Source organism: Desmodus rotundus, chromosome 1, assembly GCF_022682495.2.
Source record: "Desmodus rotundus isolate HL8 chromosome 1, HLdesRot8A.1, whole genome shotgun sequence".
NCBI classification, from domain to species: Eukaryota; Metazoa; Chordata; class Mammalia; order Chiroptera; family Phyllostomidae; genus Desmodus; species Desmodus rotundus.
In genome coordinates this window covers 107,438,045-107,539,578 of record NC_071387.1, presented here as the reverse complement: position 1 = coordinate 107,539,578, position 101,534 = coordinate 107,438,045, and the positions used below count along the sequence as shown (strand labels likewise).

Here is a 101,534-nt window from a genome sequence, read left to right as displayed (position 1 = left end):
TTTGGAGTGGAGGGAAGAAATAAACATTCAACCAGAACAGAATGAAGAAATAAGAATTCTAAAAAATGAAGAGAGGCTAAAGAGCCTCCGGGACAGCTTTAAACATTCCAACATCTGAATCATAGGGGTGCCAGAAGGAGAAGAGCAAGAACAAGACATTGAAAACTTATTTGAAAACATAATGAAGGTTTTCCTTCAATCTGGCAAAGGAAATAGACTTCCAGGAATTCCAGGAAGCTCAGAGAGTCCCAAAGAAGTTGGACCCAAGGAGGAACACACCAAGGCACATCACAATTACATTACCCAACATTAAAGATAAGGAGAGGATCTTAAAAGCAGCAAGAGAAAAAGAGAAAGTTCCCTACAAAGGAGTTCCCATTAGCCTATCAGCTGATTTCGCAAAACAAACCTTATAGGCAAGAAGGTGCTGGAAAGAAGTATTCGTAGTCATGAGAGGCAAGGACCTACATCCAAGATTACTTTCTCCAGCAAAGCTATCATTTAGAATAGATGGGCAGATAAAGTGCTTCCCAGACAAGGTAAAACTAAAGGAATTTATCATCACCAATCCCTTATTATAGGAAATGTTAAAGGGATTTGTCTAAGAAAAAGAAGATCAAAACTATGAACAGTAAAATGACAACAAACTTACAGCTATCAACAACTAACCTAAAAACAAAAATGAACTAAGCAAACAACTGGAACAGGAACAGAATCACAGAAATGGAGATCATATGGAGGGTTATCAGTGGGGAGGGGGTTGGGGGAGAGTGGGGGAAAAGGTACAGGGAATAAGAAGCATAAATGGTAGGTACAAAATAGATGGGAGAGGTTAAGAATAGTATAGGAAATGGAGAAGCCAAAGAGCTTATATGTATGACCTATGGACTTGAACTAAGGGGGTGAAATCCTGGAGGGGGGTGGGAGTGCAGGGCAGAGGGGGATAAAGGGGGAAAAATGGGACAAGTGTAAAAGCATAATCAAAAAATACTTGAAAAAAGAATGTGGCATCTAAGTAGAATACTATTTTAAAATCAGGGGCAGAGTTTGTGGACTGGACCTCATGCTGCCGTTCAGGAACTAGTCTGGTGCTGGGTTCACGCAGGTGTGCAGTTGTGCTGTTGGATTTGAGAGGGAAGAGACCTGAAAGCAGCTTCACCAAGAATGGTGACTTGAGCCACCTGAGACCTGCTGTTCAGCTCTGATGAGTCATTGAAACTTCCTGGGCTGAGTTCCTCTCCTCTCAAAAGAGGCAGGCGGATCCTTCCAATTCTAAAAGTCTGCGTGGCTCAGTTGGTTGGAGTGTCGTCCTATGAACTGAAAGGTCGCAGGTTCGATTCCAGGTCCGGGCACGTGCCTAGGTTGCAGGTTTGGTCCCCATTCAGAATAAGTACAAGAGGCAACCGATCGATGTTTCTCTCTCCCCCCCTCTCTAAAATCAATAAGCATGTCCTTGGGGTGAGGAGTAAAAAAAAAGAGTCCATGCTGGGAAATTAGCAGATGCAGGGGAAGGCTCTGAAACATGCTGGAACATTCAGGGGCTGGCTCTCTTGAACTTTTAGAGGCAAGCTCCTGTGTGAGCTAGGAAACCTCTTAAGACACAGGCTCAGCACCTAAGAGCAAGTCTCTCTGCAGGCCATTTGAAAGGCCCCACATTCCTTTCACAGGTGGGCCCCAGGGTGCCACCTGCCTCCCTGCCTAGCCTGGGAATGTCACCAACAGAGTGATTCTTGCATTTGCTGACCTAGGCAGAGGATTTTCCTCCCTGGGTCTCGATTAATGCTCCATTCACTGAAAGCAGGTGCAAGTAACTGCTCAGGCCTGGTTTGTACTTCTCACATGAGCTCATTCCTTGTGGTATGAATGGAATATCAGACAGGTGTGTTTCTGTTTGGAGGAGGTGGGGTTGGAAGCAGGTATTGGTTATAGAGCTGAAGGAGGGAAAGGGCAGGTGGCTGCTGGGTCTCTGAGTAGCTAAGATACTGGGGAGAATGTGCTGGAACAGGCAGACCTCCGACTACCAGACAGGCAGTGTGAGTGTCCTAGGCAGACCTGAGGTGTGGACACCCCACGCCTGTGCTAGGTGACAGCAGTGAACTGTCTGGTCCCAGCAGGCCCTGGGTAAGAGAACTGAGAAGTCCAGCTCCTAGCGAAAAACCAGGTGTGATTTTTCACGCTTGAACCCTAGGCCTGCAAAGGCAAGGCGCTATTTAGCAGCGCAGCCCCGCCCCACCCCCCGCCCTGGGCAAAAGCTGTTCTCCCCCAGCAGGCTTGGTGGCAGCCAAGTGCATCACAGTCAAGGGCTCAGGCCCCCCTGGTGGCCTTGCTCTTGCAGACCTGAATCTGCAGGTCTCTCTGTCTGAGGCCTTGGGCAGGAGTCTCCTTCAGGTGCATCTGCTGAGGCCTCCTTATGGGGGATGGGGAGAGGGGGAACCTTGAAGACACTGTTCCCACTTAGGACTCAGAGCTTTTCCTACCCCCATCCCCTCCCGCTCAGAATTCATAAAACTGCAAGAGCCTTTTGTTTCCGGGTCGCCTCAACAGTGAGAAAACCGTCCTCACCTCACTGCCACCCTGCCCTTGTTGCTTTCCTTAGCTGCTCTTACTGGGCAGCTCAGCTCCTGCTCTCCTGGCTGGGGAAGCTGAGCTCCTGACAACAGCTTTGGTTGTGAAATGGGTCTGTGTTGGCCTGCGGCTGGGGTGTCCAACTAAGAATATGTTCTATGTACAGTGCCAGGCGGGCACTGGACTTACTGGGTGGTCACTTCGTAAGTTGTGTAAGTGTGTAGTCACTGCGTTGTACACCTGAGACTGATGTGATGTATGTCAACTGTAATTCAAAAATAAAAAATAATTTAAAAAGAAGATAAAAAAGAACCTGCAGATCATGACCTGCTGAATGAAGGGGCACAGGCCCCCCACCACAGGGTCTGCAGGTTGCTCCCTCAGCATCCAAGTTCCCACACTATGGCAGTGAAAACCCCAGGTCATTTTTGTAAAAAAAATTATAGTTGGTATAAAATATTGCATGCGTTTCATTGTTTTGCTTGAAATTACCGTTTCAATACACTCACAAAGAGGAAGCAAAGTCACAAAATATATTACTTACAGAAGGGAGGGTGCAGTGGGGGGCACCATGAGTCGGGAGGAGGGCAGCTACCACCCCAGGTCACCGGCAAGGAGAAGACAGCAGGGTAGTGATTATGTGTTGTGTTATGTTACCTATAAGGTGGTTGGGGCGGAGGTCACTCCCTTTTCTCATGTTCCACTCCAAGTGGTTGTGAAAGGTCCTCCGGGCAAAGCAAGTTGGGAATTGGGAGCTCAGGTTCTTACCTAACTGTGCAGACTCTGGGTGTGAGCGGGGTGGTCGTGCTGTAAAATGCCTCGGCCGCCACTCCAAACAGCCCTTCCGGCATCACAGTCGACCCTGTGATGAGGGATGGGGTGGGGGGTGGTCTTTGCCATTGATGATGTTTCACTTCCTCTTTTCAAGAGTCTCACATCCAGAGCCTCTCTCCGCCTTCCATCTTTCCCCTGCAAGATGTCCAGACACCTGTGCACATTTCTTTCCCTGAGAGCGCTGTGTCCTCGCCCTTCTCTAGCTGCCGCTTTGACATCCAGACTTCTTGGCCCTTTCACTTATAAACACTGTACTTTGGAATAAGCATTACATGCCCCAAGTGCTACAGTGAAAATGGACTCTCCCTCACACCTCTGCTGCCCCCGCCCCCGCCCCCACCCCAGACAAAACCGCCCTTACCACTTCCTGGTAGGTCTTTCCACAGGGTTCTTTATTAAGCAAATATATGTATTTTCTCTCTTGCTGCCATCTTTTAACACAATGTTGGCATAAAACATGCAACACTCTGCATCTTCCTTTTTTCATTTAAGAAAATAGCACAGATCTGACTTACGTCTTTCTGTACTGGGTACTACCTCACCGTATGAATCTGTGTGTCCTTTACATAACCCACCGGCCCTTGTGTTGAAGGACGTGGTGGTGGTCTCCAGTCCTTGGCTGTCACAGGCAATGACGTGAGTAATCCTGTGGGTTCAGTGCTTTGCACACAACCCACAAGGGTAACTGTAGGATGATGTGGTGGGCAGAATGGTCCCCAAAAACGTCTACACACTCGTCCCTGGGACCTGTGACTATCTTATAACACCAGGCCAGATGGATGTTGCAGATGTGACTAAGTATATGGCCCTTAAAATAGGCAGATTATCCTGGATTAATTGGGTGGTAAACCCAATAGGGTAAGCTGAGTAATATGCTCCCCCATGAACATTCACACTCCTCCCCAGAACCTGTGACTGTTTCCTTACCTGGTAAAAGGGACTTAGCAGATGCGCTTAAGTAAGGACCCTAGATGGGGAGAGCCCCTGGGGTTATCCAGGTGGAGCAAGTGCCATCACAGCGGTTCATACAAGAGGGAGGCGGAAGTCCGAGTCAGAGGAGAGGGTGCTATGAGGACAGAAGGAGAGATCAGAGCGATTCACATTAAGGTGGAGGAAGGGACCGTTAGCCAGTGAGAGCAGGGAGCCTGTGGAAACAAGAAGGCAAGGAAACAGATTCTCTCCACCCAGAGCCTCTAGAAGGAGTCAGCTCTACTGACATCTGGATTTTAGCCCAGACTTCTGACTTCAGAACTGTAAGAGAATAAATCTGTGTCATTAAAAAAATACTGTATTTATTTTTAGAGAGAAGGGAAGGGAGGGAGAAAGAGAGGAAGAGAAACATCAGGACCTCTCACACACACCCCAAACCGGGGACCTGGCCCGCAACCCAGGCATGTGCCCTGACTGGGAATGGAACCAGAGACCCTTTGGTTCGCAGGCTGCTGCTCAGTCAGTCCATTGAGCCACAGCAGCCAGGGCAAATCTGTGTTATTTTAAGTCACAAAGTTTGTGGTAATTTACTACAGCGTCAATAGGAAATGAATACTTCCAATCTATTATGTGAGCCCCTCAAGCAGAGAACTTTCATTGGCTGGAGGCAGAGAGACAAAGCGGGAAGAAATATATGAAGCCTGAGATGGGAGATGACGAAAGTGTGAGAGAGAACATGGGCAGCCTCTAGGGACAGAGCTAGGTTCCCAACTGGACACAAGGACCTCATTTCCACACTCACCAGGAACTGAGTTCAGCCGACAGCCTGAATGAGCTTGGAAGCAGATTCCTTCCCAGAGCCTCCAGAAAGGCATGCAGGCTTGGTGGGTTATGGAAAGGACACACAGCCGCGCAGTGGGGTAGTATGCAGCTGGAGAAGGACAGGTCAGGTGTGACAGAGTATTAAGTGGCGAAAACAAGATGGAGATGTTGTGTGACATGTTAAAAGAATAGACAAGAGGAAGAGAGAAAATACACGTATTTTTGTTAATGGGTAGAACTCTCTGGAAGGATCTCCCAGGAACCAGTAACAGCCTGATCTCAGCCTGCGAGGCCCCAAGCAGAGGACCCACCTGGCCTGCTGCCCTCCAGAAATGTGAGATAATGAATGGGTGTTGTTTTAAGCGGCTCAACTCACAGTAACGTGTTATGACAGCAATGGAAAACCAATATAGGCAAATCCCTAAAAATAGCATCTCTTCTAGAAATGGATCAAAAGGTTAAGTGCACGTTCAATTTTCTCCGCTGCTAAGTTTTCTCAGAGTTTGTGTGAATGTTTGCCTCACCATAATGTATGTGTAGCCAGAAGACTGTCTTCTCGTGAGGTTTTTATCTATGTCAGTCTGGTAGATGAACAGGATATATCACATGGTGAGTTAAAAAAAAACAGTTTTATTGAGGGGAATTGACAAACAGCAAACCACATGTATATATTCAAAGAATACAATGTGATACATTTGACGTATTTGCACCTGTGAAGCCATCACCACAATCAAGATAAAGAACACACTATCTGCAAAAGTTTCCTCATTCCCCCTTATAATGTAGATTCTCTATTTCACACCTAAGCAACCACTGATCTGCTTTCTAGAATTTTTAGTTTCTAGACTTTTATATAAATGCAGATGTACAGAATATACTTTTCTCCCCCACCTCTTTCAGAACAAACATTTTGAGGCTCATCCATGTCACTATGGGTACCGATAGCTTGTTTCTGTTTACGGCTGAGCGGTCTCCCATTGTATGGATGTCCTCCAACGTGCTTATCCATTCACCTGTTGATGGCTATTCGTCCGCCATCGCCCAACCCCCAGTTTTGAGCTTTACAAACAAAGCTGCTCTGAATATTCCTGTCCAGGTCTCTGCCTGGACATACGCTTTCTTTTCTCTTGAGTCAATGTCTCAGAGCGGAGTGGCTGGGTCATGTGGCAGGTGTATGTGTGACTGGTGAGCAAACACACTTGGTAGCTTATTTTGTGTTTCTTCGTGTCTGAGGGTGAGCTTTTCTTAGTTTGATGGAAACCTATTTATGTGCCATTTTTCATGAACAGGGTACTCATATGTTTTGTCCACTTACTGAATAATCAACCTTTCTCCAACGACCTGTGACGCTATTTTTATCAGGTGATAGTTCTCATGTATACTTGGTTCTTTTCTGGTCCCACTGTTCTCCACTTGAATACAATAAAGAGCCAGAAGACTTAATCAGTAATTCCCAACTCCTTTATTTTGCCAACAAGTAAATGCATCCAGAGAGGTTAACTGACTTTCCTAAGATCACACAGCTATAGAACAAATGGAGAGATGAGCTAACCCTCCCCTAATTCTGGCTTTTCCAACCTCACTGATAATCAACAGGGAACAGGTTTTATTTCAAATATAAAATGCATGGCAAGAAATAGAAATCATAGTATGTATGCTCTGAGATTATAATTGAATAAATTGGAAATCAATAATAGGAAGATCACAGGAAAGTCTAAAAATACTTGGAAATTAAACATCACACTCCTAAATAACACACAAGTTAAAGAAGAAATTTTAGAGAAGTTAAAAAATATTTTGAACTAAATGAAAATAAAGGTACAACTCACCAAAATTTGTGTGATTCAGCAAAAGCTGTGTTTACAGAGAAGTTTATAGCACTGAATGCATGTATTAGAAAAGAGGAAAGATCTGAAATCAATAATTTTAAGACTCCACCTTCAGAAACTAGGAAAAAGAAGCAAAGCATAAGAAAAGAAATAAAAATTGCAGCAAAAACCAAAGAAATTGAAAACAGGAAACCAGAATCAACAAGACCAAAAGCTGGTTTTGGGAAAGATAAATATCAATTTTATTTATGTGCTGTTTAGCCAGGCTAAGAAAAAAAGAGAAAGGACACGAATTACTGATATCAGAAATGAAAGAGAAGCTATAACTCCACTTCCCACGGACATTAAAGGGATAGTAGAGGAGTATCAACAGCTTCGTGCCTACAGATTTGATAACCTAGATGAAATGAACCAATTCCTTGAAAGATGTTGTACAATCTGGTGAAACTCACACAGAAGGAATAGAAAATCTGAACAGCCCTGTGGCTGTTAAAGAAATGGAATCAAATAACCTTCCAAAACAGGAAGCACCGGGCCCACATTGGTTCACTAGTGAGTTCTACCAAATACTAAGAAAGAAATTATACCAAATTCTCTTCAATCTCTTTCAGAAGACAGAAGCAGAGAGAATGCATCCTAACTCATTCTATGAGGCCAGCATTATCCTGCCACCAAAACCAGATGCATTACAAGAAAAGAAAACTACAGACTAATAATCTTTTATGAACATGGATGCAAAACTCCTCAGCAAAATATCAGCAAATTGTATGCAGCAATATATAAAGAGAATGATGTATCACAACCAACCGGGATTTATCCCAGGTATGCAGGGCTCATTTAACACTTGAAAATCAATTAGTGTACTCCATCACAGCAACAGATTAAAGGAGAAAGATCATACACTCGAATCAGTAGATGCGGGGTTGGGGGAAAGCATTTGCAAATCTAACACCCTTTCATGACAAAAACTCTCAGTAAACTAGGAATAGAGGGAAACTTCCTAAACCTGATAAAGAATATCCCTCCCTCCCTCTCTGTTCCCCACCCCCTCTCTCTCAAAATCAATAAGTAAAAATTAGAAATTAAAATAAAATGAAATAAAATATGAAAGCATCAACAAACTCCTGAAATTATTAAGCTATTAGAGCAAGGTTGTGGGATATAATGTTAATATACAAAAGCCAATCGCTTTCTTATCTACCGGCAGTGGATTAGTGGAACTTGAAAGTAAACACAACACCAGTTGTTGTGTCACCCCAAAATGAAATACCTAGGTATAAATCTGATAAACTGGGTACAGGATCTACATGAAGAAAACTATAAGACTCTGATGAAAGAAATCAAAGAACTAACCAAATGGAGAGATATTCCAAGTTCATGGGTAAGAAGACAATATTGTCAAGATGTCAGTTCTTCTCAATTTGATTCATAGATTCAGTGCAATCCCAATAAAAGTCCCAGAAAGCTATTTTGCAGATATCCACACACGAATTCTAAAGGTTACATGGAGAGGCAAAAGACGCAGCACAGCCAGTACTGCAGGAGAGGAACAGAGTGGGAGGGCTGACACTGCCTGACTTCGAGACTTAGTATAACGAACGCTACACTGTTCAAGAGTGCGGTGTTGTGGAAAGAACAGACGGATCAGTGGAGCAGGATAGAGACCCCAGAAGTAGACCCACAGAAGTATAGTCAAACATGTCAAGGAGGGTGGCCGTGGGCCTGAGCATTGAAAATCCCTGCAGCTGTCAATTACCAAGGCCTGGCTTTGCCCATCCCGAGCAGTGGTGAAAATTCCAAAAATCAGACTTCAGAACTAGACAGTAGTGATGGTTGCCAAGGTCATGAATGTATGTAGTCAGTGCCACAAAATTGCCACTTTAAAACGGTTCAGCCCTGGCTGGTGTGGCTCAGTGGATTGAGTGCCGGCCTGTGAACCAAAGGGTAGCTGGTTCGATTCCCAGTCAGGGGCACATGCCTAGGTTTGGGGCCAGGTCCCCAGTAGGGGGTGCACAAGAGGCAACCACACACTCTTGTTTTTGTCCCTCTCTTTCTCCCTCCCTTCCCCACTTCTGTCTAAAAATAAATAAATAAAATGTTTTATAAAAAAATGGTTCAAATGGTAAATTTTATGTCATATGTATTAGACCGCAGTTTAAAAAAAAACAAAAAACCAAACATGGTTGTATTACCTTCTCTGAGCACTCCATTCACAAGGCTGAAAGAGGCAAAACTTTTTTGCAAAGAGGGAAAAATTGGGACAACTGTAATAGCATAATCAATAAAATAAATTTAAAAAAAAAGAAAGAAATGGGACTTTCCTCTTTGTTGGTCAGAGCCCCCTTCCTCTCTCCTGGGTGGGGCACTAATAACTTTATTGGAGGCTCCTGATTGGCTGGGTCTTTGACCTGGAGCCCCCTCCTTCCCTCCCCTCTCCCTGAGCTGGAAGAGGGGACTGCAGCTGAGCCCACGCCTTTGGGAAAGCAGGTTCTTTTCAGGGCTGCTCCAAGCAGCTCTGGAGGGAGGTGGGTAGTCTGGGGCTCCCTCAGCCAGGGGTGGTGCCGGCTCCCACGGGGCTCCTGGGTCTGGGCCTGTTCTGCACTCCGGCGGCAGTGACTTCACAGCATGAAGTAAAGCTGCTACAGTCCTGGTTGCGTCCAGGGTAAGGGAGGCAGGCTAGATCCACCCGGAACAGCTCTCTTTACAGCCAGATTTCTCCGCTGCCGCCTTGGTTTGCCTTTCATGGGGGAAAGGAGGAAGAAATAACAGGTGGATCCCTCATCTCACTTCCATCTTCCACCAAGACCCCCTGGAGCCTGGGACCCTGGAATCCTGAGTGATGCAACCCTGACTTCTGGGCTCCCTGAACCCTGAGTGCAGGGGTGTGTGGCTCTGTGCTTGGGGACACCGAACAGCTCTCTGAGGCAGGGAAGTGCTGTGAAATGAACTTTCGTTTGCTACCTGTTTACTGCAGGATGGTCTCGGGCAGCACTAATGCAAGCCAATATGTAATTTAAAATTTCCTAGTATGCACACTTAAAAAGCGTATAAAACAAGCAGGTGAAATTAATTTTAATAATATGTTGTACTTAACCCAATATACCTAAAACATCATTAGAAAATATAATCAATATCAATGAGATTCATGAGGCATATTTTCCATTCTATGAAATCTAGTGTTTACCTTATACTCAGAGCCTGTTTCAATTTGGATGCTAAATCCATACTGCAAAGAATTGAATCTGGATTTAGAGTCCCTAAAATATAGAGTGTCATATACCTAGTTGTGTCAAACATACTTAAAAGTCTTCCAGTAAATACCAGTTTTTAATTTAAGTTTAACTAAAATGACATAAAATGAAAAGTTTCCCCACAATACCAGTCGCATTTCACATGCTCCTCGCTACTCCCTGGGGCTGGTGGCGGCTGGGCTGGACGGCGCGGGTCGGGTCACAGCTGTTTTATTCGCTGTATGTTCGGCACCTGTTTTCCTGGCACACAGCAGGCACTCAGTAAATCTGTGTCGTCTGGATAAACGATGAACAGGGACCAGAATGAATAGCTGAGGAGGCTGAAATGAGACTCACTTGTTTCCAGGCTACAGAGATGGTACTGATTTCAGTCCATACCTGGTCTATGCCTGGAAGTGGGTAGGATCTGAGAGGAAGATTTATGCCCTCCTGACACTCAATGTTTTCCCCTCCTTGATTGATCTATTTAGCATCCCAGAATGATTTTGGTTTTTCTGAAACTTTAAAAAAAAATGTAGATGTGTTTTTTTAAGTGCTTGCGAAGTAGAAGGGAAACAGACTTGGTTCAAGAGGAATGCTCCCGGAACACACCTTGCTTCTGGAGCCTTCTGTGTGGCTGGGGGTCGAACAGGCAGAATGCTGGGCCTGTGCGCACGACTGGGAGTTTAACGATTATGCATTAACTTGTTCACCTTGGTGCCCAGAGTCCGCGTCGTCAAAGAGTTAAAGGAAGATTGGAAGGGAAATGGATTGGGTTAAAAATCTTTGAAATGGGGTTTTATCCATTGATATTGTACTTTAATGCCAAGAGCATTTGGTCAGATGAGCCAAAGTCTTCAGGGGAAAATCCCTGCCAAATATCCTGCCTTGTTTTATTGTCTGAAAGCATTGAACCCAAATGGTGTGAAATGTACTTTCCCCCCCATTTGCGGAAAGCATTTTTCCCCTGAGGGATTAAACAGGTTTGCCTGTGTGGTGATTACCAGCTGAGGCACAGTGGGGCGGTTTTGAGGATAGAAATGGTATTGTTGAAAAGCCATCGTCTGAAAACTGCCCTAGAGGAGCACCGAGCTAAGGCCGTTCTGGGAGGCCCTGGGTGGTGTCCAGGAAAGATCCAGGAAAGTGGCTGGAAGGAACAGCAAATGAGGATTGACAGCAGGTGGGGATGGGGGTACTTCACACTGGGATGGGTGTGTAACCGAACAAATGGGGGTCCAGCTGCTTGCCACGGTGAAAGCCGAACTCGTGAAGCAGGTGCTGGTGCAAGAGGAAAGAGGCTTATTCAGGTGTCACAACCTGGGACATTGGTTGACTCTGCTGTCAAAGACCACTCCCCTACTTCCTGTTCAAGCCTACAGTTCTAATAGGGATATGGAGGGGAGGGTTTTTTTCCTGTCCAATTATCTTGCTAGCTTTTGGCATGTTTGGGCCCTATCCATTTGTATTTGTAGCTTTTGGCATGCTCAGTTTAAGAACCCCCGCCCCACACACTGCCACTGTCTTGGCCTAGCAGGGAGACTCCCTAGCACGCTGACTGTATAGTAACAGGTGGAGGAACAGATGCTGACCCTTCCTAGGGAGGAAGGTCTGGTACCCCCTGCAGAGGGTCCTCAGGAGCCTGAGGTAGAGGGCTGAGGAGGTTCCTGGCCAGGTCTATCCATACTCTGTCTTCTGTAGTGTAGATGGCGGGGGATATGAGGTGTCACAAGATCCACCAGGGATCAGCACTGAATAGCATTACTTCTTCAGCCTCTTAGTCTTATCTTTGTTGTTTCATCCATTCATTCTTTCACTTATTCACTCAGTTATTCATCTATGGTAATATAGTGGTTGAGGCTGTGGACTCTGGAGCCAGATAGCTGGGATTCAAACTGTGGCTCCACCACAAACTAGCTGTGTGCCCTTAGGCCAGTCACTTAAGGTCTCTGTGTCTCAGTGTCTTTATCTGTAAGATGGGAGTGGTAATAGCACTTAGGGGATTGCTGAGGTATTGAAGGGGTGGAATATATACATTGCTTGGAACAGTGCGTGAAACACAGTAAGTGCCACGTAAGTGTTAGTTGTATTCATGTGTTCAGGCCAGTCTCTACTGGGGACCAGGTACTTTTCCAGGAGCTTGGGAACACAATGTTAAATAGGAAACCAAAATAATTAAATCATATAAAATTATGTAAGAATAACAAAGAGACTCAGGTACTAAGATGGAGACTGAAAGGTGGGGGACCTACTCTGGACAGGGTGGCCAGGTAGAGCCTCACTGGAGGCAGGTCTTCATTCTGAGACCTAAAGGAGCCTAGGATGTGGAGAGCAGGAGGAGGAGTGTTCAGGCAGGAAGGAGCACCATATACAAAAGTCTTGAGCTGGAGAAGAAAGACCAGTATGGTTAAAAGGTGAGAGTGGGGTACGGTGTGGCCCGAGGGGCAGGCAGAGGCCAGCCGCTCTCTCCTGGTAAGAATTTTATTATGAGTGCAGGTGTGTGTGGTGGAGTTGGGGTAGGGGGAACCTCAGGAACTGTTAGACAGGGAATGATGTTGATCAGATTTAAGTTTTTAAAATTCATCCTCTAGCATTGGTTGGGTAGATCAGTTGGGTCGAGTGTTGTCCTGATAACCCAAGGTTCCAGGTTTGATACCCGGTCAGGGTACATACAAGAATCAACCAATGAATACATCAATAACTGGAAAGACAAATCAATGTTTCTCCCTTGCTCTCTCTCTTGCTCCATGTCTCTTCCCCCTTCTCTCTCTAAAATCAATAAACAAAATTTAAAAAAATCATTTTCCTGAAAATTTCCCATGATTTTTTTTTAAAAAACAAAACTTTAAAAAAATTTATGCAAAGTAAATTCTACCCCCTTTGGTATACAGTTCTATGAGTTTTGACAAATACATAGAGTATAATCACCGTCACAATCAAGATTCAAGCACAGTTCTGCCCTGGCTGGAGTGGCTCAGTGGATTGAGTGCCAGCCTGCAAACCAAAGGGTAACTGGTTCAACTCCCACTCAGGGCACATGCCTGGGTTGCGGGCCAAGTCCCCAGTTGGGGGCGTGTGAGAGGCAACCACACATTGATGTTTCTCTCTCTCGCTTTCTCCCTCCTTTCCCCTCTCTAAAAAAAAAATAAATAAAATCTTTAAAAAAAAAGATTCAAGTACAGTTCTATCATCCCCCAAAACTCTTTTAGGCTTCCCTTTGTAATCTAAACCCCTCCCAACCCCTGGCAACAAATGATGATCTAGCCCTATAATTTTGCCTTTTTAAGCATGTTAAAAAAAAGTTTAGCCAAGTGTTAAGTAAATGAAATCATACAGCATATAGCATTTTGTGTCTGATTTCAAGAGAAAGAATGCATTTGAGATTTATTTATGTTGTTGTGATTTCAGTAGTTTGTTCTTTTCTATCACTAAGTGTAATTGTATTCCATTGTATGGGGTATTAGTTTCCTATGTCTGCTATAACAAATTACCACAGACTAGGTTGTTTAAAGCAACAGAAATGTACTTTCTCACAGTTCTGGAGGCTTGAAGTTCAACATCAGTATCACTGGGCCCAAATCAAGGTATAGACAGGGCATCTGCATGCTTTAGGGGAGAATCCTTTCCTTGCAAGTTCAGCCTCAGGTAGCCACTGGCAGCTCTTGGCTTATGCCACATCACTCCAGTCTCTGCCTTTGGGGTTGCAGTACCACCGTTTATGTCTGTCTGGAGTCAAATCTCCTCTTGCCTTCCTCTTATAAGGCTGAACGTGAATCTCCCCATCTCAAGGTCCTCAATAACATCTGCAATCTTTTTTTTCCCCAATATTGGTAACATTCATATGTTTCATGTTTTGAGATGTGGGATCCTCCAGAGTGCCGTTATTCGGCCTTCCACATATGGATATGCCTCAGATTACTTATTCACTCACCTGTTGAAGGACATCTGGGTCATTTCCAGTTTGGGGCAGTTAGAAATATAGCTGCCATAAAACTTGCATGAGGTCTGTTTGGGAACATAAATTTTCATATCTCTTGGTTAAATTTCTATGAGTGACAGTTGCTGTCAAAGAGTAGTATACGTTCAACATTATAAGAAACTGTCAAACTGTGTCCAAAGTGGTTGCACCATTTTGCATTCCTACTGGCAGTGTATGAGAATCCCAATTCCTTTACATCCTTGTCAACACTTGAGATTGTCAGTTTTTCTGATTTTAGCCATTCTGGTAGGTGTTGAGTGGTATTTCCTGGTTTTAATTTGTATTTCCTTAACAACAGTAATGTTGAGCATTTTTTTTATGCATTGAATTTGTGTGCGTGTGTATGTATGAAAAGGATCTTTATTGAGTGTCAGGGGTTCAGATGAGATCCATGAGGATGTTGTTCTCCATGATGCTGGACTGTGGGCCTGGTTGGGGGACTGGGTCCAGGGGACCAGGTCTTGGGGACTCCCACTCAGCGGCATCTGACCTGGCAGTGGAGCTGGGGGGGAAGCTGTGCAGGCCAGGACTGGGTGGGAAATGGGTACAGAAGGGAGGGCCCTAGCTAGGGCTGCCCCAGGCCTTGGTGCAGTGGGGGCAGCAATGCAGGTACCCCTGGTGGCTGGAGGTGGTGGAGGAAAGCCTGCAGTGGGGGCACCCTGGTCTGGGGCAGTGGTGGGTTGAAGAGAAGGCTCCACAGTTGAGGATTGGCCCCAAGGTTCTGAGGCTGCAGGATAGCTCCAGGAGGGGATGAGCTAGAACCTGTTTTAAGAGGGCTTTGAGCAGTGCCTAGAAGTGGCCTGGGTAGCACCCTGGGGCTGGAGCAGTCCAGTGGCTGCAGAGGCCTGCAAAGTGCCCTGAGGCTCAGGCTGTGGTGGGCAGGGCTGGAGGAGATTCTGTGAGGGCCTTTCCTGTCAGAATGGGGCCCAGCATGAGGGGTGCCTGCTGTGCCCCATCCCACACTGCCGCTGCAGCTTCTGCTGCTGAACCTGTTTGTGGCTGGTGATGACCTGCTGGATACCGTTGATGAAGCCGTTCTGGTCATAGGGGATGAGGTCGATGAAGACGAATACAGGAGCATAAGTAGGTGCACCTTTCAGGGGACCATGTGGGGGAAGTACATGTATCCCATGAAGCTGTTGCCCACGATGCAGTAGAAGCCTTTGAGGGACTCCAGGTCCTTGTTGGTGAAATGGAACTGGACAATCCTTGAGTTCTGGAACAAAAGGACCAGTGTAATCAGCACCTGCTTGAGGATGAGCTGCATGACCAGCTACCAGGGCAGGGGTTCAGATATGGTGTCTGCCTATCGGTTCTCTATGGGAAGGGCTCAGAAAAGGAAGAGTGGCCTCTGCCAGCACTTCTGTCTCGGAGAAAGCTGCTCTTCCAGCTCTTGCCTTGATGCCAGACAATTCAGTTCCTCCCCATATGTCCCTGGTGCCTTTTGAGCTCCTGCCCCAGCACTGCAGCTCAGAGGGAATGAGTCCAAGTAAGTCTGTATGTGGGCCCTTTAAGAAGAACTCGCTGGGACTCCAGGAGCCCTCTGTCTTACTCAGCCTCAATCCCTGCTGGTTTTCACAGCCAGAAGTTATGGGGACCTCTCTTCCAGGCACTGTAGCCCTGGGCTGGGACCCCTGCTCCTCAGGGGGAACCTCTGTACCCAAGATATTCCTCCCAATTTTTGTCTGCCACACGTGGGTGTGGGACCAGCCTGTTCTGCATCCCCACCCCTCCTTCCAGTCTCGTTGGGGCTTCTTCTTTAAATCCCTAGTTCTAGGACTTGTATTTAGCTAGACTTCAGGTGGTTCTGAATGGTGGTCGTTTCGTAGTTCAGTTGTAATTGTGGTGTGGTTGTGGGAGGATTTGGGCACTGTGTTTGCCTACGCTGCCATCTTGACCAGAAGTCCCTCCCCCATGTTCCTGCAAGAGGATGCCTGCCTATTCTTCTCTGCCCCCTTTCTGATCACTCTCCTGTGTTTGCTGCACAAACCCTCCCATCCTGAATAAAAGCCTCTTAGTTTCCGCTAAAGTCTTATGTCATACTTGGGAAGCATTTTTGAACTGACTGAGTGCTTGTTGACAAGAATTTCTCAAAACTGTTTTGTTCTTTGCACGTAAACCACATGATAGGGCCTTTCCCGGATGGCTCTGAGCTGCCTCTGAATTCTTAAACTATCCAAAATGTCTGTCTGGGTCAGAGCTGCCCCCTTAATAGAGTCTTTGCTGTCCTTTCACGTTCATCAAAACACAGTTGTTTTTCTGCAGGGCCAGTTTTCACAAAGCAAATTGTGTACTGCTGCAGTGTTGCCAGTTTTGTTTTCAGTATTAAAAAAATTGGTAGTATTGAATGTTGCCAACAGAAGAAACTGGCTCATTTTGGAGATTTTCAGTGTAAATGGAAATTTTGTAGCCACACAGGAGGCAATCAATTAAATAATTTTTGTGTGAAAATAAGAATTTAGATTCTCTCCTTCTCTTTTTCCCTCCTTTCCCCTCTCTAAAAATAAAATAAATAAAATATTAAAGAAAAAACAACCCTGACTTGAGTGGCTTAGTGGACTGAGTGCTGGCCTGCGAACCAAAGGGTTCCAAGTTCAATTCCCAATCAGGGCACATGACTGGGTTGCGGGCCAGGTCCCCAGTAGGGAGCGCTCAAGAGACAACCACACATTGATGTTTCCCTCTCTTTCTCCCTCCCTCCCCCTCTATAAAACTAAAAGAAATAAAATATTTTTAAAAAAGAATTTAGAACAATGACTTTTCATATACTGAACATGCCACCTGATCAAGAAATCAAACATAATCCACATAACTTCCCTCATTTTCCCTTATGGTTACTTCTCCCAAAGGCCCTCCTGATTTCTAGCACCTGTCAACCAATGTTTCTTGCCACCAATTCAATGCCAAGAGCAATCCCCATTTTGGGGTGCCTGTGAAGAACAAAACTATCAGTGCAATACAGCACAACTATGGAAACAGCACGGCTGCAATCGGCCCTGGGGCCTTGCCCCCTTAGCAGACTGCTCTGCTTTTTGCCAGTCTGTTTTACACTGCCCTAGTCTGCTCCACTGTGCTTTGGTCGGCTTTGTTCTGTGCTAGTCTGCTCTGGCCCACGCTGGCCTGCTCTGGTGAGACAGCTTCAGTGTTTCAGCTCAGCCAAGCATAGCAGCTTCCAGTATTCAGTGGAAAGGGAAAGAAAGTTCCCTGAGACCCAGAGAGGGGCTGGGTTATATAGACAGAAGCCCCCACCCCCTGATCTCTGATTGGTCTGTCCTCATGCAAATGAGGACTCCAAATGGTCACACTTCGATCCAAAAGGCACTGTCCTGATTGGTCAGAATAGAACCTCTCTTGTTGGTTGGAGCTGTGTAGCTCTGATTGGATGAGGAAAGCCTCAGTTCTATTGATTGAAATAGGATTTTAGAATCTCTTCTATAAGGGCTAGCTCAGTTGGTAGTCACAGTGGAGGCAGTGCAGAGGCAGAGGCAGGTGGTTCATTCCTGGCTTCTCCCTCAAGTGCAGTTTGTATGAGAGGCCTCTGTGTAGAAATAGCAGCTAGGCTCTCTCTCTCTTTCTCTCTCTCTCAGTTGGAACCCTGTTAGCCACCAGGAGTTCTTATTAGTAAATGTCTTCTTTCTTGAGGTTCACACACCATAGATCAATTTTGCTTATCTTTGAACTTCTCTTTAATGGAATTATACAGGACGCTCTCTTTGCATCTGGATTGTCTTTTTTTCTTTTTGTTTTCTTAATATATTTTATTGATTATGCTATTACAGTTGTCCCATTTTTTCCTCCTTTATTCCCCTCCACCCTGCACTCCTCTCCCATTCGCATTCTCCTACCTTAGTTCATGTCCATGGGTCGTACATATAAGTTCTTTGGCTTCTCCATTTCTATACTATTCTTAACCTCCCCCTGTCTATTTTGTACCTACCATTTATGTTTCTTATTCCCTGTACCTTTACCCCCATTCTCCTCTCTCCCTTCCTCACTGATAACCCTCCATGTGATCTCCATTTCTGTAGTTCTGTTCCTGTTCTAGTTGTTTGCTTAGTTTGTTTTTAGATTCAGTTGTTGGTAGTTGTGAGTTTGTTGTTGTTTTACTGTTCATAGTTTTGATCTTTTTCTTAGATAAGTCCCTTTAACATTTCATATAATAACGGCTTGGTGATGATGAACTCCTTTAACTTGACCTTATCTGGAAAGCACTTTATCTGCCCTTCCATTCTAAATGATAGCTTTGCTGGATAGAGCAATCTTGGATGTAGGTCCTTGCCTTTCATGACCTGGAATACTTCTTTCCAGCCCCTTCTTGCCTGCAAGGTTTCTTTTGAGAATTCAGCTGATAGTCTTACGGGAACTCCTTTGTATACAACTCTCTCCTTTTCTCTTGCTGCTTTTAAGATTCTCTCCTTATCTTTAATCTTAGGTATTGTAATTATGATGTGTCTTGGTGTGTGCTTCCTTGGATCCAACTTTGTTGGGACTCTCTGAGCTTCCTGGACTTCCTGGAAGTCTATTTCCTTTGCTAGATTGGGGAAGTTCTCCTTCATTATTTTTTCTAAAAAGTTTTCAATGTCTTGCTCTTCCTCTTCTCCTTCTGGCACCCCTATGATTTCGATCTTGGAATGTCTAAAGTTGTCCCAGAGGTTCTAAGCCTCTCCTCATTTTTTTGAATTCTTGTTTCCTTATTCTATTCTGGTTGAATGTTTATTTCTTCCTTCCATTCCAAATCATTGATTTGAGTCCCAGTTTCCTTCCCTTCACTATTGGTTCCCTGTACATTTCTCTTTATTTCACTTTGCATAGCCTTCACCTTTTCCTCTATTTTGCGACCATACTCAACCATTTCTGTGAGCATCCTGATTACCAGTGTTTTGAACTCTGCATCTGATAGGTTGGCTCTACTTCATCACTTAGTTCTATTTTTGGAGCTTTGCTCTATTCTTTCATTAGGGCCATATTTTTTTGACTTGGTGCAGCTGTTACTTTGTGAGGGGCGGAGCCTTAGGTATTTGCCAGGGCAGGGCAACCCACAACATTGCTGTTGTGGTGCTGTATGTGTGGGAGGGGCCCGAGAGGGAACAATGCCACTTGCTTGGCTCTCCACCCACTTTCAGTCACTTCCCCCACTACCCCCAAGCAAATTGGACCTTTCTGGTGCTGATTCCTGAGTGGGTGCATTTGTGCACATTTTAGGACCTGTGGGTCTCTCCAAAAAACCCTCTTGTGAGGCTTGGAGTTTCTCCAGCTGCCACAACCTCCCCACCCCCCTGATTCTTATTGCCAGAGGTTTGGAGGCTTTATTTCCCTGCACTGAATCCTGGGTTGAGCTGTCTGTCTCGCTCCCCAGTTGTCCTTCTGGGTTTCTCTGCACACAAATGTGGTACTATCTACTCATGCAGCTGCCACCTCTCTGCACATCCTCTCTGGCCCCTCTCAGGCTGCCCCTCTCTGCGTTTCCTACCAGTCTGAATAAACATTTCTTCTTTAACTCCTTAGTTGTCAGACTTCCATACAGTTCAATTTTCTGTCAGTTCTCATTGTTTTTTGTTTCTAAATTGGTTGTTATCCCTTTGGTTGTGCGAGGAGGCAAAGTGTGTCTACCTACGCCTCCATCTTGCCCAGAAGTCATCTTTTCTTTTTTATTGTGGTAAAATGTACATAATGTAAAAGCTACCATTTTACGTGAATGGTTCAGTAGCGTTGAGGAAATTCCTATGTTGTGTAACCATCTCCACTGTCTATTTGTAGAACTTTTTCATCATCCTAAACAGAAGCTTTGTACCCCTTAAATAATGATTCCCTTCTCTACCTTCTCCCCAGCCCCTAATAATCACTAATCTACTTTCTGTGTCTATAAATTTCCTATCCTAGGTGCCTCATATAAGTGTAATTGCTTGTAATCAATATGCAACCTTTTGTGTCTGGCTGCTTCTACTTAGTGTAATGTCTTCAAGCTTCATCCACATTTTAACGTTGGAACTTCATCCTTTTTTTTTAGAACCTATTTATTAACTGTGGTAAAAAACAAATAATATAAAATTTACCCTTTTAATCATTTTAAGTGTATAGTTCAGTAGGTTTTCAAAAAGATGTCTTCCATGTCCCTACTTAACTTTTTGAACATATTTAGTACAGTTATAATGAATAGTTTTGAAGCACGTGGTCAGACAATAAGTCATATCAGTAATGTGGCTGAGACATTCATTGCTCAGGACATCTCCTGCCAAGCGGAACTGTTTTTTCACCCCAGGATTTCAAGCCTGGGTGACTGGGGAGGTGACAGACCCTCGGATGGGGGAGTAGGCTGGTTTCGAAAAGACAGAGGAATTAGGTTTTAGACAAGATGAATGAGGATTGGTTACTTTGGAAAAAATGAACTCACAGGGCAGTGAAATTATCTGTAGGATGCTAGAAGGGTGGATGGATACATGCCGGTATGCATCTGTCCAAACCCACAGAATGTACGCCACAAAGAGTGAACCCTGATGTCAGCTGTAGACTTAGGGTGATAATGATGTGTTGGTGTAGGGTCCTCACTTGTAACAAATGTGCTGCCGTGGTGGGGGATGCTGATAATGTGTATGTGTGAGGGCAGGGAGACATGGGAAATCTCTGTGCCTCAGTCCCCTCAATATTGCTATGGACCTGAAACTGCTCTAAAAACAGCCTATTAAAAAAAAGTGAAATCAGTCATATTAGGGTTATTTTATGGTTTTAGGGATGATTTTCTTTTTTACCTTTAGAAAGCCCATCTTCTTTTGCAACAACTGTACATGCACATGCACCGTGGGTATATTTGGTGCTGGGAGATAACCATGGTGATATTTGTACATCTGAGTCTTATCCATGATGGCAACCCTAACCCATGTTTGTGTATTCCGTGTAGCTATATGGGTCTCTCACACAAAGTCCCGGGGCCTTTTGGGCAGAATGAGAAGCTAATGAGAACTTTCTGAACATTTAGGAGAGAGCAGTAGATGCTTAGCTGTTTATTTAGCCCTGGAGATCTTCAGTATGTATAATCTGGATGCTAGAACCTTCTGCTCAAGGGAAGGACTCTCTGCCTAGTCCCCAGTGTGTATCAGGCTGGGCCCCAGAACTATGTTGCAGGTCGGGGCGCTGGTTTGGTCCTGGAATGTTCCAGGAGAGGTCACCAACTCACCGTGCTTCTGCGTCCTCTGCAAGACTTCCAGGTGACATCCATCTGGGGGCCAAGGTGGTGGTTCTGAAGGAGTCAGAGTCTGAGGTACAAGGCTGGGTCTTGTTCCTGACGAGGCTGGAAATATGAGCCCTGTACGCTTTTCTGATGGCTGCTGGGTGCCGGGTTAGATTAGAAGAACCCAGTTAGGGTGACACTCCCCTCCGCCCCTGGAAGATACCATCTTGGACTGAAGTTCAAAGAGAATTCCATCTTTGTTCTGACTGTGTTAAGCACCCAGACCTGACTATTTTATTTTTTTAAGATTTTATTTATTTATTTTTAGACAGAGGGGAAGGGAGGGAGAAAAAGAGGGAGAGAAACATCAATGTGTGGTTGCCTTTCATGCATCCCCCACCGGGGGCCCACACACAAGCATATGCCCTGACTGGGAATCAAACCGGCAACCCTTTGGTTCACAGGCTGTCCTTCAATCCACTGAGCCACACCAGCCAAGGCCCAGACCTGACTATTGATGATGATGATTGGGAGTTGTCATGAGGTAGGAGCCCAGGCAGCCTTTCCTTACACAGTGGAAGGAACTTGCCCAGTAATTCCCTGCCTCACCACCCCCTCCCCCTACCCGCCCCACCCAGTGTGTCCAGATGTGATGTCTGCCAAGCACAGTCTGGGCACTGTCATCGAAAACATTCTGGAAGACACTGCACCACTGAGGCCTGTCCGTCTTCCCGCTCCCTCTCTGCCAAGGTGTTTTCCGGAGACCCATGGCTTCTCCCTTTCCACGCTAAGCCCCCCTTTGTGACCCAGCCAAGCCTGGAATTCAACCTCTGGCATGTTTCCCAGGACTCCCCGACAGTGGCCTCAGTGGCCTCAAAGCCTAGTCCAGCCGCCAGATGAAGACAAGCCCATCTTCACAGATTCCTCTTCCTTTTTTATTGCAAATTCATTTGTTAAAAAATAAAGCCTTTGTGCAGGGGCTATAGGGATGGTGGGTGCACTGAGGGGCAGATGGATCCCTGCTCAAAGGCTGCAGCGGGAGCACAGCAGCATGGCCATTGTCCCTGGCTCATCAGAAATGCTAAGTCAGTGGGCGGGGTTGTCAAATCCTTCAGACCAGACTGACATTTGCTGTTCTGGAAGGGGCGGGCGCCATTAGCATTTCTCTAGCGCCAGCTCTGAGACCCAGGGGGCTGCCTCCAGAAGGCCCCCAGACGCCAGCCAGAGCTGGAGGCAGGGCAGTGACCTCCTGGGGGAGGTACAAATGGGGACATTTGTGTCCCTCAGGGTTCTGTCTTGCTGGCTGGCTGGCTGGTGGCATTTGGGCCTTGGCAGTTTCCCCTTCATCGTGGGGCACCTCTCTCTTCTACCCTGTGTGGGGTCTTCACCCCCCCCCCCCCCCCCCCGTCACCTTCCCCATCCTGTCACCTGGCACATATTGGACACTGGCTCCTCTCTGCCAGGTGAGGGTTGGGTGGAAGAGCACGGTGCTGAATCCTGGTTCTAGCTCTTCCCAGACTTGCTGTGTGAATCCCTCCAGTAACTCGCCCTCTCTGAGCTGCATTGCCTCCTTGGCTCAATGACAAGGTCTCAAGTCACTTGCGGTTTCTGAGACTTGTGGCCCTGGAGTTAGCCTCCCTGGGTTCAAATCCCAACTGCAGCCCTGAGCGAGGCACCTGACTGCTCTGTGCCTCTGTTTCTTCCTCTGTAGTGTGGGTGGGGACACTAAGTAACCTCCCCAGTGGGCGTGGAGAATGGGAAACTTTGGAATGCAGATGCCCTCGGAGCTCAGCTGCTTAGGATTTCCCACTGGGCTCCCACACACACTTTTGGTCCAAGTGGTGCCAAGACTGGAGCAGCTCTGAACAAAGAGTTGGCTGGAGAGCCCAGCTGAGGAGGGGAAGCAAGGCCACCTGGGGGCCTGCAGGGGTACTCTGGGGGCCACCTGTGGGGGCTACCCTGTAGGAGGGGCTGTGCAGGAGGGGCAAGGATGTTGTAACATCAATGGGGAAGAGGTAGCCTGGGGCCTTGGAGAGGCCCTGCCTGATTACCTCCTGCCGGCAGTGCTGCCCTGGGCTGTGTCTTGCTCCGTTTAGGACTGTGTCTTGCTCTGTTTAGGATGCGTGGTCCTGCGCCCGTGTCCCCCACCACACTAAGCCATGCTGGGCCTGGTGCAGGGCCCCCGGGAGCCCATGGCCTCCACACTCTTGAGAAGGCGAGGCTAGGAGCCTGGAGGGGTTGTGGGGTAGGGGTCTGGCTGGGCTGCTTGCCAGGTAGACATCCTGGACAGGTGTCCCACTGCTGCGTACTGGTCTCAGCAGGCTACATAAGACCAAGGACTGGGGTCCCTGGGCTCCCTGGGCTCCCTGGCCATGTCCAGACCTCCCCTCCTCCCTCCTCAGCCCCCTCTCTACCACGTTTCTCTCCTCTCCTTTTCCCCTGCACTTTCTCTCCTTCCTCTGCTTCCCTTCCCTCCTACCCCCCTCCTCCTCTTCTCTAGTTCCTCCCCAACTGCCCTTCTCCCCTCCCCCTCCCCCCCTCCCCACCGCTGTCCACAGCTGCCTGTCAGTGGAAGTGCTTTGTAGAGAGTGCCTGTGTGTACAAGGGGAAGAGACGATCACTGTCAACGTTAACCGCTGGGACAGAGTCCTGACACCTGAAGGCTCATGCAGGACTGTGCTGACTGGTGTTTTCATTTCCAAACAGGTTTTGTTGTTATGCCCCTTGGGGTTATTGTTTGCTGGGCTTTCTTGCTTCCCTGTCCTTCCACCTCTGTCAGCCTTTGCTTGGGCTACTGTCACTATGGTCCAGGTGGGGAGCCTCCAGTGTGGCCCCCAGGCCCCCAGCCCTGGCTGTCGCTGCGGGTTTCAGGGGCATGAGCTGGGTTCCAGCTCTGTCCCGGCCAGGACCTGGCCTGAGCCCAGTCTCCTTCCCTCAAAGTCCAGCAGCCAGGCCTGGCCTCCAGCCTGACCTGTGTCCGGGGCTTCCAGGCCAGTGTGCTGTGGGAGGCTCCTACAGAGAGCTGGACTCGGGGTTGGTGGGGGGGGGCCCTCGCCGAGAAGGCAGCTGCTGTGTAGATGTGGACTCTGTCCTCGCTCACCCTGCTGCGTGAGGTGTCCTGGTTCATGGGATGACCGGCTCAGCCTCAGCTCTGCGCTCATGGACTGCGTGTGGGGCACTTGCTTTGTCATTGGCAAACTCAGGATGATTTCCCGATCTAATCACTGGGCTCCTGCAGGCGCCGGGAGGTCAAGCACAAGGAGAAATCGGGGGAATGGGGGAGAAAGGAAACCAAGAACTGTGTTATTTACATCACAGCAGATTTTCTGGAGGAGTCCTAAGGGGGCATGTATTTTTAAAATCTCGCTGGCAATATTCAAAGTCTTCAATCTGTCTCAACAGAGGTGTGTGGCGGACACTCATAAACTGAAGTTAGATTGTATTCTTCTTACAGAGCAGCACTAAGATAGAGGGCCTAGAGAAAGCCAGCGTTCGGGGCTGAGCACACAGGGGAAGTAGCATTGAACTGGAGGCTGCAGTGCCCTCTTCCTCTGGGCTGAGCTGGGAATCTTGAATTTTTTTTTTTTTTTTCCTGTGGCGCATTCGGGTTGAATACAAGAACTATTTTTGTGACTAGTTTTTGATGACCTAAGGGAACTGTCCATTGTAATTTTTGTACCAGTGATCGAGGAAGTTTAGTGCTTTTATACTTAATACTTACGTCTAAAAAACAAGAAAACTTAAGAAACTGTGAGCTTAAAACTAGTCAAGCAGTTTAGAACCAAAGGTCTGTATTGATAAACGTAACTATTCTAAAAAGTTTAAAGTGATACAATACATTGTATGCACATAAAATTTGTTAATACTGTCTCATTCTGTACATACCAGTTACATTTCTACATTTAAAAATATTTTATTTATTTTTAGAGAGAGGGGGAGGGAGAGAGAAAGAGAGGGAGAGAAACATGTGCAAGAGAAACATCGACTGGGGACCTGGCCCACAACCCAGGCATGTGCTCTGACCGGGAATTGAACCTGCAACCTTCCAGTTCTCAGTGTGGCCTCAACCCACTGAATCACACCAGCCAGGGCTAAGTTTCTACATTTTAAATACTCCTTACATCACCTTCTGCATTAAGTTTAATTGTAACAAATTTGTGCTGTTCTTAGCATATGCAAGACACTTGACTTTACTCTCTTATTCTTGTACATTAAAAAAGTGCAATATGCACCCTGGCTGGTGTGGCTCAGTGGATCGAGCACCAGTCTATGAACCAAAAGATCACTGGCTTGATTCCCTGTCTGGGCACATGCCTGGGTTGCAGGCCAGGCCCTGGCTGGGGGTGTGTGAAAGGCAACCAATTGAAGTTTTTCTCTTATATCTATGTTTCTCTCCCTCTCCCTCTCTCTGAAAATAAGAAGTAAATAAAATCTTTAAAAAAACATTTTAAAAAGTGCAATATGGAGATGTACACAGTCTTTGCTATGGTAGGTTTATGAACTGTCACAGGGGACCAAGGACAGGTGTGGGGACCCTCAGGGGAGCCTCACAGCCTCCTCTGGCCAGAGGGGCTCCAGCAAGCCTGGGCTCCATCGCTCTGTCCCTGCTTGGACACTGTCAAATCGTTTCTGAAAATGATCATTGTCAGGAGAGGCAGCTTCTTTTTCTAGAAAGTTTCTCTGGAAGTTTCTGCTGGCTCAGATGGCTCGGGCTTGGTCTGGTCCCTGTCCCTGGGCTGTCCTCAGTGGAGCTGGGGTTTTTGGATCACAGATTTTGTGGGGGAATTCACCTTACATCTGACCACCCTCAGCCTGAACATTTTGGGGATGAGCTGAATCAGGCTCCATGATTTTCTGGAAAGTTCCTGCCAACACGTAGCATTCCCTGGGGCTTGGCTCCCTCCCACAGTTTTGCATGGAAAGAAATAAGCAAAGCTTGTGTCTAAGATAAAGAGATCTTTGTTTATGACTGAAAACCAGTTATTTTACTGAATAATGAGATAAGAATGGTTAATTCTTATTGCTGATATTTCAGAAGAATTCACTGTAGGACAGGAGCTGTGCTGGGTGCCTTATCTGAATTATTTAATTCTCATCAAAACCCCATTAGGAAGGTGCTGTTACTGGCTACATTTTTCTTTTTCTTTAGAGAGGGGAAGGGAGGGAGGAAGAGAAACATCAATGTGTGGTTGCCTCTCGCGCTCCCCCTACTGGGGACATGGCCTGCAACCCAGGCGTGTGCCCTGACTGAGAATTGAACCAGCAACCCTGTGATTTGCAGGACAGCACTCACTCCACTGAGACACACCAGCCAGGGCTACTGGCTACATTTTTAAAATAAGATAACTGTGGCTGTAATGGGTAAAATGACTTGTCTGAGGTCCCACAGCTAGTGAGAGGTAGAGCTGGGACTTGAACTCATGTGTCTGGTAATCGGCGGTGGCCTCAGAGGACAGGCTCACTGCGCCACCCCAGGGAGAGCCCAGCAGATGGGTGTACAGGCCCTGGGGCATCAGAACCTTCTTTTATTTTTTTAGTGCTGAATAATCTCCCATTATATGGATGAGCTTTCCATGCTTTCTCTGTCAGTCCTTGGAGCTTTGGAGTCAGCGTATTTGACCATCCCCCATGGATGGGTACATAGGTTAGTTCTCATTTGTGTCAGCAGCAGCAACACAGCCGTGATTTTCCTCATGCACCTCCCCCTCACCGGTGTCCAGAAACACGTGCAAGGAAGCTTTGGCAGGGAGAAGGGAAAGCCCCCGGGGGTGCCTTCTGCTAACTCTGGTGTCCCCTGTGGTTATCCCCATCTAGCGATTCCCGTCTCAGATCCAGATGACAGAGACTTAACCCCAAGCAGCCTGATGTTCAAATAGGAGGAGACGCTGTCCGGCTGGGCTATGGTGGCCACAACTGCCGCATCAGTGAGGACGTGTGCTTGGCTCAGGCCGTAAGCTTTGGGGTATGTGGCTTCTCCAGCCCCAGGACAGAATCTGCCCCGGGCCCGGGTCCTTGGGTCATTTCTCTTCCTGCAAGATCCTTATGGTCTGCCTTCCCGGATGTTCAGTATTAGGGCTGCTGTGTGCACTTGGGCAGTTCATGCACTGCACAGCTGTGCCTGGTTGAAAAAGCAAAGAAGGGGAAGACATTTAGCCGGTATGTGCTAAGCTTTGTGTCCCAGAGCAGGGTGGATGTGAGTGAAGAGGAGACTGTCTATGGGCAAACAGTCCCATTGGGCCCCCCACTCTAACCTTCTGAGCCTGGGCTGTCCTGGAGATCCCTCAGGAAGCCTCCAGCCATATCCAGGCCTCAGCCCTGAGGACTCCCATCAAGTCCCAGACAAGTGAGAGACCCATGGCCCAGGCCTTCCCTGGAACTTCCAGCTGTTAAAGTCAAGGGTGGATAGATGTGATGTGGAGGGCTCATAGCGCAGGGCGGTGCAGAAGGCAGAGACTTCTGGCTGGCCCCTCCTTGGTGACTGATGACGGTGTTTCTGAGAGTGCCAAGGCCTTGCTCAGATGATGCCTTCTCCTCCCCACCCGTTTCTGAGTTAGAGCCCTGTGCCTGCGTGTAAAAGGAGAGTCTGAGAGACAGAGTTTAGCACTGTCCCTAGGGAAGCGAAATGACTCATCTGGCCCTGTGTCAAGGTTGCTTGCCCTCACTGCCCTCCTGATAGAACCTTCGACACTTGCAGGAATGATGCTCCCATTGGCAGGGCCCAGGGTGACTGGTTCACCCTACCAGTGGACTTGCTGTTTGTTTAGCAAGGCAAGGTGCTTATCCTGTGCCAGGCACCATTCTTGGCCCTTATGGTGAACGAGACACACAGTTCCTGCTTTCATGTAGCATAAAATGTGGTGTGGGGGGAAGGACAGCACCCGTGGCAAATGAATGAGGATTTCAGTCATTGATGAGCACTGCGGGGGACAGAGCAGGGATGTGGCTGAGTGACCACTTTAGAGTCTAAAGTGTTTTTTAAATTTATTTATTAATTTCAGAGAGAGAGGAAGGGAGAGAAGAGGAGAGGAGAGGAGAGGAGAGGAGAGGAGAGGAGAGGAGAGGAGAGGAGAGGAGAGGGGAGGAGATTGATGTGTTGTTCCACTTATTTATGCATTCATTGGTTGATTCTTGTATGTGCCCTGACTGGGGATTGAACCTGAGAAGGCGGTGTATCAGGATGATGCTCTAACCAACAGAGCTACCTGGCTGGGGCCCAGGGGTCTAAAATAGAAGAGACCTGGGGTAGTCCCTTGAAAATCTGGGGGGAAGAAAGTGCTCTGAGGAGACGGTTTGGCCAGGGCTGGCGCCCAGAGCCTGAATAGAGTCGGCGTGCTTGGGGAGCAGGCAGGGCAGCCTCTCTGGAGCTAGACAGTAAGGACAGGTGGGCCCAGCACCTGCAGGGCCTCATGGTCAGGATGACTTCCAGAACTTTCTAGGCACATGGAAATCTTTGTTGTACCATTGCTTCCTGCCACAGCCCAAGGCTGTATGTCACCAGTAACATTTTGGGGACTTAAGTGGTGCCCACTATATCTGCCCCATCTCAGCAGTGCTACTGATTTTAATGTGACAACCATGACCTTTCCTGGAAGGCATTTAAGATGCCGGGATTTTCCTGATTCAAACCCCAGGGCCTGTGTGCTGGGGAGAAAGGAAAGGGGTATTTTCTCTTTGATCCCATAATAACCTGAAAGCATTCAAAATATACATTTTTTATTTGGGATACTGTAAAATGAATAGTACTTCCCTATCTACTTTCATGGACTAAGGGCTTGGGGACTGTTATGTGCCAACTATGGACAGAAATAAGGCCCCTGTTGGAGGTGCCAGTTCTAGGCATGGCACTCCCGCCCTCCCGAAGCTTGGTTTTCCTCGCAGCACTTGGGCGTGGGGGCTTCTCAGATATGCAGGCTCCCAGCCCCCAAGCCTCGAAGTTCTGACTCGGCAGGTCTGGGTCAGGAACTGGGCACCTGGGTGCACAGCTCTGTGTTTCTCCTGCGGAGTCACGGTGAAGGGCATGGTGAGGCCAGCGCCAGCAGCACCAGAAATGCCTGTGTCTGGGTTTCTCAGCCCCAGAGGCCCTCCTGGGTGCCACTGCCTGTGTCAGCACCGTGTTCATTCACGAGCTTGGAGGGGATGGGGACGGGACGAGGGCATGCAGGCTGGGGCTAGTCCCCGTGTCCTGCTCGGATGCCGGAAGCAGAGCTGTGTGCCCAGAGCACCTGGGGGACTCGAACAGGGACGCCCACACATGTGTGAGCTGAGCATCCTGTTCATACAAATGTCCGGGGCTGGGGAGACGACCGGCACAGGGGAGGGGAGTAAGGGGGACAAGGTAGGGCGGCACGGGTGCCCTTTTTAAATGATGGAGGGTGTGGGGAGCCCTCACCAGGAGGTGACCTGGAGTAAAGCCCCGAAGCAGATTCAGAGCGAGGCATGTGGAATTGGGGGGCCAGGCAGAGAGAGGGGCCACAGCGAAGCTCCAGGCAGGAGCTGCACGGTGAGTTCGAGTTTGAATGATAAGGAGGCCTGTGTGGCTGGAGCGGAGTGGGGGGGCAGGGCAGAAGAGGACCAGGGTCACCGCCTTGAGAGGAGCATGCAGGTCACTTCTTCTGAGTAAGTGGGGAGCCTTGCGGGGTGTGGTACAGAGGAGGGAGGTGAGGCTTCCAGTCAACAGGAGCTATTAGTAGGTAAGTTTGGGGGGAATCAAAAGTTACACTCAGATTTTTCAGTTGCACGGGAGTCGGGGTGGGGGTCATGCCCCTAGCCCATGTGCTATTCAAGGGTCAACTGTATATATAGACTATACGTTACAGATGTATATATTGAAGGCACATTGAACACATACAGTTCGTGTCTATATGTACATTTAGCAGAGACACCTGCAGCTGGCTCTCCACTGTTTTAGGGGCTGGGAACCAGGCCCTCAGCTTGTTGTTCTCTTGAACCCTTGGTGTGGTGGCCCTCACCCTGCAGGGCTCATGGAAGTCAGTGAGCAGCCCTAAAGGAAGGGCCATCCGCCTTGCCAGGTGGTGCTCCCAGCTGGTGAGTGACGGAGCCACCGTGACCCCAGACAACTGGCCCCGCAGTGGGGCTGCTCAGCCTGGCCCTGCTGACCCTGCAGGCCAGAACTCTTTTATGGTGGGGGCCGTCCTGTGCCCTGCAGTGTGTTCAGTACATCCCTGGCCTCTCCGCACCAGATGCCCCACCCCACCCCAGCTGTGACAACCCAAAGTGTTTCCAGATGTTGCCAGATGTCTCCTGGGAGCACAGCACCCCATTGAGAAGCGGTACTCTACAGCCTGTGTTCTAATCGTTGAGTGCTGAACCTCAAGAAATCTGGGAAGGACAGGCCTGCTTCCTCTCTCTGGCTCCTAGCACACCCTCTGACCCCCTGACTGGGCATTTCCCCAGCAGAGGTGTCTCAGGTCAAGGCATGTGGTGGGCCTGTGCTTCCCCTCCTGGAGACTGGCAGAGCGGGGCCGAGAGAGCACAGGGTGGCTGTCCTGTATTTACAGCACAAGAAGGGAAGTAAATTTTTCTCACCCGGGAGGTCCCTTGGGCTGGTGGTGAATGGCTGAGGACCTTGTTCCTAAAATGGTTTTTCAGGGAAGTCGCAGTGCACACAAGCAGCTCTGTGGCGCCCCAGGGATGGGGGGTGGTCCGAGGGCCTGCTGGTTGCTGGGGAACTGACCTTGTACGGTGGCCCCGCTCCTGACTGACCTCCCAGGCTTCAGCTGGGAATGCCTTGGCCCCTCTCATTGTCAGTGGGCCGGAGGCAAGATTCATTTTCCAGTCTAGAAAAAAATCCAGGACTCAATAGAAAGCAAGTTCCTCAGCCTGCCCCTCTGCAAAGAGGCCCAGGAGTGGCAACATGGGCCATGGTGGGTGGCCAAGAAGAGCGTCTCTCAGGAGTGAGGCTGGGGGTGGGCACAGCTCAGGACTGCCACTGGGTCTGCTAAGAATAGGGAGCCCAAGTTACAGGCAGGTATTAAATGCCGACTATGTGTAAGTAAGGGTTTTAGAGATAACGGGTGCCCGAGCTGGCTTGCAATAGCCGAGGGTTAGATTTCCAGGAGTCCTGTAGGGTAGCTGTTAAACATAGCCATTACTAGGGATGAACTTATCCCATCTTACAATTAAAATTACTCATATTAGAAACAAAGGTAACGAGTACTCAATATAGCCAACACCTAGTTATTTTACTATTTTTTATAAAAGGTTTTATTTATTTATTTTTAGAGAAAGGGGAAGGGAAGGAGAAAGGGAGCAGGAGAAACATCGAAGTGTGGTTGCCTCTCATGCGCCCCCCAATGGGGACCTGGTCCTCAACCCAGGTGTGTGCCCTGACTGGGAATCAAACTGGTGACCCTTTGGTTTGCAGGCCCGCACTCAATCCACCGAGCCACAACAGCCAGGGCTATTCTACTATTATCTTTGCACATGAGGCTATTTGCATTGATTGTAGCTGTGTTCAGTGACAGCACACAGATGGCTTAAAAAGGGTGATGGTGGGAGCATTTACACCATGGGAACTGGCAAACATTGCAAACCAGGGCTTTATTTCTTTTTTTCTCCATGACCTCAAGTGGAGGGCACTGTTTGGGAGTGTGGATTTAGGAGCTATATGGCCTAGGTTCAAGCCTCAACTCTGCTACTTAGTAGCTGTGAGGTCACTGGCACCTGACTTCAGTGCTCTGAATGTAACTTTCCTTCTCTGTGAAGTGAGTGCAGTGGCAGCCGCTCCCCCTAGGGCTTTGCAGAGGTCAAATGAGATGGTGTGTGTAGAGTGCTGAGAGCAGGAGCGGCACACTGCAGAGGCCAGGTGCCTCGGTAACGTGCGGGCGGGATCCTTATTGTTGTTGCTGTCGTTACTGTTACTGTGCATTCTTGTTACCTGCGGTGATAGGCTCCTCACCAGGAGGCAGGAACCTCGTACTCTTCCCTCCATCCCAAAGCCTGCCTTCTGTTGCCCACTCTCGTGTTTTTCAATTGTCCTCTCCCTGCTGGAGGGGAAACCAGGATGAGCCACTGTGGTCCCTCCTGCTGCGCCTGGCTCTGGAAAGCTCTTCCTGAAGCCAGCTTGGGACCTGAGGCCTCCCTGGAGCAGGCAGACACCTTGCCCACCACAAGCGGGAAGACACCCAGCAAGGCACAGCAGTGTGCGCATCTGCTGGAGGTCTTAGAAGCATGTGTGTCTGAGCCCAGAGTGTCCCCATTGATGCTGGGACAGGCAGCAACCAGCCGGAGGGACATGGATCTGACTCCATTCGGAAGACAGGAAGCAGGCCTGGAATTGAGAGTCCTCGGGGCAGCTGCACCAAAAGGGGTTGGCAGAGAGTCTCTGAGGCTGACAGTGGTTAGGGCCAGTCATGCTGGTGGCAGCTGGCCTGCGCAGGGGCCGGCTTGCGTGACCTGCATGAGGAAGTAAGGACAGAGCTCAGGGCGGCCAGCCGCTCCACCAATAGAAGGCACATTATGAGAATGCTGCCTGGCCCCTGGGGACAGAGGGGCTGGCAGGAGGGATGGTGGATTGAGCTGGCCACTGAGCAGCCTATTGCACAGGCTGTCTTGCTGAGTCAAGCTCTGTGCACAGCGGGACTCAGTCCCTGGTGGGGGTGCGGGGCTTCAGCCCTGGCCTTGGCCAAGCCTGGGGGAAGCACAGGAGCTGCCAGCAGGAAGCCAGTACCAAACCTGATATCTCCTGAAACCTGAGGGGGGTGTGTTCTGAATAGAGTCCTTTATTTCCCTGTGAGGGTTTGGACACTCAGAGACCATGCTGATCAGGCCTTCAGACAAGGGACAAAACCCACAAACCACTCTTTACTAGCCATCTGTTCATAATCCTGGAAAACGTTTATGAATGAATGTTTTCATTGAAAATATCAGGAAAGATTGCCACCTCACTAACTATGGGAAATATGCTAAGATTCATTATAATAACTAGATATAATCATGGTGAACAGTTACTGGGATTTTATTAGCACGTAAAACTCACAAATGCCGCTCCCGTGTCTGTTTTTTTCACCATTATATCACTAGCCCCTAGTGCAGTGCCTGGCACATAGCAAGTGCCCAATAAATATTGCAGTAGTTGTCCAATGAAAGAATAAACACGGGCCACCCTGTATGCCGGGGTAGGGACATGATGAAGAGGAGCCCAGGTGTGCCACCCCATCTCACTGGCTCTGTGACACCTCAGGCAGAAGATACTAGCATTATGCCTGCTTTCTCTGCGGTGCTGCCTGGAGGCAGGGAGATGGATGGGATGAGCCTTGCCTCCCCCCACCCGTGCTGCTAGGCCCCCTGCTGCCCCCGCTGACCCCACGCTGCAGAGCTGTCCCTGATGCCAGAGTCCGAACTCTAGGGCCTCTCCAAGGATAAGCGCATGGAACGTTGGTGACAGTCTTTCTTTAAGTGTGGAGACAACTGGTGATGGCCTCTTCCCACGTTGGGGGCTGGGCCAGGGGCTCTCTGGGGGTCCTGGGGGCTGGGTGGGCTTGACACTGTCCTGGGTCCCCATTTAGGGACGGATGGTGGTGATGTCTCATCTCTGTGATGGTGACTTGTCCTTCAGTCTGGGGATATCTGCCAAGAAGGCGATTAAGTGCAGAGCTTGGAGGTTCCCACGGGGCCCAAGCCCTCGAGAAGCTGAAGGGCCCAGCAGCATAAAGATGCATAAAGACAGGCATTGTTTCATCCCTGGCCTGGGACCCTCTTGCTGAGAGCTGAAATTAGCATTCCAATGGGCCCTGGGTGCCCTTCCCCCGACCCTGCTGGTGTGGGGCCAGCAAGGGGTGTAGGGAGACCCCCAAGTGTGGAGGGGAATGTGAGGAGCTAACTCTGTGCGCTCAGGGCTGTGCAGGGGCCAGCTCGGGGCCCCTCCCAGAGTTCAGCTGTTCACCGGCCCGAGATCCCGACTTCAGGGCTGTGAATTATTTAAAGGCCCTTAAAGAGATTGTGAGACCTGAAAAACTTGTATTGACTCTAAGATAGAGAAGAAAAAAACCCTGCAAAACGACATTGCCGAATGTCTAATCGAATAACTATAAAATGTAATAGCTAACGTACAATTATCTTTTCAGGCCCTTTATCTGTATTTGCTCATTTAATCCTCACAACAACCCAATACTGTGGGTAGGTGGTCTTGTTATTCCTAAATTACGGTTATAGATGGAAACCAAGGCCCAGAGCAGCTAGGAAACTTTCCCAAAGTCACACAGCAGTTAGGGTTTGAACCCAGATGGTCTGTGCTTCTCCATCCAATTCTTATGGGCGTAAATGTAACTGATACTTGACTCGGGCACTGTTGTCCCTGTGGGCCCGAAGAGCACAGGCACCAGGCCAGGCCCAGCTGGGCTCCTTCCCAGGTATGTGAAGGTGGGCATGACCCTACTGTTCCTCTCAGAGCCCTGGCTATATGACCTGGGGGCGCTGCGAGGTGTGTCACCTTTGTGACTTCCCCAGGCCTCTCACAGCCTCAGGAAACTGTGGATGGATTCCCTGCCCTCCTGAGGCACGGGCCCTGCGTGGGCCTCCTGACGGAGCTCTCTGAGTGGGGAGAGGTGGAGGAGGATGAGGATGAGGATGAGTTAGAGGTGTGGCTCTGGTTGCTGGCCTTTGTCCCTCAGCCCACAGACGCCATGGTCTGCACACTGTGGGTGATGCCCTGCACCCTGCCCCAGCCCCCCTGTCGTCCCTTCCCTGCTTGGCTGCTAATTGGACGTGGTGGGGTGGGGGCAACCTGCTCTCCTCTGGGCTTTGTGCCAGTGGAGGCAGATCCAGAGAGCTCTGGGTTTGAGTCTCAACAATGTTTGTCCCTGATGTGTGATTTTAAGCCAGTGACTTCATTCACCTCTCTGAGCCTGTGTACCGATCTGTAAGAAGGAGATTGAACAGTACTTCCCTCCTAGGCTCATGGTGAGAAATGAGAGGCTGAATGTAAAGCACTTCGACTGGTGTCTGGTGCCGACTCCGAGCACGTAGATTAAGAGCTGCTGTTGCTGTTTTGAACAAACATACTTCATGAGGCTGGAGATTAGGAAAGCATGTGAAACTAGGCCAACCAGCTCTTACTTAACCCTCACTATGTGTCTGCGAAGTAGGCATTCTTATTACTCCTACAGTGCAGATGAGGAAACTGAGGCCCGAGAGGCTAGGCAGCTTACCCAAGGTGATCCTGCTGCTCTCCCCTCCCCCGCTGGGCGTGTCTGGGAGTGTTGTCACTTCACCCTGCTGGCCACCTTGGAGTGGCCCTTCACGCTGCTGTCACAGACTGGGTTCAAAGGCCACTCCGGATCTGGTAATGGGCCAGCCAGGGCCCCCGGGAGTGTGAGAGACCTCTGCACTGGTCCAGAGGGTCTCCAGCAGGATCTTTCCATCTCTCATGCTGGTCAGGCTCTGGCTACCTCTAGGTGGAGTGTAGGGAGCGATCAGCCCAGGCCTGGCCTCTGGCCCCGGGCCCCTGACCCTTGGCCCCAAGGCTTGCAGTGGGGCTGTTCCATGCAGGCCATGTGGTTGGCTCAGCAGACAGGAATCAGGCACTGAGTCAAAGCCAGGCCCCAGCCTGGGCCTTGAGGGGCATTGCCCACAGCTTACAGCCTTGCAGGTGACACTCTGGCCACCAGGGATACCAGCACCATCCAGGACCTGCTAGGGCTCAGCCAGCGCTGGGCAGGCTCAGGGTCCCTGAAAACATCCTGCTCTTCCTTCTCTCCTCCCTCTCGCTCCTTTGTTTGGCAGGGGTGTGGTGGCCAAAGCACAGACTCTGGATCTAGACTTTCTGGCTTCAGCTCCGTCCCTTACCACCGACAGACATGGCCTTGGGCAAGGCCCTTAACTTTTCTGTGCATCAGTTCCCGCTCTGTGTGGTGGGAGTAACTTGTAGTGATTGCATAAACTAATGGGTTGTGATGTGTGCCAAGTGTTATGGATGTGGCTGGTGTCACTGCTGTGACCGTTTGTTAGGGACATGCAGTGAGAAAGGCAGGCGGGTTCCCTCAGCTCACAGAGGCCACCGTCTTCTGGGGAGACCCCCAGGACAACCGTCAACCCCCTCAAAGCCCAGGCCTGATGCTGGCCCAGCCATCCCAGCCCTGTGGTTCCCACCTGCCCTTCAGGTGGCAGCCTCTGTGGGGCAGGAACCCTCCTGCATGTCTGAGTAGCCTCTCTCCATCTTTTCAGAACCTTGCCCTGCGGGGCGAGCCCCGCTTTCCCTCCTCTGTGTTCAGAAAATGGGGAATGTTTGTTTTCCTTTGCCGAATCTAGAATAACATTGAAAGTGCTTTTCTAAGCCACGCGTCGCCCCTCCTTTCACAAAGAAGACGCACGTGGAGACATGCACCCCGAGACTCACATGCGTGCACCCTGAGAACTCTCACATGAGCTCGTGTAGGGGCACCCCTCACACACAGTGAGGCACACTAAGACATACACACCAAGACACACATGTACCGGGACACGCAGATGTGCACACAAAGACATGCCACATGTGCACGCCACCACACTCACATGCAGGACATGTGGGGACATCCACCCACACCTGGCCACGTGCATACACACCAGGATACATCAGGACACGGGCACCCGCACACATCGGGACATGCATGTGCACACACAGGGACACAGATCCCTGTCAGTGCATGTGTACTCCCAGCACATAGGCATGTGCACACACATGCACAGGGCATGCACGCCAGTGTGCACATGTATGAGGTCTGTCTAGAAAGTATCCAGCCACACAATATGTAAAATAGTGACATTTGTTGAAGAAGATCCAAGATATAAGAAACATTGTACATAGGACAATGACGCCTCAGTCCCCTTCATAGCAGGCACCTTGGGACCTCAGGCAGTTCTCCCGATCACCATCAGCTGACCTGTTATATTTTCCTGAATCTCATCGACAGTCTGAAATCTCTTCCTCTTCCAAGGGGATTTTAGTTTTGGGAAAAGCCAGAAGTTGCAGGATGCCAAAGTCACCTGGGTGATTTAATGTTTTGCCAAAAGATGTGATTCTGAGTCAGTGCGTTGTTGTGATGAAGCTGCCAATCACCAGTTGCCCACAGCTGTGGCCTTCTGAATCATCCAAGTAGATTTTGTGGAGGAATGTTCAAGCTTAAAGCAAAATCTGTTGCATATTTGTTACTCTACTTGCTCAGTCATTTTGAATACAATGGCCACACAGTACACAGGCTCACTCAACAGCATCTACCGCCGCCACTGACTAGTACAGTGAAGTCGTCATTGTTCACGCATGCATTTCCAGTCCATTCTCCTTGGCTGCCAGGTTACATCAATGTCACGCAAACCATTCTCGTTGTATTAACAATGGCTGGACTTTTCCCGGACAGACCTTGTATACCAGGAGACACCTGTACTGAGACACATGCACACCCACACCCACACCCAGAGCACAGACACCCTGAGTGGATACACAGAGCTGGTTAAGCACCGTTTATCCAAGGGAAGAACAGAGCTGGTGCAGAGGTGGCTCTTCCGCAGGCTGCCAGGGGGTCCCTGCTCTGGAGTCATATGGGTATAGGGATCACAGAGGTGTCTGATGCTCGGTGCCTGGGGCGTGTCATGAAGTTGTGTACGTGGGAATAGCACCTGGTCTGGGACCAGACCCTCCAGGGTTAAGTTCTGGCTCCATCACTTTCTGGCTGTGTGACCTCGGGCAAGTTACTTAACCTCTCTGTGTCTCAGATTAAAACGGGATATGTGTAGCATGATAACAGCAGAGCCTGGCAATAGGGAGCTCGTCTTAGTGTTTATGAAATAAAATACATCTTTCTCACTTTTCCTCTGAGAGGCTTAGAACAAACGCTCCCTGTCCTGAGCCCCCGACCCCTCGCCACCCCTTTGCCTTCCTCATGGTTGAAGGCTGTGTCCGGGAGTAAGTGAGGGTGGCTGAGCCTTTGGCTGGGGCTCTGCCCAGCAGCCAGAGTGGCCGTGGTCCAAGTCAGTCTGGGTCTGGTTGCTGCCATTATGAGGCCCCTGGAAGAGACGGGCCTGGCTGAGCTGGGCAGGCAGAGGAGTCTGGCCCCAGAAGGCAGGCCGGGCTCTCCTCCTGCTCCTCAGAGAGCCAGACCCAAGGGGCCCCAGCAGGTGCTTCAGGCCGGGGGTGGAGGAGGGACAGTCTTGATTTCCAGGCAGTCTGTGGACATTTGATAAACACAGCCATTGTTAAAGATTAAGTGGTCTAAGCTTACAATTAGAAAAATTATATTTATTATTATTAAATATATGTTTAATAGAATAAAAATTATAAAATGTCATAGATACTTAATTCCTAATTTTCCTACTACACGGTACTGCGTCTGTGCCCTTGGGTTAATGCATGTTGGCTGTGTCTGCGCATGGTCCTGCCACAGGACTGCGTGCTTGCTGCTGACCAGTCTCCTCCCAGCTCCTCGCGTAGTGAGTCAGCTGCTGTTAGCCATGCTGGGGGCATTTACGCCATGGACATTTGCAAGCACTACAGTTAGAGCTGTTTGTTCCCCCGGTCGGGGCAGTTGCTCACCTTTGACTCTGATGCCGCTGGCTGCACACTCCCATGTGGTTCTTCAGATTGCTCCCAGAGCCACCTCAGCCAGTCTCTAATCTCTCAGAGTGCATCTCTTTCCCTTTCCCCCGTCCCTCCAGCTTCCTGTCAAGACCCCAGGGAAGAGCAAGGCCAAGGCCAGTAGGAGTGGTGCCTTCAGCCCCCGCCATGCCCAGGACAGTGTGGTCCCAGTGGCCCCAGCAAATCGCCCCAACTGACAGCCCATGCCTCACACTCCCAGAACGAAAGGTGGGTGACACGTTTGGGAGAAAACTGGCTTGGTTGGGTGGCAGGACCCAGCTCGCCTGGTTTTCATCTCCCCTGCTGTAGACAGACTGTGGCCTCTCCTTGGGGATCACTTGTGCAGCTTTGCAGACCACTGATACAATGTAGTAGTAGTTACCAGTCTGTTCATATTTTCTGGACTCTGAGATTAGGAGACTGACGTGCTGAGCCAGGGGGGCCGCTTGCTCATGTTTTCTGTTTCTTCCCGACTCAGCCTTGGAAGACTGTCTGTTTCTGGGAATTTAGCCATCTCTCCCAGGTTTCACAATTTGTTGGCGTACAATTGTTTGTAGAATTAATATTTTCTCATAAACCTTTGTTTTTCTGTGGTGTCAGTTATCACTTCTCCCCTCTGATTTTTTCCTTTGGGCCTGCTTGTGTTTTTCTTGATGAGTCTGGCTAACGGTTTACCGATTTTGTTTATCTTTTCAAAGAAACAGCTCTTGGTTTCATTGATCTTTTCTATTCTTTTTAGACTTTATTTCACTCTGACCTTTATTGTTTTCTGTCTTCTACTTGCGTTGGGCTCTGTTCTTCTTTTTCTAGTTCCTTTAGGTGTAGGGTAGGTTGTTTATGGGTGGTGTTTCTTGAGGCAGGCCTGTATTTCTGTGAGTTTCCCTCTTTGCACTGTGTCCCATAGATGGGGGGCAGGTTGTGTGCTCATTTCCATTCGTCTCAAGGTTCCGTTTGATTTCTCCCCTGGCCTCGTTGTTGACCCATTCATCGTTTAGTAGCCAGTTATTTAGCCTCCACGCGTCTGTGTGTTTTTCAGTTTCCTTGCCATTGATTTTAGTTTCATACCATTATGATTGGAGAAGATGCCTGATGGGATTTCAGTCTTCAACTTACCGAGAGTTGTTTTGTGGCCTAATATGTGGTCTATCCTGCAAAATGTCCCAAGTGCACTTGAGAAAAATATATATCCTACTGCTTTGGGGTGAAACGTCCTAAAAATATCAATTAAGTCCATCTGGTTAATGTGTCATCTAAGGCCACTGTTTCCTTGCTGTTTTCAGGCTGGAAGGCCTACCCATGGGTGTCTGTCAGTGGGGGGGGGGGGGGGGCGGGTAAATTGCCCTACTGCGATTGTATTGCTGTCGCTCTCCCCTTTATGTCCATCAGGATTTGCTTATATGTTCAGGTGCTCCCATGCTGGGTGTGTAGATGTTTACAAGAGTTATCTCCTTTGCAGGTTCGAGCTCTTTATCATTATGAAATGCTCTTTTTTTTTTTTTGTCTCTTATTAGAGCCTTTGTTCTAAAGTCTACAGTGCCTGATATAAATACTGCTACCCCAGCTTTTTTAAAATTTCCATTTGCATGAAATATCTTTTTCCATCCCTTCACTTTCAGCCTGTGTTCTTTCGACCTGAAGTGGGTCGCTTGTAGGCAGCACATGTTCAGGTCTTGTTTTGTTATCCATGCAGCCACCGTGTGCCGGCAGCACTTAGTCCGCTCACATGTAAAGCGACTATTGATAGAGGTGGAGTCATCGCCATTGTATTCATTGTGCTCTGATTGCTTTGTATTTCTTCTCTGTTGTTGTTTTATTCTCTTGCTGTCTTCTCCTGTGGGCTGCGACTTTCTGTAATGTTGTGTTTGGATCCCTTTCTCTTCATTTCTTGTTTATCTTTATAGACTTTTGGTCTGAGGTTACCGTGTGCTTCATATATGCCAAGCAGTGTTTACAGCAGCCTATTGGAAGTTGATGGTTGCTTAAATCTGAACACATTCCAAAATCGCCACAATTTTTACTCACACATTCCATGATTACATTTTTGCCATTATTTTTACTTTTTTGTGTGTGTGACTGTGTTTCTGTGTATCCCTTAGTTTATTGTTGTAATCGCATTTTACTAAGTGTTTGCCTGTATTTCTTTGAATTATGTATATTGAGAATTTTTAAAAATTTTTTTACTCATACTTTTGATCTTTTCTACTTAAAGAAGTCCCTTTAACATTTCATGTAACATTGGTTTGGTGGTGATGAACTCCTTTAGATTTTCCTGTCTGGCTTCCTTTTTTTTTTTGGCTTCGTTTTGCTGTTCAGATTGGGTGCTTTCTGTTATGTCACCTTCCTGATCACTGATTCGATTCTCTGCTCCATCTAATTTGATGTTGATTCTCTCTAGTGTATTCTTCATTTTAGATATTGTATTCTTCAGTTCTGAATGGTTCTTTTTATCTCTTTTTTAAAAGATTTTATTTATTTATTTTCAGAGAAAGATGAAAGGAGGGAGAAAGAAAGGGAGAGAAACGTCAATCAGTTGCCTCTCGCATGCCCCCTACCAGGGACGTGGCCTGAAACCCAGGCACATACCCCAACTAGGAATCAAACGGGGAACCCCCCAGTTCGCGGGCTAGCACTCAATCCACTGAGCCACACCAGCCAGGGTGGCTTCTGTCTCTTGTTGAAGTTCTCACTGAGCTCATCTCTTCTTCCCATAAGTTCATTGAACATCCTTATTACCAGTGTTTTAAACTTGGTATCTGGAAGATTGCTTGTCTCTATTTTGTTGAATTCTTTTTTGGGGTGTTTGGAGGAGCTCTGTCCCGCAGAGCCCTCCCGGATGCCATGGATGAGAATAAATCTACCAAGACATGATCTGCTTGGGGAGAAAAGGTGGCCAATCTCTCAGAAGAGAAGGGCTTCGAGCCTCTTTCTCAATGGGCTTTTATTGGGTTTAGTCTGCATAGGAATACAGGGAGTGTACATAAAGCTCATCAATCATTGGCAGGAAGAAATGATCAAGGAATGCATAACACTCAAAGAACTACAGGGGCTTATCTGAGTCCGTGTCAGATAGATTGAGTGACTGTCAAAGGGCCATAAAACTGTGGGAAACAAACTCATTTTATGTTTGGACACTTGTCATTTAAATTGAGGGTTATCGTTTAAATTCTTAGCAAAGCAGGTTTCACAGGATTTTATGCATTCTTTCTTAGGCCTGATCGCCTCCCCCCAGCCTCCGCCTGCAACCGCCCATTCTGGCAGAGGGCTGCACCCCCCTTTGGCATTGTTTCAGGCCTGAATCAGGTGGGGGAAGCAAGGCAGCCAAGAGATTAGGAGACTTTTTACAGATAGAATGAGGACTCAGGCTATGACAAAGCCTAGGAGTGAGGGTCTTTTGTCCCTCCTTCACAATCCCCTAAGTCCTTCCCTGATGGCACCTTCATGACTGTGCCCGTCTTAGGTTGTTTCTTCCTTGAGGAATCTTGCCCATCATTGACTATCCAGGCAGCCTCCAGGGGCCAAGCAGAGTGGAGTAAAGGGGGCATAGGCTGCGCCCCTACTGGGAGGAAAAGTTTTGTCTCCTTAGTAGCTCACGGTACCAAGGTCTTTTTACTCAGCCTTAGCCATGGGGGGTTACAGCTCCTGAAACCAGGCAGGGCGGTTCCCAACATGGGTATTTATGCTGTTCTTTCATTTGGAACATGTTTCTTTGTCTCCTCCTCTAGGCTCACCCCCTGTGTTTCTTTCTATGTATTGGGAAGGTCTGCTAAGTCTCCCAGTCTTGGCAGAATGACCTTAAATAGAGGTGTCTTGTGAGGTCCATCCAGTGGTCAGTTTCTCCGGTCACCTAAGCCAGGAAGTCTAGGGGTGTCCCTTGTGTGAGCTGTGTGCCCTCCTTTTGTAGCTGAGCCTTGATTACTGCTGGCACGTCAGTGGGTGGGATTGACCCGCAGGCTGACTGGCTGTGAGGGCTGGCCATGACTACAGCAGATGAGCTATTGTTTGGGGGCTGACCCCATGGAGAGGGGGTCACTTTAGAGCTGAGTCAGTTCTTCAGGGGTGTTGTTTTGTGGAGCTCCATGTGTACGGGCCCTTGTGTGGTCTGGAGTTGGCCTCTGGGTGTATTGGTTCTGGAGCCTCTCAGGAGCGGCTCTGGTGCAGGCCAAAGTCAGCTGACATTTGTGCCAGGCTTCCTTATCTGAAGTTGTTGCTCCTTGTGCTGGGCTTGGAGGGGCTTGGGAGAGGTTACACTGCCACTAGTGCTGGCTTGGAACCCTTTGGTGGACACCACAATGTGAGTTGAGGCCAACTGCCACATGTGCTGGTCTCGTGGCCACTTAGTTGCAGCTATGTTTCAAGCAGCTTCTGCAAGGCTTGGAGCCACTTGATGGGAGTTACAATGCAAGCTGAGACCAGCCACCACTTACACTGTGTTTGGGGCTGCTTGTCAAGAGGTACAGGTGACACTGAGCCCAGCTGCTGCTGGTTGGGGGTTTGTAGACCTTTGAGAGATTTGAAGAAAGTCCGCAGTGCAGGCTGAGACAGGCCACTTGTATAGAGAAGTGGCTAGAAGAGGCTCAGGCTGGGTGTGCAAGGTGGGTGGGGCAGGGTCTCAGGCAGTTACCATGGCTAGGCAAACAGTGTTAGTCAGGTTAATGGAGAGCTCAGATTTAGCACCTGCCAGCGCCTGGCTGGTAGGTATGGGGAGGGCTCAACGAAGGAACAGTGGTGGCTGCCAGCACTTCTGACCTTGGAGAGAGGTGTCCTGACTTGTGCCCCTCCAGCCCGCACCCTGAAGCTTGTCAATTAAGTTCCTCTCCATATGGCCCTGGCAGTTTTTTTAAATCTCCCCACAAGGAAATGCTTATTGATATTAGAGAGAGGGGAAGGAAGGGAGGGAGGGAGGGAGGGAGGGAGAGAAACATCGAAGTGACAGAGAAACATTGATTGGCTGCCTCTCATACGTGCCCCTACCAGGGATCAAACCCATGATCTAGGCATGTGCCCTGACTGGGAATCGAACCTGTGACCTTTTGTTTAATGGGACGATGCTTCAACCAACTGAGCCATCCAGTACTAGGGCTGTCCCTGGTACTTTCTGAGCTGTTGCCCTGGCAGTGCAACTCAGAGCAAGTAAGTCTGTGAGCATGTGAGGCTGTGTGTGGGTCCTTTAAGACCTGCAGCGTTGAGTTCTGCAGCAGCCCTCGGTCTCACTCAGATGTCATCCCTGCTGGTTTTCAGAGCCACATGTTGTAGGGACTTCCCTTCTGGCACCGGTGCCCTCGGGTAGGGAGTCTGGTATGGGAATTAGATCCCTTGCTACTTCAGGGGGTACCTCTGAAGCCGAGATATCCCTCCTTATTCTTAACCACCACACTGTGGGTGTGGGACCTGGCTGTTCTGCATCTCCACCCTCCTACCAGTCTCCATGTGGCCACCTTGATCAGAAGTCCCTTCATTACTTAAAAAAGAAAATTTATTCATTGATTTTAGAAAGGGAAAAGTGGGGGGAGAGAGAGAAAAAGAAACATTGATTTGTTGTTCCACTTATTTATACATTCGCTGGTCAAGTCTTGTACGTGCCCTGACCAGGGATTGAATCCACAACTTCGGTGAATCAGGACGATGCTCCAATCAACTGAGCCCTCAGGTCAGGGCCCCTTCATTCCTTTTTAAGACCGAATGATGTATATAGATAAACAAGACTTTGTTTATCCCTTTATCTGTTGATGGACATTCAGGTTGTTTCCACCTGTCAGTGATGGTGAATAACGGGGGCTCACGTCCTCCTTTTTGTTTCTGTCTGCTTTTGCTTGAAATGCATTGAAATCCATCCATGTTGCTGTGTATTCACAGTTGGTTCATTCTCCTTGCTGTGACTTGTTCCCTACCGCATTTTCTTTCTCCATTCTACTTTTGATGGACATCTGAATAGTCTCCATTTCCTGGCCATGGACAGTGCTATGAATACTCCCATGCAAGTCTTTTTTGGTGAATGTCTGTACATTTCTGTTGGATGGAAATGCTGCGTCATAGGATGTGTGTAGGTTTAGCCTGCTTTTTCATTTTATGTTGTTACTTGGGTATTTTCTTCTTGAAAACTCACTATAAGCACACATTGTAATCTCCATGGTGTGGGTGGGACCACCGTTTACAAAAGCATTCTCACATTGGTAGGCATTTAGGTTGTTGATACTTTGCAGCTGTTATCAGAGATCATTGTCTCATTTACCTGAGGGTGATCACCAAACGTGAACTAAGGGCCCAGGAACTTGCTCCCTGCCCTTAAAAATCTCTGGGAGTAGATCTGGGGCCAGCAAGTAATTTGAATGAGGGTGGTGGGCTGGGTATACACATTTTTAAAAAATTCAGTCCCTTTGGTCTGTTATTTTCTCACACACCAAGATGTAGTTTGCACAAGCACAGTGATGAATGGCAGCAATATGTGACCTCAGTGTTGGAGATACAATAGGGAGTGGTGGGGACTGTGGCAGATGGGGGAATCATGTGCCTCAGCTAAACGTGGCAGCCACTGCTCAGCTCTGGCCACGTACTGCCCCTTGTTGTCAGGGGATGGCAGGCCAGTATTTTTCCTTTTGGAGAAGCTGGAGATTTGGATCTTATATAAAATCTCCCAATTTTTAGATTTTGGAAACAAAGCCTGAGGAGCTATGGTAGACCAGAGAAGGCTAAAGAGACATGACAACTAAATGCACACGGGACCTGGACTGGATCATGGAGTAGAGTGGGACGCCTGGTACTATCTGAATAAAGCCTGGGGTTTATTTAATAGTGATGTGCCAGTGCTGGTTTCTTAGTTTTCTCTGTGCACCCGGGCAATGTAAGATGCCAACAATGGAAGAAACAGGGGGTAGGGTGTTTGACAACTCTCTGTGCTAACTTTGCAACTTTCCTGTAAATATAAATTTATTCCAAAATCAAAAGAGCACTAAAACACTTGCACACTCACACGCACGCACACACAGTCTGTGCACTGGGCATGGGCAGTACTGTGCAAGTCACAAAAACACGTCTGTGGATTCTGCCTGCTGGCCTTGGTATTGCAAGTGCTGTTCTGGACCCCTTGACCATTCTGTCCAATCACCCCTTCCCCCTCCCACAGTCCAGGCGCCTTGCCCAGCTAACCCAAGCCCTGTTCCCGGTCACCAGTCTGGGTTCTCCGGCAGAGGCAAGGGGAGCAGCGGGCGCTGCGGTGTGAGATGAGCTTTGTCAGCTGTGGGGCAATGGGGAGCCACATGAAACGCTAGTCCCTGAACCAGGCCAAGTTCACACTCAAGCTCCTGAAGGTACCTCAGACTGGGCTTGACCCCTCTTTGCTGACCCCATGGTGTTTCCTTTGATGTTTTGGGGAAGTACTAAAGAACAATGAACTTGGAGCCAGACTGACCAAGTTCAAAGCCCAGCTCTACCAAGTACCTCCTTGGGGACGTTTAACTTATTGTGGCCTCAGTTTTTGCATGGGGGTGGTATCATAGTAAAAGTAATACCTACTTCATAGAGCTCTTAAATCAAATGACTTAACACAGTGAAAATGCAACAAAGTGTTTAAAATGTACCTGGTGCATACTAAGTGCTGTGTACCAGGGGCAGGGCCCGCATTCCTCCTTATCTGACTAACCCTGGATTCCTGACTTCTGACCTTTTCCCGTAGTAGACTGTCTGGGTTCAAACCCCAGCTGTGCCTGTTTTTAGCTGTGTGTGTGCAGCCAGGTTGTTTCGTCTGTTCGTGCGCTTAGTTTTCTCATCTGGAAACTGGGAGTAACGATATGTCCCCTCTGAGTGGCTTGTGAGGGCCCGCGGCAGGGGCTCTCAGCGCTCTGTTACGGTTCTTCGGTTCTTCGAGTGCAGGGGCAGGAAGTCAAGGTGGATTGGAAACTGAACCTGTCCATGGAGGAGCTCACCTTTCCCGCTGTGTCTCGCCTTCCAGCCTGGCTGATCCCAACACCTTGGCCACCATCAGTGCCCCGGTCTGAGAGGCGACTGACTTCCAGCAGTGCTGGGATTTCTCCATGAATGGTTATGTCAAGCCCAGGGAGCTGGGTGGGGGCGGATGGAAGGGGGACGCTCCCCCTAGGGAGGGTGCAAAGAGCTGGGGCATCACATGGGCTGGTGGAGACCCCTGCTCTGCAGACCACCTCTCATACCAGCTACTGCCAATTGAGTGAGGAGATGATGGGCAGTCATGCCTACTTTGCAGATGAGAAGACTGAGGCTCAGTGAGGTGAGGTCATGTGCCCAAGGTCGAACAGCAGTGTGAAGCGGCCAGGAGTTCAGTCTCTGCCATAGACCACGCCCTTCTCTCTGCCTTGCTCTGCCTCCCAGGGGAGGGGAGGGAGGAGAGAAGGAGAAGCATTTAAGATACCTGGCTCTGAGCGCATGAAAGCGGCACAACTACCTGTGAGGTGGGCACTTATTTCTAGTAACAATTGAGGAAACTGAGACTCCAGGCCAGTACACTGCTGACGCAGGACCCGTCCCGGGCCTGCTAGGCAGCTGTCCCTAGCCACTCAGCTGACCTGTCCTGGTTTCTGGGTCTGACACGGGGAATTGGGGTTTCCCGGGCTGGCTGCTCTTTGGCGTGGAGACCTGGGCCTGGGCTCTGGCAGCCTCGCATTCCAGCTGGGAGACCCAAGCAGGTGGTTGCACCTCTCCGAGCCTCAGTTTCCCCATCTGTAAACTGAGACTAACGATGGTGAGGGCTGGTGGCCGGAGTGTGTAGAGTGCTTGGTGCACGAGGGCGCACGCTGAGCAGTGGGCACACTGGAGGGGTTGCTCGGGTGCAAGACTTCGAAGAACAGCCGGGGTGGCGGGCGGGTGGGTGCTGGGTGTGCAGCCTCCCAGGCCTGCAGGATGCAGCCTGCACATGCCTCTCCCTCAGCGCCCTGCTCCAGATCTCAGTGCAGGAGGACAGGGCGGGTGCCCTGGAGCAGGCTGGGCTCAGGTGGGTGACAGCTGTCTGTGGCACTGCCAGTGGGGAGGGAGCTGGTGAGGGTGAGTATGTATGGGTGCAGCCTGAGGGCTTGTGTGTATGTCTGTGACCACATGTGAGTGTGTGATCACCTGTGTGTCTATACATGAGCCTGTGTCTGTGAGTGTGTGTCTGACTGTGTGTATCTGAGAGTGTGCACAGTGTAACATGTATGCTTAAGAGTGAGTCTGTGCATGGGAACGTGTGTGTCTGTGGGGGTGTTTGTGGAAGCGTGAGCAAGTTCAGTGAACACATGCAGAGTGGGGTGTATCTGTGTCTGAGTGCCCTGTGTGTCTGTGTGTCTGTGTGTGCATGGCCGTGGGGGGTGTCAGTGACAGCCTGAGGGTGGCTGACGGGTGGGGTGGGGGACTCCCATATTCCTCAGCCCTTTATTGGGGTCTCTCCTGGGGCCTGCTTGTCCCCAGCCCTCTGGAGAGGTGGCGTTTGGAGAGCAGTAATCTCAGCGCAAGTGAAGACAGGCTGCCCCGCCCTCTCCTGCTCCTTCCCTGCTAGCTGGAGGCACCATCCTCCCACCTTAGCGGGAGGCACTGTCCTCTCCCCTGCCCACCAGGCATGGGGACCTTCAAATGTCAAGTAAGTCCTATCATTCCCCCACCCCATCAGTTAAAACCCTTCACTTGCTTCTAAGATAACCCAGGTCTACATGATTGTCCTGCCTGACAGGGGCCCTGCCTGTCTCTCTCACCTGTCAAGGGGCCTTTACTTCCAGCCCCTTGCTCACCCCCCTTCCACCATCCTGGCCCCCTCACACCCTCACACCACCCTTCTTTCTATGCTCCCAAAGAGGCCACTTCTTTCCCACCTCAGCACCTTTGGACCTGCTGTCTCCCCTGTCTGGAATGCTGGCTTCTTCTCATCCTTTGAGTCTCTGCTCAAATGTCACCTCTGCAGAGCTCCTCCCATGCCCCAGCTAAAAAAGGCCATGGTCGCAAGACAGGCCCCGTGCTGTCCCCCATTTCAGGTTTCTCATAGCACTTGTCACCTTCTGTGTTCACAGAGTGTCCGCCCCACTGGAGTGCGAGCTCCCCTAAGGACTGTCCTCTTCATGGCGGAATTTGCCTCAGTGCCCAGATCTGGTGGCTTAAGGGGTATTGGTTCAATAAATGAACGAAAATGACTTGTCTGGCATTTTCCTCTCTCCCACCCAGCTCTCAGCTGTATCTCATCACTGGGGATGGTGTGAGGAGTTCAAGTTCACAGCCCACCTAGACCCGATCCTGTACCAACAAGGAAGGCAGGCAGCGGGGCCCCCTTGTCATGTCTCAGGGGCCAAGGAGAAAGATGCCAGCTCCAAGTTCTAGTTCCTCTTCTACCCTAAGAGTAGTTACACCCCTTACCTCAGTGATTCTGCTTCTAGATCCCTGCCCTATGAAAGCAAACCACTTCTAATCACTTTTAAACGCCCCAGGCACAAAGGTGTTTGTTGCATTATGATGTACAAGAGCAAAAAAAAAAAAAAAAAGGAACCAACTCAAAAATCCAATGAGTGAATGGCTTATGTTACAAGGGGCTGTGAGTTAAGGATAGGTTTTTACATTTTCAAATAGTTGAAAAGTACTCAAAAGGAGAATATTTCACAACGTAAAAAAATTTGGAATTCACATTTCCGTGTTCAGAAGTAAAGTTTTGCTGATGCACAGCCACGCCTGTCTGTTTGCCCGTGGTCGCGGCCGCTTCTGTCCCACAAGTGCGGTTTAGTTGTGACAGCGACTGTGTCTAGCGGAGCTTCAAACAATTACTCTCCGGCCGTTTTCAGAAAGTTTGCCAGTTCCTGCTTTAGTGAACTATTGAGACATCCTGTACCTTTAAAACCCTATAATGAACAAGGGATTTTAATAACAGGAAACTCTTTGATAATACATTGGGCAAAAGGCAACAGAACTGGGAAGAGATGGGCAGGAAACACCCCGAGGAGCAGCGGCAGACCTTGCGGTCATTGTCTGAGGGGGTTTGGGGGGCGGGGCTTATCTCGCTGAGGTCGTTACTTTAGAAAGGGCACTGTCTACACACTGACTGATCTGTTAACCCTCACAGCGACACGTGAGGCAGGAATGATTATCCCTCCCAGTTTACAGAGGAGGAGCATCAAGGCACAGAGATGTTAAGTAATTCGTCAAGGTCACACAGCTTTGAAGTGGCAGAGCTGAAATTTGAACCCAGGCAGTCTTTGCTGCAGAGCCTGTGTTCTACATAGTACTGCCTCTCACTCTCAAGTTCTATACCAGCGACCCTCAACTGGGGGCAATTCTGTTCCTCTGGGGACATTTGGCAATATCTAGAGATATACTTGTGTGTGTGTGTGGGTGCTGCTGGTATTTAGTGGGTAGAGGCCAGGATGGCTGCTCAGCAACCTACAGTACATAGAACTGTTCCCCCACCAAACACAGCATAGAATTATCCAGCCCAGCCTGGTCACAACACCAAGGTGGAGAAAGACTGGTCTACACAGCACTGCCTCATATGATTAATGTCTACACAAATCTGTCTCTCTAAAGAAAGTGAAGAGAAGCTCTTTCTTTGCTGATGTGAGCAGCCGTGGGCCCCGCCTGAAGCTGCCTGACTCTCTGATCCCCTGGCCTTTCTGCAGTGCTGAGCCCCGGAGGCTGGCCCCAAGTCAGCCTACCTGCTCCCAGGGCCTGTGTTCACAGGGGTGATGCTGAAGAAGCAGGACTGAGGTCTAGAAAAGTGTCTGCTGGGAGCTGCCCAGACCCTCCACACCCAGGTAGGCCCCAAGGAATGACCCCTTCTTTCCTCGTCAGGCACACACAGGGCTCTTCTTTAGGGCTGTTGGATTGGGCTGGTCCTGCTGTAGGCTCCCTCCTGCCCCAGGGCCTTTGTGCATGCCAGTCTTCTGGGTCTTCGTGACTTGTTAACTCTGACTCTGTACCATACCTCTGTTCAGGGGTCCCCTCCTCCTGTGCCAGTCTCACCCTATTGTGAGTGGCGCTATGGGTTCGGGACGCCTGGAGCATTTGCCTGGCCTGGGCTCCTCACAGCCAGTCCTCACAGGCATTGTCCGCTCCTGGGGCGGATGTTGTGGCTGGACTGGCCCTTGTGGTTCTTATCATGAATACAGGATGCACTTCCACAAAGACCATCAGGGAGCTTTGAGGAACAGGACTTGTTACTACAGGTCCTACAGTGTAAATGGTGCTCCTGAGGGTCACATGGTGAGGTTGGGGGCAGGAGGGAGAGGGAGATGGGTCGGCTGAGCTTTTATGAGGGCCAAGGGTCTAGCATGTCTTTTTTTTTTTTTAAGATCTTGCTATTAAAAAAAAAAAAATCCTCACCCGAGGACATACTGATTTTTTTTTATTTTTTATTTTTAGAGAGAGAGACATCAATGTGAGAGAGAAACATCTATCATTTGCCCCTGACTGGGGATCAAACCCACAACCTTTTGGTATACAGGACAACACTCTAACCAACTGCGCCACCCGGCCAGGGCTTGTGGGCTCACTCTTTATTGGAAAATTTAAAGCATAAGAACAGGAATTAGAGTGTGGGGAGGGAGAAGCAGGGTCCCTGAAGTGGTCACTTATCTAGGTTACCCAGGGCTTTCCGGGACATTTGGAGGTGGCAGCAGCCCAATTTTTATCTGGTGGATTTGGTAGCCGCTGTGTCATACGGCTGGCAGTGCTTATCAAGACAGACATCTTTGGAAACGGATGCTCAGCAATGGGAAGCTTAATGTCAGGCCCTCACCCTGCACCTCCTGATTGCCCCGCAGTAGTCACAGCGCTTTGTTATTTGATGTAACAGGACCACGCTCCTTTCCTTCACATCGCTATTGTGTTTACCGCTGGAGCTAGCTGTTTGAGATCTGTCTTCCCCACTGGTCATCTGTTCCTGGGACCAGATCCAGCGCAGTACTTTTCGCACCCCCTGTGCCTGGCCCTGGCACCGAATGGGTGCTGCAGGCTCCTGTCTGATCCCGCAGCTCCCGCTCATGTCTCCTCACCATCTGTTCTCCATCGTAGCCAGGCGAATGTTCCAAATCCCAAAGAGTCTCTGCTCTGCTCAGAACTCTGCAAAGGCTCCCGTCACTCTTCAAGGAGGAGCCAAACCCCTGACGATGGGCCCGCAGTGACCCAGCCCTGCCAGCCTCTCCTCCCACCTCCCCAGCTCCTCAGCAGGCTTATCACTCTCCAGACTCACTGAACTCTTTTTTTAGGCCGAGCACATTGCTGCCCCAGGACCATTCCGCTGCCTGGAACACTCTTCCCCAGGCACCCACCTAACGTCCTCCCTCACTCCTTTCAAGTCTCCTCAAATGCCCTGCCCCGGAGGCAGCCCTCCCTGACCGCCTGTCTGGAGCAGTGGCCCAGCCAGGGCCCCTCAGGTGCTGAGTTTGTCGGCAGAGCACTCACCTGCTGCTGTCTTGCACACTTTTGTGCCTGGTGGTCCATGCTCCCCCTTCTAGAATGTAGGGATGTCGTGTATCTAATGCTTGTTCATGGGGGTATGTTGATGCAGGGTCTTAAAGGGGGCTTTGACTTAGGCTGCCTTTTCCCAGAAAAGGATTCAGGTAAAAGGGACTGATTACGAAAAGGCTCCAGGAGACCTCAGTGAAAGAGTGGAGAAATTAGGATAGGAAACGGGAGGGAGGTGAGTGGGGGGACCCTGTGGGGAGAAGCAGCAGCCTCAGTCTGAGCCCTGGAAAGCCCTGGGGCATGAGATGCTTTCAGAGTTTGGCCCCCTCGAGGCTGAGCAGCTGGGATTTTTCTTTTCTTCTTTTCATTCCCGTAAAAACATTGCAGGAGAACAATGTTCTGGAGGTCCCAGGTGCCAGGCATTAAGAGTGAAGCGTGCCAAAAGGGGAGATGGCCACGCTGAGCTGGCCAAGGCCTCCAAGGGGACCAGGGAGGGTGTCAGTGGCGTGTGCTACACCTTTTCCCCGGCCATTTGCCAAACAAGTTGAGACTCTGTCGACATTGTCCTGAGCTGTCCTGCTGGGCTTTGCTCTTCCCAAAGATACTACTTTAGGTCCCCAAATTCCTGGTTTGGTTCTTGTCTGGCAAGGACAAGGATGAGCATAGGAACTCAAGGTTTTGAACCGTGAGGATGGGTAACTTTTCTCGGGAAGAGGGTGGAGCTGCAGGACCGGGGTGGTGTTCTCGATCTTGAGGACTCTGTTGTGTTTCCAGGACTGCTAGCTCTCTCAAAAAGCCCAGCCCCCTCTTCATGGGACCCCCAAGTCAGAAGTGCCCAGGGACATTGGGGTGGACATCAGCTACAAGTTGTCCCAGGTAAGGTTCCGGCTCAGACTTCTCCATCCCAAGGAGAAAATTGAGCCAGACAGTAACGACAGTGCCCCTCCCTGTTTGCTGTGCCCCCGCCGCATGCTTGACGAAGGGCCAGGCACCTGCAGCACGCTCACTGGAGGTCCCCCGGCAACCTCCTGAGGTCAGCACCACGTCCATTCATCCTGTTTTACCGGTGAAACAGGCTAAGAGACGAGGACACTGGCAGAAAAGCACCCGACAAATGCAAGGGCACACAGGTTGTCGAACCCCAGTCTCTAAACTCCTATTTCTTCCCCCAGAAAGATGGAGATGCTCGGGAGTATCCTTGTGAGTCACCGGGAACTGATACTGGATGACAGGGATATCTGCTACATCAAGGTTTGGTTCACATCCTCGGCCCACCTGTGTTGGCACCTGCTGCCTTCCTGGGCCTGTCTGGCCCCATCCCAGAGTCCCTGCTTAAGAATAGCCACTTCCTTTCATGTTTTATCCATTCTTCCCCTTCCACTTCCCAATAACACTTGTGACTTCCTGATACCAAAAAAGTATGAAGAAGAAAAAATGGGCACAAATCCCACTACTACTGATGTTTAAAAAAATGATAATATTAGTAACATAGGAACATGCTTAAAAACGAACTGGCAAGTTAAAGCATGCCGGTCCCAGATTTCCAGAAGAAATGTCAGTGCACACAGTGAGAAATCTGTATGTGTTTCCTGTGGATGCTGTAACAAAGTATCCCCAACTTGGTGGCTTAAACTACAGAAATTTCTCTCTCACAATTATGGAGGCTGGAAGTCCGAAATCAAGGTGTTGACAGGGATAGTTCCTTCTGAGGGCTGGGAGGGACAATCTGTTCTAAGTGTCCCTTCTAGTTTCTAGTAGCCTCAGGCATTCCTCGACTCGTAGACAGACCCCTTCTCCCTGCATCTTCCCTCCGTAGGTGTGTGTGTCCTAATTCCCACTTTTTATAAGGAGACCAGTCACACTTGACTAGAGCCCACCCATATGACTTTGTGTTGCTTTGATGACCTATAAAGCCCTTATTTCCAAATAAGGTCACAGTCACAGATACTGGGGGTTAGGACTTTAATACCTTTTTGGGGAAAAGAGTTCAACCCATAATACTATATACTTGCAAAATCTTTTAGAGTTGAGTTTAGTTTCTTTTTTTAAAACATGAAATAATCATACCCTATTCTTTGTTTGTTCCTTGCTCTTTTTTTTTTTTTTAATCAAAAATATATCTCGAGCCCCAGCTGCTGTGGCTCAGTGGATTGAATGCTGGCCTGCGAACCAAAGGGTCTCCAGCTCAATTCCCAGTAACAGCACATGTGTGGGTTGCAGACCAGGTCCCCAGTGGGGGGCACATGAGAGGCAACCACACATTGATGTTTCTTTCCCTCTCTTTCTTCCTCTCTTCCTCTCTGTCTAAAAATAAATAAATAAAATCTTTAAAAATATATATAAATATATATCTTGGCAAATTTTATGCCAGCATGTGCTGGTACAATTTAAATTTTATTTAGTTAAGAAAATAGGGAATACATTTAAATGATTCAAAGTTCAAAAGGTATGGAAGGGTGTGGAACCAAGTGTTCAGTGGGGTAGTGACTACATGGTTAGCTACTTAAATGAACAAGAATTATAGAAAATTGGAGGTGCCACTTCTCAGTTGCACCGACCACTTTTCAAAAACTTTTCCATCATTGCAGAAAGTTCTATTGGCTAGCATAGGTACAAAATTAAAAAGAAAACTCACCCTTCCCATACTCCCCAAGCCAACCACTGTTTGTTTTTTGTGATTCCTCTCAGAGATAATCTATGCCCGCAATTAGCAGATAGGTATCAGAATTATTTCCCTCTAACTTTCCTAAAAATAACAATGTCTCCCATGTATTTTGAATGGCTGTGCAGTGGTCAATGGGGTGGAATTTATTTAGCTACTTCCATGGTGAAAGGGTCTTGAGTTTTCCCCAGGTTTTTGGTCTTACATCTACTTCTGTGAATGCCCTTCTCCGCAGGGTAAATTCTTAGCAGTGGAATTCCCAAACCAAAGGGTACGTACATTTTTCTCTCAGTAGGTACTCTTTAAGGTTCTTAACCAGGGGTACCTGCATAGGACTCCGTGAGTCCACTGAAGCCCCTGTGATTGTGTGGAAGTTTTGTGTCTGTCCACCCATCTGGGGAGAGGGTTTAGACTTTCCATCTTATGACCAAGCAGGTCTGTGATGCCCAAAAGGGCAAAAGCAGCAGCTTTGGACTCCCAGGTGGGAGCTCTGGGCACCTGTGGCAGTGAGTCGGGTGATTCTGCCTCGGTCTCCAGTGTCTCCTCAGACAGGTCCGCAGTCAAAGATCTGGAGCCAGGGCTGGAATCTTTGCCGCATAAACACACTCTCTGCTCCCAGATCCACTTCCTGCCTGGATGGGGAAAAGACCAAGTGTCAGAGGAGAGTGTCTTCCTCGTAAGGCCCAGCTGCCTGACTGCTGAGAGTACAAATCATTTACATAACTCCCTGGGAGCCCTGGACCCCATACCCCATGTTCTTTGCTAAATGCACAAGTGCTAATTACCTTGACCTCCCTGCAGACCTTTCTGCAGCTCTCCAGACGGCTGTCTGCAGGTCAGAAACATTTGTCTTTAGAGAAACTCCATTCTAGCGGCCTCAAACCCATCCCAATAATGGTAACAGTAAGACTGCTGCCACTTTCTGAGCCTGTCTTGTGGGGTCCCTGGAGGCTTGGGTCCAGGGTTCTCCGTTAGTCCTCTTGGAAAGCCCATATTAGAGGAGGAACTGAGGCAGATGAGCTCATGAATATAAAGCAGAAGAGTATGATTCAATTCAGCTCAGCTGATGGGGCTTTAGAATGGCAAGGGGGAGAGTCCAGCTCCTGCTTCTCTGGGTGGGAGTGACAGGGCACCCCAATGTCTCTGGTTGCCTAGAGAGCCCTACTTTACCATTGATCCAGCTCTGTTATGACCAGTATTCCTTTAAGTGGGCTGGATGAGAAGTTCTACAGTCATCCTACTCACAATGCTGCTCTTTGAGAAAGCTATGGCCACCACTGAGCAGCCTCTGATATAGACCAGATAAAACCATTGCCAAGACACATCGTTAAGCAAGAGAAGGAGAGCAGCGAGCTTGCATCTGTTTTTGTGCAAGGGGAAGCGTGTATGTATATGGTTGTGTACACATGTGCACCTGTGTGCACGCATACACACATGCAAACAGACTCATCTAGGTCCATGTGATCTCTTGGAGATGCATAAGAATATGGGCACAGTGGTTGTCCTTACAAGGGACCGGGAGACCAAGGAGGGGAACCTATATCTTTATCCATTTACTCAACAACTATTTATTAAGCACCTACAACGTGCCAGATAATGGAAAGAGATGAAAGAGATGCATAAAATTCTCTCGTCTTGGAGCTTATATTTTCATGGGAGAGATAATAAAATAAGCAAGTTGTATGGAGACAGGTGGGTGTATAAGTGCTATAGGAAAAGGAATCATTGAGCTGGGGATGGAGTCTGCAGTTACGTGGCAGGGAGGGCCAGGGGGCTGGCTTTGGTTTTAAGTAGGCTGACAGGGTAAGTCCAAGGGAGAAGATAACTTTTAGCAAAGGCATGAAGTAGAAGAGAGCCATGTGGTTCTCTGGGGGAAGGGAATTCCAGGTAAAGGGCACAGCCTGTGCAAAGGTCCTGAGATGGGACTTCTGGTCAAGATGGCGGTGTAGGCAGACATGGCTTGCCTCTGCTCACAACCACATCAGAATTACAACTAAAATATAGAACAACCATCACTCAGAACTGTCAGAAGTAGAGTTGAGTGGAAGTCTGACAACTATGGGATTAAAAGAAACCACATCCATCCAGACTGGTAGGAGGGACACAGACACAGAACAGTCTGGTCCCTCACCCACTTGTGGTTGATAAAAATCCAGGAGGGATATCTTGGGAGTGAGGAGTCCCAGCTCCACACCAGGCCCCCAGCCCAAGGTTCCAGTGCCAGGAAGATAAGTCCCCATAACTTCTGGCTGCAAAACTCAGCAGGGATTGAGTCAGTGGAAGAAACTTCTGGAGCTCCAAGCAGATCCTTTAAAAGAACCCATACATAGACTCGCCTACTCAGACTCACTCCCTCTGAGCTCCAGCACCAGGGTAGCAGCGTGAAAGACATCAGTGGTATTCAGGGAGAGACTGAAGTGTCTGGCATTAAGGTGAGCAGAGGCCATTGTCCCTTTTCTAATCCCTCCCCCCACAGAGCTGGCAAGCTGGAGCCATATCTGAGACTCCACCAACCCAGCTAACACTGTTTGACACACCTTGGATATCCCCAGAGACTCTGCCCCACTCACCTTGCAGGCCCAGCCAAGCTGCTTTTCCATATGAATGGCTGGCCTTGGCTCGTACTTCACAACTTTCTAAATCCTTTCATACATGCAAGACCTGGCCTCAGCCCCACATCTGGCAATAGCAGTAGCCAGCCTAGTTTCACAGCTTGGCTTTACCTAGGAATCTCCAAGCCCACCACGAGTAGCATCCATCTCAGATTGCTTTATAGCTCAGGCAGGGTGGCCCTGAGCAAAAACATAGGTGGGAGCTGACCTTGGCCTTCACCACCCAGGAAACCCCGGGGCCAGCACACTCAGTGGACAGCTACCGACGACATTGGAGCACCACCACTCTGCCCCTACACAGCTGATCCTCCACAGAGGGTAGATAGAGGGTGGTGGTCAGTGGTCACAGCCAGTCCTTGCAGCTGACTGGCCTGGATAAATCCCTCCCTTTAATCTGCCAACAGCAACCAAGTCTCAGCTACAAGAGGAGGGTGTACTCAGCCAACACGAAGGGTGCACCTCAAGTATCCAGCGTGGGTGATAGGGGAGGCTCTGTGACTGGACCCTACAGGACACCTACTACAGTAGGCCATGCTACCGAGACACGGAGCCAAAACAGCTCTACCTAATACACAGAAACAAACACAGGGAGGCTGACAAAACAAGGAGACAAAGAAACATGGCCTAAATGAAAGAACAGATCAAAACTCCAGAAAAAGAGCTAAATGAAATGGAGGTAAGCAATCTATCAGATGCAGAGTCCAAAACACTGGTTATAAGGATGCTCAAGGAACTTAGTGAGTACCTCAACAGCACAAAAAAGATCCAGTCAGAACTGACGGACACACTAATTGAAATAAAGATATCCAGCAAACATGTCCTTTAGAATCAAAGGTCAGGTAAAGATGATCTCAGACCAAAAAAAATAAATAAATAAAAATTAAAGGAATATGAAATGTTAAAGGGACTTATTTAAGAAAAAGATCAAAAGTATGAACAATAAAATGGCAAAACATACAAATCTATCAACAATTGGATCTAAAAAACAAACTAAGCAAACAAGAAGAACAGAGACAGAATCATGGATACAGAGAGCGCTTTAAGGGTTGCTAGATGGGCAGGGGTGGTGGGAGGGTGGGGGGAGGAAGAGAATGGGCGAAGAGGTGAGGGATTTAAGAAGTAAATAGGCAGTTACAGACTAGCCACGGGGATGTTAAAGTACAACATAGGAAGTAGAGTAGCCACAGAACTTAAATGCATGACCCATGGACATGAGTGGGGGATCCTGGGGGGAGGGGGAGCAAAGGGGGAAAATTAGGACAACTGTAATATCATCATCAATACAATATAATTTAGAAAAACAAAAACAAAAGAGAAAAAGTCCCAAGACAGTCGTGCCTGGAGGTTAGAAGCACAGCACGAGAACGTGTGGTTGAAGTGGAATAGGAGAGAGGAGCCTTTGCCAAAGAGTACTCAGAAGACAGTGATTTGTGACTGTTGTCAAAGAGCAAAAACAAAAACAGGACTTACGAGAGAGTGTAAACAGCAGACAGTCTGAGAACAGAGAGGGTGTTTTTACAGCTTTCAGGTAAATGGATTTGCTGGCGGCCAGCAGAGGTGTCTGCGGGATCGGTCTGCAGTTGGTGGGGGCCAACAAAGACGACAGTTGCGGCCGCTTGTGGGCTGTCCAGAAAACCTTGAGCACATTTTGGGTCCTGCCTGTGTCCCCTTGCCAGTGTCCTCCCACAGGCAGCTCTGTCTTCTCCCGGCCAGGCCTGCACCGCTGACCTCAGGACAAAGTCTGGGTGTTGATGGCTTTCACCCCGAGAGAGACGAGTGTGCCATGATCCTGCTTGTCTCGAAGGGGTTGCTCTGGTCACCAGGCAGAGAACAGATGTCAGGGGCCAGGGCAGGAGCCAGCAGAGCCGGGAGGAAGATGTCACAGCGACGCAGGCTTGATGACCAGGGCTGGAGCCAGGGCAGTGGTGGAGGAGGCAGACATGGCCAGATCCCATATTCTGCAGGGAAAGCTGACCAGAGTCCCTGATGGAGTGGATGACGAGGGTAGAGGAAGAGTCCTTCTGAGTTAGTAACATGGATTACGGATTTTGAAAAATATCAAGTTTAAGAAATTAGAGAAGGATCATCCTAGAAGGCCGTTCCGTGCCCCCTGTCTGCTCCCAGTCTTTGTGGTCAGGGCTGGGCCTGCTGGCTGAGCCCAACCCCCAGGAGATCCTGGGGCCTTTCCAGGGCTGGGGCGACCTGTGGCCAGCAGCAGGTGGGGAAGCACAGTGGTGTGAGGCCCAGCTGGAGATGGAACTGGTGATGGCGGGGACCCTGTGGTCCTTGCTGGGGACCTTGCCCAGCAGGCAGCAGCAAGGTGGCCTTCTCTGGGACACTGAGCAACCTGCTGAGCGACCTGCCCATCTGTCAGGTAGGAGGAGGACCTCTTCCTGTCACACCCTCTCCTCGGTGGCCAGGCTATGGGAGGGGGAGGCTGAGGACCCCACCCGTAATCCCCAGCACTTCAACCCACCCATATTCACAACCCACCCAGGGGAAAACCCAGGTTTGTGTCTGCTCAGCTTCCATTTGATCCCCTCAATGTCCCCCTAATGTGTTGTCTGCCCCCATGAACCTTAAAAAGGCAGTTTTGGGGCTCTTTTGATTCTGACCCACATTATACAATGTGTTTTAAAAAACCCATTTTGCATTTTGCATTTTGCATTTTTACCCAAATTGCATGGGGCACTGTTAAATCTTGAAAGCACAGCCTGGCCCAGGTGCTGGCCCGGGGAACTGACTCGTCTGGGAGATGCCTGCCCTGGTGCGGGGCTGGCCTAAAGCCCCCATGGCTATGCCCCCTGTGGGGTGTCCTGGGAGATTCCAAGAGAATGAGGTCAGGGCCAGGGGCTGTTGGCTGAGGGGTGGGCACTTGGGGTTCCTCAGCTGGCATGGCCCTGCCGCATGATCTGGCTGGACTTCAGCGCAGCAGAAACAAGCTTCAGAAAGTGAAATTTACCAGATGGCAGGCGGTGCAGTCATTTCTCTTCTGTTCCATGTTTTTTTTCTTTTGTTCCACTTTATTTAAAACTTGTGGTCTGGACTGACAGAAGTGACTTTTGGAGTTGCCGCCAACAGTACAAATAATACTGTCAGTGGCCCTGCTATCTGCGCTCCTCGGCAGGCCGGGTCTTGGTTCTCTCAGGGACCCCCTATCCCCAGACCTCCTGGGCGGTTCCCACTTCCTTTGCTTGCCCAGTGCTGGGGTGGGGTGTCAGTCCCTGGGAGGTGGGCCAGCGCCACACCAGGCCTGCCCCTCTCACCACCTGCTGTCCTCACTGCTGCTGGAGAAGAAGGTGAAGGACAGGTGGCCCTGGGCGGGCGAGCTCTTAGTGCTGGGGCTGGTGGGGCTGCGCGCCCTGGGCCGGCAGCAGCAGCAGGGCCACTTCTGGACTAGCTCCCTGAGCACCAAGTACAGCCCCCTGTGTGTGGCGCCCCATGCTGGGCCAGGGCAAGGTGGGAGGTGGCCGAGCCGCATCATCCCCTGGAGCCGTGGCTCTGAGGGCTAAGCTCTACTGTCACCTTGGATGCGTTGGCCTCACCATGCTGCTCCTCAGCCGGTTAGTCATTCTGTTGGCTCTGAGTGGAACTGAGCATTTGCCTGTTCACCACCACCACCACCACCACCACCAACAACAACAACAACAGACAGTGTGTGTGCACGTGCACACTGGGGGAATGTAAACCTGTCTCTTCAAACTGCTCCTGTGACAGGTCCCATTGAGTGACCTTTAGTTGGCTTAGGCTGGGCTGGGCGCCCCTCTCCTTGGAACCAGGCCAGAGGGCTGCCTGGCAGAGGGAGGCTTAGGTGTTTCTAGGTTTCCCTGCAGAGGTCAGACCAAGCGACTGGCACAGGCCTACAGCATCAGCCAGACTGTGTGGGTGGAAAGCAGCTCAGAGGCTACTGAAGCAGGGCCATGAGCTCCGCATTACGTGGATGCCAGCATTCAGCCGCAGGCTGGGCGCCCAAGCTGAGTGGGGGGTGGCTTGAGGGAGCCTCAGGGTCAAGAAAGGGTAGCATGAGCTCCCTGGACCCATCAAAGAGAGAGATTTGTGCAAGATCACCTAAGGGGATGGATCTGGAATTGCAACATCAGCCTTAGTCTTCCACCTATTAATTCATTCAGTTGGTCTTTATAAAACACCTACTGTTTGTCCAGTGCTGGGAGAACTGTGCCCGAGGCAGCACCTGGTCTCTGATGGGAGCATGGTGCTGCATGGGAGCAGAGAGTGAGAGACACAGACGGAATCAAGGGAGACTTACCCAACAGGGTGGTAAACAGGGCTAAGGCTGGTAGAGTCTAACAGTGGGGGAGTCTAGTTTGGATGGGGACGGGGAAGGTTTCTTAGGGGGAAATAAATTTTAAGCTGAAAATTAAGACGTGAACCAGTTTTGTTCCCATAAAAGTGTGCTCCATGCAGGGTGAACAGCAAGTGCAAAGGTCCTGGGGTGGGGGGAGAATTGGTGTGGCTGGGAGGGTAAGCAAAGGGAGAATTGCTGTTCCATTGTTCATTTACTTGTTTCAAGTTTGCTGCTCCCACTGGGAGAGAGGGGACTTCTTGTTCCTTTATTCCTGGGTGTCTGGTGCTCAGTGCTGTACCTAGTATATTTTTGGACTAAAAAAAAAATGTGTTCAGTGAATGAACAAATGAAGGAGCCTGTGCACCGCGCAATCTGGGGCTCAGAGGTATAAGGCAGCAGGAGGAACCCACAGGTGTGAAGCCCTGATCCACTTAGGTTCTGTTCAGGGAGCCAGAGTCTGCCATGGGAGAGTGGACGCCAGGGAGCCTGGGGTTTATGTCAAGCAGATCAGGAGTCATCTTCCCATGGATTTTTCAGCTTCTTATCAGGGCGTGTTCTTGGGTGAGGCTGTGAGGCTCTTACCTCAGGCTCCAAATTTAAGGGGGTGCCAGAAATGCAGTCATGAAGGTGAATTGTATTCTGACACAGAATTTTACAAAGTCGAAATCATTTAAAAAAATCCATGCCTGCTACAGAACTGTCCCCCCGGAGAGGCAAGCCTGCCTCCCATGGGGGGTGGCAGTGAGGAGGCTCAGGGCTGGGTAGACAGGCTTCCTTGGGGGTCTCCCTGGTGGGGTGTGTCCCCAGGACCAGCTCTAGCATGAGGAGAGCTCTGGCCACCTGCACTCGCAGCTGGAGGCAAGCTTCTGTAAGCACTGGGCCCAGAGCAGCGGTAAGAGGTCTCTGCATCAGCCAGACCAGACCTTCCAGAAGGCGTGGGGCCCAGTCCTGGGCAATTACTTCCTGAGGGTGAGCCCGGCCCCCACAGACGTGCCGAGTTCAGCTTGCAGGTGGCTGCCAGTACACGGGCGTAGTGACCTTACCTTCCACATCTCTGGCCCCCAAGTCCCTGAGGACTTAAATGCGTGCTGGGGTGCCAAGGACTACCAGGGGCAATTTTCAAGGGGGCTCACCTTCAGGGACACTTGCTCTGTTGTCTGCATGGGGGCTGGGGAAACACAGGGTGGGAGGGCGAGCTCTTTTCGGTGAGTCAGGAATAACTGCAGGCGGGAACCCTGAACAGGTGATGTGCTTTTATAAGACACGTACTTAGCTCTATGCGTTTATTTTTAAAATGTTAAACAAATTTTAAGTGTGGTGAAATATATGTAACAGAAGTTGGCCATATTTACCATTTTTAGGTGTGCAGTTCAGTGACATTCAGTGCGTTCGGATTCTTGACCAGCCGTAACCACCATCTACCTGCGGAACTTTTTCACCTTGTAAAACTGAAACTACTTGTTAAACAGTAATTCTATTTCCCCTCCATCCCCCACCCCCCCGGGAAACCACCATTCCGCTTTCTGTCTCTATGAATTTGACTCCTCTAGGTGCCCCCTGTAAGTTGAAATCTACAGTGAGAAATACCGTATTTTACTTAGCAGAGGGTGCTCAAGGCTCACCCCTGGTGTAGCACAGGTCAGAATTTCCTCCCTCAAGGCTGAATAATATTCCATTGTGTGGATGGACCATGATTTGCTTTTCCTTTCATTCGCTGACAGACACCAGTTACCACTTTCGGCTCTTGTGAATAATGCTTCTGTGAACACGGGTTTGTACAAGTGTCTGTCTGAGTCCCTGCTTTCAGTCTTTGGGGAGCACGTAAGTAGAAGTGGAGTTGCTGGGTCGCACTGTAGTTGTGTTTCTAACTGTTTGAGGGGCCTCCGTACTGAGGTCCACAGTGGCCACACTGTTCTACAGTCCCACCATCGGGGCCCAAAGTTCCAGTTTCTCACATCCTTGCCGGCGTGTGTTATTTTCTGGGTGTTTTTGTTTTTTAACAAAGTGGCCATTTGTGTATCTTCTTTAGAGAAATGTCTGTTTAGTTCTTTGCCCATTTTGAGTCAGTTTGCTAGGTTTTTCATTGTTTGTTGAATTGTAGGGATTCTTCATATATTTTGGATATTAACACTTTATCAGCCAGGTGATTTGCAAATATTTTCTCCCGGTTGTGTGGGTTGCCTCTTCACTCTGCGGATGGCAGCCTTTCATGCACAAAAGTCCATTAATTTTGGTGTAGTCCAATTGTTGCCTCTTTTCAGGTATCATGTTCAAGGAATCATCGCCAAATCTAATGCCATGAAGCTTTTCAATCCATGTTTTCTTGTAAGAGTTTTATGAAAGTTTTAGCTCTGACGTTTAGGTCTTTGATCTACTTTGAGTTAAACATTGTATATGGTGTATGATAAAGGTCCAGCTTCATTCTTTTGCATGTACTAGCCCCGTTTGTTAAAAAGCGTGCCCTTTCCCCCATTGAATAGGCTTGGCACCTCTGTTGAAAATCATTTGACCACAAATGTGAGAGTTTATTTCTGGGTATTCTATTCTATTCCACTGGCCTGCTTGTCTGACCTTATGCCACTACCAAACCGTTTTTGTTTACTGGAGCTTTGGGAGGCCTCCAACTTTGTTGTTCTTTTTCAAGATTGTTTTGGCTATTTGGGGCCCCTTGAGGTTCCATATGAATTTTGGGATCTTGATAGGGGTTACATTAAAACCGTGGATTGCTTTTAGGAGTACTGACATCTTAACGACATTAGGTCTCCTCATCCGTGAGCACACAGTACCTTCCCATTTACTGTGTCTTTCATTTCTTCCAGCAACGCTTTGTACTTCTCAGTGTGCAGGTCTTTTGCCTCCTTGGTAAACTTCATTCCTAAGCATTAAATTGATTTAAAATGATACCAGTACTAATGGGATAAATTCTCCTTGTGAAAAAAACATAACATTTAAAATAAGGCGAAAGTTCCCTTTTGGTATTACCACCCCAGATCCTGGTCCCGCCCTCAGCGGCCTGGAGGGAAGCGCAGTTACGCTTTGGAGCCCTGGAGAGGAAATCTTTTTCTGTTCCTTTGTCCTGTTGGCGCATCCCAAGCATTTAGCTTTTCTTGGCGAGTCTTGCTTGCATCCTTCAGCCATGGGTCTTGGAGAGCTTTTCTTGTTTTATGAAAATCTACTTTATTCTTTCAAATGCTTGTACTATGTTTCACACGTGCCTATACTGCATTTTATTTGGCCACTTCACTCAGTGGTTTCCAATAGCGCCTGCTGGAACACCCTTGAGCTTGTCTTCCTGGGCACATGTGTGACAGGGTCTCCGGGGCAGATACCGCCGTGAGAAATTTCTGGGGTACGGAATTGGTGCATTTGGATTTGCTGGCTGTTTGCCAATGTGCTCATCCACAATATATACACCGATGACCCAGCTCCCAGCCGTGTCCAAGAGGAGCCGTTTCCATACTCTCAGCAATACTTGAGTTTTATCATTTGAAAAATATTGCTGATATGGGTGGAAATGTTACCTTGTTGTTTGAATTTGCACTTCTATGGTTATTTAATAAGGCTGAGCAACGTCTTTCTCTGTATTTATTCTACCACTGAGTTACCCTTTCTGTAAATTGCTTTTTCATATTTCTTGACCTTTGAAGACATTAGAATACTCTTTTATTGATTCACAGGAGTTCTTAGTATCATTGCAGTATATGCATCATATTGCTCTTCTAAATTGTGAAAAATTCTTATTTTGAGCTCCAAGGGTTTTTGTGAAGAGATTAGAGACTGTGGCAGCGTTTCTACAAGGCTTCTAAAGTGTGGAAGACACCATGCTGGTTATAGGGAAAGAAGTATGAACAAGATTATCTTTACTGTAAGAAGTTGGCAGGGAGTAGAAGAGGGAGGGGCAGCGTGAGCAGTGATGGGCCACTGACTAATGCCAGATCATGTGTCAGATGCTTTGTTTGTATTATCTCATTTAATCCCTGGGAGGGAAGCATTATCTGTCCCCACTTTACTTGTCCAAGGTCTCACAGCTACTACCTGGCAAAACTGGGATTGGAACTCCAGTCCTGCCCATTGCAAACCTCAGGCTCTTAACCCTTTGGTTGGACTGGGTTGTGCCAGAATTGGTTTCCTACAGAACAGTTTAATAAGAGATCAGTCAAAGGGCTGAAACACTTCCCAGTTCCTTCTACAATGCCAGTATTATCCTGATGCCCAAATCAGACAGACAGCCTGAGAAGAGAAAAACTAAAGACCATTGTATCTTAAGAATATAGGGGCAGAATCCTCAAGAAAATACTACCAAACCAAACTCAGCAATATATAAAAAGGATTACACAACAAGACCAAATGGGGTTTCCTCAGCAATGCGAGGTTGGTTTCAGATTTGAAAATAAACCACGGTAAGGTGCTACGTTCATAGAATTCAGGACAAAACCTGCATATCATCTCAGTAGAAGCAGAAAAAATATTTGGCAAAATCCCATACCCTTCCCTGGTAAAAATAACCCACCAGACCAGCAGCAGAGGGGGCTTCCTCAACCTGACCAAGGCTATCTATGAAAATCCCACACTGGCAAAGGAAATAGACTTCCACGAAGTCCAGGAAGCTCAGAGAGTCCCAAAGAAGCTGGACCCAAGGAGGAACACACCAAGGCACATCATCATTACATGACCTAAAATTAAACAGGAGAGAATCTTAGAAGCAGCAAGAGAAAAGGAGACAGTAACCTACAAAGGAGTTCCCATAAGACTGTCAGCTGATTTCTCCAAAGAGACCTTACAGGCAAGAAGGGGCTGGAAAGAAGTATTTCAAGTCATGAAAGGGAAGGGCTTACATCCAAGATTACTGTATCCAGCAAAGCTATCATTCAGAATGGAAGGGAAGATAAAGTGCTTCTCAGATAAGGTCAAGTTAAAGAAGTTCATCATCACCAAGCCCTTATTATATGAAATGTTAAAGGGAGTTACCTAAGAAAAAGAAGATCAAAAATAGGAACAGTAAAAATGACAGCAAACTCACAGTTATTAACGACCACACCTAAAACAAAAACAAGAGCAAACTAGGCAAACAACTAGAACAGGAACAGAACCATAGAGATGGAGATCACATGGAGGGTTATCAATAGGGGAGTGGGAGGGGGAGAAGGGGGGAAAGGTACAGAGAATAAGTAGCATAGATGATAGGTGGAAAATAGACAGGGGGAGGGTAAGAATAGTGTAGGGAATGTAGAAGCCAAAGAACTTATGAGTATGACCCATGGACATGAACTATCGGGGGGGAATGTGGGAGGGAGGGGGTGCGCAGGATGGAGTGGAGTGAGGGGGGGAATGGGACAACTGTAATAGCATAATCAATAAATATATTTTTTAAAAAAGAAAATCCCACACTGACATCATTCTTACTGATGAAAGGCTAAATGCTTCCCCCCGACATTAGGAACAAGACAGGATGTCTGCTCTCACCACCTCTGTTCGACGTTGTACTGGGGGTCTAGCTGGGCAATTTGACAAGAAAAAGAAGTAAGAGGCATCCAGATTGGAAAGGAAGAAGTAAAATTATCTTTCTTTACAGATGACAGGATCTTGTATATAGAAGATCCTCATGAATGCACAAAAAAAAAATCTATTAGAGCTCATAAACAAGTTCTTCAAAGTTGCAAGATGCAAGATTAATATACAAAAACAAGTTGTGTTTCTTTACACTAGCAATGATAAACCTGAAAATGGAATTAAGAAAATAATTTCATTTATAAGAGCACCAAAAAGAATAAGTTCTTAGGAATAAATTCAACAAAAGAATGTAAAACTAATACTCTAAAAACTATGAGACACTGTTGAAAGAAATTAAAACCTAAATAAATAGGAAGACATCCCACGTTCTTGGACGGGGAACTGTAATGTTAAGATGGCAGTACTTCCCAGATTGATCAGCGGATTCAACAGCCCCTCTCTAGCCCTATCAAAAGCTGAGCTGTCTTTCTTTCTGAAATTGACATGCTGACCCTAAAATCCATGTGGACCTGGAAGGGATCCAGAGTAGACAAAACAGTCTTGAAAAAGAACGAAACTGGAGGACTCACTTTTCCCAATTTCAAAACTTACTACAGAGCGACAATATTTAAGACGGCAAGGTAGCGTAGTGGCCTAGGGCAGACATACAGACCAATGGAGAGGAATTAGGGGTCCACCAGTGAGAAGCCTGCAGCCGTGAAGAGGGGAAAGAATAGTCTTTTCAACGAACGGTGCTAGGACGACTGGAATCCCTGCGCAAAAGAATGGATCCTACATGCCGTTTGTAAAATTTACTCAAAATAGACCTAAAATTAAGAACAATAAAACTCTCAAGAAAACAAGAGTAAATCACAATGACCATGGATTAGGCAAGGGTTTCTGAGACAGGACATGGAAAGTATAAGTAATTAACAACAATAAAAAGAGACACTTGTGAAAATTAACGTTTATGTTTCAAAGGACAACATCGAGAAAGCGAGGAAGCAGCTCACAGAATGAAAGAAAACTTCTGCAAATCATTTGTCTGATAAGGGTTTGTATCCAGAACATACGATCATACAATTAAATAAGAAAAATACAAAGGGTTTGAATAGACATTTGTCCAAAAAAGGTGATACAAATGGCTGATAAGCACATGAACAGATGCTCAGTGTAATCAAATCAAAGCCACAGTGAGAAACTACTTCAAACCCACTAACTAGCATGGCTAAAATTTAAAACTATGTAACACGTGTTGGTGAGGATGTGAGAAGTTAGAAATCTCAAATATCGATAGGATCAAAAAATGGTGTAACTTTGAAAAAACAGTTCATTGTCTCTTTGAAATGTTAGACAGACTTCCCACATGACCCAGCGAGTCCAGTGCTCAGGAGAACTGAGACCACGTCCACACGAAACTTGTGTGTGAACACTCACAGCAGCATCATTCATAGCAGCCAAAGAGTGGAAACCACCCAGCTGTTCAAAAGATGAGTGGGTAAATAAAGCGCAATTTATCCATATGGCAGAATATTATTCAGCAAGGAAAGGGAATGAGGTTCTGCTACCTGCTACAACATGAAAGCATCATGCTAAGTGAAAGGAGCCAGACCCAAAGGCTGCATATGATATGAGTCCATTTATATGAAATGTCTAGAATAGGCAAATCTATCGAGAAAGAGATTTATAGTTTCCAGGGGCTATGGGTGGAAAGCATGAGAAAGTGACTGCTGATGGACACGAGGCTTCTGTTTTGAAGTAGGCTGGGCCAGTCTCTGATAGCCAGGGAGCTCAGGCTGACCTCTGGCTGCACTGGAGAGCCAGTGGAATGTTCTAGGTTGGGAGTGGCATGATCTGATTAGCATCTTGGGTGTGGGCCTTCTCCAGTTTGTGCTGCAGGTGCCTGAGAGGCAGGTGGCTCCCGGTAAGCAGCTGCACCACTCAGGTGGAGAGCCGCACACACCCGGAGGTGCAGCATGGGGGGCAGCTGTGCTTTGTGACAGGCTCACAGTGGAAGGACACATCCCAGGTTAACCTGTGCATGTAGGAAGGTGAGTGTCATCTAGGGAGCCTCCTTAGCTAGTGGTTGAGAGTTCTGGCCTCCAGGCCTTTGCTCTAGCCATGCCCTCCACCTTTCCCTTTTGTTTGCCTGGCTACCCCCAGACTCGTACCTTTCCTGCATCCTGTGACACTTGGAGCTGCATCCTGACTTCTTACCCTCACCAGCAGAGCTCCACAGGGCCTGGCATGCGGTCAGCGCTTAATGAGTAGTTGTCGCCTCAGAGCTATTGAGAATCCATTGTGTTCCCGACCCAGAGCAGGGTCTGCAACGTTTTCTGTGAAGACCCAGACAATAACTATTTTAGCTTTCTCAGGCCTTGCAGGCTCTGTTGCAACTACTGCTCTCTGCCCTGGTAGCATAAACACATCACAGAAAATCCGTAGCCGAGTAGCTGGGGCAGTGTTCCCATAAAACTGGCTATGGACTGAATGTGTCCCTCTCAGGTTCATATGCTGAAGCCCAGTATCGTGGAATTGGGAGGTGGGGCCTTTGGGAGGCAATGAGGTCCTAAGGATGGAGTCCCTCAGTGGGATTAGTGCCCTTATAAGAAGAGGAAGAGACCTCACTTCCTCTTTGTCCATCATTTGAGGACAAGCGAGAAGAAGGCTGCATGCAAACCAAGAAGAGAGTCCTCCCCAGGACCCAGCCACGCCAGCACACGGGTCTTGAACTTCCAGCCTCCGGAACCCTGAGAGGTCAGTTTCTGCGGTTGAGGTCCCCCAGCCTGTGGTTTTGTGTCCAAGAAGCCAGAATCGACTAAGACGGGTTTATTCACAAACACGGTCTGGGGTTGGCCTGTGCACCATGGTGTTCTGACCCCTGACTTTAGGCATCTGTCTTTCTAGGAATAAAACTCATTTTTGTCTATGTGTTCTTAGGAAACTATTTCATGTCTCTGGGCCTCAGTTGCCTCACCTGTAAAATGGAGACAACAGTACTCATTTCTTACGCAGGGGTTGTGAGAATCGAAAAGTAACAGTAAATCTCCCTCAAGTCCTTAAGGCGTACCTACTAGGCCCTCACCTAAGTCTCCTTCTGACCCCTTGAGGAGTAGAAGCTCCCGAGATAACCACATTGTCTGGCAAGCATTTACTGAGCACCTACTACGTGCTGAGCCCTGACAAGGAAGACAGTGCTGGTTTCTCCCTTGTAGGATATACAAAGGTCTGTTGGAAGGAGAGTGATGCCGGGCCAGCTGTTAAGCTCTAAGTCCTGTTCTTCTGGGGCTGCACTTCCCCACCAGTAAATGGGGCTGGGAATGGCTCCCAGAAGTTGGGCCGCTGAAGTCCTCGGGGTTCCTGAGGGGAAGCGGAGGGCAGGAGGACAGCCTGAAACACCTGCAGACATGCTTCCCAGTGGTGCTCACCGCTCTGCAAACCGGAGATTGCAGAATGGCGCCACGGGCCAAGTCCAACCTGCAGGTGTGTTTTGTTTGGCCTGCTTAGCATTTAAATTTATTTTTAAAATGAATTGTCAACATTTAAAATCAGGAGATTTGGGATAAAACCCAGATTTCAGCTTCTAATTAAAAGAAAATCAGAAGAGCTGACACACTAGGCCTAAACAAGCCTCCCGACAGTGACAGGCTGGGCCTGAGCAGATGGGGCCTTCCATTCAGTTCAAGTTGGCTGTCCCCTGCTTTTTAGGCTCAGTCTTGGGTGAAGGACGCATGTTTCTCTTCCCTTGGACTTTTTTTTTATTCTTCCTCCATCTTGATTCTAAAATAAAACCACATATTTATTTGGAGGTGTCCACTAATGATAAAATTTTGTGATAATACCTTTTTAACTCAGTCACCGTAGATAGGAAAAGAGAGCAACCTGCCACTGTTTACCTGGCATGTGGCAGAAGCTAAACAGTTGCTGTGTGAGTAAATGATTGAGTAACTGTGTGTATTTGTTTCCCATTGTTGCTATAGGAAATTACCTTGCACAAACGTGGTGGCTTAGAAAACAAAAATTTATCTCGTACTTCTGGAGATCAGAAGTCCGAAATGGGTTTCAATGGACTAAAAGCAAGGGGTTTCCAGGGTTCTGTTCCTTCTAGAGGCTCCAGGGAAACATCCATTTCCTTGTCTTTTTTCTGGCTCTGAAAGATGTCCACATTCCTTGGCTCACTGTCCGTTTCTCCATCATCCAAGCCAGCAGAGAAGCATCTTCCACTCTGTCTCTGACTCTAAGCCTCCTGCCTTTGTCTAGTAAGGGCCCTAGTGATTATCTCGGGCCCACTGGATAATCCAGAATACTCTACCTGTCTCAAGATCCTGCATTGCAAAGCCCCCCTTGCCCTGTAAGGTACATTTCTGCAGATTCCAAGAATTAGAACATGGTCATGTTTGGGAGGGTGGGTATTACTCTTCCTGCCACACGATGAATTAAACATCGTTCCACCCCAGCTTGGCTTTGGCTAGGAGTTTCAGCTCTAACTAGTGATTCTGTGGTTGTCCACATATTTATTGAGCACCTAGCGTGTGCCTGGACCTGTGCTGCTAAGTGTTATACATCAGCAGTGACCAAAAGCGACTAATGCCAGAGCACACTCTTTGAATGAGACACAGGCACTCAGGTTCCCCCTTAAGCCCACCCCACCCACCTTACCCGAGGGTACCGAAGGTCATCGTCTCTGTTCAAAAGACCCTGCGTGTGCCTGTCCCCACTTTCTGCCCCGTGCGTGGAACAGTATAGCTTGTGCTTTAACCCTTCGGTCCTGAGACCATTTTTTTTCTTGGCTGCTGGGTTCCAAGGGTGGCTTCTGCTGGCACTTAGAGATGGCAGGTAACCTCTCTCTGTGCCTCCGGTTCTGGCACACCCAGGTTAAGAGCAGGGATGTCAAGGCCACTTTGAAAGCCAACCGGAAAGTCGTGCTGCACTTAAACATGACAGATCTCAGCACGGGGAAATCCAGCACAGCATAGCCCTGGAGCTGCCTATGTCTCCCAGCCAGACGTCCCCAGATTGGGCAAAGGCTACTGTGCGACCTCCAAGCAGAGCCCAGCTGTTGGTGAAAGTGAAGGAAGCTGTCTGTTTCTTCCAGCTGAGGTTCCCCCCAGGCCCTGAGTTCGGACAGGATGTTGTCTTCTGACGGAGTCCCCGGGGAGCCTTCAACTGCAATGTGGACACAGGAGCCGCCATCAACCGCAATGTGACATTTCAGGTTGGGAGGCTCGGTTCGGCCCCCTTGCTGAGGGAGAAGGGGTTGTAATTTGAGAGTGCAGGTACCCTATAAGGCTTAGCTGCGGAGGTGGCAGGGGGGCCCTGGAAAGGCAACGACACAGCCCTTACTTTGGCAGTGTGCGTGTGATTGATCAGGATGTGCCGCCTGGCATTACGTCTTTGTTTTACCAGGAAAGGCTACTCCCTGGTCATATCACAGTTCAGGGTAGCTCTGCTCCATGCAGTCACTCAGAGCCCCAGGCTCCCTTCACCTTGCCGCTCTGCCCTGCTGACTAGCAGATGGGAGAGAGGGCGAGAATTATGCAGGAGGTTTTCGTAGGCCAAACCCACAAGTAGTCCATGTCACTCCTGCCCACATTCCTTGGCCAGAACTCATCACTTGACCCCACCCAGCTGCAAAGGAGGCTGGGAAATGTTTTAGCTGTGTGTCTGGGAGGAAAAGGAAGTGTGGTTTGGTGAATATGTAGCAGCCACTTTTAAGTCCGTTTGTTCGTTCATCACCATATACAGGTGGTGTCTGTGCTGCATGCCGGGTTATTGGCCAGGTACTGAGACACACAGGTGACTGTGCTCCCGTCCCCTCTCCAAGGAGCTTTCAGGTTCAACTTCTAGCTCCATTGCTGACTAGCTCTGTGACCTTGGGGAAATTACTCAACCCCATTGAGCTTCAATTTTTCCAGCTGTGAAAGGAGGGTAGTAATACCAGCCTGTAAGAGAAGTGGTGAGGATTAAATGAGGTGATAGTTGTAAAACCAGAAACCCAATGCCTGCTTCCTGGTCAGGGTCAAATAGAGGGCAGCTATGGACATGGGAGGCATGAGCAGGCACCAAGGTAGGGGAAGTAGGAGCCTAGTGTCCCAGAGCTGTCCTTTCAACCCCGTATCTAGGGCCTCACTTCTTAGCTTCCAAGTAAGGCAGCCTAAGTAAGATTTAAGGCTGAGAAATTTTAAGGGGGGAATGGAGGTTTCTGGCATCTTCTGTTAGGCCAGGGCTTTGGGCAAACTCTGGAATGACCTGTCCCTTCTCAGGTGCCCAGCCAGCCACCTCTTGGGCCCCTCTCTCTCTCCCCTCTGTTCCCTCTGGCCTTCCTTGCCAACTCTCCCTCCCTCTCAGTCCAGCTGAATGGATCTGACTCCCCTTGGTGATGTTCATCTAGCTCAGACATGCCCGCCGACCTACATTTCCTCCAAACTTACAGGTATGGACGATGGTCCCTTTGGGGCGACCTTGAACTGCCTGCCAAGTGCTCTGAGCAGCCAGCTTGCTGGGAGATGGGGAGAGGGGAAGGGAGGTTGGAGGGCCTGGGAGGGAGGAGGTGGGAAGCCACACCAGGATGTTAAGCTTAGCCAGGCAGCCCCTCCAGAATCAAGAACAGATGGCAGGGAGGTTTCCAAATCCATTTGGAAATGATTGTCCGGGTGAGAAGGGTTTTGAGCTCCCTTGGGGGTGAGAGGATCATATTTCACCCTTGAAAATGGAGAGAAACAGAATCGTCCTCCTAACCCTATCTTGTATTTGGGTATCAGAGATGGCCACATGGTCCTTCTTTGACCCCAGGGTACTTTGCCCAGTGTGGGGTAGAAGTGCTGGAGGGTTCCCACTCTACAAGGAAATAAAGGGGCCAAGAGAGAGGACCAGGTGGGAAGGCTGTGCTCAGCTCCCAGGGCCTGTCCCGAGGAAGCACCCGTATGTTCATTGCTTCGCTGAGCAGGCAAGGTGTTCTGCGCACACAGGAATTAGGCAGTGGGCGGGTGGGGATGTGGAGGCATAGACAGGCACTCCGACAAGTGATGAGACCCAGGATTTGATAGCAGTTCCCATGCCTGCTGTGCACTCAGACCTGTGCTGGCAGGTTTCACAGTGGAGCCTGAGAAGGGCCCCGAGTTATAGAAGCTGCTCGTGCTCAGGTAGATGCAGGTTTTTCACACCGAGGTCTCTGAAATCAGGGTGTGTCTTCAGGTCAGCACAGGTTCATTGTTTCATTAGCAGCCTTTCCCTTTCCAGGCGGTACCTAAAACTGGGGTGCGTCTGGGGCTGCTGGCAAGGCCAGGGCCAAGGCCAGGCCATCACTCCGCCCAGTTGTACAGGGAGCTGATGTCTGTGGAATGCTTGTCACACCTAGGCTCTGCTCCAGCCCCTTCATGTGGGTCACCGCATGGACGCCTGGTGATACCACGTGGCATACCATGCTGCAGATGAGAATCTGAGACGGAGAGAGGTGACGGGACTCGCCCAAGGTCACTAAGCACGTAAGTGGAGGATCTTGGTCAGGAAGCCCAGGCGGTCTGGCTGCACGGCCCACGCTACCCCTGGACCTACAGGGGAGAGTGGGGGATCCCTCTGGGAGCTTGGCTGGTGGGTCAAGTCATCTAATGGGTTCCAACTTTGTCATTATTTTTTTTATTTTTAATTTTCTTATCCTCATCCAAGGGCATGCTTACTGATTTTAGAGAGAGGGAGAGAAACATCGATGTGAGAGAAACATGAGTTGGCCTCCTGTACACGTCCTGACCGGGGGGTCCAAGCCTGCACCCTAGGTGTGTGCCCTGACCAGGAATCGAGCCCATGACCTCTTGGTTTATGGGATGACACTCCAACCAACTGAGCCACGGAGGCCAGGGCTTTGTTGTTCCCTTTTAAAGCAGCAGAAGCCTTTGTTCCCAGTATCTCTGGGTTAAATCGGGGCTGAGGGAGGGGCAGGAGCCTGGTCTTCTCAACCTCTGTTCCCCGTCTTTAAACTCCCCAGAGTTGTCTCTGTGAGGGTGTTTCTCAACCTAGTTTCCATTGTTCCCTCTCTAGGAGCCTTTTTAGGGATTTTTTCCCCAATCGCTCCCTTTATGAAACTTTATTTCTGCAAATACACTTTACTTCTGTTTATGTGCTGTATGCATATCTGCGCGTTATACATAAAAAGAATAATAATTTCCCATCCTCCCAGAATCAATTTTTGCACTTGGAGCGATATTGCCCCCATTCGGAATCCGTGCTCGGCAGGCCCCAGGGCCACAGAGGCCAGGTGGAGAAAATGGGGGTGTGGCCTGGTTCTCAGCCCCAGTTACACATTGGAATCCCCTGGGGAGAGTTTAGAACATACCTGGACCCCAGCCCAGAGAGGCCGAGTCGATTGGTGAGGGGGTCCCATGCACACTTCATTTTTTGGAGTGGTTTTAGTGCATACAGGGATTGGGCAGAAAGTGCGAGGGTTCCTGTACTGCCCCTCCCCCCAGGTCCCCCTGTTACTAACGCCTTGCGTTAGTGTCATACATTCGTCACAACTGACAAGCCAATACTAATAAATTCTTAACTAAGGTCCGTAGTTTACGTTGGGGTTTTCTCTGTCGTACATTCTGTGGGTTTTGCCAAATGCACGCTCTATGCCCACTTTCACTGAATCACGCAGAATGGTTTCACTGCCCTGCAAGTCCCCCTTGCTCTACCCGTTCGCACCTCCCTTTCCCTCAACCCCCTGCCACCGCTGAGCTCTTTACTCTCTTTGGTTTTACGTTTCCCCAGGGTGGCACATGGTGGGAATCATTCTGTATGTAGCCTCAGGGCCTTTGCACAGGCTGTTCCCTCTGCCTGAAATGCTCTTCCCCTACACATCTGCTTGGCTCACTCTCTCACCTCCTCTGGGTATTTTTCAAATGTCATCCCTTCAAAGAGGCCTTTCCCACCCATCCTATGTATTTGTACCCCCACTTCCCTATAGCTCTCCCCACTCCTCTTCCTGGCTTTGCCATCCTAAAGTACTATGCAACTTATCAAATATCTTTGACTTTTACTACCTTTCTCTTGCCCATCCAATACTAGACTATATACTCCACAAGGACACGGGTGGTTTTTGTCTGTTTTGTGGAATGGCATATAGGAGGTGTTGAATTAGACATCTGTTGAAAGAATGCAGGCACGTATGACGTAGGGGCTAGTAACTCCATCTCCATCCTGCAGGGGAGCAACGGGAGCTCAAGGGAGGCTGAGTCCCTTGTCCCAAGACACACAGCTAGTTAATGAAGAAATTGGGTCTCGAACCTCAGCAGTGTAACTCCAGAGCCACCCTCTGGCCCCCGTGTAGATTGTGGGGATCAGGACCCCTGGGGGGCCCCCAGTCCCCTGGTCATCTTCTCCTGACCTCAAACTCCTTCATTCTTGGCCTCAGCCCCCTGCAGGGTGAGTGGGGACTTGGGTGAGACAGGGGGTCTGTCTTAGTGTGAGCTGACCTCATGGGCTGCTCTAAGAACCAGGTGGGTAAGCGATGGGGTGGCCATCCCAGCGAAGACCTTGTCCCTGTCCCCAGTTCCCAGCCCCCAGGAGGCCTGGTGTGGTTGCCTCCAGCCGAGGTGACCACTTGTGTCCCCCGCCGCTGTCCACATTGGTGGTGCCAACCCTTCAGGAGGCATTTTCTGCCTGGCATTAACGTTCTTGGTGTCCCTGGCAGGCAAGAACCTCCCCAGGCTGGGGGTCACGCCCTCTTCAACATGTGTCCCCTCTCTCCTGGGGCCCCACAGATGGCAGGTGCACGTGGTAGAATATTGCACAATAAATGAAGGGAATGAACATTTCCTGAGACCTACCGTGGGCCCCATGGGCAGTTTTCTGAGGTGTGTTGTTATCCCAGTTAATCTTAGTGATGTCCCTCAAGGTGGACGGGCTGTGCTCCCTTTACGGATGAGGAAATTGAGGCTCAGAGCTTCCAGGCTTGTCCGAGTCTGCCTGGGAGAGCCACCTGCCCTGATGGGCCCAGACGGCAGGTGACAGTGCTGGGCCAGGTGGCCCTGGGAGCCTGGCCTCCGACCTAGGCTGGGCTCTATCTGTTTACTCTGATGAACCATTTCTAACTGTGGATGGAGGAGTTTAAACCAAAGATAATAAGAATAAATTCCTGATTGTGGGGTTCCAGATCCTGGAGTCTCCTTTTCGGGAGGGTTTTTGCCTGCCTGCTGAAGTGAGGTGTGCTTCAGCTCAGAAGCAGGGGACTGGAAAGATATCTGTGAGGGGTGGGAGGGAGTGGGGACCTTCCAGCCTGGGCCGGGTGAGCTGCAGGTCAGTATCACCTGATACTGATCTGATATTTGGTCAACTCTGGAGAGAAGCAGTCATTCATTTGTTCATCCCTTCAAGATGTACCGGATACTTGCTCTGTGTCAGGAACTGTGAAAAGCTCTGGGGACATAGCAGGGAATAGAACAGACTCAAGGCCCTGCCCCCATGGGGCTGACTTTCTGGCCAGGGAGGGAGCAGCAAGGGTTGGGAGGTACTTTATTAGATGGGCAACCAGGGGAGGCTACTCAGAGGAGGTGTCATTTCAGCAGCAGCCCCAGTGAGAGAAGGAGCTGGCCAGGCCAAGATTGAGAGACATCTCATGACAGCTGATGTCACAGGCTCAGAGACATGATAGGCTTGCCCAAGGTTGATCCCACTGGCACCTTCAGGGTGTAGCCCCTCTCCTACCTTTGGTGTGTCCCTGAGGTAGGAAGGAAGGTAAACCCGAGTCCCCAGCAGCCTCTGCCATTTTCTGCCTCTAAAGACCCAGACCCAGGCCAGCGTGGCCCTCCATGGTGGGGACGGTGGGGTCCATGGGAATGGGCAGCCCTCATGGCCTGGCTGCTGAATGGCAGACAGCCTGGAGCAGGCAGTGAACACCAGCCACAGGGCACTGCTTTCTGGGGGCTGAGCCTGCCCTTCACCAGCCATGCATGGGGCAGAAGGGCCTGACAGGCAGGAGCAGGGCTCCCTCCTTATCCTGTCAGCTCCCATCCAATTCCCAGTGTGCTAAAGACCCACTATGTGCACAACTGATGGAGATGCTCTTGCCTGGGTTTTTCCATCACTTTACAGTTTGTAAAGCCTTCATTAATAATACTACTTGTTACCAGCATCTGCTGAGCAAGCTCCATCTGCAGGCTTGGGGCTGGTGTGTACTAGCCTCCTGGAGCCCTGGTTCTGGCTCCTGGTCCCGGGGCCATTCTGTTCTCCTGCTCTATCCGAATCAAAGCCCAGCTCCCAACTGCAGAGTGCCTGCTGCATGCTCGGCGCTGTTTAACGGGTTTCTGTGCATTGATTTGTTTACTCCTCCCAATACCCAGTGAGAGTCAGGAAGGCACAGCTCATATGAATTTCATCTCTGGAGGTCAGATCCCAGCTCTGTCGCTTGCTGGCTGTGTGGCCTTGGGCAAATCCCTTACCCTCTCTGTGTCCCCGGTTTCCTTGCTATGAAGTGGAGATAATAATTGCACCAGTAACATGGGGTTTGTGAGGACTGTGAGTTAATACCAGTGATGTACCTGGGATGGAGTGTGGATAGAGCCGATGCTTTAGAAGCTTTTGCTGCTGCGGGGCAGTGATGATAAGGTCGTGCCAATCACCTTCGTCGTCATTCTGGATCACACGAGAGGAGGTCTGTGGCCCGCCCAGGGTCACAGAGCAAGTAGGCAGCAAAATAGGGACTAAGCTTGGTACTCGGGCTCTCCCCCATGGTGTCCTCCCATCTCTGAAAGGGGGAACCTGCTGTGGCCCCTGCTGCCCAGGGCCATGCCCTGGCCACTGTCACTTGACCTGAACCTGCCTTGCCTGGCTCTGCCTTCCTGCTGCTTCATGACTCACAGAGCTCGCTCCAGCCAGGCATCAAAGCCTCTTTCACAGCCTCCTGTTTCCGATTATCCGGGGATTTCTCCCTCACCCCCCTGCCCCACTCCTCTGCAGAAGGAGGGACAGGATGTCACCCCTCATGCACTGTACCCCACAACTGAGCAGGCCTGGTTCCCCTTCTTCCCTGACTCCATCTAAACCCCCTTCCTGGGGTTGGGTGGTGGGGAGATCTGCATGGAGCCCATTCTGTGTGGTTGTCTGGGGCATGGGTCGGCGTTGGGGGCCCCAGAGGGCACTGCCAACCAGGGCCCTGTTCATGCATCCTCACTGTCCAGGGGGGTGTCAGGAGGGTCTGCGCCTACTGGATGACAGCCACATCGGTCTAGGGGGCAGGGGCAAGCTGGGACTGCAGTGCCGTCTGGCCTGTGAAGGTCCCAGGCCTCCACCCTCCCCACGCCCCACAGCCTGCTCCCTCCTCAGCTCATATTCTCAGCGCTCTGGGCAGAAGAAGACCTGAGCACCTCCCTGCAGCTGACATGCGATTCTCAAGCCAGCCCTGTCCTTGATATCTCTGGCCAGAATCGGGTGGTCAGGTGAGGGGTTCTCTGCAGCTCTGGGGCCCCTTAGAACATGAGGAATGGGGGAGGGAGCTCTCAGCTGTATGTGTGCACAGGAACCCTGACCCCCAGCACCTTCTTAAATCCCCCCACTTCACAGGCATGGAAAGAGAGACTCAGAGGAAGCAAAGTGACTTGCCCAAGGTTACACAGCTAATAAAATAACCTGAATCTTTGGGATTAGGGTGTAAATGAGGAGTTCTTAGTCCTCCAAACTAAACGCGACCCTGGCCTCCGATACATATTACTAACCATTATTGCTCCTCAGTCTGCAGACCTACTAGTTGCCTGGCACAGCGCCAGGTGGTCTCGTATATACACGAAGCCCCAGCCCCACCTGCAGAGTGCCTGCTGCATGCTCGGCGCTGTTTAAGGGTTTTCTGTGCATTGACTTGTACATACACGTGGGCCACCAGCTGGGCTCTGGCACTTGTCCTGGGTCATTGAGGGAAATGAGTGAGCCACCTGTTAATGGTGTAGGCCAGTGGTTCTCACCTGCAGTGAGTTTACCCACGTAGGGACTTTGGGTAATGGTTGGGGACATTTCTGGTGTTACAGCGGGGGAGGAGCTGCTGTTGGCTTCTAGGGGACAGGGGCAGAGATGCTGCTAAACCTCCCATAGTGCACAGGTCAGCTCCTCACAATGAATTCTATGGCCTGGGTGCCAGTCGTGCTGAGGTTGATACCCCTGGGTGCAGAGCAGCCACCAGGATGGGGCAGCGCCTCGGCACTAGCAAGAGTGGGCGGCCGTTAGCTCCCTATCCTGGAGGAGCGGGGGAGGGTTCCAGCTGTGTGGACAGGGCTGTGGGGAGGGGCCCACAGGAGACATGCCGCCCAGTCCCCTATAGCCCCTACACTGAAGGGGAAACTGAGGCTCAGAGAGGGCAATGGAGGAACTTGACCAACATGCCAGCATTAGGCAGAGGCCGAGCGGGGATTCAAACACAGGTCACCTGATGCCAGACTCCAGCCCTAACCACTACACAGTACGGCCCTCGGGCCTGAAGTGTGTGAATGGCCCTTGCCTGGGCTGCTGATGCATTCCTGGATCTCCGATCTCAGTTGGGCATGTGGGCTTGGTCCTATCCAGTCCTGGGGCCCTGGACAGAGTGGCCTCCTGACAGGCCTCTTGCACTCTTTCCTTTCTTCCAGCCAAGAGCTGCAGCCCTCAGGCCGGCATAGCCTCCCCACCTTCCTAGGCCGCTTGCCTCAGCCAAGGTAACTGTGCCCCAGCCGCCCTGAGCTCCTAACTGGTTCCAGATGCCCTGCCCGAGGCGGGACGGGCCATGCAGGCCAGGCCCCGCTGGGGAGTGTTAACATATCCACATCTGTCTGTGGGCCTCCAGCAAGCCCCACTGGGCTGCCCTCGGAAACCCCTGGCTCCAGCTTTCCCAAACATGCCCAGGTTTACATTCCTGGGCCAGCCCCTGCGGCCCCCAGCCAGGCCCACAAGACCCTCGGGAGCCGGGGGAGGCCTGCCTGCTCTGTGCCTGGCGCCTGGTGCTGCCTCACTCGGCCTGGCATGCTCCTGGCAGCTGGATCAGATGACACAGGCCTTTGAGCTCAGCCAGCACCACCTCCCAGGTGTCCCATGTGCCGTCCCATGGCCCAGGGTCTCTGTATGCCTCCTGCCCTGTCCACAGATCCCGTTCCCACACAGCCTATGGAACCCCCAGACATCCCTCGGTCATGCATCTCCCCTGCGCGTGGTGTCTTCAGGTGCTGGGAGTAGACAGGAGGGCCCCAGAGGCCTAGGCCAGGGTTCCCCCTCCCTTCTGTGTGTGTTGCCCTTGTTTCTTTCCCTGTCTGGCCCTCTTCCCCAAATCAGGAGCCACTGGAGGACGTGCCCAGCACCTGGCCCAGGGCCCAGCCCACTGTAGGTGCTCAGCGAAACATACCAAGTGAATGGACGAACAGCTGCAGGTGAGTGATTACACTTGCCGACTGGGACTTCGTTATCCCGCCAGCCCCCCAGTTTCGGCAAACGCCCTCCCTGGCCCAGGCCACCGCTGTTTGCGGATTGCCTATGACGCGCCAGGCCCTGCACCAGCGCGTCCACACGTGACTGCACGTGACAGCCGTTCAGGGACCTCTTCGTTTCCCCAGTCTTTATTTTGAGTAATTTTTAACCTGTAGAAAAGTTATTGTAAGACATTCACCAAGTGTTGATATCTTGTTACGTCTATTTATATGTTTTACACACGTGTACATTCACTCCCCCCCACACACGCTGTTCCTGTGTCACTGAGCTTTGGTACGGAGATGTTTCCGGATAACCTCATTGTCCTCGATACTTCAGGGAATGTTCCCTCGCACACGCACGTTTGCTTATATGACACAATATAACTATGGACTTCAAAGACATGTAACACGTGCTGTAACACTATTACGTAGTTCATGATAAAATCGCGCCCTCACCCCAGTGATGTTCTTTCAAGCTGTTTCGCTGGCCGTAAGCCCAGGATGCAATCCAGAAACACCCGCATGCTGGCTGCCCTGTCTCTAGTTTCCTAATCTAGACCAGAGCTCTGCAAACTTTACTGTAAAGGGCTAGATAGTAAATATTTTAGCCTTTACACTCGATCAGGTCTGTAGCAACTACTCAAGTCTGCCACGGTATAAAAAAACAGCCGCCACAGACAATATGTAAATAAATGGACATGGCTGTTTTCCAATAAAACTTTATTAAAACAATTTTCTCATGAACACCCACATCCCCACCACCACCTAGATTTTCTCTCTCTCTCTTTTTAAAGATTTTATTTATTTATCTTTAGAAAGAGGGGAAGGGAAGGAGAAAAGGAGAGAAACATCGATGTGTGAGAGAAACAATTGGTTGCCTCTCGCATGCCCCCAACTGGGGACCTGGCCCACAACCCAGGCATGTGCCCCAACTGGGAATAGAACCGGCAACTTGGTTTGCAGGCTGGCACTCAATCCACTAAGCTAGACCAGCCAGGGCTAGATTTTCTCATTCATATTTCCCTCTCCTTGCTTTATCACATAGCTCTCCATCCACCTTAATTTTTGATGCATTTCAAAGTAAGTGCCCCTGAACATTTCATTGTCATTAACCACCTTAAAGAAAGATCTTGGCGTTGACAATTTTGTGGTGTCCAGGCAGTTGTTTTGCAAAGCAGCCTCCATTTGGTTTGTCAGGTGGTTTGCTTGAGATGAGGTTTGGATTGAACATTTTTGACAGGGGTATCGCTAAGTTAGTGATGCTTCTTGGGGGGGCTCCTGAAATGCCGGTTCTCCATCTTGCTCCAAGAGGTTCTGTTTTCACAGCTCTAGTTGGGAGCCCAGAATCTATATTTTTGGCAAGTGCCCTAAGTGATTCTGCTCAGCCAGCCTAGAACATTATTAGCACATTTCATTCAGTTTTTATGCCAGTACATTAATAAAGTAGGTGTCACTATTCCAATTTATCAGATGAGAAAGCAGAGGCTTGGGTGGTTAAGGAACTAGCCAGAGGTCATTCACCCACAGGTGGTAGAGCCAGAACTGGAGCCCTGGTCTGTTCCACGCACTGCCTGTACCTTGTCCACCGTGCTAGGCTGCCCCCTGCTGTCTACATGGTAGTACAACTAGAATTCTTGCCTGCTGGCCCCAGGCCAGTAGCTATCTTCAGTCAGTGTTACAGTGTGTTGTTGGGCAGGGAGGTTATTGTCATGGCGAGACCTGGCTGCTTCAACTCAGATCAGGGACTGCCATTGCATCAGAGTTCACCCAGTCCAGGAAGCTATGGGTCCCTCCGGCCTGGGGCTCTGGGAGCCAGAGCCTACAGTCTGGAGCAGCATCTTCCTGAATGTTCCATCAGACTGGTGAGGAGGTTTCTCCCTTGTTTTACTTCTGACCCAGCTACTGTGCTCTGAGGGTGAGGCCAGGAGCGTGTTGGTGGTGGAGGAGTGTCATTTCTACATCAGCACCAAGCCAGTGCTGCCCAGGCCTGTCTCATTGACATCAAGCTGGAGCAGACCTTCCCCACCAGGCTGTGTGGAGGATGGCCAGGGCCAGGCCAGGCCAGGCCAGGCGGCTCCTGGGAGCCCTTTGAGAAAACATTAATTGTCCTGGTTCCCAGGGAGACCCAGTGCAGGCAGGGCTGTGAAATGGGCAAAGTTGGCTGGGGTGGACTCTCAGTTGGTCTCCACATCCTTCCTCCCCCACTCCCTCCCTTCCTTCCTTCTTTCTTTCCACATTATTTATTGAGCATCTCTGGGTGCCAAGCCCGGCACCATTCCAGAATCTAGGGCTGTTGCCTAGAACAGGGTTGGTAAGTCCTTCCTCTTATTAAGTATACAGTCTAGTGGGGAAACTGACCCCCCAAATCACATAAATAAATAAGAAAATATGTATATCAGATGGTGATAGATACTATAGAGAAAACAAAATGGGAGATGTGACTGGGAGTGACTGGAGAATGATTTAGATTAGGTGCCCAGGGATAGCCCCATTAAAGAGGTGACATTTGAGCTAGCCCAGGATGACAAGCAAATGTCAGTCATTTGAAAATCGGTAGAAGGGCATCCCAGGCAGAGAGAACACCACGTGCAAAGGGCCCGGGGCCAGAATGAGTTTGGCATGTTTGAGGAATGGCCCCTGGGCTGCAGCAGATTGGATGAGGAGGGACATGGTAGGAGGTAGTAGGGGTACGATGGTACAGGGCATGTTGGGCCACAGGGAGGAGTTTGCATTTATTGTCTTTGAAATTGGAAGCTTTTGAGGACATGATCCAAATGATGATTTCAGATCCCTCTAGCTGCTGTGTGGCGAGGGTCCTACAGGGGGCAGCAGAGACACCAGAGAAGAAGCCACCATAGTGAGCAGGGTGAGAATTCGAGGTCTTGGCCCAAGGTGGGGGTAGTAGATGTTTAAGAGGAAATGCCCCACCTCTCCCCAGTAGGCCCCCTGCAGTGCCCTCCAGTCACCCTCTGACTGTGGCAACCACCCGCAAGGAGACAGTCCCTTCCCAAGCTTTTGCACAGCCTGTTCCTTCTGCCTAGAATGTGCTTCCCTATTTTGCTCACCAGCTTGAATATATTTCATGGCCATCCTTGTCACCTTGTCCCACCACTTTTCTGTTTTTGTGGCTGTCTCTCCCCTAGCCTTGGAGCCCCTGAAGGACCAGGGCTAGCCCTGTCATCTTTGTGCCCCATCACTCAGCACTGGGTCAGGAACATAGTACCTGCTCGCCAAACGTCTGAGAAATCCTACTCCCAACTCTAGTAGCTCCCACGTGGTAGAGCCCTGGGCTAAGCATACCACTCCCATTATTCTTCCACCATTTTATAAACAAAACTGCGGCTCGGAGGGGTTAGGAAACTGCCCCACGGCCACCTGCTTGGAGGTGGAGGCCAGAGGCTACTGTCCTCTTTACAGGGCCTGCAGCCTCCTGTCTGTCACACCCTCTACAGTCCTGCTCCTCTGCAGTGACTGCTCATCCCTAGAGACATCTGGCTTTCGACCTGTGTGTGTGACAGCTCAGAAAACTCTAAGTACTCCACAAATGGCTCCTTTGTTCCTCTGTAAGCTGCTCTCGGCAGGAGTGCGCAAGCGGCCCCAGTTACCCAGCTCTGCCTTTGTGTCCGCTCAGCACCCTTCCTGGGGACTGCTTCTACAGACCTCGTACTAGCGAGTCTGTGGCACCTGTGTCCTGCACCAGACAATGCTGAGGGACAGCCAGGAGGTGGCCCTCAATGAGAGCCCTTCTGGGCCCTTCCTCAACCCTGCCTGAACATCCGGCCTGCAGGGGGAGTGTCTGAGAGAGGCTGCTGACAGGGGCGGCCCTCTCATTCCCTCACTCAGCGAACCCTCATTGAGGACCTGCTAATCTCGGGTGCTGTCTGGGCAAGTGGGATCTGTCTGGAAGTAAGATGGCCTAGCTTCCTGCCCGCAGGAAAACAGGCAGTGAGCAGGGACATGCATGTGAACACGGTGATGTCAGAGTGTGGTTGTAAAAACAAACAGGGTGTGATGTGGGGGTGCAGGGCTCCTTCAGGTGGGGTGGTCTGGAAAGCCTCTCTGAGAAGGTGGTGCTGAAGCTGAGCCCTGAAGGACTAGAAGGCGCTGGCTGCAGAAGAGGTCTGAGGACAGGCACTGCGGGGAGGAGCAACAGCAGGTGCAAAGGCCCTGAGGTGGAAGTGGGCTTGGTGGCTGGAGCAACAGCGGCAAGGCCAGGGTGTGGGAGGAGAAGGGGGAGGGGATGAAGTGGCAAGAGGTTGGGGGATCCAGGTTACACAAGGTCTCACCCCCATAAAAAGCTGGATTTTACCCTGAGTGTGATAAAACAGGAAGAGGGTCCAGGGCGTGGAGGGTGTGGCAACTCTGAGCATCCCCAGGGGGTTTTGGAGCCAAGACTGACCAACTGCAGGTTGGCGGGACAGGTGAGTGCCATCCACAGGGTCCCACAATGGCACCTGTGACACCTGAGGTCTTCCTGGGAAGGGGCCGTGCAGCTGCACACACTGTCAGCTTCCATTTGAGGGGCCCCTCACACAAAGCAAAGCCCGCAGTGCAGACCCGGCCCCAGAGCAGGGCTTGCTGGAGCTCCCCCAGGGCCATGGTTGCAACACGTGTGCCTCAGCACACCAAGGCAGTGTGCACGTGTGTGCACAGTGGGTTGCAGAGCACAGGTCAGGGGATGGAGGGAGGGAGGCGTATGGCTCTGCACACGGCGGGCAGCGGGGAGGTCAGTGTTTCCTGGGCTGATGATCAGATGATGATGCCTCAAGAAGCAGCTAGTGCCACCTGCGCACAGCTCCCGGGAGCCTGTACAGGACAGTGGCAGCCCTTCCAAAGAGCTCAGAGTTGGCCGAGGTGGCTGTTGCCTGCAACAGGATGGGGAGGGCAGAGGTCTTAGGTGGACTTTTGCTCTGGGGGTCTGGGAAGTCTGGACCAATGGGGGGCTTCACAAGGTGGGGTCAAGTGGGGATGGGGGTTAGGGCAGATGGACTTGGCCTGAGGGATAAGGAAAGAAAATCTGGAGCCAGGAGACTGCCCACTGTGAGGCCTCAGCTGTGGGGACCACCTGTGTCACGCCCAGGGTGGAATGAGCACACAGGTGGCCCAGGTGGGAGTGGGGCATCCATGGGGCCTGGGTCACTGTGAGTGTTAAGGATGGGATGATACAGCCGTTGGGTAGGAGACTGCATCAGTCAGCTATTACTATGTCACAAATGTCCCCAAACTCAGTGGCTCACAATAAACATTTATCACTGCAGATGAGCCTGTGGGTCAGCTGGGCAGTTCTGGTCTTCCTCAGACATCAAGGTCTGCCCAGGTTAGGCAGGTGGCTCTACTGACCCTGGCCGGGCTCTCCAACTTGCTCAGGGATGGCGGGCGTCAGCTGAGCTAGGACAGCCTCCGCTGGCACATCCAGGCTCTCTGAGTGATGTCTCCACCCAGCAGGCCAGCCTGGGTTTGACCCCGTGGCTGGGCAGGGGTCCCAGAGAGCGAGTGGGAGCTGAGGTGTCTTATAGCAGTGCCGATGCTATGGAATTATATCAGCAAACCCCAACCCTGCTGCAAGGGCTGGGGAAACAGAGTCTGCCTCTTGGTGCAGGAGGTGCAAAGTCATTGCAGGAGTGGAAACCTGGGGCCCTAAGAGGGCCCGTTAAGGGAGTATACTGAGTGGTATGGAGACTGAGTGAGGGTGTAGCTTCTGAATTTTGTGTAGGTTATGGTAGCCATGTCAGCCGAGATTCCCTGGAGCCCCCCAGGCCTAGAGCTGATGTCCTCAGCACACGAAGCTGTGTCTCCCTGTGCCCCCACCCAGTGGCTCTCACTCACCTGCTGCCCCTCTCCCTGCCTGTACTCTGAGCATTCAAGAAGCAGCCACCGGTATAACCCAGTTGTGGGCTGGGATGGCAAGGACTCACGAGCATGGGGCTGGAAGGAGACCCTGGGGGCTCTGCCCTGCAGCCCTGCACAGGAAGCATTACCAGGGCCAGCCAGTCTGCGCCCGGTTCCCAGGGGACTGCGGGAAAGGCACGGGGAGGGGCAGGAGCCTGGGCTCCAACACCACCTGTACAGCACCCGGGACTGAGCATACTGGAGGCCTGTCAAGTTCCGGGCACATCAGTCCCACCTCCAGGCGATGGCACTGCAGCTCAGACAGAGGTGGAGTCACAGAGCTAATGCAAGGCAGGGCTGGCACCCGAACCCTTGAATGCCTCCAGCGCCTCTGTCCTTGGCCACCACGTGTGCCGCCCCTGGTCTCATCTCTGTCACATGCTCGTCCCTGTCTGTTCCTCTCCAAACCCGGACTTCCTCCTTTGCCAAATGGGCTGGAGCTCTCTGAGGGCCTCCCACAGTGCTAGTATTTTGCACTTGGGGCCAGTGGGCCCCACACCTTTGACCCTGATGAAGGTTGTCTGCTGGGCGGGGACAGCCTCTGCTGGTGAGACCTCTGGCTCAGCCTGTCTCCCTCCCTGGACTGTGGTCTCCTCCTTGCTCTGGCTTAGGAAGGACCTTGCTGAGACAGGGGTGCCAGGCAGAGCCAGCAGGTGAGCAGGAGAGTCTGAGGTGCCCTTGTCCAGGTCTTGGAGGTTGCTGAGCTGCAGGCCTGAGCCCGTGGGCAGGGCACCTGTGACAGCGTGCGGGGGAAGATCCTGTTTGTTTATCAATGATAGGACTTCTCTGGAATCAGATTCCTGAAGCACCCTGAGGGGTCCTTCCTCCATTCATTCTTTTATCAATACGGTATTATTTATTTATCTATGTTTATCCTCACCAGAGAACACTTTTTCATTGCTTTTAGAGAGAGTGGAAGGGAGAGAGAGAAACATTGATGCAACAGAAGCATCGACTGGTTGCCTTCCATACGTGCGCCCAGCCAGGGATGGTACACACCCCGCCCAGGGATGGAACCCGCAGTGGGACGATGCTCCAACCAACGGAGCCACACTGGCCAGGGCCATCAATACTTTATTAAGCACTTACTGTATGCCAGGCCGTGTTCAGGGCACAGACACGTTCTCTGTGTTGATTGAGCTCATATTTTGATGGGGGAAACAGTGTATAAGCATCTCTGATTCATCATTCACAGAATCACTTGTTTAGTCAGTAACCACAGGGCGAAGGGCCAGGGCAGCTGAACTCCCACTGTCGCTGGGTGGCCTCCGACAACTCTGCAGAAAGCCCCCAGCTCTGGGGCCATGTGGTCCTGGGTGCTAGCTGTGCTATGGGACCCGGGCCACTCATTTCTTGGCTGGGAGCCATGGTTTTCTCATCTGCAAGTGGGTCACCGCGCCCTGAGTGCCTTCCCTGACTGGAGTACAGTGGGAGCTCTGGGACAGCAGGAGAGCGGGTGCCCAGCACAGGGCAGGCACTCAGGGTGCAAGTAGGCAAGGAGCTGGTGACACCAGGGGGCTTCTGGGGTGGGAGGAGGTTGGGAGCTCACGTTCCCTGAGGGGTCATGCTCAGGGTGCTGATCTGCAGAGCCTGGGGCAGGGACTGGGCCGTGGAGAAGTGGGAACAGCGACCCCCAGAAACCCCCTTGCTCCTGGGTTTCCCACCCTGAGTTCCTTTCACCCGTAGGCCCAGCCCCCTCAGTGCGCTCAACAAAATCCTGCTCACGGTGGTATAACCGGCTGCTGTGCTGACCAGAGTTCCACAGGTGACGTTTCTGCCACCTGCTCTCCTCTTGCTGGCTGCGGGTGTTCTCTCCTCTTGCGGGGTGAGCCCCTGCCCCCACAGTGCTCTCTTGATCCAGAGGCTTCGACTGTCCCAGCTGGACAAGACCCATGCAGAGGCCACACTGGAGCACATCCTTGAGGCCCCTGCATCACACGGAGCTCCCGGGAAAAGTGGAGACTGACTAGGCCCCCTGGCTGGCCATTCCCTACACCTGGGGCTCTGTGACCTGCCCAGGGTGAGTCTGTCCTGGGAAAGGGGCCAAGGAACTGATGGGACGGGGCTGGTGAGGAGAGAGGCAGGCACCGCAGAGAGCAGGGATAGCAGCTGCACGCTGGGAGACCGTGGGCAGGGCACGCCTCCTCTCTGAACAGTCCATGCTTCATCCGAGGAATGGGAGGAGCAACAGGGTAACTGAGATTTAAGAGGTGCGACACAGGAAGGGAGCTTGATCCATAAACAAGAGCTGCTGCCATCACAGAGGTGAGGTGTGGGGACCCCTTTCTCTAGGACATTCCTCCTGGGTCTGTTGGCTGGTGGATCGGCCTGCCTTTCCTCCCACCCATTACCCACCCCTCTCAGGGGTTACAAACTTACTGGAAAGGGCCTGATAGAAAATGTTCCAGGCTTTGCAGGTGGCTTTGCCACTGCAATGTGAAAGCCACCACGTGTGATGTGCAGATGACAGGTGTGGCCATTGTCCAGTGAAAATGTGTTTATAAGAGCAAGCAGTGAGCTGGACTCAGTCTGTGAATCATAGTTTGCCAACTTCTGGTCTATTCATCCCCTCATTCAGAAAACATTTTGGGGGTTTAGTTATTCCAGGCCCTGTTCCAGGTGCGGGGACAAAGCTTGCAAAAGGGACAGCGCAGTGCTTGCTCTCCTGGAGCTCACATCCCAGTGGCTGGAGGAGGATAAACAGGACGTGTGACATGTCAGGCATGGTGCGTGCTGTGGAAGAGCAAAGCAGGAGGGGACAGGGCATTGCAGGGGCCTCTGGCAAGCCAAACTCTGCTGCAGAAATAGCCAGTGCAAAGGCCCTGGGGTAGGAGTGTGCTTAGAGGGTGTGAGGAACACAGGGTGGCCACACAGAGTGCGTGAGGAGGCAAGGTTAGGAGGAAAACACAGACCCCTCAGCCCATGGGAGGGGTCTATACCAAGGAGACCAGTTTCTCCTCTAAGTGCGATGGGAAGGCAGAAGGCTCTGAGCAGAGGGATAATACCTGATCCACATTTTTTAAAGGTCATTCTGGCTCCAAGTGGAGGAGAGGCTATGGGAATAGCGGGTGGCAGACCCTATTGGGCCCCGGGCATGGTGGGGTGAGGAAGCTGTGCATCTACACCCCTGACATGCCTCGTCACAGGCCCTCTCCTTGTCCAGGGAGCACACCCCAGGTCAAGGTGGGCTCTTGCTGCATTCTCACTGCCAGCTGGATCTTGTTCCGGACCTGGACCACAACCTGCACTTGAATCTGACCCTCCATGACCACAGTAGGCCCTGGACACCTGACTTCTCTGGAGAGCTGGAGGTAGGTGGCTGGGTTGGGGTAATGTTCCCCTTGGGGAGGTTCCCTGACTTCCCTCGGGTTTTCCTCTGGCCAGTGGGCCCACCACACTGCCTGGGCACCCATGCCATCTAGTGGCCATTATTGGAACTGTAGGCTTAACTGTGGGTGGGACCCCCCTGGGACCTGGCTGACAAGGGCTCAAATGGTGGGATTTCTGGCACCTGCTTACCACGTGTGGAGGTCCCCTGACTGCAGCCCTGAGACCAAGCAGCTCCTTCCTATAACCAAGAGGCAGCAGCTGGACTGCCTGGGTTTGAATACCAGTCTTGCCTCTTCCCAGCTGGCAACTTGCTTAACCTCTGTACCTCAGTTTCTCCCCTATAAAGTGGGTAATAATGATTGTACCTACCCCACTTCCCATGTAGTTAATACTGCAAGGATTAAATATGTTCATCTGTGAGGGCTGCTTAGAATAATGCCTGATACAAACCACCCACTAATAGCTAGTAAGTATTAGCGATTATTATTAGCTATAATTGGCCAAGTCTTCTCATCCCCCTCCCGCCTCCCAGCAGCCCAGGGAGGTATGAAGGGGCAGAGGTGGGCTGGGTACCTGCTGCACCCCCACCTGGCTAAGTGATCTGGGGAAGGGACTTCCCTGAGCCCTGTTTTCTCATGTGTAATTGGGGATCAGATATATTCCTAAAGAGCTTTTCTCCCTGAGGCTCTCCAGGGCGCTCATTTTTCCCTCATTTTCCATCGGCCATCCGGGCCCCCAGCCTCTCTGCATGTGAGCCCAGTGCCCACAGCTGCCTCCCTGGAATTGGAGGCCTGGAGCAAGCCTTTCTCACTTGCCCGCCCCTTCTCCTCTTGACCATTTTGGGGTTTGTGGAGTGGACAGAGGCCTTTCCCAGCCTTGTCTGGTCGGCACGCTAACCCAGTGGCCCCTGTGCAGAGGAAAGACAGATTCTGAAGGTCCAGAGCTCACTGAGGCTGCAGGGCAGCCAGCCAGCAGGGCCCTCGCCATTTAACGACAGCAACTAGGGCGCAGCTGGGGCAGTGGAGGCCAGCGAGGCAGAAACTGGAGTGTGATCTGCAGACACCCCCCTGTAAATTCCCCTAAAGACTCCCAGGCTCCGCCCCACCCAGCCACTTGGAAGTCTAGAGGGAAGGGGACTCAGGAAGCTGCATGCTTAGTAAGCACCCTGAGTTAGACTCCAAGGGCTGCTGCACCAAATCGGCCAGCTCGGTACCTTAACACGACAGAATTGCTTCTCTCACAGTCTGGAGGCCAGAGTCTGAAATCAAGGTGTCAGCAGGGCCGCGTTCCCTCTGAGGCTCCTGGGGAGTCCTTCCTGCCTCCTCCAGCTCCTGGTGGCTGCTGGCAGTGCTGCCATTCCTTGACTGGTGTCACAGTAAGAGGCCGGGACCATATAGGGCCTCCTGGAGGTGCGAGTTGGGGGGAGGGTGGCTGTTCTCCCTGGGGCAGAGGCCATAGCATGAGGAGCCCCGAGACGTTTGGGCCCAGCAGTGCCAAGAAAACCGGAGGCCGCCTGCCACACATAGCAAACATGCCCTCAGTCCCTGTTGCTGGCACTGAGAACCTTCTGTCCACCTTGTTCCTGTGTGGCTGCCCAGGATCCCACCCCCCCCAGCCTGTCCCTCCACATCTGCAGTACAAGGTTGCAGCTACAGGGGTCCAGGTGCAAGCCCAGCTGGAGGAGAGGACCCGAGGCTTGGATGCCTGGTGGGTAGACTGTGTTGGAGTGTCAGGGGTGCATGTGGAGAATGGGAAGGAGGGCGGGGGGCTCCTGTGCCCCCTGCTCACAGGCATGGGGGTCTTCTGTGCTTCCAAACCTTAAATTGATCCTGCCTCAATTTCCCTACCCAGGTTTAGTCAGCAGGCACCCTGCACAGCATGGTGGGCCCCTCCTGACACTGTCCAGGTGGAGCTGGGGGTTGTACAGGCGAGTGGCTGGAGAGTGGCTGAGATGTGGTAGCAGGGCCAGGCCCAACGGGCGAGACCCTGCACCCAGCTCCACACTCAATCCCAGGGCCCCCAGGCTCAGGCCCTCACACTAGGCCTGGGGCACTGTTTCAATCAAAAAGTCCTGATTTCTGGGGGGCCTTCAGCCTGACTTCTTTTAGACCCCCCTGCCTTATTTCTCACGGACCTAGTCTTCATATTCTTTCAATATGCTGTCCCCTTCTTGTAGCTAATCTCTTATTCTACTGCCTTATTCCTTTTTGGACTGCTGACCACATCTCTTCTGTCCCCACCTGATTTCTGTCGGGAACACGGCTTTATTTCTATTAGGCCCACTGTCATAGGATTCCAGGGCCTATTTCTGGTTCTGTCGTAAGCACCCGTGTGGCTGAGCTGGTTGTTAAGGCTTCTGCCCTGTTTACTAAACACGACTGCCCCAAGTGCCCTCCTGTGGTGCTGGGACCTCTGGCCCCGCGATCTGACAGTGGGTCCAGTGGAGAGCTCCCAAGACCCTGCAGGCACCAAGGCCCGCGACCCTCTACCTGGCTGTTAAAGGCTCTCTCACCCCCGCTTATATCCCTGTGCCAGAGTTCCTAGGCCACCCCCAGGTGATTTACTAGGTACTCATAGCTGTGATTTGTCACGAGGGAAGGACACAGATGAGATCAAAGTGGAAAGTGCAGAGGCCAAAGCCCCAGAGACCAGGCATAATATTCCAGATACCTTCCCTGGGGTGGCGGGGGGGGGCAGTGGTGGTACAGAGAATGCCCTCCGTTCCCTCAGCTTCGAACTGTGACAACACGTGTCAAACGCTGTCTGCCAGGGGAGCTCATCAGAGTCCCCACACCCAGGGCTTTGACTGGGGCCAGTCACAAAGGCAGTCTCTGTCTGGCACGCACCAGCATTACAGACTCACAGAAGGAAAGGGGGCACTCAGCATAAGTCACTTGTCTGTACAGTGTGGGCGCAGTGAGTCCCCGGTCCAGCCCCAGGAATGCCCGGCACCCTCCGGAAATCCAGGATCCCCTACACCAACGAGGGGCCTCTGGGAGGGGGTCCCGGGCTGCCACGCTGACTCTCTTGTACATAGTTTCTAGTGCCACCACCTTCTTCCAGGTGCAAGACCCTTCCTACCTCCTTTGGGCCTGGATCTCAGGGCTGGTTTCTGGCCTGGCCCTGGGAGGTGGGCAGTGGCATCCTGCCTGCAGCCAGGACCCCAGAGGCCCCATGGTGGGCGGTGGCTGCCTGTTGCAGGGCCCCAGCTGTGAGGAAGGATGCCTACTTGGCGGTGGTCCTGCAGCCCTAGGGCGAGGTGCAGTGGGAACAAGCTGAGGAGGCTGTGCAGCAGCTGCCAACCTGGGTGTCTGGGGGGCCAGGCCCACCGCGACAGCGCTGTGGGAGAGGGGCACCCTGTGGTTAGTGAGGTGGGCGAAGGGGTGGGACTTGGCTGTGCCGGGCGGGGATGGCCCTGACAGCTCACACTGCCCCTTCCTTTCCAGGCCGCCCACTGGGCGCTGCCTTGGGCTAAAGCCACCTCCTCATGGGTGTTGGTGCCCTGCAGGCCCCCTGGACCTACACAGCTTCTCCCCAGGGTTCCTGCCCTGACAGGCACTGCGCTCAGGTGCCCTCGGCCTCATTGCTCACAGGACAGCCCTGCCATATGGACATTTTCGATCCCACCTCACAGGTGAGGAAGCTGAGGCCTCTTCATTCCACAGATGCTTCACGAGCACTTCCCTGAGCACGGGCGCTTCAGGTGGGCAGACATAGTGAGGCAGACCCCCGCCCTCATGCAGGCCACCGCTTCCTTGGGCAGGTGGTCACTAAATACAGTAATGAGGTATCCATACCAGTGGCTGGCAAATCTTTACTATAAAGGGCCCAAGAGTCAAGGCTACAGGCTTTGTAGACCAGATGGTCTCTCACGTGGTCTTTGTTCTTTGTTTTTTAATAACCCTTTAAATGTGTAAAAGCTGCAATTAGCTTGCACACTGTCCAAAAAACAGGACTCAGGCTGGATTTGGCCTGTGGACCAGTTTACCAACCTCTGAGCTGGTATGTCAGGTGTCAAATGCTGCAGAAAATAAGGCAGAACAAATGGGCCGAGGGGGCATTTTAAATAAAGGGTGCACCCACGGTCAGCTTCAGTGAGCAGGACTGTGCTGGAAAAGCAAAAGGCGGACCTTCAGTTTAGCCAGAGGCGGCTAATTGAGTCCAGGCTCTCGGACAGACAGGGCTTGCAGTCACGGCTCATGCCTGAGTGTGGCTCTGGCTCACTCCTGCGGGTTACAGCCGTGTGCTGTGCCTGAGCCTAATTCCTTGGTGCTGGGAGCGTCTCAGCTGGTGGCAGCCGTGACACCCAGGGCTGGATACAACTGGTGTGTCAACGTGGGCTTCTAGTAATCACACAGGTGGGAACACCGCTCAGGGCACATGGTAGACCTCCTGGGGTCCTTTGTTCCTAGGCAGCTGCCGATGTAGGAATGGCCTGGTCTGTGCCCTTCAGCTTCACCAGCTGACAGAGGGACTCATAGTAAGCCACGTGTGAGGCTGGCCCGGGTCGGCAGCTGCCAGTACCCAGCTGGGCATGTGGTACCCAGACAGCGCTGCCCTGGCCAGAGGATCAGAAATGTTCCCTTCTCGGGCCATTTTCTGCCCACCATGCAGAGGGCAGGGCCCAGCCCATGTGTCACCTCCTTTGTGTTGGACAGAACAATTGGCAATATTTTTTTTAATAGTATGTTTCTTTTTTCAATAGCTGCATATACTACACAATTCACTCATTTAAAATGTACAATGCAGTAGCTCTGAGTACACTCACAGGGGTGTGCGTCCATCACCACAGTTTATTTTAGAGCATTTCCATTGGCCCAGAGAAACACCCTGCACCCCTTAGCCACCTCTCTCCAGCCCACAGCCACCACCGGTCTGTTGCTGTCTCTGTGGATTTGCCTATGCTGGACACTCTGTATACATGGAATGGTGGAATATGCAACCTTTGTGACGGCCTTTCGCCCAGCAGTTTAAGGTTCATACATGTATCAGTTCTCCCTTCCTTGCTGTTGCTGACTAGACTGTAAACTGAAAACAGGCCCCTAGACCTCAAGTCACCTTCAAGCCTGGGGCTCTTGGGGAACTGGCTGCTGGGCTGGGACAGACCACATCTCCCCACGTGGGCTGCCCAAGAGGATAGCAGCCACAGAGCAGGCCCTGGACACTATGGAGGGCCCTGTGAGTTTGGGGTGCCTGCTGTTGGCCAAGGACTTTGCTCATGACATGTTCTCACTGATGCTGATGCTGGGGCTCACATCCCTGACTGAGAAGCTGAACCACAGCACCCTCTGGTCCAGCCTGAAGGGGAGCATGGGGCAGGTGGCCCAGAGGGAGGAGGCTTTCCTGCCTCCTGTCATGTCAGATACCTATGCCCTGGGCCCTGTACGCTTCCTGCCTGGTGTCCCAAGGAGCCAGTCACCCATCCTGCTCAGCCCATCTGGCCCACAGCCTTTACACCCTCTCCCTGACTGTGGAGAGCTGTCCAGACCTGGATCTGCCTCCTGTCAGATAAGGAGAGATGTCCCCAGGATCGAGCTGGCCAGGCAGACAGCATCTCTCTCACCTGTGACATCTAAGCTGGCCTCTGGCTCCACGCCAGGTCTGGGCCCAGGCTGGCAGCCTCCAACCAGAGCGGTGGGCCTCGCCTAGGCCACGGTCAACTTCCTGGGCCGAGACCAACAGGTTCCAGTGAGCAGCACCCAGTGTCCTCAGGAGGCTGTGGGCAGGAGGCCCGGGGCTTCTCTCAGGCCAAGGCTGCTTCTTGGGGGTTCACCACCAGAGAGGGCTCGGGAACAGCCCAGATGGCTCAGAACTGGAAGAAGGGACAGGCCATCTCTGCCTGCTTTGATCGTGCCCAGCGCTGGGGCGGCGCAGGGGTGGCAGCAACTCTCAGTGCAGAGTGCCGGCCCAGCTCTGCTCACTGACGGCAGGCCCTGTGTCTGGGACTGGGACGCACACACTCTACTCCTCACACAGTCCCCCAGGGTCATCGTGGTACAGACGGCCTGACTGGGGTTCAGTGACCGGCCCACACTCCACAGCCAGAGCAGCAGGGCCAGGAACTGCGCCCAGGGTTCTCTGACCCTGGGCTCTGCCCCTTTGCTGGGACTTGCCATGCATGCTCCCCATGGTCCAGGCAGGCAGTGCCAGAACAGCTCTCCCTCTGGCCCAGGAACCCTGTGAAGGGCTTGGATCCTGGCCCTGTGGCCTGGGGATGGTGACCCTGTAAGGCTCCGAGAGGGGCACAATGCTTCCCTCAGTCCTTTTCTCTCCTTTCTCCTCTCCCTCTGATGAGGTTTAGAGCCAGGGTTATGGGGGTCAAGCAGGGAGAGGGTGGGGTTCGGCCACCATCTCAAAAGCCCAGCCAGCTGTGCAGGTAGGAGGAGGACATGTCCTGCCTTCCCCTGCCCCACAGGCATTTCTGCAGGCCTTCTGGGTACCAGTGACAACAGGCTGGTGATGAGCTGGTGGTACCGATGTTGCCGGATGGCACAGCAGCCTGGATATCACCCTCACCTGGTGGGTGAGCCAGCTGGCCAGCCTTCCCTCCATCAGGCCTGCACATCACTAGTGCTCTGTGGGCCCCAGGGACCCCTCTCACTGAGATTCTCAGGCCTGCATGCTCTGCAAAGAACTCAGGCTAAAGGGGTGGTTTACCCCTCCTGAGGCTGAGCTGCCCAAGAGAAAAGAGGTCCAGGTAGGAGGCCAGAGTCTTGTGTTTGTCCCATCAGGTAGGGGGTACCTGCAGGGCCACAGAGAAGACTCGGCAGGTGTGCCCAGGACAGAGTCCCACCTGCCAGACCTTCTTCCAGGACCCCCACTCCAGCCTGGGGAACTGCTTCCGGGTGGTAAGTATGGCCCCCTCTGGAGGCCACATGGCAGGTGGACCATGGGGCAAAAGAATGACCTTGCCCCAGACTAGCCTATGTTCTTCCTCTGAGCTGCTCCCAAGGGTGCTGGATTTCAAGCGACCCACACCATTCCTCAGCCAGTACACTTGGGATACCTGACTCCCAGGAAGTCCAACCTGCCTGAAACCTGGAGACAGCCTACCTCCACCTGTGGGTCCCTGTATCTTCTTCCAAGCAAGGTCAGCTGCCCTGGCCAGCACTCTAATCCCTGCCTTCCATCTGGAGGGAGAACCAGTCCTATTCTCTTGGCTCTACCAGGGGGACAGGCACTCAATTGTCAGACAGTGAGAGAGAGTCAAAGTTATGTGCAAAGGAGTACTTATCAAGAAAGAGATAAAGAAGCCCAAAGACAGGCCTCCCCACCCCAACTCCAAGCCAGCTCTAGTGATCCATGTGACCTCTGGGAGGTCAGGCAGCTATCAAGTCACCTTCTGAAAATGTATGGCTGCATACCTGCCATTCAGGGATTTGAATGTACACTCACTATGATGTCTGGGAACCCTTCAGCACACCTGCAACCCGTGTTGAGCTAAAGCCCCACTGCACAGACACAAAAGTTAGCAACTGATGTAAACAGTGCAAGTCTCCTGCTGAAGTATTCGTGACACTTGTGAACACCAGTAAGGCCGGGGGCACTGGGGGGATGATTGCAATAATGTAAAGAACACTGAAGTGGGTTTTGTACTATGGCTCAACTCCAAATACAACGAGGAGAAGTGAAAATTTAAGCCAAGGAGCAGGGTGGGGGGTCAGTGGATGAAAAATCACTGAGAGGAAACATCAGGGTCAGGGAGATTCTGGCTAAACTGACTGGACGGGATTCTTGCAGAAAGCAGGCCAGAACAATCACACCCGGCTACTGAGGGCCCTATCAGGAGTCAAGGTGATCAGCTGCAGAGTATGCAGGATTCTAGCTAAACCAACAGCAGAATTCTTGTTAACACCGAATCATGCACTGCCAAACTCAGAAACCCCAAATGGGGGCCCAGCTGAAATGAGAGTTCTGAGGAGCACGAGCAGAGCTGGTCACGGAGAAAATCTTTCTCCAAGCCCTTCAGATACTAGGATTTGAGATCGTTAGAGACATGAAGGAAGAAATTTTAAAGTGATAAACATAATTCCAAAACTAATCCACTGAGATTTAAAACTTGATAGATTCCACAGCAGAAGAGAAAATCAACGACCGAGGAGTACGAAGGCGGGAGGGTGAAATGAGAGGCTCCAACATGTCCAGCAGAAATGCCAGGATGAGAACGTGAAGAGGTTTGAGAGACGCGACTCCTCAGAAGTGAGTAGGGAACCCATCACCCAAGCATGGTGACGTGAGACAGTGGGATAAATCTGGTTTCCATCTCCCCTGTCTCGGGGTGCTGCCGAGAATGGGGGCATAGTCTGAACATAAGGTTGGAGGTTGCTGAAAGCAGTAGTGGTGCCACTGAGGGGGGTCTGCAGACCTGCGGGTGGCTGGGGGCAAGGTATGGGCAGAGGATTATAATACTACATCTAAACCCCTGAGAAGAAGCAGGGGCGAGACTCCTAGAGAAATTAGGACATTTAAAAGCAGCTGTGTAGCCCTGGAGGGTGCGGCTCAGTTGGTAGGGCATCATCCCGCAAAGTGAAAGGTCGCTGGTTCGATTCCCAGTCAGGGCACGTGCCTGGGTTGCAGATTCAGTCAAGAGGCAACCAATCAATGTTTCTTTCTCATATTTATGTTTCTCTCCCTCTCTCTCTCCCTCCATTCCTCCCCCTCTCTCTAAAAATAAATAAAGCAGCTGTGTATATTGAGGAAGTAGAATTTAAGCACACACACAGACCCGAGGAAGATGCACCCCACCCCCCACAAAAAATGTTTGAAATGACCCTGAGCTTTTTACAGGCTGTTTAATTGAGGTCTTCCCCTGCACAGGGACAGTCTACAAAGCCTGGGAGAGGTAGGTGTCTTGTCAATAGGTAAGACATACAAAGAAACAGGGAGGCATGGCCCATTTAAAGGACCAAAAATCTCCAGAACCAACTATCAAGGAGCACAGGCCTCTTAACTTACATAAAAAGGACTTTAAAACAACTGTCTTAAACATGCTCGATTAGCTGAAGAACAAAACAGGAAAACAATATATGAGCAAATAGAATTATCACCAAAGAGGTAGAAATTATAGTACAAAATCAAACAAAATTCTGGGGCTGAAAAATACAATTGAATTTATGTTGCCTATAAAAGACTCACTTTAGATCTAAGGACACACATAGGTTAAAAGTGAAAGGGTGGAAAAAGATAGGCCATACAAATAGTAACCCAAAAGACAGCAGTGTGGATCTATGCATATCAGACAAATAGAATTTAAGAAAATTCTAATTAAACTGTTATGAAGAAGATATAACAATTATAAATATATGTACCCCAAGTGGCAGAATTGAAGGGGAAAAGCTCTACATTAACAGTAAGAGACTTCAATATGCCCCCTTTCAATAGTATAACAATCAGTAGACCAATAAGGAAATAGAGAACTTGAACAACACTATAGATCAATTATACCTAACAGACAAATATAGAACACTCCACTAGGAACAACAGGATAAACATATAGAACAATCTCCAGGATACACCATATGTTAGGCCACAGAAAAAGTCCTAATACATTTTTAAAAATTGAATTCATACAAACTGTCCTTTCCAATCACAATGGAAAGATACTAGAAATCAATAGCAGAGGAAAACCTGGAAAAATCACAAATTGCACTAAATTAAACACTGCACTTTTAAATAACCAATGGGTCAAAGAATCACAAGGCATATTAGAAAATATCTTGAGACAAATGAAAGTGAAATACAGCATACTAAAAGTGTGGAATGCAGAGAAAGCAGTGTTGAAAAGGAAACTTATACCTGTAAATGCTTCCATGAATAAACTAGGGTGATCTCAAATCAACACCTTCTTTACTAGAGAGAGAACAAAGCAAACCCAGAGCTAGCAGAAGGAAGGAAATCACAATGACTAGAGCAGAGAGAAATGAAAGAGAGAGTAGCAAACAAGGGAGAAATATCAATGAAATCAAAAGTCATTTAAAAAAATCAATGAAACTAAAAACATTTAGCTAGATTGACTTAAAAAAAGAAGACTCAAATAACTAAAATAAAAAATGAAATAGGAAACATTATAACCAATGTTTACCAAAATAAAAGGGATTATAAGAGAGTACTCTGAATAACTATATGACAACAAATTGGATATTGTAGATGAAAATGGATAAATTCCTAGAAACATATAACCTGCCAAGACTGAATCATGAAGAAATAGAAATCTGAACACACCTACAACTAACAAGAAGATTGAATTAGTAATTATAAACATCCCAACAAAGAAAAGCTCGGGACCAGATGGCTTCTCTGGTGAATCCTACAAAGCATTTAATGAATTAAATGGGGAAACTCAATCCTCCTCAAACTCTTACAAAAATTTGAAGAAGAGGGAACACTTCCAAATCCATTTTATGAGGCCAGAATTACCCCAATATCAAAGCCAGACAAAAATACAGAACACTCCACCTGACCACAAGATAAACACCAAACAAAAATAATTCAAGAGAACTACAGAACAATATTCCTGATGAACACAGATGCAAAAATCCTCAACAAAATA

At 50.3% G+C, this 101,534-nt stretch overlaps 1 pseudogene; it reads right to left on the bottom strand.

The window, feature by feature from the left end:
* Window positions 1–14,564: 14,564 nt before the first annotated feature.
* Window positions 14,565–64,750, bottom strand: LOC139440693 (mediator of RNA polymerase II transcription subunit 25 pseudogene; annotated as a pseudogene).
* Between the last annotated feature and the right edge of the window lie 36,784 nt (window positions 64,751–101,534).